Below are 144,179 nucleotides of genomic sequence, written 5' to 3'. Positions count from 1 at the left end.
ACAGGCATGTACATTTGTTGACACATGTCGACTACAGTATGTCTGAAACACCGTATGTGATTGTCTGCTGCAGCAACACCGGGGTGTCGGATTGCAATATGACTTAATTTTTTTATGAACATAACAAGACAGGAGTGAGTGAAGTTGTGAGGACCAGACGTCTCCCTTAAGCTCAGAAATACTTATACTTAAATGTATTAGCAATTGCCCACCACAATATCAAGACGGGCGACTGCAAGATTTCCCAAACTGATACATATTTCTAGTTTTGCATGCACACAGTCCTGTCCACTGCCAGGCTGAGTGTGGCCCATTCCAGGCTGTTACCACCTCAAATAAACTCATACTAGCCTTCTGTGGGGAAACACTATGCATAGATCTGCAAACATAACATCTACAGTAAATTATGAGAATACTAGGTCATTCTCAGTACACATTGTCACCATCCACATTCTGTCCAGTGATGCTGAACTGATTTGAGGGAAATAGTTGTTTTAGTTTGAATGCTGTGCAGTGTGCAGTATATTGGACCTACTGGTTTTTATGTAGCCATAATATGATATTTAATTAAGGCACATTACTTCCAACTGTGATGCATGTCTTAGCAAAAAAGCCTGTGCAGTGTCCATGAGTCTTCAGACATGTCAGTTACCTGACTTGTATATTGAGATTCGGTTGGAAACTTAGGACTGCTTTATGGCTGCCCCAGAAAATATCGAATATTAGTTAGTTAGATAAATAGACAACTACCAAAGTAAACAGGGACATGATTGTGACAGACTATCGTTCGCTATATTATTTATCTAACGGTACCGTTACCTCATTATCCTGTCTCTCTGCCATGCCTTGTATAGCATCACTTGCAGGTACGATGGAAGCTGTTTGGATGTGTGCAGGTCGGAGCTGACAGAAGGCCTTGTTGATGTCGTTTCTTCTTCTTCTGTTTTGTTTTACGGCGGTCGGCATCCAATAAGTTTCTCTACCGCCACCCACCAACTATGTTGGAGTGTGCTTCCGCGTTTTCTTTCCTCCCCCAAATAATCAAATACAATAGTCAATACAATAATAATAATAATAATAATAATAATAATAATAATAATAATAATAATAATAATAATAATAATAATAATAATAATAATAATAATAATAATAATAATAATAATAATAATAATAATAATAATAATAATAATAATAATAATAATAATAATAATAATAATAATAATAATGATGATGAATAAAATACTTTACGAAATAAAGGTTCACATTAAATTATTTAATTCCATACTCATCTAATTTAAACATAAATGTATCTCTTTCTGAATATTTACTCAATCAATCAATCAAAAACTGGGCACGCGGATCAATGAGAGATGTATGTGTTTCTACACGGACAAACTCATTGTTGCGATCAATGTTTATTTCAGGTAAAGCTTGGATTAGCAAAGAACCTCTTCCGCAAAGTTTTAGTATATTTTTTTCATTTTTTCGGGAAACGTCTGAATTCCGCGTTTGTCCAAATATTTTATCACACGCTCTGCTAAAATATCGAATTGTTTATGGAAAATCTAAGAAGGGGAATCTAAGTTTAGAAGATAACGTAACTAACGCACCTATTAACTAACGTAAATCACGTAAGCAGCGTTGTTGTAGCCAGAACGTCGCACGATTAACACGTCACGTTTGGTCGCATGCATGTATGTTTCTGCTGCTCACGCTGTCTGAAATCATAAGACGTGTTCGTTTATTTCGCAAACTATAAGACATTAAATCATGGATAAGTCACGGATACAGAAGTCCGCCTTCAAGACGACGAAGAATTTAGTGGATGAGGATCTCGAAATCAGCGACCCCGTGGAGAACTTCGAGAAGTGGAAAAAGAGATACAACAAGATCAAAGCACGAGTCAAGAAGGATAAAAAGGAGACTGATAAACCAGACTGGCAGTTGGAGCGAGACCTCATCCAAATCCTTGTCAGTCAATACGACCAGATCAACGCCAAGGATGCTGTGAAGTTTAACGATTTCCCCCTCTCCAGTAAAACATTGAAAGGTGAGACACGCAATTAGATTCGATTCAAATGTTTTGACATACAGCAAAAGAAGTTGGCATCCAACCAGAGTGCCATGGTAACAGTGACGTGCATTAATAACAATACAATCACAATGGTGATTAAAATGGAATATATAATACATGAGTAGTACTATTGAGTACTCGTCGGTTGTGTGACAGTAAAGGGTTAACCTTCTGTCGTGTGGCAGTGAAAGGGTTAGCCGGCTGTTGGGTGGCAGTGAAAGGGTAACCTTCTGTGTATTGTCGCAGTGAAAGGGTTAACCGTTTTGTAGTGCGGCAGTGAAAGGGTTAATGCTAATCTGATACAGTATTATGTACAGTGATACAGGTATACTATGGTAGTAAGTCATACTGGTCACATTTTAAACAACAGCAGTTGACAAAGTGCTGAACAATTTACACAAAAATACAAGGTACTATACTCAAACCATATCAAACAATTAAAACGTATATAATAGGCCTACATTAAAATCACATTAAAACTAAGCGGATGCTCTGCACAAGTGATTTAGAAGGCCAGGCTGAATAGATGGGTTTTAAGCAGCGATTTAAAAGTGGCAAGTGACTGAGCAGACCTAATATTATATTAGCAGGTAGACTGTTCCAGGTTTTTTTTAGCCTTGCTCTGGGGACGTCCAGGAGCATCTGGTTAGAGGACCTCAGACCTCTGGACGGGGTGTGGAAATGCAGGAGATCTGCAAGGTAGGGAGGCCGCAAGGCCATTCAGGGCTTTAAAGACAATCAATAACAGTTTAAAATCAATCCTGCACTGGACTGGAAGCCAGTGAAGGGGGCGGATAGGACAGGTGTTATATGTTCTTGCTTCCATGTGCCAGTCAGGAGTTGTGCCGCAGCGTTTTGTACCATTTGTAGGTGGTGTAAGGTGGACTGCTCTAAACCTACATAAAGGGAGTTACAATAGTCGAGCCGCGAGGTAATCCGTAGTGATGGCGACTTGGCGAGTCACTTCACAACGCTTGAAGTCCATTCGTGACTGTGCCTCGAGGTACCATTTCTGTTATATACGTTAGGAGGATACACATTTATTTGTCTTTCCCAGTACTCCAGGGGTTCTCCAACACAAAGAAACGCATAATGAATTCCTATGTCAACACAATGTGAAGGGATAGTAAATGTCCATTGCGTTTCGTTGCCTTATACTTCAAATTGCGCACCAACCCCGAAGCCATTTCCTGAATCAGTGGCCGCGGAGCGAGGCTTCGGACGTCATCACATACGTCACCGATACACGCCTCGATACACAAATATTCTTAGATTACTCGACACAAGCATCTATGCCTCGCTTCAAATGACACATCACTAGTAATCAGGGCGTAGATTGCTCTCTCTAGGCCTTTAGGGGGAAGATAGGGTTTAGCTTTTGCCAGCAACCTGAGCTAGAAAAAGCTAGCTCTGACAACAGAGTTAACCTGCTTCTCAAGCCTGAAGGAGCTATAGAATAGAATAGAAATCCTTTAATCGGGGTGCTCCAGTAGCACACCATGTTACCGCGCTGCGTCGCGGGACTCCGTGCTGCGTCACGGATCTGGTTGACTCCGAGTTCGATTCCCGGACTCGCCGTCATTTGCCGAATGTCTCCCCCTGCTCTCTCTCCCGTTTCACCCTACAACTGTCGGTCATGCTTGACCAGAAAAGCGATAAACGCTAAAAAATAAAGTAAAAAAAAAAATCCTTTAATCATCCCGAGGGAAATTCGGCACTACAGATCACTCACATTGAACAACAATAAACATTTAGTAGGTAGTCAATGGGACTAAAATAAGAATACAAATATAATAATATTAAAAATAAGAATAAAATAGAATAAAATACTGTCTGGGATATACATTCTGGTATGTATATACATTCTAAAATCTTAAATATACAACTATCCAGCCAAAATGTAAAGTGTCCAGGAAGATTGTGAGAAGTATAAAAAAAAAAATGCCCACCCTGTGCTCAGTGATGCAGTGAGGTGCGTTATAGAGTCTAATGGCTGTCGGAATGAAGGACTTCCTGTGCCGTTCAGTGTTACATCTAGGGAGTCTTAGTCTTACACTGAACGTGCTCCTTCTTTCAGCCAAGTCTGTGTGTAGTGGGTGGGAGGGGTTGTCCATGATGGCGTGGAGCTTAGCAAGGCTCCTCCTCTCCGCCGCCACCGCTAGAGACGTCAGGTCACCTCTGGGGTAAGATAGAGGGGTTTAGACGTCAGGTCAGGTCACCTCTGGGGTAAGATAAGAGGGGTTTAGACCGTCAGGTCAGGGTTCACCTCTGGGGTAAGAGAGTGGTTTAGACGTCAGGTCTGGGCTCATATCTGGGGTAAGATAGAGGGAGAGATAGACAGGCAGGTGTTGCATAATTGTAATTGCAGTAGGACACATTGATTGTGATTGTTATATTTTGAATGTACTTGATGTATTGTGGTTAATGTTATGTGTTACTGTCTGTCTTTTTTTTATGCCATCAGGGACCAAGTGTTCTGTGCTTTTACATGTTATCCCTTGGATTTGATGTCTGCTATATCTATGAATAAAATCAATCTATCAATTCAAACACTTGATTCTTAACACTGTAACTTTCTACTTTCTTCTACCCAGGGTTGGTGGAAGCAGAGTATCGACAACCTACCGAAATACAGAGGCAGACGATCGGCTTCGCTCTGCAGGGGAAAGATGTACTCGGTGCTGCGAAGACCGGCTCTGGGAAAACATTGGCCTTTCTCATCCCTGTGATGGAGTGTCTGTACCGTCACCAGTGGACGGCCATGGACGGCCTGGGGGCCCTCATCATATCCCCCACCAGAGAGCTGGCCTACCAGACCTTCCAGGTGCTCCGCAAGGTGGGCAAGAACCACGAGTTCTCAGCGGGACTCATCATCGGCGGGAAAGACCTGAAAGGCGAGTCGGAGCAGATCCACCGGACAAACATCGTCATCTGCACCCCCGGGCGGCTGCTCCAGCACATGGACCAGACTGCCACCTTCCACGCCTCCAACCTGCACATGCTGATCCTGGACGAGGCGGACCGCATCCTCGACATGGGCTTCGCGGAGACCATCAATGCCATAGTGGAGAACCTCCCCAAGACGCGTCAGACGCTGTTGTTTTCAGCCACGCAGACCAAGTCGGTCAAGGACCTCGCCCGCCTCAGCCTCAAAGACCCGGAGTATGTGTCGGTCCACGAGAAGGCCAAGTTCAGCACGCCTGCCACCTTGGAGCAGAACTACGTGGTGTGTGAGCTCCGTCAGAAGGTCAACATGCTCTACTCGTTCATTAGGAACCACCTGCATAAGAAGATTATAGTCTTCTTCGCCTGCTGCAAGGAGGTGCAGTACCTGTACCGGGTCTTCTGCCGGCTGCGTCCCGGCACGCCCATCCTGGCGCTGCACGGCAAGCAGCAGCAGATGAAGAGGGTGGACATCTACAACGACTTCATCAGGAAGAAGAACGCCGTGCTCTTCGCTACCGACATCGCGGCCAGGGGCCTGGACTTTCCCTCCGTGAACTGGGTGCTGCAGTACGACTGCCCGGAAGACGCCAACACGTACATTCACAGAGTGGGGCGCACCGCCAGGTACAAGGAGGGAGGAGAGGCCTTGTTGGTGCTGATACCCTCGGAGGAGAGGGGTATGGTCGCTCGGCTCCAAGAGAAGAAGGTCCCCATCAACAAGATCCAGGTGAACCCGGACAAACTTCAGGCCGTGCAGCTGAAGATGGAGTCCTTCCTGGCGCAGGACATGGAGCAGAAGGAGCGAGCGCAGCGCTGCTTCATCTCTTACCTGCGCTCTATCTACCTGATGAAGAACAAAGACATCTTCGACGTGTTAAAAATCGACCTCCAGGAATTCGCCCAGTCTCTGGGCCTCGCCGTGGCTCCAAGGGTGCGCTTTTTGTACAAAAAGCAGAAGCAGAGCACCATAGAGGAGGGAGAGAGGGCGCAAGAGCAGTCTGAGGAGGAAGAGGACCCTGAGATAAAGAGGATCATGGTCAAATTAAGAGGAGGAGATCCCAACACAGAAAGCCAGAGCTCGGATGATGAAAAGGAGGCAGATTATGACGGGCAGGAGAAGGAGCCAAAGACCCTAAACTTTGGCGGTGACGATGAGGATAATCTGGACTTGGACCTGCTGACAGTTAAGAGGAAAGACGTCTTCAGTCACACGGTGGTTGAAGAGGGTGGAGAGGGTAATGATGATGAAGATGCAGAGATATCCCAGAGGAAAATAGAAAAACGGACAAAGATCAAAGTGGCCAAGAAGGCGCTAAAGAAAAGCTTCCAGGTCAACACCAAGATGACGTTCACCGAGGAGGGAGCGGCTGTGCAGCAGTGGCCACCCGCCCAGCGGACAAGTGCACTGAACCACGAGGAGGAGGATGAGGAGGATGAGGAGATATCGGGTATCAACGTGGAGAAGGCCAAGGAGAGGCTGCGGCGTGAGGACCAGGAGCACGACAAGGTGGAGTTCACCCGCAAAATCAAAGAGAAACACAGAGAGAAGAGGCTGAAGGCCCGGGTTGGTAGAAGGGAAGCCACCAAGCAGGATAGTGAGGAGGAGGAGTCGGAGGAGGAAGAAGAGGTTGTGGCATACCTGGACAATGACGGTGAAGAGTTTGACCCCAGCACACTGCCCGACCCAGACAAAGAACGACCTGACTCGACAGAGGAGGAGGAGGAGGAGCAGAGCACCCCGGCCCACAGCGCGAGGAAGCGCAGCCACACTGACAGCAGCGAGAGCAGTGAGGAGGAAGTGGAGGAGCCAGTAAAGAGCAAGAGGGCCAGGCGCCAGCACACCATTCCTGCCGCCCAGCCCCTAGACACGGGCCTCTCCCTGGCTGAGGACGAGGAGCTGGTCCTGCATCTGCTAGGGAAACGGAGCTAGACGGCCGGGCCCAATATAGGGGGGACATTTAGGGGAGTCTCTGGAGACCATATTAAGAGAGCCTGTGTTAACCGTGCCCCCTTGCATAGCTAGATCTGGGAAGTGTGTTGAGACAAAACATGCACTATATGTAACCTTTTCATGGAAAGAAATCTCTAGTAAATCAAACATGACAACCCTGCCAACAGCAACACATCAAACATGACGACCCTGCCAACAGCAACACATCAAACATGACGACCCTGCCAACAGCAACACATCAAACATGACGACCCTGCCAACAGCAACACATCAAACATGACGACCCTGCCAACAGCAACACATCAAACATGACGACCCTGCCAACAGCAACACATCAAACATGACAATCCTGCCAACAGCAACACATCAAACATGACAACCCACCCTGCCAACAGCAACACATCAAACATGACGACCCTGCCAACAGCAACACATCAAACATGACAACCCTGCCAACAGCAACACATCAAACATGACAACCCACCCTGCCAACAGCAACACATCATGACAACCTTGCCAACAGCAACACATCAAACATGACAACCCTGCCAACAGCAATACATCAAACATGACAACCCTGTCAACACATCAAACATGACAACCCTGCCAACAGCAACACATCAAACATGACAACCCTGCCAATATATATATATAGCCGGTTGGTTAAAACTGGCACATTTACAAAAATGTTAATTAATGTGTAACTGAAGTGATACACATAGTAACTGAAGTGATACACATGGTAGCTGGACTGATACACATAGTAGCTGAACTGATACACATGGTAGCTGAACTGGTCCATAATTATTTGGACAGTGACACAATCTTCACCATCGTGGCTCTGTACACCACCACAGTGGACTTGAAATGAAACAATTAAGTACAGACTTCCAGCTTTAATTTGAGGGTATTTACATCAGAATCAGGTGAACGGTGTAGGAATTGCAACAATTTCTATGTGCCTATATTATCTAAAAAATAATTATTAGACAATTGGCTGCTCAGCTGTATCTATAAAGTTATGGAAATTGTGTTGATGTTCAAATATTTAACACCAAATTAATACTTTTCTCTTGAGGCCTAATATGTAAGACGTGTCCTCTACTGAGTCTATACTTCTATCAGAAAAATAGAGGCCTAACATTTACTTAGTTTTTCTCCTAAAAATCACATTGTCTCAACCTTCTCCCTATAGGTCCAGCTGGGCAGGGGGTGTGGCTTAACTGTCTGGAGCACTGTTGAGCCATGCATACAGTTTTATAAATATAGAATATCTCACTTGAGGTCACTCATTAATCAATGTCTTCTCTGTGTTTATATCATTATTTCATGCGATATGGAGACACTTCATTCAGATGTAATGAAAGCCAGAGGAACAGGAAATGCCTTGTGACTCCCATGTTGTAAAGACTTGCTGACCACAGTTGCATTACATTCACCCACTTCCACCAGAATCAGGTTACAGTATATTACAGATTATATAGTGTCCAGGGCCGAGAACGGTACTTTTAAAATGTAATCCATTACAGTGACAAAATATTTGCTTAGAATTGTCATCTGTAATCTAGTCCAGTGGTTCTCAAAAGTGGGGTCCTCAGGGGAGTTCCAGGGTGTCCCCAGCTAAATGAGCAATAGTTTAATACCACTAATATTTGAATTACTAGAAGTTAACCCAATGAGAGAATATGTAAAAGTTACATGTATTATATAACTATTCTGACCATAGGTTTCACTCCCCATCTATTACATTATAGACTGTTATGGAATTATGGATTGGAATTCCATCCAACATCTAATATCTTCTCGGATGGGTGTCCCTGGCTTATTATATATCAATACCTGTTATGTCAATTACTTTTTGATTGCTTTACCTCCAAAAATTGAATGTGCAATTAAATAAATACATTTAAGTGTGTAATTTGAATGCTATCATTATTGTCCACTTGAGTAATCCATCCAATCATCGACTATTTCTCCAAAAGTATCTGTAATCTTATTTCAGTAATCTATACAGTATATATGTCGGTTACCCCTGACATGAATCTTGGGTGAACCTCAAATACAAAGGATTTTAAACGTGAGTGTTGGAATAAGAGTGCTTGGAGGACATCTACTGGTAAACATTTTTACAATCAACCGAATAACACATCCCCTCCACTCAAGCAAGCTGTGTTTTTTATGGTTAAAGGAACACGGGCTACTAGGCTAACCGACCTTGTCCGCTTCCATTCATTGTGCTAAGCTAGGCTAACGTGCAGCCAGATAGATTTCTACTGAACGCAGAGGAAACTGGTATCTATCTTCTTGTCTCTCTGGAGAAGACTATAAGCTAATTTCCCAAAATGTTGGCGTGTTCCTTTAACTCCTCTTGGAGGCGTGAATTGTTATGTGTGCAGAACTTGTCACCAGTGAGTCTTCACATTCTTCCCCTGGAGAAGGAGAGCTTCTCTGTACTTCCCTGAAGTCTGAGTTGCATGTGTGTGATGTCACTAATCGTTCAAACCTATCATGGTTCAATGTGGTGACTTGATTGATACCTTTAGTTTCAGCTACACGGCAATCTGAGTAGGTATTGACATGTCCTGAAAGAATATAAGCTGCTGACTTGGAATTCCTGGTAAATATCAAAGGGTGCTTGTTGCCAATGTGCATATTCATAGATCATCATCATTCATATAGAGTAAAGGTGCAGAGATGCTGCTCAGACTCTTTCAGTAGTTTATTTAACATGTTGGTGGAAAAAGCATTTCTATAAATAATTATTCAATATAGAACATTTGGGTTTTTAATTACACCTGGATTTTAAATAGTGTCTGGAATGGTTTTAGCTTTTAGTATTTGACAAAAGCATAACAAATTACAATTTTCATTCAGTGTCAAGGATAACATGACACAGTCCAGGACTTATTTTCATCATGGTCCCTGCTGTTACTGGGACAATACAATACACAAACGGATACAGATATTTACAAGGAAACATCTTAAAAATACCTTAAATAGGGCCTGGGTTCAGTACTAGTCAACATCACAATGTTTAAATAGAGCCTGGGTTCAGTACTAGTCAACATCACAATGTTTAAATAGAGCCTGGGTGCAGTACTAGTCAACATCACAATGTTTAAATAGAGCCTGGGTTCAGTACTAGTCAACATCACAATGTTTAAATAGAGCCTGGGTTCAGTACTAGTCAACATCACAATGTTTAAATAGAGCCTGGGTTCAGTACTAGTCAACATCACAATGTTTAAATAGAGCCTGGGTTCAGTACTAGTCAACATCACAATGTTTAAATAGAGCCTGGGTTCAGTACTAGTCAACATCACAATGTTTAAATAGAGCCTGGGTTCAGTACTAGTCAACATCCCAATGTTTAAATAGAGCCTGGGTTCAGTACTAGTCAACATCCCAATGTTTAAATAGAGCCTGGGTTCAGTACTAGTCAACATCACAATGTTTAAATAGAGCCTGGGTTCAGTACTAGTCAACATCACAATGTTTAAATAGGACCTGGGTTCAGTACTAGTCAACATCCCAATGTTTAAATAGAGCCTGGGTTCAGTACTAGTCAACATCCCAATGTTTAAATAGAGCCTGGGTTCAGTACTAGTCAACATCACAATGTTTAAATAGAGCCTGGGTTCAGTACTAGTCAACATCGTCATCATGTCAGACAATGTTTAAATAGGACCTCGGTTTAGTACTAGTCAACATTATAAAACATAAAATATTCCTTTATTGATCTCCTTGGGGAAATTTGGGTGTCATATAGTAGCAGGGGGGAGGGGAGGTACAGGTATGGGCAGGGTAATAGAAGAAGACATAAATATAGGAAATAAAATTAAAGCTGAATATAAAAATCAACAGTGCAAACAAAGATGCAGATGAGGGTTATAAATATAATTATATACTATTGGTTATAATATACGCTGCAATAAGAATAATCTGAATATATACTATGAGTAAAAGTGTTACCATTATTAATGAATAGAATGTTGTAGTAACACAAGCACTTTCTCCTCTGTCCCTGCCATCATTCTGTCAGAAAAACAGACACAATATTATTTGTTTATTGGCATCATCTTTCAACACAATTCAAAGCTTCACACCAAAGCCATGGTATCATTATAATCACTCTGCCTGTTCTACATTTATTGTCCACTTGATGGCACCGTAGAGCACATGAACCACCATGAAGCTTCGGCACATGAGTGAAGAAACTATTGGATGGAAAGTTTCAATGCTTCATGAAGCTTCATCTTGCCATCACTAGCAAGCATTGCACTGGCCTTACCATTGCATCTGGCTTGCACCAATTTCAGAACCTTAATGGAAGGAGATTTTGGATTATTTAATGGGGTCTGTAAGTTCAATTGATAGTATTTATTGAAATTGGAATTTGGGAAGCAATTTCATCCACCCTTAGTTTATGATAGTTTAGGGTTACAATTAGCATTAAGGTTATGGTTAGGGTTAGAGTAGGTTTATGGTTATGGTTGAGGTTAGGGTAAGTATGGGTTAGGCAGGGGTCTAAAGTACTTGAGTAATTGTACTTTGTTACAATACTTAAGTACTGTTTTGGGGGATTTGTACTTTACTCGAGTATTATTCGTTTTGTGTACTTTTACTCAATTACATTTCAGGGGGAAAAAACATACTTTTTACTCCTTACATTTAAAATGCAGACCTATAAGTACAAATCTCGCAGGTCCAACAATTTTAATTAGTATATTTGTTTCTCTGGCCAAACTAACGTTAACGTTATTAATCCTGTGGCTGCACTTTATTTAAAAACAGCCAATAAATGGAAAATGAACCCGCCCATACTCAAAATGCATACCCAAATTAACCCGCCCCACCCATACCCATACCCAAATTACACCACCATCATCCAGTCCATCCTCACCCTCTCCATCATCACCTGGTTCCCTGCAGCCACAGTCAGGGACAAGGCCAAGCTGCAGCAGGTGATACGCTCGGCGGAGAGGGTGATCGGCTGCTCCCTTCCCTCCCTCGAGGAAGATCATGGCAAACCCCGCCCACCCACGTCATAACCTCTTCACCATGCTCCCCCACGGCAGGCGGCTACACTTAGGTCCCGCCATGACTCAGTTTCTTCCCCTCAGCAGCTCACCTGGTAAACGAGTCAGGTGTCCCCCTGCTCCACCCCCCTCCCCTCTATGGCGAGCTGCTAGGGCTGGACTTTTGGACTTGAACTTTGTGCTGCACTCACTGTATATATATGTCCCCAACCACTGCACTTTATGGTCTTATCGTTGTCTCACTGTTCTGTCCTGTTTTGCACTTTATAACTATTTATTATTATGTTATTCTTATTTGTGAAAAAAATCATGCACTGTAATGTCGAATCACGTTCCATTTGTAGTATATCATATGGTGAATAAAGTAATCTGAATCTGCTGATTGGTCCTTGTGCAAGACTAGAAAGCAGGGATCTTTGTAAAACACCTGCTATCAGAAGAATAGACAGACTGTCAGAGTGACAAGCTACAGAAGATGGCCACAAACGATAGTACGAGTGATGAAGAGGACGAAACGGTTGACGCGGACCGTACGGACAAGACGAGCACCCATGGCCCCATCTCCATGAAATGTTCTCTTTGGCTGAAAATCAAGTCAAATAGTTGAAAACCATTTTAAATTCTGCACTACGCTTACTGAGAAATGTCCACTGTAAGCTTGTTAACATTTTGTAGCAATGCTAGTGGAAGCGAATTGGGTCAACTAGCCAGTATCTGGTTTGGTAAACTGGAAAGCTGAACCCATTTGTTACCATTAGCATTGCTATGAAATGCTAACAAGCTTTCAGTGGATATTTTCATTAACCACTAACCAGTGCAGATTTTAAAATGATTTTCAACTGTTTGACAAAAACCAATGTCGAACCCCATGTATAAAAAAAGAAGAAAAAAAAACTAAACCCTTAATTTTTTCCAAGGCTGTAGTTTGGCCAACTTTACAACTGGATGCTGTGATGTGAAATTCGATGGAGAAGTGCATTAAATCATTTTAATGCAAAAAAGTGTCCTCTGTTCTTTAATTTCAGCATTGTCTATCGCAGAACACAATCCATTGTGGGCCGAGTGTATGCTTGGTTTCATTCCAGCCTTGCCTAAACACCAGCTGATGATTTCACTAATTGGCTCACCTCTTCAACTAACTCACCTGGTGCAATGTGTAGTTAAAATGAAAACTTGGCCCATGATGGAATGAGTTTGAGACCCCTGGTCTATCCATTGCAATAAAAAAAGTTTTTACACAGCCAGTTCCCTGGTCTTCGTCACATTTAGCTGGAGGTGGTTCTACCGCACTATCGCAGAGTCATCAGAAAACTTCTGAAGGTGGCAGGACTCTGACCGATAGTGGAAGTCATTGGTGTGTAGACGGTGAAGAGGAAGGGAGAAAGGACTGTCCCCTGCGGGGCCCGGTGTTGCTGACCAGTCTGTCTGACACACAGCCTTGTAGGCGCACATACTGTGGTCTGCCTGTCAGATAGTCAACAACCCAGGACACCGGGGAGGCCTCTACCTGCATCACCTCCAACTTCTCACCCATCAGCCCAGGCCGTATGGTATCAAAAGCACTGCAGAAGTCAAAGAACATGACTCTCACAATGCTCGCCAGCTTGTCCAAGTGAGTGTAGGCTCGGTTCAGCAGGTAGATGACAGCGTCCTCTATATCCCCAGTCGGGGCTGGTAGGCGAACTGGAGTGGGTCTAGGTGGGGTTTGATTGCCAGGCGGAGTTTCTCCAGGACCAACTCTCCATGATTTTCATAATGTGAGAGGTTAGAGCCACCGGCCTGTAGTCCTTGGACGTGCTGGGACGCGAGCACTTAGGGACAGGGACCACACAGGAGGTTTTCCACAGTGTCGGGGCTTTCTGCAGGCTCATATTGAATATGTGCTGGAGCACATCACACAGCTGAGAGGCACATGCTTTGAGTACCCTAGGGCTAACGCCGTTGGGACCCGCAGCCTTGCTCAGCTGTTTATCTGGTCACCTGGTCAGCAGAGAGCCACACTGTGGGGGTCTCAGGTGTTGGGGGGAGGGGCGGGTTGTCGAGCCGTGGGGGGCAGACAGGCTGCACCAGGGGGGAGGGGGGGGAGGGAGCAGTCGGGGGGAGGGAGAGGGTTGCTGGAATTGAGAGCTGAGAGGCAGGGGAGGGGTGGACAGGGGGGGGGGGGGGCAGATACTTTAGGTGGGTTCACTGGAGTGCAATGCTTGCTAGACCAGTAAGTATTATTTCTAGTGTAATGGCTGACCACGAAGAATTATTAGTTTTACGTTTAAGTGGTGGTAAATGTGTTTTTGTGTGAATATTGGGCCTGGAGAAATGGATCAAATAGACTATGAGATCAGTTGAAGATATGACGTCCCAGCTTCTGTGTGTAAAGGACGGGCCCATTTTATTATAAAACCAGGGACAAGCGCCTCAGCTATCCATTGGCTGTAGATATGATAGATAGATGCAGCGGATTAGATGCATTCTGCATTCTAAGAGAAAATGACCGATCTAAATATTTCAAGATCCTGACCACAAAGGCTGACCACATGATATATTATAATAATAATAATAATAATAATAATAATAATAATAATAATAATAATAATAATAATAATAATAATAATAATAATAATAATAATAATAATAATAATAATAATAATAATAATAATAATAATAAATAATAATAATAATAATAATAATAATAATAATAATAATAATAATAATAATAATAATAATAATAATAATAATAATAATAATAATAATAATAATAATAATAATAATAATAATAATAATAATAATAATAATAATAATAATAATAATAATAAGCTACATGTTTTATGTCAAATTAAAATAATATGCAACGTGAGAAGACTCAACTGGCTGCCCTAGACTCGTAATATACTTGTGATTTGGAGGTTCCTCTCCCATCAGCTTCCCCGTTACCAACAAGGTCTGCCCTACATTTTCAAAAGCCTATGTAACGAACTGGCTCAAGCTCGCAACAAGAATGTGGGAGACACAGGCACAATTTAAGAAATAACAAAAGATTTATTCAAACTAAACTAATCAGCAGCAAATATATATGAGTATCAGTGTGTGTGCAGGGTGTGGATGTAGTATATGTACAGCATGAGTGTTGTAAGTGTAAAACAAAAGCATCAACCAAACCAAACAAAGGACCAAATGTGTGGGGAGTTCGCCAGAGAGCAGAGGCAGCCTCTCTCTATTAACCTGCCTGGGACACACCGGCTAAGAAATGACGTAAACACCATGATCAGAACCGCAAAAAGAAATTTCATCAACGACAAAACTGAGGAAAACAAAAACAAACCCTGCGAACTTTGGAAATTACTCAATAATCAACTAGGCTGCAGTAAAAAACTTAAAACCAGATTCTCAAACATAAACATAAAGACGGACAACACGCTCATCACAGACAAGCTGGATGTAGCCAATTACTTAAACATCTTCTTCACAAACATAGCCACAACACTGGTAAACAAACTACCCTCCCACTCAGGGCATTATGGGGTAGAACACATAGTAGCATACTACAAAAACCTAGGGGTCCACAAAGACGACTTCAAACTTGAAATGGTAACAACCGATGAGGTACTCAAAAAATTGAGCGCCCTCCAACCTAACAAGGCCACTGGCCATGACAACATACCCTCCAAATTCCTCAGAGACGCAGCAGCCGCCATCACCCCAGTCATCACACACATAATAAACCTCTCTATAAAACAGGGGCACGTCCCCAAGGACTTCAAAATTGCGAGAGTGACCCCTCTACACAAAAAGGGCAGCAAATTAGACCCAGGCAACTACCGCCCTGTTTCTATTCTTACCTCCATCTCGAAAGTCATGGAGAAAATAGTCTACGAACAGGTCGAAAAGTACCTGGCGGAAAAAAACCTAATCTACGAATTCCAATCTGGCTTCAGAACGTCCCACTCCACTGACACATGCCTCCTCTATTTGAACGACCACATCAAACAAGAGGTGGACGCTGGCAAATACTGCGGCATGGTCATGCTGGACCTACAAAAGGCCTTCGACACTGTCAATCACTCCATTCTAATGGACAAGCTAAAAGCAATTGGTTTTGATAGCCTATCAGTGAGCTGGATGCAATCCTACCTGGAGGGGAGAGAACAGATGGTAGAGGTAAACGGTACTCTATCCCCCCCCCTCACAGTGAGCTGTGGTGTTCCACAAGGAAGCATACTAGGACCGCTACTCTTCCTAATTTATGCAAATGACATGTCGTCAGCCTGTGACTGCAACTTGTTCCTGTTTGCGGACGACTCAGCCCTGCTGGTCTCTGACAAGAACAAATTGCAGGTTGAAAAAACCCTCAGCACGGAACTAGGCAAAATCTGCATATGGCTCGCTGATAACAAACTATCATTACACATGGGCAAAACAGAGTCCATTCTCTTCGGTTCAAATAACAAACTCAGCAAGACCGACGGCTTCTCAGTTACAGTGGGTGACAATATTGTCACAAGGAAAGACGAAATTACCTACCTGGGTTCCATCCTAGAGGCAAATCTTTCCTGTGACAAAATGGCATCCAATGTAATAAAAAAAAGTCAACCAACGAACTAGATTCTTGTACCGGATCTCCTCTCTGGTAAACAAGAATACCCTGAGGACTCTGGCAGGAGCACTCATTCAAGGGTACTATGACTATGCGTGCACCTCATGGTACCAAAGCACCTCAAAGGCGCTTAAAACAAAATTACAAACATCACAAAACAAACTGGTCAGACTACTACTTGACCTGAACCCCAGAACCCACCTCACCCCTGCCCACTTTGCCAACCTAGGATGGCTTAGAGTAGACGACAGAGTACAGCAACTTGCAATGGGCCTGGTCTACAAGATACACTATACGACCGGGGTGCCCATGTACATGTCAAAATACTTCCCAAAGGTCAGTGAATACCACAACCACTACACCAGAGGAAGCTCAACAAATCATGTTAAACCCAGATTCGGCTCAAACAAGGGACTAAACACGTTTCGCAATTATGCCACAACAATGTGGAACGCCCTACCCAAAGCTGTAAAGGAATGTGAATCCCTGCCCACATTCAAAACCGCCCTTAAAGAGCACCTACGGGAGGCTGCAATTCGAAACTGGCCACCGTAAATGCCCAAAACCCCCACCACCTCCTAATAGACAGTCTCCTCCCCACCGCATGTATATATTCCCTCCCCGCCGTATGTATATTCCCCTCCCACCCACCCACCCCCTCCTAATGTACAGTCCCCTCCCCATCATATGTATATACTCTGTCAGGATCTAGGGGTAACAGTACTGTATATTTGAATACCGCCTATGTCACAAATGTATCAGTACTAAATACCTATATGTCCCTATGCCATAAATGTCATGTATGTTATGTATGTCATAAATGTCTATATGAATTGAAAATGGGGGACCCTGATGGAAACAAGACAAACGTCTTTCTCAGGTCTGCATCCCCTTAACAATTGTATGTATTGAGCCGTACTGTATTGTACCCATTCTGCAATCTGTTAAATAAAGTTTTCATTCATTCATTCATTCATTCATTCATTCATTCATTCCCCAATTAACCTGACGAGCCTTCCCCAGCTCTGCTCTGCCAGCCAGAGCAGAAAAAGACAACACAATGTGGGGGAGGGTCGTCACATCCCCTCCCATAAGACAGGGACCCTAGGGTCACTGTTCTCAACCCCGACATTGTATTATCACACAAGCTTTAATACAAATTATATTTCCCAAAATAGTGACAGCTGAACAATATGGTCGCATAGACATGCCCGCCAACTCCCCATCCAGCCACTCAGCCCCAGCCTCAGCAACTCCGGTGCGCCAGAGAAGCCCTTTAACACTTTCAGTGCCACGCCTCCGGTGCCCCGGAACCCTGTTGCGTGCCACGGTGCCACCACCCACTTCAATGACAGAGCTCTCATATTTGCGAACGCATAAACTATATCTTAAATTATGGCGTGTCTAATATGACCGTCGCTTATCAATGAATCAATGACTTGTTTGCAGTCAACATTGTCGAAACGGATTTTTTATTTTTATTTTTTAAACAGTTAATTTCCGTTTACTTAGAGTGTACTTATGCACTCTATAGAAGCGGGCTGAAAAATCTATTATCTTATTTCCTGATCGCACACACACACAGACGGCACATGCTGATATATAATAATAATAATAATTATAATAATAATAATAATAATAATAATAATAATAATAATAATAATAATAATAATAATAATAATAATAATAATAATAATAATAATATCTTAAATTTATATAGCGCCTTTCAGGAGACCCAAGGCGCTTAAAATATATATGTGAAAATAGCTCTGATTATCCCAAGACTGGTAAAATAGATTCCTTACCTCAGATCAGATGTTCTCCAAAAAAATTATTCCAATTCCTGATCGCCATTCCAAATATTGATCACATTTATTGATCCAACGCTGGGTACTGGAAACACACATTCTCTGCTGTTCTGGTGGTGGGCGATTACTTGGATCGTCTCCGGTTACTTGTCTGACAAGTAAAATGTGGAAGCAGGACTTTTTTTTCTCCATGCGTTTCATTCAATCCAATCCAAAGGGGTGCAGTACCATCCGGAGAGACGATAGGGGGCGGTATTTCCCCTGTTCGAGTTCAGACAGATCCCCACTGGTAACGTGAGGCTAGATTGATGAAAAATGAATGGAAATCGATAATAAAAAAAATAACGATTAAAAACGAGATCTCTCGTCGGTGGCACTCAACGGTTGGCATGAACTAACGAGAAATCTCGTCACTGGCACTCAAAGTGTTAAGAGAAAGGGAGCCCCAGCCTCAGCAACTCCGGTGCGCCAGAGAAGCCCTTTAAGAGAAGAGGGGTTAGTAACCGGAATGGGCAGACAGACATATTTATACACATGGGTGAAAATTAGGATTTTTATATATATTTTTTCTCTTCCTCTCTCTCCATGTTCACTCCATTCTCCTCTTTTTTCATCTGCTGTCTGAGCTGCTCCTCTCTGCTGCTCCTCTCTGCCACCTCCTGTCTGAGCCTGGTCAGCTCCTCCTGCACGGCCTGGTTAACATCAGCTCGCTGCTGCTGGAGACGACCAATCTCAGTTTCTACATGCTTCTGCAGGTTATCCAGCTGTCCTTGCAGCTCAGTCAGCTTGCCCTCCGATTGGCTGAGGGAGGTCTTGAGGGCAGAGACTACCTGGTTGTGGCTGAGGGAAACAGACAACGGGACAGCGGGCACAGGAAAAGTAACATTCTCTCGTGTTACTGCACAGGCTGGCAACACGTCTGGGTTACACTCATCCTTATGTGGCTCTCCCACCAGCGGTGCCGAAGTACCCACTAATGAAGGTGGTACGTCAGGACAGACACGTTTACCAACCAAGTCATTTCCTAAAATAACTGCCACTCCTTTAACAGGCAACGAGGGCCGAACTCCCATGGACACCACCCCCTGTACCAGATCTGAGGAGAACATGAGGTTATGAAGGGGAGCCGACACAACTCATAACCCCATCCCACGAATCCGTACATCACGACCGTATATGATTTGGGTGAAAAAGGCAATGCTGATCCCACAATAAATGAATCCAATGCACCGGTATCTCACAGGATTTTAACAGGTACAATGGAATCACTTATATATAATATAAGGGGAATAACCATTTTCAATTCCTGATATTGTAGCTGTTACTGTCGCAGGTCTTGTACGCCACCTAACTGCATCAATGGCATCAGCCTCGCTACCAATACGAGCAGGGTCTCACCTGGCCATTATTTTTCATTTGGGAACTCCGCCTTTGCTCTGCGACTAGGGCACTCATTCTTCCAATGACCTTCCCCCAAACAATAGTGACAAACTCTGCTAGGGTCTGCCTTACCACGTGAACCCTCGTATCTAGGTGAGTAAGCCTCCGACCCTCTCCCAGACACATCGGCAAGCGTATCCTGGCGATTTCCAAAGTACCTCTCTCTGCGACCCCCATCACCTGAAACAAAAGGACCAGTAGAGACAGGCCTTGGGAAACGGCCCCCCAGAAAAGGACCCCTACCCTTGGACTCAACATGACATTCCTCAGAAAAAACAGACTTGTGCGTCAAAACAAATTCATCCGACAAAACAACCGCGTTGCCTATCTCCACAACTTTACGTTAATTTAGATAGATGACCACGGCATCAGGAACACAATTTTTTTTTATTCCTCCAGGAGGATCATCCGTCTAAGCCGTTCTCTAGACTCTGCTTTTTGCGTTGTGCACCATCTGTCAAACAGGTTCTCCTTCTCTCTTCCAAACTCAACATACGTTTGTCCCTCAGACATGCGATAGCTTCTAAAACGCTGACGATAAGCTTCTGGGACTAATTCATAAGCCCTCAAAATAGAAGCCATCACAACCTCAAAGTCAGCACTTTGTTCCAAGGACAGAGCAGAATAAACCTCCGTGCCTTACCAACCAGGACACACTGCAGCAGCAACATCCAAACCGTATTAGGCCACCGCCCACCTCAACATGGTTGCCACCCGTTCAAAATGTGGAAAGTATTTATCCACATCCTTCTCCAAAAAAGGAGGCGTCCTTTCTAATATTTTTGCCAACGTCAAAAGTTGAACGTGACTCTGAATGCACAGAACCTGCCTGCAAGGCAGCATGTTTAAATTCCAGCTCTTTCAGTTTTACCTGAAGTTCACGCTCTTGTTGTCTATCCTTAAATTCTAACTCTTTAAGCCTCAATTCAACGTCAACACCTGAGAGTTGTGGAGACACTGAAGATAAATAAGGTTCCTCTACCTTAGTCACAAGCACACCGTCCTCAATTAGTATAGCCCTCAAAGCATCTATGGCACTACTTTTTAAACGTTTCTCCCTGCTAGTAAGCTCAATATCATAATGCACAGCAAGCTTCAGAATCTGATCCTTGGTAAACCGCTCTAATAGCTCATCAGAAGGGTCTTCAATAAAATGTTCTATGGTAGCCATCTTTTAAACAAACTATAGCATAGTTAACAAACTATAGCACTAAGACAATTTCCATTAAAGAACCATCAAAGAACCATTTAAGCACTGCTGAAGCACCGCAAATGGCAACCAAGAGAGCACCAAGACAACCTCAATTTAAGAGAGAGAATTTTCTTTTTATATATATATATAGCAATAGACACCACCCAACCAGTAGCATACCACCACTTTCACAAAATACAAGCAAAAAACATGGTGAGCAAAACTTCCTGAGTGCCAATCCCTAACCATATCATTTGTGTATTTGAGCAACCCTGGTTCCCTACCTATCCTTATGACTACCTTAAACCTAACCGCCTTCTTTGAGGCGTGCCGGGCTCAAGGCCACTTTAAATGCTGAACTCCACAACCATAAGCCCAAGGCATAAGGTCTGGAAGCGTACCCTTGACAGAGCCCAAAGTCTCCACCCAGGATTACCTCAAAACAAAAAAAGGCAAAATAATAAAGTAGTGGACTGTTGGAATTACAATACAGCTGGCCCACTCGGTGCCTAACTAACCAGGGTTACTCACCAACACTTCAATACTCACCATGTGCTGCATGTCCACAAGAGAGAGGATTCACCACACTCCCCAGCCATCACAAACTAAGGTCAATTTGAAGAGAAAAAAAAACCAACTTAACAATTATAATTTCCAATTATGCACCTGAATCTCCCCCATTCCAAGACATATTCAATTTCAGCCAACATATAGTTTCCAGGTTACTCACCACACTGGAAGAATATGAACCAAATGCTGAAAACAAAAACAATGTTTTACAAACAATTAGGGTCCAAATTATTATCATACATCTCTTAATACCGGATTTATTCTTTTGAACGAGCCCCCACTTGTTACGAACTGGCTCAAGCTCGCAACAAGAATGTGGGAGACACAGGCACAATTTAAGAAATAACAAAAGATTTATTCAAACTAAACTAATCAGCAGCAAATATATATGAGTATCAGTGTGTGTGCAGGGTGTGGATGTAGTATATGTGCAGCATGAGTGTTGTAAGTGTAAAACAAAAGCATCAACCAAAGAAACAACCAAACCAAACAAAGGACCAAATGTGTGGGGAGTTCGCCAGAGATCAGAGGCAGCCTCTCTCTATTAACCTGCCTGGGACACACCGGCCCAGGTGTGCCCCAATTAGCTGACGAGCCTTCCCCAGCTCTGCTCTGCCAGCCAGAGCAGAGGAAGACAACACAATAATAATAATAATAATAATAATAATAAATCAAATTTATATAGCGCCTTTCATAGAACCCAAGGTCGCTTTACAATCAGGACAAAAAATAGGGCAAGGAAAGTAGGGGGGGAGGGGGAAGAGGGGATGAGGGAAAGTAGGGGATAATGGACCTAATTTAATCTAAAACTAACTGATGGGGAAAGCCTTGGTGAAGAGGTGTGTTTTTAGAGCGGATTTGAAGGTGTCCAGGGTTGGGGCGTTGCGGATTTCGGGGGGGGGGAGAGTTCCAGAGGGTAGGGGACGCCACGCTGAAGGCTCTGTCCCCAAAAGTCCGTAACCTGGTGCGAGGGATGGAGAGGAGACCTAGATCAGAGGATCGTAGGTTCCGGGATGGAGTGTACTGGTGGAGGAGATCAGACAGGTACCGGGGGGCGAGGGCATGGAGGGATTTGTAGGTGAGGAGCAGGAGTTTGAAGGTGATGCGGAACCTGACTGGAAGCCAGTGGAGATGGATGAGGGTGGGGGTGATGTGCTGCCAGGGCTTGGTGTGAGTGAGAACCCTGGCAGCTGAGTTCTGGACATACTGGAGCCTGTCCAGGGCTTTGCTGGGTACCCCGAACAGGACTCCATTACAATAGTCCAACCGGGAGGTGACAAATGAGTGGATCAGGGTCTCCGCCACAGAGTCTGAGAGTGAGGGTCGGAGACGGGAGATGTTCCTGAGGTGGTAGAAGGCAGACTTGGTGACAGATTTGATGTGGGAGTGAAATGAAAGTGTGGAGTCAAGGGTGACGCCCAGGTTACGGACTTCGAGAGACGGGGAGATGGAACAGCCGTCAACGTGGAGGAGGAGATCTCCAACCTTCCCGAGCAGTGCCTTGGGGGCCACAACCATGAGCTCTGTCTTTTTGCTGTTGAGTTTAAGTAATTTGGTTGCCATCCAGGTTTTTATAGCGTGGAGGCAGTTGACTACAGACTGTGGGGGGAGCTGGGAGGATGGTGAGGTGCTGATGTAGAGCTGAGTATCATCAGCATAACAGTGGAAGTTGAGTCCGTGGTGACGTATAATCTGACCGAGGGGGAGCATGTAAATGGTGAATAGTAGGGGACCCAGCACAGAGCCCTGGGGGACACCGTGGTTGACTGGGGCCGGGGGGGAGGATGAGCCGCTGACGCTGACAAACTGAGATCTATTAGTGAGATATGAATGAAACCATGACAGAGCTGTACCGGTGATGCCTAGGTTGTCGGAGAGGCATTTGAGGAGGACTGAGTGGGATATTGTGTCGAACGCCGCGGAGAGGTCGAGAAGGATGAGGAGGCTGATGTGTCCGGAGTCTGCAGCAAGGAGGAGGTCATTAGTGATCTTAATGAGGGCGGTCTCTGTGCTGTGATGTGCTCGGTAGGCTGACTGAAGGGGTTCGTAGAGCTCATGGTTGGACAGATGTTGATGAAGCTGGGCGGCGACTGCCCTTTCCAAGGTTTTGCTTAGGAAAGGAAGGTTGGAGATCGGCCGGTAGTTGTCCAGCACCTCAGTGTGGGGGAGGGTCGTCACACCTAGAAAAAGCTTGAAATATCAATCATTGTGAGTTATGCATGTCAAAAGATTCATTTAAATTGCATTGTGTGCATGCGCCATTGGAGACCTATTTCAAAACCCCTTTTCTCAGTTTTTCTCTGCTCTCAGACTAGAGGTTTAACAAGATTCAAATAAACATATGTATGACATCTGAAATCTGAAAAATTACAGAGGGAGACATGAGCCACAAACTGCTGGACACAACTGATTGTATAGAGTTAGTGTGCAAGAGCTGAACCAGGATGTGTCAAATAGGGGTTTGGGATTAAGTTTATGATTAGGGTTAAGGTTAGATTATGGTTCTTGTTATGGTTATGGTTATGGTTATGGTTATGGTTAGGTTAAAGTTAAGGTTTGGTTATGGTTAGAGTTGGGTTGGGTTAGGTTAAGGTTAAAGTTATGTTAAATTAGGGTTAGGTTACGTTAGGGTTAGGTTATGGTTACCTTAGGTTAAGGTTAGATTATGGTTAGGTTATGGTTAGGTTTATGGGTAGGTTAGGGTTAGGATTAGGTTATCATTAGGGTTAGATTATGGTTAGGTTAAGATTCGGTTATGGTTAGTGTAAGGGCAACCTAACAAGAAATGTTGCCAGTGAGGGAATACTGGGTGAAGCTCTTTCCTACGCGTGATGCTTGTTGATAATAAAATGATGTCTTCTCCTTGGTTACTGTTGAGAGTTTTTATTACTACTTGCGGTGTGGACAAATATAAGCATACAAAATAAACTCAAAAAGTGACTCAATGTAACTGAAAACAAACAAACGAGCACGGTAAAAAGATAGTGTGGCTTCCCTGTGATAATTACCCAAATTCCCTGCCGCTGCACACCTGTGAACCCATACATATAGACTGCACCTAAGCGCACATGAGCCCCGCCTCCTGAGCCCACTGCCTGCTAATTGGTCAACACTTTCATGATGACACGGTGCCTTCATACAGTAACATAAAGGCAGAAAATCATTAAATTGGCTACAACACTCCGGGCCCCAATTGATACTATATAAACATGTAACAATTCAATGCATGCAAGTGGTTGTAGCCAAGTGCGTAGTCCGCGTTGATATTTAACTCGTAGTGCTCAAAGTTCATGCAGTCCGAAGGAAAAAACAGATAATAATATAATGAGCTTCGTGTAAGTTCGTGTAATCCAGTAGGGTTAGTAACCCCAGTAATAGAAAATTGGCTTCAGTCTACTCAGCGTCCAATAGAAAGTAGATCTTTATGATCATGGAAACTTCTCCTATGTCCAAAGGGAAAAAATGGTTATTAATCTAATCAGCTTCCAAAAGAAGACAGATCTTGGTGATCGGTCGCTCCAGAATGTTATATTTGGTTTGAACTTTCACGGATCGCACAAGTCCATGTCTGTCAGGAAAGGTCTGCAGTACCTTGCCCAACAGCCAGGATCCACGAGGGGCATTAGAGTCCGCAATCATGATGATGTCCCCTGTGGCAAAGTTCCTCTTGTCCTTTGTCCATCGTTGTCTCTCCTGCAACAGTGGTACATATTCTCGAACCCACCTGTGCCAAAAAAGGTTGGAGAGGAATTGAACTTGCCTCCATCGACGTTTAGAATAAGAGTCAATTTTGCTGAAGAGCCCTGGTGGTAGGGAAGGTTTGCCCTTTAACAGAAGAATGTGATTCGGGGTCAAAGGTTCAAGGTCATTTGGATCCTCTGAGGCGTTCGTAATGGGACGGTCGTTCAATATGGCCTCTACTTCACACAGGAATGTTTGTAATCCTTCGTCGTCTAGATGTTGTTGATGAAGAACAGAAGTCAGCACCTTCCTGACCATGCGAATGACCCTTTCCCACACTCCTCCATGATGAGATGCAGCTGGAGTGTTGAAACTCCACTTTACTCCAAGATGAAGTAGTGAGTTTGATATTTTCTCTTGGTTTAGGTGAGTTAAAGCTTCTCTCAGCTCACGTTCTGCCCCAACAAAATTGGTGCCGTTGTCGGACTTAATGTGTGACACTTGGCCTCTTCTAGAAACGAATCTGCGTATGGCGTTAATGCAAGAACTGGTGTCCAATGAGTAGGCCATTTCCAAATGGACTGCCCGGCTGGCCATACATGTGAAAATAACTCTGTATCGTTTGATGAGGCTACGGCCTCTCTTCACCTCAAATGGTCCAAAATAGTCTATGCCGACATTTGTGAATGGTGGAAAGTCAGCTTGCAACCTTTCCTTTGGTAAATCTGCCATCTTTTGCTCGCCCAGCTTTCCTCTGTTTCGTCGACAGACAACGCAGGAGTTGAGTACTTTTCTGGCAGCCGCATTTGCTTTGGTGATCCAGTACCGTCTGCGAAGTCCCGAAAGCAGGTGGTTCCTTCCACAGTGTCCCAGCTGTTCATGCATGTGGCGTAAGATGAGAGTGGTGATGTGTTGACCTTTAGCAAGAATGACTGGATGTTTTATATCATCGGGCATTGCTCCTAAGTCTTCCTCCCACTCTCAAAAGTCTGTGATCCAGTACTGGATCAAGTCTGCAAATGTGGCTGCCTTTCTTTACTCCAGATGTTCCTTCTTTTAAAGCAGTGATTTCATCACTAAACTTGTCCATTTGACAGTATTGAATGATGGCTCTTTCCGCAGTGTCGATGTCTTCAGGACATAAGGTGTGACCACCCATTGTGGCTCTGAAACTCTTCATGTCCTCTTCCACTTTGTTCTTGTGAGTTATGTCAAACTCGGTGCTGCACAGAGCAGCTTGTAGTTCTTTTCTCCTTTGAAGCAGCACCTGCAGCGTCTTCCTTAGCTGAAGAAACCACGCAACTGAGGTCTTAAGTCTGTTCCATGAGTTTGTAAGGTAGCTTCATAATTATTGCCCGTAGGTTTGATGGCATGTTCATCTCAGACATATAGCTGATGTCTTCCATGGCATTACAACAGATGCGTAGAAACAACGAAAATGCTTGCAAAGCCTTGATATCCTCTGATTTTATAGGTACCCATCCAAACGCTCTCTCCATATATGCAGTGGCTATTTTCTGCTCATTTCCAAAACGTTCATGTAGAAGAGTTCTTGCCTTGTGATACCCCCTGTCGGATGGCATATGTTGACAGCTCTTTACCAGCTCTTTAGGTTGCCCTCTAGTGTACTGCTCCAGCTAGTACAAGCAGTCCACACTATTACGGGGCCACCGTGGACAGGGTGAGCAGCTTTAAGTACCTGGGGGTCCACATCTCAGAGGACCTGACATGGTCAACACACATAGACACAGTAGTAAAGAAGGCGAAACAGCGCCTCTACCACCTGAGACAGTTAAGGAAGTTCCGAGTATCGGGGAAGATACTCCAGTCCTTCTACTCAGGAGCTGTAGAGAGCATCCTGACCGGAAACATCACTGCCTGGTATGGAAACAGCACGGCACAGGACAAGAAGGCCCTACAGAGAGTGGTGCGCTCAGCCGAGCGTACCACGGGTATTGCACTACCCCCCCTGCAGGTTCTATACAACAAGAGGTGCAAATCCAGAGCCTGCAGGATAATGAAAGACCCTCACCACCCCAATAACAGCCTGTTTCAGCTGTTCGACGCCTGCGAACCCCAGCTACTAGGACAGAGCGGCTGAGGCTCAGCTTCTTCCCCCAGGCCATCAGAGCCATGAACAATGAACATTGAGTGCTCAGAACATTGAACTATCCACACACAAGCACACATGAACACACACACGACACGCACGCTGTGCACGCTCACACACGAGCAGCCACTTAACACTTTAACATGAGCGGGCACACACTCATGTCGCCAGGGCCGCCTGGGAGAAATGCGAGGCCCTGTGCGAGATTTAACGCAAGGCCCCCCCCCCCCCAAAAAGGTTAAAAAATAAAAATAAAAAATTATATATATATATATATATATATATATATATATATATATATATATATATATATATATATATATATATATTTTTTTTTTTTTTTTTTTTCATACAGTCAACATATTCTTAAATAATAGCGCTGCCCGAGGCGGGGCATGATACAGTCAACATATAGCAAAAGAGAGAGCGAGAGAGAGCTCCCGTTCTACAGTCAATATACAGTGTACAGAGAGAGAGAGAGAGAGAGACACATTGGAAAGAAATTGAAATGCTATTTGGCCCTAAACAGAGAGTACACAGTGGCAGAATACCTGAGCACTGTGACTGAAGATCCTTGACTATACAGACTCGAGCGAGCACAGCCTAGCCATCGAGAAAGGCCGCCATAGGCAGACTGTGTGTGTTAGAAAGAGAGAGAGAGAGAGAGAGCATGTGTGTTAGAGAGAGAGCATGTATGAGAGAGAGAGAGAGAGAGAGAGAGAGAGAGAGAGAGAGAGAGCATGTGTGTGTGTTAGAGAGAGAGCATGTATGAGAGATCAAAAAGGACAAAGATCAACACTTAAATCCAAAGAGAAGAGGGTCTATAGAGAAACCAAAGCAGCAAGGAGCCAATGGCCGACATCAGCTAAATAGGCTAGCCAGGTACTGTGACACACACAGCTTTGGCCAACGGCCCAACGCTACCCAAGCTACACAAACGACCAAGACATTCACACACAGCACATGTCGTATCTCCAAATGTTGTGAAGTAGCATATGTTTTGCCTGGAAAAAAACATTGTTATTAACAAAACATTCGGGAGGGGAAGGAAGGAAGAGTGGGGTAATGTCATGACATTTTCATTAATCTTACCTGCACCAAGGAACGCAGGGCGAAAGGCCGTAACACAGGTCTCCACGTTGACGAAAGGCCTCTCGCTGTCGGGACAAAATAAGCTGCTGCCAGAGCCTTGTCATGGTGCAGGCCCGACTACATCTTCTGTCAAAGATGATGTCGTAGTCAGAGTGCCAGAACCCCCTGCTATTCTCACAGCTAATGTCAATGGTCGTAGCACAAGCTAACAGCTAACTCAAGGCTAACTGATAGCATCAAACGAACGTTCCCAGCCGAGCGCAGCCGGCAGTTAACGTCGAAGCTAAACAGCTAACTGGCTAACACTTAGCTCAATCAGGCACCTGGCTGTATGTAGCCGCATAGCTTGCTTCTGCGTTAGCTAATGGTTAGCACAAGCTAACAGCTAATTAGCTAACAGCTGATTGAGCTAACTGTTAGCCAGTTAGCTGTTTAGCTTCGACGTTAACTGCCGGCTGCGCTCGGCTGGGAACGTTCGTTTGATGCTATCAGTTAGCCTTGAGTTAGCTGTTAGCTTGTGCTAACCATTAGCTAACGCAGAAGCAAGCTATGCGGCTACATACAGCCAGGTGCTGACACCAGGCACACACCGTTAGCTACTAGTAGTACTATTAGCTAGTCGACCAGTTTGGCTCCAGAGAGAGAGAGAGAGAGATAGGTCCACGGCGGGAATATAATAATAGCTTGACTCACCATAACGCAGTATCATGCCAATGGTAAAGTTGGAAGGAGACTTTCTTGGCCCACGGTGTAATTTCTTCTGATCCATGCTGCTTTTGAAAAGACATCCACTGGCTCCTATGAATAGCGCTGAATTATCTACCTCGTGTGTCTTCTTCTTCTTCTATTTGGTATTACGGCGGACGGGAGAAGAGCCCGGGCCGGAAACACTATCCTAAAATCTGTAGAGCAGCAAAACCGCAGAAACCGGAAAACTGCAGTCTGCAGAGCCGCAGAGGCAGGAACAAGTCAGACACATTCTACAAACGTGTCTAATGTGAAATATATAAGCATATAAGCAAAACTAGATTTTAGGTCTGTGATGAAAAAGGGCCTTGCGGGAAGGGGGGCCTCGCAAAAAAAAAAAAAAAAAAAAATTATTTTTTATTTTGCGAGGCCCCCCTTCCCGCGAGGCCCTGTGCGACCGCACTGCTCGCACACCCCCTGAGGCGGCCCTGCATGTCGCACACACGCACACTTATGGCCAAAGGAAAGGACACTTTAAATTAGAATAACAGGAACAGTGTATTGCACTACCAAAGCTAACTAGCATGTCCCATATGCTCTGTAAATAACTATGTACAGATACCGAGATGTCACTCCATGTTACCTGTTACCTGTTTACTGCACAATGTTGTTTTTTCATTTTGATTCTATTATATGTTGTACCACTGTATTGCACATCGTTGCGGGCAAGACCACCCGCATTTCATTGTATACCTGTATGCCGTGACAATTAAAACTCTTGACTTGACTTGACTTGACTAACAGCCTTTCCTTCCACTCCATGTTCAAAGGCTCTAATGAATGTGTTGTATTCAAAAGGGTTTCCATCAAAGATTGGTATATCCCTGGGGGGTAGTGATAAGGAAACTTGCTGTTGCACAAGTAATGCTGTAATGTCATTTAGCTTCTGCATGATCGTGAAGATATTGCCTTGATCCTCACTGCTTTGAATGGGTTGCTGCGGTGACCATACAGCAGGAGGTAGGTGTTGAGATCGTTGTGGCATGCTTGCAGTGAAGGCACTTGGTTTTTTTTTGGTTCCGTGAGAACTGATTTCCTTGTGCCGAGTGGCTACAGTACTGGGCTGCTTATATAGCTTTTGGTGTGATTGAGTTGGTCTTGCAGGTTTGCTGCCTCCTGTTGGTGGAAATCTGTATTGCTGTGTTGAATCCATTGGCTGTGCATCAATTGCCATTGCAGGTCCACTCCCTCCTGTTGGTGGATAGCTGACATGACAATCCGACATTGATGGAATGAATTGTACAGCAGAGGGGTTGAGAACAGCCTTTTCTTTTGATGCATAAGAGTTCATTCCATCTGTAACTCTGCTTTCAATGTCAGACCCTCTGTTCCTGAGAACATTTACCTTAGCTGTCTGAGCAGAAATTTGACTTTGTATTTGAAGCAATTGTCTTTTTTTCCTTATTTGTGCCTCCTGGGCTTCCATTTGTGCTTTTAATTGTACCTCCTGAGCTTCCATTTCATGACTTTCTTTTAACGCCATTTCCAATACCACAAGTGCCGCCACCTCGGCCTGTGCCAAGATGGATGCAGAAATGTTTGATGACATTGAGTGTCGGGTAGAACTACCACGTGACACCCTTGATTTACCCGTATTGGAAACACTGTCATCTGGCCCAATACTATTCACCTCCTCGTTTTCATTTGACACAAAGTTGAAATTTGAACCATCATTATCAAGACCCTCGTTTGTATAGGACACAGCATTGTTATTTGAACCGTTGTTATTCAGAACCTCATTTGTACTCGAAACGGCATTGTTCTTTGTGTCAACCACACCCTCAGTTGCATTGGGCACATCATTGAATTCGTAATCATTGTCATCAACTTGTGTGGGCATGCACTGCTCCCTATTAGCACACACCCATTTCTCCGTTTTGTCAATGATTTGATTAACATTGTGCAGGTGACCTTGAAACCATTCTGTTTGTTTAGACATTTCGTCATCGGGTAATAGAGGTTTTAGTGATTCATGTACCCGTGTAGTTTCACCAACCAACTTCCACAGTGTGTCGTGCTTAATTTGCATGACGGAAATATTTTCATTTGAGCACATCATTTGATCCAACTCTTTAGCTATTTTACACAATTGTTTCAGTCCAAAGTTCCTTTCTTTATGCAACAACATGATCTTTGTTTCCAAAGCTTTAAATGTGGGCTTAGAAAGCCTTTTGCCAAGTTCATTGTCTGTTTCATCTTGATTGACAGCTGCCTCCATTTCAACGTTAATTTCCTGATTCCCCACGCTACTCATGTCTACAATGTCAAGCAATAGGCGGAGGTTTTATATAGAATTCTTGGTAGGATTTGCCTTTATCCATTTGCGCGAGGCCACTCCTTCCACAACTTTATTACATTCATTCATGAATCCGTCTCACCGTAACTTCTTTGATGTGCTGTTCCGCGTTGTTGATATCGTGGTTGAATCGGCAGAAACGTCAATGAAAAGGGGCGCTGTTCCTTGACTCCTTCCGTATCTGTCCGTCTTCGAAAACAATCTTGTTTAGAAGCTTATCTTTTTACTTGTGTAAGGGCAACCTAACAAGAAATGTTGCCAGTGAGGGAATACTGGGTGAAGCTCTTTCCTACGCGTGATGCTTGTTGATAATAAAATGATGTCTTCTCCTTGGTTACTGTTGAGAGTTTTTATTTAATTTCTTTTTTAGGCCGAGGACTCTTTGCTCAGCAAGGTGGCGGTTGTTGGGCATGACAACGTTGTCCTCTCTAAAAGGCAATGGCAAGCAGTAATGTCCATTCTTTAGTTCGGCTGAAGTATTGACAATCTGCATGAACTTGAGGTCTTCTATGGACATTTCTGGCTTGTCTGCTGTTGATTTCTCATTGAAGTCATGGTTGTATTGTTCAACCAACAATTCCTCTATCTGAGCAATGGAAATGCGGTTGGCTGTGACCGTGGGGCAGCCGATCCCACCGTCACCGCCTTCTCTCAACGGTCCGTTAACAACCCATCCCAACAGGGTTTTAACAGCGTAAGGTCCTTTACCCCTGCTGTTTATCACTTCCCATGGCTCCATTGCGTCTGGAGTGTTAGTTCCTATCAACAACTCCACGTCAGCGTCAATAGCAGGAATTTCCACAGTGTTTAAATATGGCCAAGCATACAAGTCCTTCTGTCGCGGGATGTTAGATCGAGTCACACGCATCTTGTGTTGGGTGTACACATCAGGCAATTCAATGTAGGTGTCACTGTTTAGTGCTGCAACCTCTAATCCTGAAATGACTTGACTGTTGACGAAGTTTTCTTGGTTCATTGTTTTCATCAGGAATCTAGTGCTCCTTCCTGTCAAGTTGAGCTTCCTCATGAGTTGCTCAGAGCAGAAAGTGGATGAACTGCCGGGGTCTAAGAATCAGGGGTGTAGCTCAAGATTCTGGGCCCCAGGAAAGAATGTATTTGTAGGCCCCCAGTGAATGGGAGCGCGCGTAAGCGCGCGAGCGAATTTTTTTTTGCCATTTTTTTATTGATGAAAATGCATAATATGGTTTTTACCTATACATTCGGATCAGCAGTTCAGCACCAAGCAGTGGACCAATGCAATAGTCTACCAAAGCCCCCCCTCTCTCTCTATATATCTCACACGCACGCACGCACACACACACACACACACACACACACACACACACACACACACACACACACACACACACACACACACACACACACACACACACACACACACACACACACTTCAGAAACAAACATAGTATCAATGAGAGCATCAATAATACACCTGAGTGATGTCTAGTAAAAAAAAAAAAAAAAAAATTTTTTAATTTTGGGCCCCCCCTCAGTGCTGGGCCCTTGGAATCATCCTAAGCTACCCCCCCCCCCCCAGCTACGCCCCTGCTAAGAATGCATAGGTTTCTAAGACTGTGTTGCCTTTCTTTGCCTTGATTTTGACAGGTACAATAGACAAGACGCAATTTTGTGCTCCGGCCCCTATGTGGCCACAAGTTTTGGGAGTGGTGACTTGACTCATTCCGTTTTCATCTCGTGTGCCATCTTGTCGTGATCTTAGTTCTTGCCATTCCCTTTCATGAATATGGAGAATGGTAGGATGTCTTAGGTTACATATTTTACAAAACAACCTACTATGGCACTGTGAACTTATGTGCCCGACATGTAAGCATCCAAAGCAAGCGCCCTTTCTTTTTAGAAAGTCTATTTTTTCACCATGCCGCTTCTTCTCCATTTTAGAACATGTTTCCACACTGTGACCCTCTTCACATAGCCTGCACCTAAGCGCACATGAGCCCCGCCTCCTGAGCCCACTGCCTGCTAATTGGTCAACACTTTCATGATGACACGGTGCCTTCATACAGTAACATAAAGGCAGAAAATCATTAAATTGGCTACAACAGTTAGGTTATGGTTATGTTATGGTTAGGGTTAAGGCTAGGTTATGGTTAGGTAACGGTTAGTTTATGGTTATGGCACTATTAATTGAAAATGGGGGACCCTGATGTAAACAAGACAAACGTCTTTCTCTGGTCTGCATCCCCTTAACAATTGTATGTATTGAGCCGTACTGTATTGTACCCATTCTGCAATCTGTTAAATAAAGTTGTCATTCATTCATTCATTCATTCATTCATTCATTCATTCATTCATTCATTCATTCATTCATTCATTCATTCATTCATTCATTCATTCATTAATTCATTCATTCATTCATTCATTCATGGTTAGGTTAATGTTAGTTTGAGGTTTGTTTAAGGTTAGTTTAAGGTTGGGTTAGGGTTAAAGTTAGGTTAGGGTTAGAGTTTAGGGTTAGAGTTTAGGGTTAGAGGGTTAGGTTTATTTATATGACAGCTCCCCCCCATGGAGTTCACAGTATGCTAGAGAGCTGAAAGCATTGCACTGACTGTCCTTACCATCACACCAACACATCACCATGGTAACAAGACACCACCACATCACCATGGTAACAAGACACCAACACATCACCATGGTAACAACAAGACACTAACACATAACCATGGTAAGAGACAGACACCAACACATCACCATGGTAACAACAAGACACTAACACATAACCATGGTAAGAGACAAAGACACCAACACATCACCATGGTAACAACAAGACACTAACACATAACCATGGTAAGAGACAAAGACACCACCACATCACCATGGTAACAACAAGACACTAACACATAACCATGGTAAGAGACAAAGACACCACCACATCACCATGGTAAGAGACAAGACACCAACACATCACCATGGTAACAAGACACCAACACATCACCATGGTAAGTGAAACAAACAGATTAGATTAGATTCTAATGTATTTTCATTGTAAAGCACACAGTACACCAGATTAGATTATAGTGTATTGCCATCAACAGCAAAGGTACAGTACAACAAAAAGATTAGATTAGATTCAAATGTATTCATCATACAGCACAAGTACAGTACAACAAAAAGAAGTAGGCATCACCAAGTGCATTAACAATATACAGTGCGATTAAATGTGAACAAATTATTAAAACTGAATACATATAATGAAGCTAGTAATGTGCTAATCTGATGTGTACAGTATTATTATGTACTGTGATACAAGTATAAATACTATGGTAGTAAGCCATATTGTCCAGTGGTATAACTAATAAGAGTAGACGTGATACATACAGATATAGTGTTATTATATCACAGTTTCTGCCATTAACCCCCTTAGCTGTGATATAATCCCAATTGGCCTGAATGAGCTATTGCTTTTATAAAACGCTCAACAAGTATGACAATATAAAAGTTATAGACACACCTTTAACATTTATACAAGGAAATAGGCTCTTGTGGCTGCCTGGTTGCTATGCAATGTACTGTACACTTAAATGTTTAGCCATGCACACTAGCAAGAGAAGCATTATCCTACACAGAGAGTTGGACAATGTTCCACTTGCATTCTATTGTCAAATATATCTGCCCAAAGAGGAAGTAAACTAACCGGTGCTACGTATACTTGTATTATTTTCACTTAAAGGAACATGCCAACATTTTGGGAAATTAGCTTATGGTCTTCTCCAGATAGAGACAAGAAGATAGATACCAGTTTCCTCTCTGTGCGTTCAGTAGAAAGCCATCGGTCTGCACGGTAGCCTAGCATAGCACAATGAATGGAAGCGGACAGTGCCGGTTAGCCTTCGGGAGAGGTGTTAGTTAGACAATGCCTAGGCTAACCGGCACTGTCTGCTTCCATTCATTGTGCTAAGCTAGAACGCACAGAGAGGAAACTGGTATCTATCTTCTTGTCTCTCTCTGGAGAAGACGGTAAGCTGATTCCCCAAAATGTTGGTGTGTTCCTTTAACATATTGAATATACATAATATTATATTATTGCGATTGAGATTAATCTGAGGAGTGGCTGGGTGAGGAGACCTTGTGGGACACAGGAGGAACAGACAGACTATGTCCCTGGATCAGAGGGGACGTCCCTCTCTCTCTCTCTGGACTGGATGAAGGCACTGTGGACTGTGTGGGAGTGGACTGAGCCGGGTTTTGATTGGGGGCCCAATGACGTCATTGTTTATTTTTCTCTTGTGTTTGTGTGTTGTGGGGCAGAGGGGAAGACAGACCTAAGCAGCAGCTGTTCCCTCTTTTTCACGTGTGACGTCAACAAGTCTACTGTTGCTGTGAATTACTAGTTGCTGTGAATTAGGTAAATGGTGTTATGTCTGTGAATGCTGTCTTGTCGTATACCCTGCGTTACTGCTCTTGATGTGTTCTTAAATTTAATTTGTGAAACGTACCTGTGTCTGGTGCTGTCTTCCCGAGAGTTCTGCCTGGTGATAGTCAGGCTATATCTATATCTGTACATATTCCTTACCCACTCTTACTAGTTACGCTGCTGGCCAGTATGATTTACTACCATAGTGTCCTTCTACCTGTATCACTGTACATATTAATACTACAACTCTGTACATACATCTGATTAGCACTATTACTCAGTAGTACTGTACTAATTTATATATTTTATATCCAGTTTAATCACCTGTACATTGTTTATTACTATTGCACTTTACCATTACATTTGCACTCTGGTTGGATGACAAATCTCTTTTTGTTATATTGTACTTGTGCTGTATAATGGCAATACATTTTTGTAATCTAATCTAATCTATTGATACATGTGATCTAGTAGAGGTAACTGGGAAATATTAACCATGCATGCTGTCTAGATTGTTTGTAATGAACTCATTGAACGCCAAAAACGAGTATACTTGTTTAAAAAATTAGAATTCTGAGTGAATTCGAATTGAAATGACGATCGAATCCCGATAGGTGGCAGTATCGCCTACCTTTTGGACTGGGATAGTTTACTGTGGGGGGGGGGGGGGGGGGTTTGCTCACTCACTGCTGGGCACAGTAGCCGCTAGCCTGCAAACTGCCTATGCAATGGCGAGCGAACTATTGGTGATTATTATGAAGAGGACAAAACGATCACACTTAATAAGGTGCGTTTTCACCAGACTACATACTAACGTTCGGCAATGGCGATTGCCTAGCCCTAGAGCGAACTATTGGAGATTATTATGAAGAGGACAAACGGTGACGATCCATCCATGACATAAGGTGCTTTTTCACCAGACTATGTTGGATTCTAGTATTTTTTATTATTTTTTTATCTACTTTTTCTCCCATTTTCTATTTTTCTCCCATCCCCAATTTCATATTGTCCAATTCTACCCTCCCCTGTCGAGAACGCTGTTAGGCCTTGCCCACTGCGCCACTTAGCCGCCCATGGATTCTAGTATTTTCAAACAGGTTGTTTGAATGCGTTGAATGCGAGCAAACTATTGGAGGAGAACCTGCCTTTTCTCAGTCCTTGCCCCACAATGGTGGAATGAACTACCCACCCCAGTTAGGACAGCCAAAACCCGTCCAATCTTTCGCCATCGACTAAAGACGCACTTCTTCAACCATTATCTGAAAAAAAAGAAAATAATAAAATAAAAATAAATCTAACCCTAACTAACCTTACTGTCATGCACTTGTCCTAATAAACTAACCTACACTGTAGCACTCAACACTTTGATGAACATTGTCCGAGTTTTTAAATCTTAATAATGTTGTGGGTCCACCAGACAACAACTCCAGCACCACAAAAGGGTTGGTGCGTGGGTTAATTCCCATGGGAGATTCCATGCATGTTAACTGCAGGGTGAAGGGATTCAGTATGTTATCTCCTGGGGCTGATAAATGCCCTGTTTTATATTCCCGCTGTTGGACTAGAGACCCATCCATTGTTGTCCTGTCAAAGGATTAATGATATAATCTGATAAAACTGTCAGATTATCCTCCTAGATCCTGCCACTTCCTAATCCTTTTTTATTGGATTTTATACAAAGCATGTATTGTGCGAGTTATTCATTCTCTCATCGTGGATTACTGTAAGTCAACAGAACAGGCAGGTTCGGGGAAGGACACAAAGGACAGTGTGGGCGTTCTGTTCAATATATAAAGCTTCTCCCTCCGACTGAGCTGGGATGTTTATGTGTCTTCCACTCTAAAACTCAGTCCCTCTGTCTGTCTTCAGGACAAGGTGGCCAACCAATAATCGCTCAAGGATGGTCAGATCATCACTCTGTGTGCTTCTAGTCTCTGCTGTCCTGCTCTGCAAGGCTGCCCCTGTGGTGAGTGAGTGTGTGTGTGCGTGTGTGTGTGTGTGTGTGTGCGAGAGAGAGAGAGAGAGAGAGAGAGAGAGAGAGAGAGAGAGAGAGAGAGAGAGAGAGAGAGAGAGAGAGAGAGAGAGAGAGAGAGAGAGAGAGAGAGAGAGAGAGAGTGTCTGTGTCAGGGTTGGGATCACTTTGGTACCATGGGCAATGTATACATTCTATAGAGTTCTGATTTAGGAAGCCTGTTTTGCAGGGTGTGTGTTTTGTGATGTGACTCAAAGTCATGAAAAAAGAGATGTAATAATAATGATCATATATATTTATTTCTGAAATATTTAAAAAGCCATACATATTTAAAAAGCCATGCTACGATCAGCTGTATGGAACACAGTGCACCGCTATGTAGCTGATTGATTATGCAGAGCTCAGCCTGAGGGAAAACCTGTGCAAACTCACATGCAAACAACTGGAACGTAGACAAACCAAGGCCATGTGGAAGTTCACAGATGGTTCACTGACCTGGAGTGAGGTGATTCACCTTATAGGACACATACGGATCAGCTCTGCATTGCACTGGGCTACGTGCATCTGTGCACTCATTTATGAAATTTTCAAAATTCCATAGTATTCCAGAAATTCCAGGAGGCCAGAACTATATGTTTGTTATAAAAATGTTCTGAAGGCAGAACTATATGTTTCTTTTATAACATTCTGAAGACAAGAACTATATGTTTCTTATAAAACTGTGAAGGCAGAACTATATGTTTCTTATAAAACCTTCTGAATGCAGAAACTATGTTTCTTATAAAACTGTCTGAAGGCAGAACTATATGTTTCTTATAAAGCATTCTGACGGCAGAACTATATGTTTCATATAAAACTTTCTGAAGGCAGAACTATATGTTTTATAAAGCATTCTGAAGGCAGAACTATATGTTTCTTATAAAGCATTCTGACGGCAGAATTTCATATAAAGCATTCTGAAGGCAGAACTATATGTTTCTTATAAAGCATTCTGACGGCAGAACTATATGTTTCATATACAACTTTCTGAAGGCAGAACTATATGTTTTATAAAGCATTCTGAAGGCAGAACTATATGTTTCTTATAAAGCATTCTGACGGCAGAATTTCATATAAAGCATTCGGAAGGCAGAACTATATGTTTCTTATAAAGCATTCTGACGGCAGAACTATATGTTTCATATACAACTTTCTGAAGGCAGAACTATATGTTTTATAAAGCATTCTGAAGGCAGAACTATATGTTTCTTATAAAGCATTCTGACGGCAGAACTATATGTTTCATATAAAGCATTCTGAAGGCAGAACTATATGTTCCTTATAAAACCTTCTGAAGGCAGAATTATATGTTTCTTATCAAACTTTCTGATGGCAGAAATTACGTGTTTCTTGTCAAATGTTCTGAAGGCAGAACTATATGTTTCTTATAAAACATTCTGAAGGCAGAAACTATATGTTTCTTATACAACTTTCTGAAGGTGGATCTATATGTTTCTTATAATCCCCTTCTGCTGTGATGTGCTGTGTTTGTGTTCCAGGAGAGGCATGGGGAGTCTGACACTAAGTGTCCTCTGACGGTGAAGGTGTTGGATGCCGTGAAGGGTGCACCAGCTGGCTCTGTAGCACTCAAAGTACTGCGGCGCGGGGAGAACAGAGAATGGACACAGGTCGCTACCGGGTACGCATGAAAATGTTGACACCTGGTGTGTATGTGTGTTCGTTTTTTAAATGAGGCAGGCCAAAAACACATGATTGGGCAAAAGCACCAGCTCCCTGGATCAATAACCAATCAGATATTTTTGCCTGCCAAGTGGTGTTCCCATGCGTTGCAAAGCTTTTTAATTCAACTTAAAGCTGCTGGTGCCTCTGGGAGTCTGTGGAAAACCTTTGTGTATTTCTGCTGGGCAGGTCAACTCACTCGTGCTAATTTCTCCAACGTTGCCTACTGCAGCTTTAAGTTATTTGTAATTTGACACCTTTGTAAAAGCTTTAGGGCATCATTGAGAAAGGGATTTCCTGTGCCCTTGAGAATTCTTGGCACCGCAGGTAAAGAATATGAGCAGCTAGAATAATGCACCCAGTAGAGAGCTGACCAGAGCCGAACAATCTCCCCACTGTTACTTTCACACTCAACATGTGACTGGCTGTGGTTCTCAAACTACGGTTCGCAACCCAAATTGGGGTCGCGGGTAGGTGATATTGGCATAGTGCATTGGCAAGTAAAAAAAAATATTATAATAATAAAAAAAGAATATATATATATATATTTTTTTTTTTATATTCTGGCTAAATATGCCTCGTTTTATAAATGTGTATTGATAACATAGTGCTGTAATTACATTTTCCAATAAATATGCATGATCAAGTTCAACAATGTGTGCTTTTATTTTGATATCCCTTAATTCCACGTTTGAAATTACGCGATACATTAAGTGTGGGGTCCCCAAAAAAATCCTAAATAAAATGGTTTGAGAACCCCTGGGCTCGCTAGATGACAGAAACTTTGCTTTACAGATGAGTTGCTGTTGAAAGACAATAGTGACACCATGAGGGGGCGACAGTGGCTCAGGAGGTAGAGCAGTCGTCTGGCAATTGGAAGGTTCCCGGTTCGATTCCTGCTCCTCCCAGGCGGCATGTCAAAATCTCCTTGAGCAAGACACTTAACCCCTAATTGCTTCAGATGAGCAGGTTGGCATCTTGCATGGCTGCATGGCAGTTAGGACTGTGGATGTTAGGAGCGTGGCAGTTAGGACCGTCGATGTTAGGAGCGTGGCAGTTAGGACCGTCGATGTTAGGAGCGTGGCAGTTAGGACCGTCGATGTTAGGAGCGTGGCAGTTAGGAGCGTGGCCGTTGGAGCACGTGTCCATTCGAAACATGTGCCTGTTCAGAAATGTCTATTAGAAGGCTTTGTTCACTGGACCACAGCTGCATGAACCACAGACAAAGCTAGGAGCCATCTATTAATAGTAAATTTATTTTCCTAGAGCTGAAGCAAAGACTGGAGACTCAGGAGCAGCCAAAATATAAGTAGAGGTCTATCAATATAGGTATATTGGTAGAGGTCTCAGGTCTATCAGTCTATACATTGAGGTCTATAAGTTGAGTCTAGTAGAAGGAAGTCTATCAGTTGAAGAAGTACAGATGCAACTTCACTTCTTCAGGAAGTCACTGACGTTGCTTCTATGTGTACTTTTGATTGTACAGACCTGTTTGCCAACAATGTTTACTTTCCCCGGCTACTTCCATCATCAGCTCTGGAAAAACCAGACCTGACAGGTCCCAAATGAAATGAATGGAGCAAAACGTAAAACTGCTCATGCCAGTCAAAGTAGAGGAGGGGCTTATTTGACTGAGCAACAGATTTGCCATGTTTATGGTCTTAGAAACATATCAACATTTTAAACTCAGAATGTATACATGTAATTAAAAAGGCATTTGTTATATTTTGGGTGCATATTGATGACATATTCAATATTCTTTGACGACGTATATACAATGAGGGTAGGCAAGGCTAGTGATTTGGCTAGTTTTGAATAAAAACGAGAACATTCTTTTATTTACAATATTGAAATTGACATTCCTAATATTTTTTTTTATTGCTAATTGCTATTTCACAGACAGGTACATACAATACATATGGCATATTTTGGGAATGACTTGGTGTTGAGTTTTCAGTGAGGACATCACCTCTCATTGATTGAAGCTCTCTGTTCTGCAGAGTGACAGATATGACTGGGGAGGTCCATAATCTGCTCACAGAGCAACAGTTCCCAGCGGGGGTTTACCGTGTGGAGTTCGACACCAAGACTTACTGGAAAGCTGAGGGACGCGTGCCATTCCACGAAGTGTCCGAGGTGAGTGTAGAACCCAGGGTGGGCAAGTCACACAGGCATGAAGTGGCTCTTGACATCCTCGCACCCCACCTACCCAACCCCCCCCCCCCCCCCTCCACCCCACCCCAACCTCCTCCAATGTAGTTTCTTCGTCAAATGTATATACCTGTACTCTTTTTGTACCACAAGCAGTACTGTATTTGTAAATCTGGTATGTCATAAATGTATAGATGTAGCAGTACTGTCTATCTGTATGTCATGTATGTCATATATGTTTTCTTTATCCACTTTTTCTCCTTATTTTCTATTTTTCTCCCATCCCAATTTCGTATTATCCAATTCTTCCCTCCCCTATCTTGAACGTTGCTAGACTATGCCTCCCACTGGTTGGCTGTAGTGAGGATAGAAGCCTTGCATCACGTGTCCCCTCCGGTACACGAGGAGGCAGCCTGTCGCATCTTTTCACCGCAGCAGCTCGAACTCTGTGGCGAGGAGTAACACGTGGGAGGCTCACGCTGCCCCCGCTACTTCCTGTTTCCGCCGCACCGGCGTCACCCAACCGACCTGTAGGAGTCGCTGTCCACAACGTCCAATCCCCACCCACCGGCTTTCCCACCCTCTAACACTGCCAATTGTGTTATTATGACGGCCGGCCAAGCCGGTAGCAATGCAGAGAGCTGGGCTCGATACCAGCGTCTCCTGCGTTAGTGGCGAGTGCCTTGTCCACTGCGCCACTCAGCCGCCCCTATGTATGTCATATATGTTATGATGAATTGAAAATGGGGACCCTGATGTAAACAAGACGAAAGTCTTTCTCTGGTCTGCATCCCCTTAACAATTGTGTGTATTGAGCTGTACTGTATTGTACCCATTCTGCAATAATAATAATAATACATCTATTTTATATAGCGCTTTTCCAGGTGCTCAAAGACGCTTTACATGGGCAGGAGAGACAAACTATGGCAAAACAAAAAACAGAACAAAAATAATACATGACAAAAATAAAATAACACCGACAGAATTAGAGGTCAAAAGCAAGATTGAAAAGGTGAGTTTTGAGGGCTGATTTAAAAGATGTCAGGGTGTTTGCATCACGGATATGGCTGGGGAGGGCATTCCAGAGGGAGGGGGCAGCAGCAGCAAAGGCCCTGTCGCCCCAGGTCCGGAGCCTGGTCGTGGGAGGTGTTAGGAGGTTGGCATCTGCAGACCTAAGGCGACGGGTGGGCGTGTGACGGTGGAGGAGGTCGGACAGGTAGGGAGGGGCAAGGTTGTTGAGGGCTTTAAATGTGATGAGTAGTATTTTAAAATGTATCCTGTATTTGATTGGAAGCCAGTGAAGGTCGTGGAGGACAGGGGTGATGTGATCAGAGCGACGGGTAGAGGTGAGCATGCGGGCAGCAGAGTTAATACAATTTTCAATCAATCAATCAATCTGTGTACGACATGCACGTTTGCGTGTGTCAAGGTGCAAACATGTCTCTCAAGACCTCAGAAGGTGCCCATGAAATTGGGATTCCTGGGAGCAAAATAATGTCCCGTGAGAAGTCCAGAGCAGGACTGTTAGAACTTCACTGCTCAATAACCATTACATTCGTTTTGTCATTTTGAATACACAGTAAGACCAATGTTGTAAAATGGAAATTAACCCTGGAAATGCTGAAAACTGTCCCCAAATGCAGTTGGGTTGTGAGTATTTAATTTCACCATCACAGGACATAGTCCAGACATTTGCTGTCAGCACTGAGCCTCAGACTATAGGCCTATAAATTAACATCAGTTACCGGTACTTTAGAAAATGTTTATAAAAAAACAACTACATGATGAAAGCCCAGTGACCCTGCACTGTGCCTCCAAGCACCTCGTCGTTTCTTGTGTGCGGAAACACTCCTTAACTTAAGCCTCTTTGGCACATGAACTCTGGACAATAAACTCTGGACAATGAATTCTGGACAATAAATGGAGTTGCCCTTTCTCTGTGGCAGACGTGTTCTGTAAGCGACCAACGGTGTTCCATACAGTGCAAAGAAACAGGTTTGAATGCTGTATATAAATTGTTTACAATCAATGCAAAATGCTTGTAACTGTTAATTTATGTAAATGTTTTTGGACCTCCCTACCGCAGTATGTAACTGTTATTAATTTAAAAACATGATCACAAACCTCCATACCTCAGTATGTAACTGTTTTTAATTTAAAAACATGATCAGAAACCTCCCTAACTCCTGACTGTCTCCGCATGTGTCGGAGGAAGCATGTGGTAGACTTCAGGGTTCCCTTGTACCGACCAGTAGGGGGAACATGCACACAACAACCAGGTAGGGGAGGGGGGGGGGGGGGGGGAATTGGCATAACGACTAAATTGGGATGGGGAGAAAAGCATAGAAAATCAGGTGGAGAAAAAGAGGATACAAACAAAAAAAAATCCCTAACTCAGTATGTAAATGTTTTTCATTTAAAAACATGATCACAAACCTCCTTACCTCAGTATGTAACTGTTTTTAATTTATAAACATGATCACAAACCTCCCTACCTCAGTATGTAACTGTTTTTAATGAAGAAACATGATCACAAACCTCCCTACCTCAGTGTGTAACTGTTTTTATGATTTTTGATTGTCCTATTTGTTTCTGTCCTATTTATGCAAATGTATTTAATCTCTTTTAAATGTACTATAAACTGTTTGTATTTGTAATCTCGACAGCATTGCAAGTGAGGGTAAAACCTCTATGTCCTTTTCGAGAATAAATAAAGGTTTCAATCAATTAAATAACCTGGCACAAACCAGCACTAACGAATGACACCGGTTTGGAATTATCTGGACAATGTTGGAGTGGAGGATTACATGTGTGTGTTCACAATCATACAGTAACTCAAAAAACATCATGGCTTGATATCTAGAGAATGAAAATAGCCCATGTGTTTCTTTGTATAAAAGAAACCAGCACTAACACCAGAGACACTTTGGTTCATAGCAGCTACGTCTCGGCTCATAAAATAAAACTGTCAATATGTTAAAAACCATATCAGCACATTTTTTAAGCACAACCTGACACAAGCCCACAAGCCCTCGAGCCCACGATCCCTGGAGCCCACAAGCCCTCGAGCCCACAAGCCCTGGATCCCTGGAGCCCTCGAGCCCACGATCCCTGGAGCCCACAAGCCCTGGAGCCCACAAGCCCTGGATCCCTGGAGCCCTCGAGCCCACGATCCCTGGAGCCCACAAGCCCTCGAACCCACGAACCTTCGATCCCACAAACCCTCGAGCCCAGCACGATCCAATGACATGGATGTTATTCATGTTTTGATTACATGTGGGGTGTCGGCCTCACTCAGGTGTCAGAAGGTTAAACGATGGATTTTATTCATGCATTTATCAATGTGTTTACTACCCAACCCTGCCTGTAGATATCTGATGATATTCATATGTAAATAGGAATTTGACTTGTATATATAGGCCTACTGTATATTATTGTGTACATTCTCTTGAACCATTGCTGTGTTGTGTGTGGTGCTGTTGAAATATAAGGCTGTTTCTTATCCGGGTCATCTCATAATGAAGTTGAAATAGTTGTCTGCGTTTTTAGTTTATTTTGATCATCTCACAGCATTTTTCTGTTGTTGAGTAGGTTAATCTTTTTGTTTTAAGTATACTGAAACACCTGGATGGAACAGTTTTCAGACACGTTGAGTTGACAACTCTGCTAATAGCCTGTTTCTGTGTGTGTGTTTGTAGGTGATGTTCGAGGCCCACCCGGAGGGTCATCGTCACTACACCCTGGCTTTGCTCTTGAGTCCATTCTCCTACACCACCACGGCTGTGGTCGCCAACACGCACGAGTGACACACATGCTACCTGCTCTAATAAAGCTCGGAAACCACTGACTGACTTGTCCCTCATGCGCTCATACCGTCTATGCTTAGTCTACGCTAGTGTGTATTTCTTTTTTTTTTTAAATTTTTTTTTATTATTGCAAAACAAAACTTATTAAAAGTCAGTACTCAACACACAATGTATAATGAAACTTTCAGTAAAGGTGGTTAAAATATATGCAAGTACAGAAACAGGATAAAACAAAAATAGTCAATAATAACATTTTAACCGTATACCGTGTATATCCAGCGAAGTTACAATTATATAAATGTTAGTATATAATATACCCCGAATACCTATTTTCTAAAACCCTACACACATATGCTCCAGCTCAAATCCCCCCCTCCCGGACCCCCTCTTGGATAGTACCTCCATTATCCCTCACTCCTAACCAGACATCACCATTATAGGCTAGCTTTTATTCTCTCCACCACTTCTAACCACATTAACATTTTGGATTCATTGAGCCCTAGAATTCTTGCTGTTGATATTTCTTGATATATCACATCAAGATATGTAAGAAACCACACTTTCCGGCACATTTTTTCCGGTTGAAACCAACGTGATGCAATCAGTTTTTTAGCTACTGTGATACCCGATAAAACCAATCTTTTTAGTTGTGGGTTCACTGCAAACTCAAAAACATCATTCAATAGCAATACAGCGGGGTGTACAGGTATATTCCAAAATACGAGTATTGATAATTGTTGGGACACATCTTCCCAGAATGTCTGAACTGGTGGGCAGTCCCAATACATGTGCATAAATGTTCCTTCGTCCCCATTTGTACATTGGGAGCATTTGGAGTTTTGTATAAGCCCCATTTTGCACAGCCTTATAGGAGTCAAGTATGTCCTGTGAATATAGTTCAGATTGATTTGTTGATGATCCGGGTTCCTTGATGTAAGTCGGACATTTGCCCAGGCTCCTTGCCAATCAAAGTCATTTTCCAGGTCTGGTATATCCCTCCTCCAGACATTGTCTAGTTGAAGGGTTTCGTACGAGGACGTTAGTAATTGTGAATAAAAACCTGATACAAAACCTCCCAATGTATTTCTGTCATAGAAAAATTTGTGGTATCTGTGGTGTTCAATTGGTATGTGTAATGGAACACCGTGGGATCTCATACAAAGTTTTAACTGTATGTAAAAAAGCCATGTGGACTCGGTGAGGTTAAACTTTATGCATATTTCGACATAACTACAGAGGCCCTTGTTATTAAAAATATCCCCTAATGAGTGTATGCCTCTTTCTTCCCATACAGGGAATCTTATAGGTCGTTTTCCCATTAAGAGAGCATTGTTATTGAATATGGGAGTGTGATTATGCCATACTTGATTGTTAGGAAATTTCCTTTGAGTTTCCCGCCATGTCCTGATTGCATGGGTTATTATTGGGCCAAATTCTCGCTCACAATGCTTGATTGAAAGTTTAGTGTATGCTATGTCTTTCAATCTCTGTGGGGCTACTATGTTTTCTTCTAATTTTCTCCAAGATACCAAAGCCTCGGGGTCAAACCATATCTTCTTCAATGGTCTTAATGTGAAGGCATTAAAATATTGTAAAAAATCTGGGACTGCCATGCCACCGTCTGCTTTACTTCTCTGTGCGGTGGATCTTTTTATGCGAGGTGGTTTGTTATTCCAAATAAATTTGTATGTGGAGGTTTGTAATCTTTTCCAGTAGCCCTCTGGAGGAGGTAACGGAAGCATTGAGCTGAAGAAATTGATTCTTGGTAATACATCCATCTTAACTATTGATACCCTTGCCTGTACTGAGTTTTTAAGTTTTGCCCACCTGTCCAGGTCGTCCTTGATTTTGTTCTGTATTTTTGTGTAATTGTGCTTCACCGTTTGTCTTATGGTGGGGAATATTTCCACTCCCAAGCATCTGAAATGTTTTACCATCGGTATCGCACCTGGGAGGGTTATATCTTTTTTTGCAGGGGTGTTAAGTGGAAGGAAAGCCGACTTCGGCCAATTTATCTTAAATCCCGATAAATCACCAAAGTTCTCAATCAACTTGAGCAGATGAGGCAATGTGGTGTTGGGGTTTTGCATGAACAATATTACGTCGTCCGCATATAAACTAATTTTTTGTTGTGTGCCCTTGATTACGATTGGTTCTATGGATTGGGATTGTCTTATATATTGTGCTAAAGGCTCTAATGATAAATTGAATAGTCCGGGACTAAGAGGGCAACCCTGTCTGGCAGAGCGTGATACCGGAAAGATTTTGGAGATGATTGTGCCTGTTGTAATCATGGCCGATGGGTCCTTGTATAGTACTTTAATCATATCAATGAAACCTTTTCCTAACCCCATCCTTTCCAATACTGCCCATAGAAACGACCATTCCAACCTGTCAAATGCTTTCATAGCATCCAGGGATAGTATCGCCTTAGGTGTGATGTCCTCTTTGTCTGTATCTAGTACGTGCAGTATTCGCCTTATGTTATCATTGATCAGGCGACCTTTTATGAAGCCTGTTTGGTCCGTATGAACTAAAGACGTCATATGCTTTTGCAATCTGATGGCTAATATCTTAGAGTACAGTTTGACATCGGTTCCGAGGAGGCTTAAAGGACGGTAACTACCGCATTCAGTGGGGTCTTTGTCTTTTTTGTGAAGAACTGAAATGAGTGCGGTATTTTGGTGTTCGATGAAGCTTCCCTCTTTGACTGAGTATAAGATCATATTTAGTAATAAGGGTCCAAATATGTCCCAGCAAGAAATGTACATTTCTGATGGGATACCGTCAATTCCCGGAGCTTTGCCGTTTTTCATTCCGGATATGGCCTTCTTGAGTTCTTCTAATGTGATCGGTACTTCTAACTGTTTAGCGTCTTCATCTGTAAGTTTAGGGAGAGTAATTTGATTAAGATATGTGTCTAATTTGTCTTGATCAAAGGTCGTTTCTGAGTTATATAAATCGGAGTAGAATTCTTTGAATGTATCGTTTATTATTTTGGGTTCTGTTACTAGAGCTTGTTGTTTCCTAATGGCAGTTATATCTGCAAATTTTGCATTAATTCTTAGTCGCATGGCTAAAAGGTGACTAGGTTTAGAACCTTGGAAGTACTGCTGTTGTCTAGTGCTGCGTATTTGCAATTCCGATTTTTGTCTGTACATTGCTTTGATCTCGGTCTTTAGAATGTTAACTTGGTTATCTAGTCTAGTAGAGTTGTTGTATTTTAAAGAATTAAAAAGCGTTGAGTAAAGCGTTTCTTTTTCAGACAGTTTTGTGTTTTGATTTTTGCGCAATATGGAGGTAAATCTATCCGAGAAATCCTTGATCATACTCTTTACCGACATCCATAATATTCTGGGATCTTGCACCGAGTTAGCATTAACTTGTAGGAATACTGTGAGAGCTTCTTTAATTTGTGTAATGAATTCCTTGTTGTTAAGCAGCATCGAATTAAAACGCCATCTTGGGGCCCGGGTAGATAATGTACCAAATGTTGCTTTCAGGATTAAGTAGCAGTGATCTGATAGCGCATTGGGTGTCATTTCCACTTCGTATTTATCAAATATTCTCGGGGATGCAAAGACGTAATCAATTCTGGATAGTGTGTTGTGTCTCGCCGAACGACAGGAGTACTTGCGGGTCATGGGGTTAAGTGAACGCCATAAATCAGTTACTCCTGTTGATTTCGACCAATCTTTTAATGCTTTAGATGAATTCTTTTGTTCGCTGGAGAAGGAAAGGTAAGTTTTGTCCATCCTTGGGTTCCAAATGGCATTAAAATCCGCACCTATTATGTATGAGTACTCGGGATGGTTTAACATTTCTCCTGTTAGTGAAGTGAAGAAACCCACTTCGTACAAATTCGGGGCATATACCGCTGCCAATGCAATTTTCCTGTTATTGTGTATAATCCTAGCTATAGTTATGTGCCCCTCAGCATCCGACCATACCCCTTTCAATTCGATATTTAATTTGCGTCTGACGACTATGGCTACCCCTCTAGTTCTCGTAGCAAAAGAAGAGTGACCAATATTATGGTATATGTTATCCGCTAACGTATTTATGTCTCCCTCTAAAATGTGCGTTTCGCTTAATAGTGCCACGTCCACATGTTCTTTTTTCATCAGTGTAAGCACGCTTTTGCGCTTGTGTTGTTTGTTTATCCCACCGGTGTTCCATACCATTATATTCAAACTAGCCATAGTCTATGCATGTTTTCGTGTAGTTTTTGGTAATGTTTCTGGAGTATGAAGCTACAATAGATGCACATCCAATTAATGAGGTCCCGTTGAGAGCTGAGCTTAAAAACATATATATATACAAATAAAAATCCCCTATTTTCCCCTCTCCCAGAAAGTCGAACATGCCTGTGTTCCAAGAACACATCCTCCGCGATTGACTTTCTCCCATGGTCCACCGGATTGCCCAACCTGAGCATTGTAATCCTAATTTTCCTATGCTCATTGCCATAGGATCTAACATTTCCATTCTATTGCAATAGAATGTCGCTTTTGGTCTTGCACCTTCCCTTACTGTAATGAAGTATTGTGATAAATAACCTAAAGATAAAAATAAAAAATAAAATAAAAAGAGAATAAACCTTTATCGACATATTCCTTTGAACCCTCCACCAACGTGTGAGGGGAAAAAAAAAGGAAAAGATTGTAGATCAGTATTGACACTTAATGTGAAGAACATTGGAAAAGAATAATGTAAGTTACAATATATTTAAAAAATATATAGTAATATTGACACCTTAATGTGAAGAACATTGGAAAAGAACAATGTAAGTTAAATTATATTTAAAAAATATAGGGTGATGAGAAGAAAAAATTTAATAAAATAAAAATCAATGGAAAGATATAGATAATGAATAAGAGATAAATAATTATCAACGTGGAGAAGCCACTAGAACCGATTTAACTGATTAGATAAGATAGAAAAGCAGCGCCTTTTAGCGCTTCAATGTGCCTTTAATGGAGTGATTACTTAAATTGTTAGAATAACCTTGCTGTGCCCATACGTTTATGTGTGGATAATTTTAAAGTATTATTAAGGGCTGATTGCACTTCATTTAATTTATATATGCTATGTGTATGCACACCGAATGTTATTGTTAGAGTTGTATGCTTCGTTGTCATGGTGCCTTATATTCTAGAAGGTTGTAGAATATACTAGTGCCTAGACTATTTTACTTCGTTGTCATGGTGCCTTATATTCTAGAAGGTTGTAGAATATACTAGTGCCTAGACTCTTTTACATTCCAGAATGATCTAAGAGACCCAGGGCATTTGAGCGATAAACCCAGAATATTCCAGATAGATCTTTTTGCATTGATATTTATTTATTTGTCCCCTCAGAGACCAGAGACTGAAATTATAATGTATTATGAATCGTATTATACACAGTAAACATTGTTATAGACGACTTGCATATCGTTTGCTACTTTGATGAACACAGCAATGTTATTCCAACACTGGTGGAATGACCTCATTGATGAACACAATAAAGTCATTCCTACACTGGTATATATTTAGAGAGAGGCTTAACTGATTCCGGCATTTCCGTCATGCTTTGGGTTATTTGCTGCATTTTGAATCAGGAAATCCTCAGCATCAAAGGGTGTAAATGGACCTGACCTGCGGCCGTTATTGTCCAAGAATGATAACAGCGCCGGATATGCTAGCCTTGGCTTGTGGCCGGCTGTGTACAGCTTTTGCATCACAACTTTGTATGGTTGACGTCGGATGATGGCCTCTCTGCTCAAATCTTCGTAGATAAATATTGGTTTATCACCATACTTCAGCTTCCCACGTTGGTTGCGAGCATATTTGATGATTTCATCCCTTGTTGTAGTTTTCCGCAGAGTGACAATGATGACTCTCGGCCCGTTGATATTTTGCCCCTGGGAACCAATTCTGTAAACTTGTTCCACTTCTGGCACTTTGTTTGGATCGGAGTTATTCAAAATCGTTGATAACTCGTTTGGAAAGTTGATGTCATCGCAGTTCACTGATTCATCAAGCCCCACTATGCGGATGTTATTCCGCCTGTGGTAACGATGGGTTTCTAGTTGCCTCTCCATCACTTCGTTTTTAAGCAATTTTATTTCCCTCCGGTATTCATCTTTAACTTTTTCCATCTCTTCTCCCATCACTGTCATGATACCTTCGTTCGCCTTGACTGCTTTTGTGTTTTCTGTCACCGAAATCTCCACTGTCGTGATTCGCTCTGACTGTGCATCGAACGCTAGTGTGTATTTCTATGTACTGTATCATAATTAGCCTCAGGGCCCAGCCCTCTGTTGACAGTGTGGACGCTTTCAAATCTGAAACCACAAGTATGGGGTCACCTCACTTTACAGGTTGGTCGTCCTAAGGGAGCGGATCATGATCATAATTCAAACAGACCTACTGAAATTACTTTTAAGTAGGGATGCTCGATATTGGCTTTTTTACCGATACCGATATACCGATATTGTCCAACTCTTAATTTCCGATACCGATATATGCAGGGTTTCCCCCCCAAAAAACGGAATAATTTCAGGTAATTAACATTACATATCTCTTGTTGTGGAATTAACACAACAGTATGCATACTTTTGACAATAAATAAAATCTGAATTTGTTCTTACTTGCTTGCCTGGGTAAATAAAGGTTAAATAAATGTAAAAACATTTTAAATAATTATTTTTTTTGAAAACCGATACCGATATTTTCAGATATCACATTTGAATGCCAATATCGGCCGATAATATCGGTAGCCCGATATTTTGAATTGAACGTGAGGAAGGGCATGGCGATATACAGATACAATTGACCAATACCGACATTAATCTCTTACTGGCCTCAAAATGGTTAGGAAAAATGCATTTCTCTGGGTTGTTTCATTTTGTGCCTTTAATTCAACTGAATGTATAACCAACCGTCCAACTCGATGGAGAATCTGTACACTGTGTTTGAATTATTGTTTTATCTGTAATTTCCAGACAAATATAATATACTACGATATGGATGTCAGATGTGAGGTGAGCCCGACCCCAGTGGAGTCAAGTCAAGTCAAGTAATTTATTTATAAAAAGCACGTTTAAAAACTCAAGAGCCAACCAAAGTGCTGTACAGTCAAAGAGCACTGGACTGAACACCTGGAGCACAGGCATCAAACTCAAAAACCGAGAGAGAGAGAGAGAGAGAGAGACAGACGTACAAATCAGGGATGTTTTCCAGAACATGGCAAAGAAGGTGTTTATTCATTTTCTGTTGACAAAAAAAAGAAAAGAACTTTACAAAGTCCAACATTTCAAAGTCAACTGTTCAAAGTTTAACTTTTAGAAGATTGACAGCAGAGGGAACACAGGAGAACTTCAACCAAGCTCGTCCTGTAGATTGAGAGGGGGGGGGGGGGGGGGACTCTAGCACACGCTTATAGCCAATGAACTTGCAGAACAAGACAGAGCTGCAGAACTGAGTATGTGCAGGAGTGGGTGCTACAATGACATTTTCTCTCCCCACCCGACTGACGTGTGTTCATATTTTCACAGAAAGGTGTTCTCAAATACAATCTTTAAAATCACAAACCCATTGGTCAAATGAAAAGTGACATATGGTACTGAATGAGGAAACAAGAGCTTTGACAAGCACACCTCGACACGTTCCTTTTGACCTTCGTTCGTAGTACGCCTCCCTCTTTTGAGATGTGTTGTGATGGACGGTATATTGTGACGTGGAAGCGGTGCAGTACCGAGTGGCACCAGGAGGAGTGGCTCCAGGCCTGGCGAGGGTGCAGCTACCATGGATTGGAAAATAAATGGTAGACATTTTGGAATTAGAATGTCAAGTTATTTGCCAAGTAAATCTTTTTGCATATGCCAGGAATTTGTCCTGTGTTTAATCAACCTAACTACTACCCAACAGTCCTGTGGCCGGGGACCAACTCCAATCCTAACGCCAGCGCCTGATGAGTAGAGGGCAGCAGTACCTAGCATGGGTGACTTTTAGGATATTTAAATAGGGATACACATTTCTTAAAAAAAAAACAAAAAAAAGTCTTCACTGTGTACTTGTTTCTCTGTTACCACTGCAGTATACTAGCGTTGGTAGCCTTGGTCATTGAAACCAGGTGAAGCAGCAAGATATTAGCTTGTTGTTAGGAGAATCCAATGATTCAACAGCTTCTATGCGTGTTGTTATTCCAGCTTCTCTGTATGTGTTGTTATTCCAGCTTCTCTGTGTGTTGTTATTCCAGCTTCTCTGTATGTGTTGTTATTCCAGCTTCTCTGTGTGTTGTTATTCCAGCTTCTGTGTGTATGTTGTTATTCCAGCTTCTGTTCTGTGTTGTTATTCCAGCTTCTGCTCTGTGTTGTTATTCCAGCTTCTGTTCTGTGTTGTTATTCCAGCTTCTGCTCTGTGTTGTTATTCCAGCTTCTGTTCTGTGTTGTTATTCCAGCTTCTGTTCTGTGTTGTTATTCCAGCTTCTGTTCTGTGTTGTTATTCCAGCGTCTGTGTGTGTTGTTATTCCAGAATCAAGAATCTAGGCGTAGTTCGCGGCTGGGTGGCGCAGCGGACATTGCGCTCGTCACCAACGCAAGAGACACCGGGTTCGAATCCGGCTGTCGCCGTTGCCTCCGGCTTGGGCCAGCAGTCATACTAACTCAATTGGCAGAGTTAGCGGGGGGGAAGTCGAAGGGTGGTAGTCTGGTCGTTGTGAACAGCGACTCCTACAGGTCGGTTGGGGCGCCTGCACAGCAAAGTCAGGAAAATGGCGGGGGCAGTGTGAGCCTCCTACACGTTACTCCTCGCCACGCGCTGGCAGGTGAAAAGATGTGACAGGCTGCCTCCACATGTATCGGAGGGGACATGTGATGCAAGGCTTCTATCCTACCTACAACCGGCCAGTGGGGGGCATATGCGAGCAACGATCAGGACAGGGGAGGGAGAATTGGCACGAGAGGTAAATTGGGATGGGGAGAAAATCACAGAAAAAGAGGAGAAAAAGTAGATAAAAAAAAATTTGGCGTAGTTCCATTCCATAAATGCTCACACAATCGGGATTGATGGGCTTGCTTTAGCTGCCTTCATATGTGTTCTGTGCATGATAAATCACACTATGCAGTATCAGCAAGTGATCGCTGAATGCCTGGCACCCAACTGGCCAGTGAAGAACTGCTTGGGACAGGCCAATGCAGAGGCAGAAGTGGGACGCTTGCTCGTGATGTGCGGACCATTATGGATGTCAAGTGGTTCGCAGAGGCTGCTCGAGATGCGGCTATGTGCAGCAATATCGTCCTGACTGTCTGGGATGTGGCTCATCGGGCTTGGGAGGGTACCCCAACCTTGGTGGAAAAGCTGGGATTCACCCTGTAGCTCCTTCATCTCTGCACTGATCGCCGAGATGACCAGCCCGGACGATATCTGCCTCGCCTGGAACAACTTTGGAGATCTGATAAATGATGGGAATGCCCAGGATGTTCTGGAGAGATGGGAGAATTACATGCCCCATGCTGCTATATGTTTTTGGGTAGCGATACAACAAGTGTCAGGATCTGGTCTGACCAGTCTGGACACTATTTCCAGGGCAATACACGAACACACCAACTTCCCATAGCATGTTCAGATTCGGGTGCACCTTGAAGATTGTCAACGTGCCGCGAGGGCAATCGAGAGGGTCGGAAACAACCGATACTACGTGTACCATCAGGATATGCACGATGTCCACTCCACGCAGTATACATTCTTGGCTTGGGACTGCAGTCGTATCCTCATTCACTTTGGAGACAAGGCACTCTCCAGGTACAAGGGATTCAATGCCGACAAGAGACAGGAAAAGCGTGTGAAATACCTGACAAGGTGGACTATGATGGTGAGCACACAAGAGGAAGAATGTGCTCTTTGCGATGCCACTCTTGCTAGGGGTACATTCTACCCAGCGAACACTGCGCCCCCCGTCATGGGGGATGACAATGCTCAGTATATCTCTCCTTGTCATCATGGTGCTGAGTTAACATCAAGTTATATTCTCCTAGAGACCAGGCAACAAGGTTAGAGACCAGGTGAGATGTTTAGAGACCACGTGAGATGTTTAGAGACCAGGTGAGGTGGTTAGAGACCAGGTAAGATGGTTAGAGACCAGGTAAGATGGTTAGAGACCAGGTGAGGTGGTTAGAGACCAGGTAAGATGGTTAGAAACCAGGTAAGATGGTTAGAGACCAGGTGAGATGGTTAGAGACCAGGTAAGATGGTTAGAAACCAGGTAAGATGGTTAGAGACCAGGTGAGGTGGTTAGAGACCAGGTAAGATGGTTAGAAACCAGGTAAGATGGTTAGAGACCAGGTGAGATGGTTAGAGACCAGGTAAGATGGTTAGAGACCAGGTAAGATGGTTAGAGACCAGGTAAGATGGTTAGAGACCAGGTGAGATGGTTAGAGACCAGGTGAGGTGGTTAGAGACCAGGTAAGATGATTAGAGACCAGGTAAGATGGTTAGAGACCAGGTGAGGTGGTTAGAGACCAGGTAAGATGGTTAGAGACCAGGTGAGGTGGTTAGAGACCAGGTAAGATGGTTAGAGACCAGGTGAGATGGTTAGAGACCAGGTAAGATGGTTAGAGACCAGGTGAGATGGTTAGAGACCAGGTAAGATGGTTGGAGACCAGGTGAGGTGGTTAGAGACCAGGTGAGATGGTTAGAGACCAGGTAAGATGGTTGGAGACCAGGTGAGGTGGTTAGAGACCAGGTAAGATGGTTAGAGACCAGGTAAGATGGTTAGAGACCAGGTGAGATGGTTAGAGACCAGGTGAGATGGTTAGAGACCAGGTGAGATGGTTAGAGACCAGGTAAGATGGTTAGAGACCAGGTGAGATGGTTAGAGACCATGTGAGATAGTTAGAGACCAGGTGAGGTGGTTAGAGACCAGGTGAGATGGTTAGAGACCAGGTGAGGTGGTTAGAGACCAGGTGAGGTGGTTAGAGACCAGGTAAGATGGCTAGAGACCAGGTAAGATGGTTAGAGACCAGGTGAGGTGGTTAGAGACCAGGTGAGGTGGTTAGAGACCAGGTAGAGACCAGGTGAGGTGGTTAGAGACCAGGTGAGATGGTTAGAGACCAGGTGAGGTGGTTAGAGACCAGGTGAGATGGTTAGAGACCAGGTGAGATGGTTAGAGACCAGGTAAGATGGTTAGAGACCAGGTGAGATGGTTAGAGACCAGGTGAGATGGTTAGAGACCAGGTGAGGTGGTTAGAGACCACGTGAGATGGTTAGAGACCAGGTGAGGTGGTTAGAGACCAGGTAAGATGGTTAGAGACCAGGTAAGATGGTTAGAGACCAGGTAAGATGGTTAGAGTAGGGATGCTCGATATTGGCTTTTTTACCGATACCGATATACCGATATTGTCCAACTCTTAATTTCCGATACCGATATATGCAGGGTTTCCCCCCCAAAAAACGGAATAATTTCAGGTAATTAACATTACATATCTCTTGTTGTGGAATTAACACAACAGTATGCATACTTTTGACAATAAATAAAATCTGAATTTGTTCTTACTTGCTTGCCTGGGTAAATAAAGGTTAAATAAATGTAAAAACATTTTAAATAATTATTTTTTTTGAAAACCGATACCGATATTTTCAGATATCACATTTGAATGCCAATATCGGCCGATAATATCGGTAGCCCGATATTTTGAATTGAACGTGAGGAAGGGCATGGCGATATACAGATACAATTGACCAATACCGACATTAATCTCTTACTGGCCTCAAAATGGTTAGGAAAAATGCATTTCTCTGGGTTGTTTCATTTTGTGCCTTTAATTCAACTGAATGTATAACCAACCGTCCAACTCGATGGAGAATCTGTACACTGTGTTTGAATTATTGTTTTATCTGTAATTTCCAGACAAATATAATATACTACGATATGGATGTCAGATGTGAGGTGAGCCCGACCCCAGTGGAGTCAAGTCAAGTCAAGTAATTTATTTATAAAAAGCACGTTTAAAAACTCAAGAGCCAACCAAAGTGCTGTACAGTCAAAGAGCACTGGACTGAACACCTGGAGCACAGGCATCAAACTCAAAAACCGAGAGAGAGAGAGAGAGAGAGAGACAGACGTACAAATCAGGGATGTTTTCCAGAACATGGCAAAGAAGGTGTTTATTCATTTTCTGTTGACAAAAAAAAGAAAAGAACTTTACAAAGTCCAACATTTCAAAGTCAACTGTTCAAAGTTTAACTTTTAGAAGATTGACAGCAGAGGGAACACAGGAGAACTTCAACCAAGCTCGTCCTGTAGATTGAGAGGGGGGGGGGGGGGGGGACTCTAGCACACGCTTATAGCCAATGAACTTGCAGAACAAGACAGAGCTGCAGAACTGAGTATGTGCAGGAGTGGGTGCTACAATGACATTTTCTCTCCCCACCCGACTGACGTGTGTTCATATTTTCACAGAAAGGTGTTCTCAAATACAATCTTTAAAATCACAAACCCATTGGTCAAATGAAAAGTGACATATGGTACTGAATGAGGAAACAAGAGCTTTGACAAGCACACCTCGACACGTTCCTTTTGACCTTCGTTCGTAGTACGCCTCCCTCTTTTGAGATGTGTTGTGATGGACGGTATATTGTGACGTGGAAGCGGTGCAGTACCGAGTGGCACCAGGAGGAGTGGCTCCAGGCCTGGCGAGGGTGCAGCTACCATGGATTGGAAAATAAATGGTAGACATTTTGGAATTAGAATGTCAAGTTATTTGCCAAGTAAATCTTTTTGCATATGCCAGGAATTTGTCCTGTGTTTAATCAACCTAACTACTACCCAACAGTCCTGTGGCCGGGGACCAACTCCAATCCTAACGCCAGCGCCTGATGAGTAGAGGGCAGCAGTACCTAGCATGGGTGACTTTTAGGATATTTAAATAGGGATACACATTTCTTAAAAAAAAAACAAAAAAAAGTCTTCACTGTGTACTTGTTTCTCTGTTACCACTGCAGTATACTAGCGTTGGTAGCCTTGGTCATTGAAACCAGGTGAAGCAGCAAGATATTAGCTTGTTGTTAGGAGAATCCAATGATTCAACAGCTTCTATGCGTGTTGTTATTCCAGCTTCTCTGTATGTGTTGTTATTCCAGCTTCTCTGTGTGTTGTTATTCCAGCTTCTCTGTATGTGTTGTTATTCCAGCTTCTCTGTGTGTTGTTATTCCAGCTTCTGTGTGTATGTTGTTATTCCAGCTTCTGTTCTGTGTTGTTATTCCAGCTTCTGCTCTGTGTTGTTATTCCAGCTTCTGTTCTGTGTTGTTATTCCAGCTTCTGCTCTGTGTTGTTATTCCAGCTTCTGTTCTGTGTTGTTATTCCAGCTTCTGTTCTGTGTTGTTATTCCAGCTTCTGTTCTGTGTTGTTATTCCAGCGTCTGTGTGTGTTGTTATTCCAGAATCAAGAATCTAGGCGTAGTTCGCGGCTGGGTGGCGCAGCGGACATTGCGCTCGTCACCAACGCAAGAGACACCGGGTTCGAATCCGGCTGTCGCCGTTGCCTCCGGCTTGGGCCAGCAGTCATACTAACTCAATTGGCAGAGTTAGCGGGGGGGAAGTCGAAGGGTGGTAGTCTGGTCGTTGTGAACAGCGACTCCTACAGGTCGGTTGGGGCGCCTGCACAGCAAAGTCAGGAAAATGGCGGGGGCAGTGTGAGCCTCCTACACGTTACTCCTCGCCACGCGCTGGCAGGTGAAAAGATGTGACAGGCTGCCTCCACATGTATCGGAGGGGACATGTGATGCAAGGCTTCTATCCTACCTACAACCGGCCAGTGGGGGGCATATGCGAGCAACGATCAGGACAGGGGAGGGAGAATTGGCACGAGAGGTAAATTGGGATGGGGAGAAAATCACAGAAAAAGAGGAGAAAAAGTAGATAAAAAAAAATTTGGCGTAGTTCCATTCCATAAATGCTCACACAATCGGGATTGATGGGCTTGCTTTAGCTGCCTTCATATGTGTTCTGTGCATGATAAATCACACTATGCAGTATCAGCAAGTGATCGCTGAATGCCTGGCACCCAACTGGCCAGTGAAGAACTGCTTGGGACAGGCCAATGCAGAGGCAGAAGTGGGACGCTTGCTCGTGATGTGCGGACCATTATGGATGTCAAGTGGTTCGCAGAGGCTGCTCGAGATGCGGCTATGTGCAGCAATATCGTCCTGACTGTCTGGGATGTGGCTCATCGGGCTTGGGAGGGTACCCCAACCTTGGTGGAAAAGCTGGGATTCACCCTGTAGCTCCTTCATCTCTGCACTGATCGCCGAGATGACCAGCCCGGACGATATCTGCCTCGCCTGGAACAACTTTGGAGATCTGATAAATGATGGGAATGCCCAGGATGTTCTGGAGAGATGGGAGAATTACATGCCCCATGCTGCTATATGTTTTTGGGTAGCGATACAACAAGTGTCAGGATCTGGTCTGACCAGTCTGGACACTATTTCCAGGGCAATACACGAACACACCAACTTCCCATAGCATGTTCAGATTCGGGTGCACCTTGAAGATTGTCAACGTGCCGCGAGGGCAATCGAGAGGGTCGGAAACAACCGATACTACGTGTACCATCAGGATATGCACGATGTCCACTCCACGCAGTATACATTCTTGGCTTGGGACTGCAGTCGTATCCTCATTCACTTTGGAGACATGGCACTCTCCAGGTACAAGGGATTCAATGCCGACAAGAGACAGGAAAAGCGTGTGAAATACCTGACAAGGTGGACTATGATGGTGAGCACACAAGAGGAAGAATGTGCTCTTTGCGATGCCACTCTTGCTAGGGGTACATTCTACCCAGCGAACACTGCGCCCCCCGTCATGGGGGATGACAATGCTCAGTATATCTCTCCTTGTCATCATGGTGCTGAGTTAACATCAAGTTATATTCTCCTAGAGACCAGGCAACAAGGTTAGAGACCAGGTGAGATGTTTAGAGACCACGTGAGATGTTTAGAGACCAGGTGAGGTGGTTAGAGACCAGGTAAGATGGTTAGAGACCAGGTAAGATGGTTAGAGACCAGGTGAGGTGGTTAGAGACCAGGTAAGATGGTTAGAAACCAGGTAAGATGGTTAGAGACCAGGTGAGATGGTTAGAGACCAGGTAAGATGGTTAGAAACCAGGTAAGATGGTTAGAGACCAGGTGAGGTGGTTAGAGACCAGGTAAGATGGTTAGAAACCAGGTAAGATGGTTAGAGACCAGGTGAGATGGTTAGAGACCAGGTAAGATGGTTAGAGACCAGGTAAGATGGTTAGAGACCAGGTAAGATGGTTAGAGACCAGGTGAGATGGTTAGAGACCAGGTGAGGTGGTTAGAGACCAGGTAAGATGATTAGAGACCAGGTAAGATGGTTAGAGACCAGGTGAGGTGGTTAGAGACCAGGTAAGATGGTTAGAGACCAGGTGAGGTGGTTAGAGACCAGGTAAGATGGTTAGAGACCAGGTGAGATGGTTAGAGACCAGGTAAGATGGTTAGAGACCAGGTGAGATGGTTAGAGACCAGGTAAGATGGTTGGAGACCAGGTGAGGTGGTTAGAGACCAGGTGAGATGGTTAGAGACCAGGTAAGATGGTTGGAGACCAGGTGAGGTGGTTAGAGACCAGGTAAGATGGTTAGAGACCAGGTAAGATGGTTAGAGACCAGGTGAGATGGTTAGAGACCAGGTGAGATGGTTAGAGACCAGGTGAGATGGTTAGAGACCAGGTAAGATGGTTAGAGACCAGGTGAGATGGTTAGAGACCATGTGAGATAGTTAGAGACCAGGTGAGGTGGTTAGAGACCAGGTGAGATGGTTAGAGACCAGGTGAGGTGGTTAGAGACCAGGTGAGGTGGTTAGAGACCAGGTAAGATGGCTAGAGACCAGGTAAGATGGTTAGAGACCAGGTGAGGTGGTTAGAGACCAGGTGAGGTGGTTAGAGACCAGGTAGAGACCAGGTGAGGTGGTTAGAGACCAGGTGAGATGGTTAGAGACCAGGTGAGGTGGTTAGAGACCAGGTGAGATGGTTAGAGACCAGGTGAGATGGTTAGAGACCAGGTAAGATGGTTAGAGACCAGGTGAGATGGTTAGAGACCAGGTGAGATGGTTAGAGACCAGGTGAGGTGGTTAGAGACCACGTGAGATGGTTAGAGACCAGGTGAGGTGGTTAGAGACCAGGTAAGATGGTTAGAGACCAGGTAAGATGGTTAGAGACCAGGTAAGATGGTTAGAGACCAGGTGAGGTGGTTAGAGACCAGGTAAGATGGTTAGAAACCAGGTAAGATGGTTAGAGACCAGGTGAGATGGTTAGAGACCAGGTGAGGTGGTTAGAGACCAGGTGAGATGGTTAGAGACCAGGTGAGGTGGTTAGAGACCAGGTGAGGTGGTTAGAGACCAGGTAAGATGGTTAGAGACCAGGTGAGATGGTTAGAGACCAGGTGAGATGGTTAGAGACCAGGTGAGGTGGTTAGAGACCACGTGAGATGGTTAGAGACCAGGTGAGGTGGTTAGAGACCAGGTGAGATGGTTAGAGACCATGTAAGATGGTTAGACACCAGGTGAGGTGGTTAGAGACCAGGTGAGATGGTTAACACATTCTGCGCCAAAGACAAGTAAACTCGTTTTTAGAAAAAAAAAGATTTTATTCGATTTTAATATCAATATTACACTCACAGACCTATATGTTACCGCTGAAAGCCATACTGAGACCCCCAGAGTGCAGTACCGGTCAGATCCTGCTAGGTGGCAGTATCGCCCACCCTTTGAAACCGTTCCAGACTGTGTGTCACATCTAATGTCCTCCGGGCAGAGAATTTTGGTCCAGGCAAGTCTCACGGCGCAAACAGACCAGGCGCGCACTCAGGCACTCGCGGGTTCCGTGCGAGATCGCGCGTGTGGCCTGGCACACCGAGTCCGACTTCAGAGCGGGCGAAAGTGCGCGGAGGAAGGCACGTTTACATTGGAACAGCTGTAAATGCCTAGTCTATATGCGAAGTCAGTCCCCGTTTGAAGATTCTTAAAATATTTCCAGTTCCAGTGTTCTATTGTCCATTTTGCATGTATAACCAGTTATTATATAATTAATTAGAATTCATTTTAGAATGATGATCAGTGTGACTGTACTCCTGAAAAAGTATAGTAATATGGTTTATTTGTATTGGGAAAGATACAGACACATTAGCTGGTTGAACAACATCTATAATTATGTGTGGTAATAATGCAGATATTGAGTGTATTTCTGTGAAAATTAGCGTGGCGCACACCTCTGAATCCAACCAAAGCGAAAACGAGCGATTCCACCCCGTGAGTCGTCCGCCCGCTTGCGGCCAGTGGGCACAGCTACGTCCATTAACATGGGAGCGAAAGTGAAGCGTTGGTCGCCCGCCTGACTTCGTGCGCGACTGGTGTGTCAGGGCTGTAACGCTTCACCCAAGCAACTTGAAACGCATCTAGCACACTCTATCCATAAGTTGTGCCAAATTATGTCCGGGACCAGATGGACATCAATACTGAAAATCGCGATCAGACAATTGGAATATTCTTTTTGGAATAACCCCGATTAAAGGTAAGGACTATCTGACGTCAATTCCACCTTGATCCTACAATGATTTCATATCGATCCAGCTGATCAGCGTGTGTGGTGTTCAAAACGAATGCCATTACTGGCGATCAGTGCATCAAAAAACTCCCTTTGATGCATTCATGATGAAACATAATACCTATTATATACATTTGATTTGGAAATAGTAGCGTGTCCAGGCGAGAAACGCTGACTTTAACAAAATTCACATAGCGCCCTATAACTCAGCTTTTCAGGAATATTCACCATGGGATAACGCGCGAAAGTATACATAAAAAAATGTAAATAAAAAATTGCAAGTTGGACGGGAGATAGTGACTGTCAAATGACCATAGTATTGTCTCCATAGCTATAATATAGATATAGCTCGGCAAACATCATGACAATATCTCCTAAAGAAACCCTGATATAAACAGCTTTGTGGACCGACTGAAAATACCACTTTGTTCCTAATCAGACATATTCTTAAAACTAAGGACTATCCCTTCAAGGAATTCTACCAGAACACTGAAAAAACTTTGGCTGCATATACAAAAGGAACTTTAACCCTTTCACTGCCACACAACAGGTTAACCCTTTACTATCACACAACCGACGGTCGGGCTGTCGTGTGGCAGTGAAAGGGTTAACCTTCTGTGTATTGTCGCAGTGAAAGGGTTAACCGTTTGGTAGTGCGGCAGTGAACGGGTTAAACTCCTTTACAGCCTCATGTTACAGATCTAGCTGGGTACTGCATTTATCGAGCTTTTTTACTAAAGGGGACACATTATGGGAAATGGGTTTTGCCAAATCTTTGTATAGATTTAGCTTCAGTCTGAAATGGTATTTAAGCGCTGGGGGAAAATGACATTATGTAAAATGACATTATGTACTCCTTGCTGTTTGGCCAGGATTTCAAGTCTTCAGATTAACAAGCCTTAACAAACCTAAACAAGCTGTTAGGATTACTCGCAATGATGTCACAATGAGATTAATTTGCTTTGATTAATCAATTAGCTGTGTTTTTGGAGCCAGGAACACTGCAGTGCTTACTGTACTTGTACTGCCCAGTTTGTAAAAATGTTGTACTCTTTGGGGTAGCCAGGCAGGGCGGGAAATAATTAATTAAAAAACACTGTGTTCAATACAAGGGAAGCTTGAAAAAGAATAAATTAAAACTAGATTTAGTTTATTTCCAGTAGAGTGCTGATACGAGACCAGCCTGGCTCATTAGTCATAGTGAGATGTATCTGCTCATGTGACCCGAGAAGTAATCCTAGATCAGTACTCCCTGATCTGTGCCAAATCTCGTTTCTAATGTGATGTTTGGTGGCATGTGTGACCCAGCAGTGTTGCTGAACGCTCCCAGAGAGCCGACAGTTCAGAGTAGCCAGAGCTCCGATTGCACAAGGAAAATAACACAGAGATCAGCAAATAAGCACCACGCACCGGCGTTAAACTGGACTCACCGACATTAGACTTGACGAAGCGGTGGCACAGTCCCCTCACCTTTATTTGTTTTTGGAATTTCATTCAGCCAGTTGTCAAGGAAACAACGTCACACATCTCAAATCAGACATGTGGTGTGAGGAGAATCAAGAAACAACGAACAAGAAAAAACAAAACAAATAAAACAAAAAAGAAAACGTGCTTCAGTTTTAAAAACAAATTCATATGTTTTCTTTTTTATCTTTCAAATCAAGAATGCAAAGTGAAAACAGTCACCAAAAATGTTTTACAAAATAAAAACTCAAGGCACAAATATGAAATACTGCAATAAGGTAATTCTCTACATTACAACTGTGTAATGGTGAATATATAATCTTGAAACACTTATTTTTTGGGGGATATTGGAAAGATCAAGTGAGAGGCAGGTGGGTGAAAGGGGGTGGGGCGTTAGCGAAGGGTGGGTTTGTTGCCCACTCCCCACAGAGGCAGGTGGGTGTGTGTTAAAAATAAAATAATAATATAAAGACAAAAAAATAAAGACAAAATATATCTCACCTGACCAGGTGTAGCCAGCACCAAGCACATCCCCCCTCCAATGACCCCACCCACACCCAGAAACCCAACGCACCACAACCTGGGGCACATAACAATATGTACAACTCAGAAACCGCTGATCCGAGACCAGCTCCAGTGATGGGTGAAAATAAAAAGGGCACTGAGCAGAAAAGGCAATATAGCACAAAATATAACACAGGCCTCAAATACCCGGTAATACTACTCAGCCCGCTGCCTAATACTATTACATTGGATTTGTTTTTGTAATCTTAACAATGAGGAGCTGAAGAGGAGGGGGGGGGGGGTATGATGAAAGAAGGAGGCAGAGAAGGTAAAAGGGAGGAGGAGCCAAGTGGAGCTTGGGGGGGGGGGGGGTATGATGAAAGGAAGAAGGGGTGAGGAGGTGGGAATGATAAGAGCGAGTAGTAATGTAGTAATGGTGGGGTGAGAAGTGGACTTTGGCACAGTTCAGGTTGTTGATTGGTTTACATTGCTTTAGTGGGTGCCAGATTTAGCATCCCTCACTCTCACTGCTGTCTCCCCCAACCTGTCCACAAGCCCCCTGTTGCTGATTAGCTGGAATATTATTGTGCCACTTTGTTTCCCATTCACAGAGCCAGGGTTGTGTACAGGGTTGTGGACACACACAGAGCGGACAGAGGAGATATTCGCTCAATTTGATAAAGTCTATTCAATTACAATCGCTGACTGCACCCCCCTTCCTCCCTGGGAACCCGATTGGTCAGGTCCGCGATATGCACGCTTGAGGTTTTGTGGAACTGGGTTAGCGCTAATGCGGGCCAAATCAAACACAGACTTTAGCCCACCATCACTTCAGAGGGAAGTGACTTCTGTAAACATCTACGGGCCACTTGGATGCTCGGCCTGGTGGGGGCAGGAATAAGGCCTCTGCTCTCCCAGAGGGCCCCTTGCAGTGTCAACATGGAGGAACCCTGGCTCCGTAAGGAGCTTTGACACACATTTAGAAAATAATTAAAACAATAAATCAACATGGCTAAAAAAAAAAAAAAAAACAATAAATCAACATGGCTAAAACATTTAAAAAAATAAATCAACATAGCTAGCCAAATACAATCGCAAACTCAACTTTCCAATGTAAAATATGTGGGTCAAAATACACAAGCTATGTACAGAAAGGAAACGGGTACAAAAAAAAACAAAACCTGCCAAAATGTTTCTTGCCATCTCTGTAGTGCTCAAAACTTTAACAAATTAAAGTTTTCATGGCCTAAGTTTCAAACTGTGCCATTCAAGAACGCCGACCGCTCCGAGCGCGTTGTAGGTCCTGGCTAAGCTAGCGGCTCTTGGCTAAGCTAGCGGCCCTTGGCTAAGCTAGCGGCTCTTGGCTAAGCTAGCGTTCTCTCATTCCGGCCCCTCTTTTCATTATTGCCTCACAAGCTTCTAAAGTTGGAAACGACGACCACAAATCAGACACACAGTTCAGACACACGTTTTAACACTGACCAGACCAAACCGTGATGACTGCCCCCAAGCTGTGCTACAGTACGACAACTAGCATACGTTTTTTAATCGAATGGTCCAGCACACACATACACACACATCTCGCGCCAGAAACACATACACACACAGGCATTCTGAGAACATAATCCTGTTCCGAGCATGCCGTCAGACACACCTCTGCTGCCCTAATCCAGACCCCCACACATGCGCTACAGGAAGTGAGATGTTGAGGGCGCTTTGAGGGAGGAGCGTTCCCTCCCATCTCTGCTCCCCCTAACGAGGAGCTCCGTACGCAAGTTAAGTAATTTCACACAGTGCACCTCAAGAGAGAGAAGAAAATCTACACAACAAAAGGCAAAGAAAAATATACACATCTCGAAATGATACAAAATAAATTATGCTTAAAAAAAATCACAACATCTGGTAACAAAATAAATTACGGCAGAAAGTTGGGGGATTCTGATATTTTCTTTTCTTTTGAAGCCAAACTTTCCATCTCAACGTCTTCCCGGTTTGGGGGGTGGGGGGGAGGAGCCACACACTATGTTCAAATCCTCACAAAGAAGGTATATAGCTGCCAAAAAAAATTTTTAAAACTCAATTCAAAACCCACTTGGAACATCACCGTGACTACGCTGGAGCGCTACTCGGAGGCCAATATGTACATATCCGTGCTCTGTGCTCGCTCAAGCTCCACAAGGCCAATATTTACACGTGTGTTTGTTTCTCCATGCAGGTCTCAGCGCAGCAGCAAAGGAACAGTAACAGATTTTTTTTCCTTTTCTTTTTCTGTTTAAATCGCGCGTGTTGTGACGGACATACAGAAGAGTGCTTCTTCTAGAACATCCATTAAAAGATCAAAAATAAATACAAACATTACAAAAAGAAACATGTTTACATCACATCATTACATCACTCCTCTCGAGGAATACTTGTTTATCTTATGAACCAATGTACAAAACAAACAGACGTGACCTAAAAAGAAACGAAAAAAAAAAAGAAAAACTGTGGGTTGGCTTGGACATGGAGCAAAACCCTAACCCTAGCACAAGCTGAGGAGACATGGAATTCCAAGCCTGTGACATTTAAGGCTTTGCAGTAAACTTTAAGAGCTTGAAAAATGATGCCGCACCCCCTCTTCCTCGCCTAATGAAGTCGTGTGACATGAAATCTTAGTAGCTAAAAAGCCAGCATGGACACATAGACATGCAGCGACTCAAGTCATTCACTCGACACACACACACATTCACTTGTCCACCAACCACGCAGACACACACACACGCGTGCGCACTCTTTGATACCGATCCAAAACGAATCGCACACATACACGCGCACACATACATGCACTCGCACACATACAGTACATGCACACTCACAAACAATCAATTGTTGGATTTAAGAGACTCTCTGCCACAGACTTTCTTGGGTTTTTTTTCAGAGTAAAAGGTTTCTTGGCAGCAACCGCACCCCCCACCACCAGCACCCACTAAACCCCCTAAACTCTCCACTTCCAGAGCTGCAGGTCCAGCCACATGGGAGACGAGGAGGGTGGTGGCTGGAGGACAAGGCTAGAGGAGGAGGGGGCGGGGGGGGGGGGGGGGGGCGGTGACAGTTCAGTAGTCAGGGATGGGTGCCAGCTCAGGGTTCAGCTCCACGGTGATGTTCTTGTACAGGCCGCTGAGGGACACCTCCGCGCTGTACTGCAGGTTGTTCAGACCATCCAGGTGCTGCCTCTCTTTGGAATACCTCAGCAACTTGTACCTGGAAGGGGTTAACAAAAGACCAGGTTGAGCCTGTGTGAATGTGTTGTTTAGGTATGAAGGCCATTATGAAATGCCTTTCCCTCTTCTGGAAAACTGCAGCCGTGTGTCATTTGAAAGTTTTGATCATCTTATATATTATATCTTACATTTTACTTTTAGTAGTATAGACATAGTAGCATGGTGGCATAGTAATAAAATATATGTGGTACAGAGCTATTCTCACGCTGTGGGAAGGCAAGTCTGAAAAGTTTATTTAAGTTGAACCTTAACCATTAATTCCCTTGAGGAAATTAGTCCCCTGAATTTGACCCATCCTAACTATTTGGTAAATGGTAAATGGCTGCTTTTTTATATAGCGCTTTTATCCAAAGCGCTTTACAATTTGTTACTCACATTTGACCCATTCACTCACACATTCACACACCGACGGCGGAGGCAACCATGCAAGGTGCCAACCTGCTCAACCGGGAGCAATTAGGGGTTAAGTGTCTTGCTCAAGGACACATCGACACGCTGCCTGGGAGGAGCGGGAATCGAACCGGGAACCTCCGGATTGCCAGACGACTGCTCTACCTCCCGAGCCACTGTCGCCCCGAGGAGCAGTGGGCAGCCACACAATGCAGTGCCCGGGGACCAACTCCAGATGTAATGCCAGTACCTTGGTCAAGGGACAGACTTCAGTTGTAATGCCAGTACCTTGGTCAAGGGACCAACTCCAGTTGTAATGCCAGTACCTTGGTCAAGGGACCAACTCCAGTTGTAATGCCAGTACCTTGGTCAAGGGACAGACTTCAGTTGTAATGCCAGTACCTTGGTCAAGGGACAGACTTCAGTTGTAATGCCAGTACCTTGGTCAAGGGACAGACTTCAGTTGTAATGCCAGTACCTTGGTCAAGGGACAGACTTCAGTTGTAATGCCAGTACATTGGTCAAGGGACCAACTCCAGGAAGACCAACAAGCTCTTTGTTTTGAATCACGCTGAATTATTGCAGTACACACATTACAAAAACCTTTGTAAAACACACATTTTCCGTGGGATCTTTATAAACTTTGGACATGTATGACTTTGTGTACTTTAACCACTAAGGAAAAAACTTTATTCTGCTTGCAGAACTTAATTCAAAACTCCAAGCCCCCCCTCTTCCAAAATATAACTTGTGCAAAGGGCCGCATGTTGTTCGTTCAGCCTACGCACACCACTGAGAGATTACCTGTAATTCAGCATAGCCTCACATAGTATGGCGAACGCACGCGCGCGCACACACACACACACACACACACAACCTCTCTCTCAGTGTGTGAGGAGGAATTGGTGCTAGATTGAGAAGGGGCTGTCTCTCGGAGACCAAATTAATGAAGGTTTTTACGGCATATAGAACGGACATTCATACACAGAAACACGCCTCCGAACAAGGTGTGATAAACATGCATCAATATATTTTCCTTGGCCTGAAATGGGAAACCATTAGGGACCTGCATTCTGCCTCTATTCATTATTTACTAGTTACGAATAAGATAATAATAAACGTTATTGTCCCAGAGGGGAAAATCTACTTGGAACAACAGTGCTGCATCATTCTGCGAATGTTCCGTTTTATCCTGAAGGATGATTTAAAACAAAGTGCTATGTGCTAAACAAATTTAAGTAGGCTACTTACATTATTGACGACAGAACTCCCAAAATAGCGTTAGCAAAAGAAAACAAGGTTTACATAGCTTGCATACAACTTTGTCTCGAGATTCCACAAGTTGATAAAAAATTGAAGTATTTCCAAACAGGGCTTTTAGAGCAAATCATTGTCTTCAGGACCGAGTTGTTTTCTGAATTCTCTGCCATGATGCCATGCAGTTGTTATTACCAGTACTGGCACGTTCTTCAGCTCAATGAAAGTGACGTTGCGTGTCTCCTATCCATCATGCAGCGCATTCAGGCCCAGTTTTTTTTTTTTATATATTCTTTTTTACAAGTTGATTATTAATTTGAATATAGAATATTCGTTGACAAAGGCGGCTGAGTGGCGCAGTGGGCAAGGCGCTCGCCACTAACGCAGGATATGCTGGTATCAAGCCCAGCTCTCTGCGTTGCTACCGGCTTCGGCTTGGCCGGCCGTCATACTAACACAATTGGCAGTATTAGAGGGTGGGAAAGCCGGTGGGTGGGGATTGGACGTTGTGGACAGCGACTCCTACAGGTCGGTTGGGTGACGCCGGTACGGCGGAAACAGGAAGTATCGGGGGCAGCGTGAGCCTCCCACGCGTTACTCCTCGCCACTGAGAGTTCGAGCTGTTGCGGTGAAAAGATGCGACAGGCTGCCTCCTCGTGTACCAGAGGGGACACGGGATGCAAGGCTTCTATCCTCACTACAGCTGACCAGTGGGAGGCATAGTCTAGCAACGTTCAAGACAGGGGAGGGAAGAATTGGAAACACGAAATTGGGATGGGAAAAAATTGAAAACGGGGAGAAAAAGTGGATAAAAAATGTTGTCCAGTTGACACATTACAGATCATGATGCTATGATAGCGTTAGTAGCTCAAGCTACTGCATGTCATCAACTCGATTCGACTGAGGAAGTCGAGAAGGTAGGTACCACACGCTAAATCGTCCCCGGACCCTGCAACCTATAGACAGTTCCAACTTCAGTGTGTGGATTACGTTAATCTCACAATTACTCAACTGCACTCAATATTTAAATACCAATGCTAGTTAAATAAATGTAGACAGACAATGTACGTATTAAAAAATATATATATATATATAATAATAATAATAATAATAATAATAATAATAATAATAATAATAATAATAATAATAATAATAATAATAATAATAATAATAATAATAATAATAATAATAATAATAATGCAATAAAAGTCTGAAAATGAAGGGATTATGTCCATGAGTGTCATTTTTTTAAATTAAGGCCTGCCTCTTATATAAGCCTCTCTCTAATAAAGGCCTGGTGCTCTTTGCAGCTGAGGTAAATAGAAGACCTGTCCTATATTTGAGGATTTACGGTATATATATATATAAAATGTGTATTTTTCGGAGCCAAACAGCTGTGTAGTGTATGTGTGTTAGGGATTAGAATCACCAGAGGCCCCACGATACGATATCACCATACAAGAGTCTTGATATTGCAATTTATTGTGATATTGCGATATATTGCAATGTATTACCTTTTTTCAAATTATGTCCCCAATGGAAAACTTTAACATCTGCAATAAAAATATAACGTATATATATTAGGGGTGTAACGGTACACAAAAACCATGGTTCGGTACATACCTCGGTTTTGAAGTCACGGTTTGGTACGGGTTTTCGGTAGGGCTGGGCGATATGACGATATTATATAAACGATAATAGTTCATTAACGATACACTTTTTCAACATATCGTGGATATCGTGATGTTTTGCCCAAGAGGATTGTGTCACGTCAATCTGTCCACACGTTACTCGTTCATATCTCAGCCCGTGCTGAGATATGCCCATTCCGCGGTCTGTTAATAAAGTTTTCAATCAGACAGATGTATGGAAAGGCTTTTATTATAACATTCTTTGTAGTAAAATCATTATGCCTCATTTAGTCATCCTGTGGAGCACTGGTCTCCTACTCGACGGCCGCGGGGAGCTAACGTTAGTAGCTTTGTTGTTGTTCAGCACACAGGACATTCACGAAGTCAAAAACTAATAGCGCTTGCCGATTGGTGCTAAGAACAGCAGGGCGGGGGCAAGCGGTGTGACGTAATTGGCAGACTCGACTGTCAATCAAAATGATTATGTTTCCGTCAGAATGAATGAATGAAAACTTTATTAAAAGGTTGCAGAATGGGTACAATACAGTACAGGAGGATGAAGACCAGAAAAAGACTTTCGACTTTTTTACATAAGGGTCCTCCATTTTCAATTCATCAAAACATTTAGAGACATACATATATACAGTAGTTTCATAAAAATGCTAAAATGCTATTGATTGATTGATTTAAAACTTTATTAACATATTGCAGAATGGGTACAGTACAGCTCAATACATACAATTGTTAAGGGGATGCAGACCAGAGAAAGACTTTAGTCTTGTTTACATCAGGGTCCCCCATTTTCAATTCATCATATTTCATATCTAAATCATATAATATCTCATTGCTAAATATATGCAATATATAATCTAATAATCTAAATCTAATATATAATATAAAAATGCTAAATGCATGGGTATTTTATTTTGTCTTTAATGTTAGCTTGCAAACTCAAAGACTGTCTTGGTAAGCCTCATAATGAATTGTTTGGGGTAAAAAAGAAAAACATTGTGATGTGTATCGTGTATCGCCGAAAGGTCAGAAAATATCGTGATATCATATTTAGGCCATATCGCCCAGCCCTAGTTTTCGGTACAGTGGGGGAAAGTTTGGCTTTCCATGTTCCACTCAGGGGTGATGTAGTGTGCAGTAACTGTTAACCACTTAACTGGCGCCCAGAAAAGTATAAATATTCTGGAGATGTCAGAAAATAAGAAACTACTGGGAAGAGATAGGAGAGATAATAAATGAAATAGGATACAAAATACCCCAGGAAGGCCAAGTGTTGTATCTGGGGAACCTATCACAGGAAGGAATTCAAGGGGAAGACAAATACTTGATTAAGATACTAATAGTGGCAGCCAAGAAAGCTTTAACTAAACTGTGGTACAGGGTAGAAGCGCCGACGAAGGAACAATGGATAGAGATAGTAGAGGGGATACAGGAAATGGAGATAGGGATGTCCCGATAATAAAAATGTGCTCCTGATCCGATCCCGATCATGTGATTTTGTGTATCTACCGATACCGATATTTCCCGATCCGATAAAAAAAAATAAAAAAAAATGTCTGTGTGACAATAAATAAATGAATGATGATATGCAATTTAAAACCAAAACTAAGGCCTCAGTATGAGTTTAAGATGTGAACATGGTCATGTTTGTTGAATAAAAAAATTTAAGTAAAAAAATTAAAAAATCTCGATTATTATTATAATTTTTTTTCCCCGATCCCGATCTTCGGAAAATCACGTGATCGGCCCCAATCCCGATCACGTGATCGGATCGGGACATCCCTAAATGGAGAGAATCACGCATTTGCTGAGGCTGCAAGAGGAGAAGTTTGAATCGAAATGGGAAAAGTGGGAAGAATATAATAATAACTTTATTTTTTTTGTATAGCACTTTTCATACAGAGGTTGCAGTTCAAAGTGCTTCAATATAGGAGGGGAAGGAACGACATCACAGAGGATTGAAAAAGATACAAGGAAATTATTGAAAATGTAAATAAAGGATGCAAATATAGAATGGACCGAAGGACCCATGCCTAGGTATGGGTATCGTTAGGATTTTATCGATACTACTACTCTTATCGATACTGCTTAACGGTTCGGTACTTTATCGATACTCTAGTCGGTTCTTTTAGATTATTATTTAAAAAAAAGTATACATTTATTATTTGAACGGCTTAAGGCTATATCTGTACTTGATGTTTGTTTGTTGCATATTTGAAATAAACTTCAATCAAATCAAATCAAACCCCCCTCTTAAAAACAAAAACCTGTGTTTAACCTAGCCATCTATAAAACATCATGCTAAAACTGTGAAACAAATGTCCTACTCCCCTAAAGAAAGAAATACATAGCAAACATGACTCAGTTATCCAATAGTGCTTCTGCTTTTTATTTTGTAAAAATCTTTTAGTTAATAAGACTAAAGACTACATTATGACTACAACGATTTCATGGCGGCTTCCTGTCCTCGCGTTTCCATTTCCGGTTTAACACTTTGATCGCCATGGGTTAAATTCATAATTTACCATCCCTAGCCAGCTCTATTTGTCTATGGAGAAGTTCCCCTTCTTTGCAGGGCTATAACTTTTTAAATTGTATTGCTCAATTGACATTATTATGGCCCATTCAATGTCCTATATCTATTGTTCAGGGTGTAGCAACGTTAAACGTTTTCATTCACATATTCATACTAAAATATGGTCTAAAGTATAAGTATGTTTTTATCGTTTTCTGCAGCTTTCTTCAGAACGTGATTTATAGCCCTAAATGCATTATATTGATGATGAAATACAGTTTGATGGCAATCGGGGCGATAATAAAAAATTTCAATTGGACGTACTTCTAGAATGATCTACGTATGATCTGATGATGACCGGATGGGCGGGGGATCGTTTATAATTCCGTGGGCAGCGTTATATCATTCATCTAGTGTGGGTCATATGTTCATCATAACAGTTTATATGGAACACGTTCAAAAATAACGCTGAATCTTACCGTATCTTCCTCGCGCCGTTGGACGATCAGCGTGGTGTAGACCGTTTTCGATTATGGGATGTTTATCCTGATGAACCATTTCCAGCTTGTATAATACTATATACGTCCAAATAACGTTGTTTATTGAGTTATGGCGAGCGATTGATCATCCAGTGTGTTGAGATGGAGTCCGGCTACCGGACGCGAGTGCCCGGAGCTCAATCAATCAATCAATCACTTCCTGTTTGGGGCGCCCCTCCCTCTTGGCCGATCTGCCGATCGGCCACCAGATGGCGCTCTCGAACCGTTAGACAGTTGGTGGGAGCCCACCAGCACATCTCAGGGCTCCGGAAAGAAAATATGATTTCGATCACAGATTTTTGAAATATTGATATCAAAGACGAGTTACGGCGTCCTCGGCACCTTTAGCATGGCTCTGAATGACGTGAAAAAGCGTTTTCCGGCAATCAAAGTGTTAACAGTGTTTGATTATTGTAAAAACATATTGCAATGCCTGCATTCTCCACCAATGTAACAAAGGTAGCAGACAGGGGTAGGTGGAAGGTGCAATATGGTTGTACAAATAATCAAACACACAGTCAAACAGCTTTAGCTCCCCGCTGGACAATGGCCAGGGGCATTTATTTAAATAAAACAGAAAATTAAGAAACAAACAAAAATCATACTGGCTCCCAGTGAAGCACCGAATTGTCTTTGCTATAGTCCAGTCTTTAACTAGGCCGGGCCGCTGTCCGGCTTACCGGCTGTTTAACGGTTTGGTCTCCCCACAGCTCTCCCACTCTCCATTCCAAGACACACACTGATGTTCTTGGTCTGTCCTCTTTGAGAGGCATGCTGATTGCTAATTGAAAGACAGCTGTGTGTGTGTGTCTGCAGCTGTCAGTCTTCTTCTCTCCATTGGGGGGAGCCAACAGGCAGGAACATAGCATCCATTGACCACCATTCCCCTCAGCCCCTTACAATATATATATATATATATATATATATATATATATATATATATATATATATATATATATATATATATATATAATATATTTATTATTATTTTCTTTTTTTAAACATCAATACTGGCGTTACTGTATCAATATAATATCGGCATTGCAAATAAATATTGTGATATATTGTTGCATCAATCCCCCCCACCCCTAATGTGTGTGTGTGTGTATATATATTTATACAACGGCATGCAAATTTCTCGATTCTGATTGGCTGAAACAGTCATTTTACACGTGTTTATTCTTCACAATTCCACGCTGCTGGTCCCAGGACCCGCCCACAACCGAATCACATATCACTCCACCGGATCACTCCGGCAGAAAACAAGATGGCGGACAATAATCTTTAACATATGGATATGTTGATAGCGTCATAACGACTAAATATAAAGCGATTCTGTCAAGGCGAATGTCTTAGTCCTTTAAACAATGTTGGATGATGTAATTGATGGGTCATGAGTCATTTTAGAACAAAAGAAAATCGCGGATTGATTGATTGATTATTTGCAATTTTATTTTAAATTTCTACTTCCTTCCCACTGACTGCAGCGTTCACTCTCACACTGTCCGACGCTGGGCACACACACACACACACACACACACACACACTCCTGTCTGCAACAGCGGGGGAGTCAGACTGAGAGAGAAGCAGCGCTGTTTTAAGTGAGCATGGTCTATTGAATTGATTGATTGGTTGATTGCTAATTTTATTACTGTACGCCTGGTTTCCAACTGGTTAAGTTTAGGCTAAAAAAATAAATGAAAAAATAGGGCAAAGAAAACTTTTTTTTTCTTTTAGGGCAAAGACAACTTTTTAATTTGTTTTACCTACTTTCTATAGAAGCATCTAAGGCCCTGTTTAGACGGAAACGCTAGCAGGTGAATCCGCAAAAATATTTTTTCGGATGTGCCTTTCGTTTATACGGAAAGTAGGTCTGCATCCCCTTAACAATTGTGTGTATTGAGCCGTACTGTATTGTACCCATTCTGCATCTGGTAATACAATTTTCAATCAATCAATCAATCATTCCAATAACCACTAACTTCATAATTAAAAACTAAAGAAAAGTTGGATGTGTTAGTTGGTTGGATGTCTTAGTTGAAAGGCAGTTGGATGTGTTAGTTGGTTCGATGTCTTAGTTGAAAGGCAGTTGGATGTGTTAGTTGGTTGGATGCCTTAGTTGAAAAGCAGTTGGATGTGTTAGTTCCAATAACACACAGTTGGATGTGTTAGTTGGTTGGATGCACTTCAAGCTGCTTCCAATAACACACAGTTGGATGTGTTAGTTGGTTGGATGCACTTCCGAGCTGCTTCCACATGGAGGCAACTTGTCTTTTTTGTAGTTGTGGGAACTACTTTTTCTGGCGGATGGTTTTTTCAATAAATCTTCGATTAATGTGTGTTTATTGTATAGCAATAAGGTTGGATGAATGTGGCAGTTGTATAAAAGCATTACACCACTTGTAATGCTGCGCCTCGGGCCTAACGACCACCCCTAGGCATGGTTTATTGTTCACAAACCACTCCTGCGCGTGATGTAATGCTTAAATATACAGGGATGCACCGAATGGGAAATTTTTGGCCGAAACCGATACCGAAAATAGAAAACAGTTGGCCGAAAACAGAAAGCCGAAAGGCCGAAAATGATTCATAGAATAGATTTTTTTTTACCAATGTTGTGGAACATTATGATTATGGAAAAATATATGATTATGGCAAAACTTAACTTAAATAATAAATAATCACTATTATGGGCCCATAACATTTATTCAGCACTTCTGAATGCATACAGTACATGAATTCCATCTTTTCTCTGGCTGCCGCAGCGGACATCTGTGCTCTACTGAGCGCACCTTTCTAGTCCCCAGCTGAATGTGCTCGCTTGACTCGGCACAGTAGACGCGCGACAGACAGACAGCGTCAATGTGAGAAACACAATCCCCCCCCCCTCTCGCTCTGAATAATATGCATATTAGATCACTCAGTGATTAACCGCAACAGGCATATAGTAAATAAGGATATAAAAGCATGTTAAAGACGCATTTATTGGACACGTTGCACGCAGAGTTTACATAGAAACAGCGCGACTCCCGACAGCGCGACATCATCACAACAACACGCGAATAATATGCTTATTCGATCACTCCTACCGCGACGGGCATATAGTAAATAAGGATATAAAAGCATGTTAAAGACGCATTTATTGGACGCGTTGTGCGCAGAGTTTACATAGAAACAGCGCGACTCCCGACAGCGCGACATCATCACAACAACACGCGAGGTTGTTAGGTTGTTTCTGTTTCGGTGATATATTTTCGGTGAAAAAACTCTTTCGGCCGAAAGCCGAAAGGCCATTTTTTGCCATTTTCGGCCGAAAACTTTAGTGATATATTTTATTCAAGTCGTAAACAATGAAAATTAGGCTCAAAATATTATGCTAATAGCAGTAGCCATCCCGTACCACAAGTTAAGTGTGAAAAAAAAACAATTGAAAAACCAATTTAAAACCTAGGAAAGAGATCGAAGCCAAGTTGGGAGATGAGTGGAATAAGGCTGTCGAAATATAACTAGCTGGTCTGTGTGTGTGTCTGTGTGTGTCTGTGTGTGTGTGTGTGTGTGTGTGTGTGTGTGTGTGTGTGTGTGTGTGTTACACTGTGCGTGTGTGTGTTACTGTTACACTGACCTTCCCAGGAACTGAACCTCCCCTCGATGATGGTGTGGAATTGACTTGTACTTTCCTATCTCCCCCTCAGGCCGCGTGACATTCAGACCGGCATAGTGTACTCTGAAAGAGTTAAGACAATGTGTTACTTAGTGTACTCTGAAAGAGGAGTTAAGAGAACACGTTACTTAGTGTACTCTGAAAGAGTTAAGACAATGTGTTACTTAGTGTACTCTGAAAGAGGTGTAGAGACAATGATAGGCGTGTTGTTGTTAAGATTCTATTCATTTTCTCATGTGCTTTACTGGATAACTATTGTTTAAAATGCCATAAAAGTATTGAATTCCGGTCCCCAGTTCTACTGGTTTAGGCTACAAGTATCGCTGACATAGCAGGTAATAAATGCAGTTCAAGTCAAGAAAGAGAGTGGGAAAAACAACAACAACGTTGTTGCTAACATGTAGTCGTGACTACAAGACCTCGTCACGCAGGGGCTTGGAATCAGAACGACTTGTTATTAATGATGCCAGCAAAGCATGTCTGTGTTCGGAAGACCTGTCACAATACCTCAAAGCCCTTCCTGGTGTAACTCACCTGGAGTTCATTGGAATCTGTTTATTTATAAATCCATAATTAGAAACTGTCCAAATTACATTACTTCATTATTGGAATGGACCGCTGGACCCTGTCCTACACAATCCAGTGATTGTCATACACTTAAGAATGCCTAGAGTTTGTACTGAACTTGGTAGATCTGCTTTCGGCTTCTCTGCTCCTACCTCATGGAATAACCTGCAGGAACCTCCGAAATTAGACACTCTAGTGTCTATGGGTTGGTTTAGAAACTTGAAGACCAGTCACCACAATATGTAGTTTTAAGAATTGTTACCAGTTTTTTTACGTTTATAAATGTACTCTTAATTGTTCGTCATCCTCTCCTCCCCAGCCCCAGTACACTGTGGTGTGGTGTGGACACACATTCACACACACTCCTGTAGCTAACCTGTTCCATAAGTCGTCATCCTCTCCTCCCCAGCCCCAGAATGCATTGGGAAAGCCGTTGATCTTGCGGAACTGCTCCACGGTGACTCCACTCACGCCGCCGAAAAACTCACTGTAGGGTAGTCTGCAAACAATAGAACACAGGTTGGAAACTGGCAACACAACACAGTCTGCTTGGGGAGAGAGCGGTTGGACCGACACCACAGACAGCGAGGAGGGAATTAATTTGTCCAGATCCATTCACAGAGTAACTCCTCATAGTCATAGTCTTCACTTGTATTTGCCCCAATGAAGACCCCATGTTGTGAAGAAGTACTTATTTTTTTGTTTGTTTTGCTACATCACATCTTTGGATGTTTTTTATTGTACAACTAAATATCTTTATTTACTCTGGGAAAACTGCTATACTTTGGCCTGACCCATCTCGTAGAAATTCATCCAATACAGGATGACATTGATTTTGATATGTGTGTGATAAACTACTTCCTCTGTCTGTGTACGGAAGATCATAGTGCGAAGAATCTATATATTAGATTTTAGATTTTTTAATGTGGGATGTGATTTAAATGTTCTATAGTGTTGTCTAAAGTGTTAAGATTGATGCGTTGGTCTGTTAGGCCGCCTAGACTCATTACCTCAACACTGATTATTGTATTGTAAATGAGGGCTATTTAATTACATTTTATTTAACTATTTTATTGCACTGCAGTACTGCATAATTCTACTGTGTATTCTATTTTATTAACAATTTTACTGCACCTTTTTACTCCGTCTATTCTATTTTATAATTTTTATTACTGCCTATTTTAAAACGGAATCAAACCGTAAACAGAGAGGCCTATTGGGATGTTGGATCCTAATGTGAAAAACTGTGATTCGCCTTACCTTGCTGCTATCTTTTTTATGCTCGTTATATATGATTTATGTCATATTCATTTTTTTTTTACTGCTGTGAAGCACTTTGAGCTGCAATTTTTGTATGAAAGGTCCTATACAAATACAGTATTATTATTATTATTATTATACAAAAATAATGCATTTACTCATGAATTGTTCATTTATTTAAACTTCTTGGATGACAAGCATCTCTCGTCCGTAGTCAGACAGCAGAGCCAACTCGCCAACATGAACCTCGACTAGATATAGAAAGAAAACCTCCCACATCAAAGCATTAATAAAAAACTGACCTATTTAACAAATTCGCTCTCCCCACCCCAACCCATGATTTCTTTCTGTAAAATCGCTGTTCTCAATTTCTTTTTTAAACTTGTCTTACTGGTAATATGTGTTAGATGTAATGGCAGTTTGTTCCAGTTTGACATAGCTCTATACATTACAGTTGGGTCTTGTGCTTGGTCTGGAAACCAAGAGGACGGACTGAGATATTAACACAGATATAAACTTTATCCACAACCTATAGGTTTTCATTGAATGATCAGTGGGAAATGGGTCAACTGTACAGAACATTTGTTGTGCTTGGAACACAAGTTGGTCTGTTACATGGCAAACAATAAGCACAGCTAATCACGCTTCGAGACCAGATGACCAGAAGACAAGAGGACCAGAAGACAAGAGGACAAGATGACCAGAAGACAAGAGGACAAGATGACCAGAAGACAAGATGACCAGAAGACAAGAGGACAAGATGACCAGAAGACAAGAAGACAAGAGGACAAGATGACCAGAAGACAAGAGGACAAGAGGACAAGATGACCAGAAGACAAGAAGACAAGAGGACAAGATGACCAGAAGACAAGAGGACAAGAGGACAAGATGACCAGAAGACAAGAGGACCAGAAGACAAGAGGACAAGATGACCAGAAGACAAGAGGACCAGAAGACAAGAGGACAAGATGACCAGAAGACAAGAGGACCAGGAGACAAGAGGACAAGAGGACAAGAAGACAAGAGGACAAGATGACCAGAAGACAAGAGGACCAGAAGACAAGAGGACCAGAAGACAAGAGGACCAGAAGACAAGAGGACCAGAAGACAAGAGGACAAGATGACCAGAAGACAAGAGGACCAGAAGACAAGAGGACAAGAGGACAAGATGACCAGAAGACAAGATGACCAGAAGACAAGAGGACAAGAGGACAAGATGACCAGAAGACAAGAGGACCAGAAGACAAGAGGACAAGAGGACAAGATGACCAGAAGACAAGAGGACCAGAAGACAAGAGGACCAGAAGACAAGAGGACAAGATGACCAGAAGACAAGAGGACCAGAAGACAAGAGGACAAGAGGACAAGATGACCAGAAGACAAGATGACCAGAAGACAAGAGGACAAGAGGACAAGATGACCAGAAGACAAGAGGACCAGAAGACAAGAGGACAAGATGACCAGAAGACAAGATGACCAGAAGACAAGAGGACAAGAGGACAAGATGACCAGAAGACAAGAGGACAAGATGACCAGAAGACAAGAGGACCAGAAGACAAGAGGACAAGAAGACAAGAGGACAAGATGACCAGAAGACAAGAGGACCAGAAGACAAGAGGACAAGATGACCAGAAGACAAGAGGACAAGATGACCAGAAGACAAGAGGACAAGATGACCAGAAGACAAGAGGACAAGATGACCAGAAGACAAGATGACCAGAAGACAAGAGGACAAGAAGACAAGAGGACAAGATGACCAGAAGACAAGAGGACAAGATGACCAGAAGACAAGATGACCAGAAGACAAGATGACCAGAAGACAAGAGGACAAGATGACCAGAAGACAAGAGGACAAGATGACCAGAAGACAAGATGACCAGAAGACAAGATGACCAGAAGACAAGATGACCAGAAGACAAGAGGACAAGATGACCAGAAGACAAGATGACCAGAAGACAAGAGGACCAGAAGACAAGAGGACAAGAGGACCAGAAGACAAGAGGACAAGATGACCAGAAGACAAGATGACCAGAAGACAAGAGGACAAGATGACCAGAAGACAAGATGACCAGAAGACAAGAGGACAAGATGACCAGAAGACAAGAGGACAAGAAGACAAGAGGACAAGATGACCAGAAGACAAGAGGACAAGAGGACCAGAAGACAAGAGGACAAGAAGACAAGAGGACAAGATGACCAGAAGACAAGAGGACAAGATGACCAGAAGACAAGAGGACCAGAAGACAAGAGGACAAGATGACCAGAAGACAAGAGGACAAGAGGACAAGAAGACAAGAGGACAAGATGACCAGAAGACAAGAGGACCAGAAGACAAGAGGACAAGAAGACAAGAGGACAAGAGGACAAGATGACCAGAAGACAAGAGGACCAGAAGACAAGAGGACAAGATGACCAGAAGACAAGATGACCAGAAGACAAGAGGACAAGATGACCAGAAGACAAGAGGACAAGATGACCAGAAGACAAGAGGACCAGAAGACCAGGAGACAAGATGACCAGAAGACCAGAGGACAAGATGACCAGAAGACCGGCGTACTTGACACAGTCGCAGTTTTTTATGTGCACCAGTACGTCGGCAAGCTAACCTTACTAAAATGGCCCGCAAACAAATGTCACTGGAGAGCTTCTTTGAAAAGGGAGAAAGAGCCAACGATGAGGGTCTCAGTCAGAGTGCCAGAAAAAAAGAAAGCTGCATTTAAAAGAAAATACCAAGAGTCCTACTTAAACTACTGGTTCATCGCAACAGGAGAGAGAGACCAAGCACCTTGCATTAAAAGACAAGCCCTTGGATTTAAAAAATAAATAAATAAATTGAACATGAAGGACAGAAGCAATTATTGGGGCACCAACTTCAATAAATGTGTCTGCGCTGAAAGCATCATTCTCAGTGGCTGACCGCATTGCTAAAGCCAAAAAGCCCTTCACTATTGGCGAAGAGTGATTTTGCCTGCTGCTAAGGACACCCAGTAGTTGCAGGGCTCTCACTGATTCTGTATTATGGTGAATAGATATTGGTGTGATAATCGTTTTAATAGTTATTTCAATTGCATATTATAATAATAATAATAATAATAATAATAATAATAATAATAATAATAATATCTTAAATTTATATAGCGCCTTTCAGGAGACCCAAGGCGCTATTATAGGGTGTATTGGTAATTGGTATTGGTTTTATTTACATTCCTTTCTTTCTATATATTTTTTATTACCCCCCCCGGCACCCCGTCAGCATCATCAGTCCGGCGGGTGACTCACAAGTACATGTACTTATCCAGCTTGGCGGCGAAGTGACGCGGCATCTGACCACAGCCGTAGTAGTTGCGGTCGTTCTCTGGGATGTGGTCCACGTCGTGGAAGATCATGCAGTCCCAGTTCAGGTCCTTCATGGCCTCCAGGAAGCCCACGTTAAACAGCATGGCTCTGTTGAAGGGCTGGCTGCCATTCTGCACACACACACACACACACACACACACACACACACACACACACACACACACAGGTAGAACTAGTGTACAGACCAAAACAAGACAAAGACTTTCCTAGCCAAGATAGTAAAGAACATCCAAAGTCGTATACTAATATTATATATTATTATTACATGGCGTTTTCACATTCGTCGAAATGCTTGCTTGTGATTGGTCAATAGCCCCCCGACAGCAGTCATTATTACACAATAATGACCGCTGTGGGACAATAATGACCGATGTGCGCAGCTGTTCGCAATCAAGCCCACATCAGTGCAGCAAATCAGACACACCTGCCGCGGCTGCACTGACAGCGGAGTGTGTGTGACGATTACAGCGGAGCCAGAAAAGAGGCTGCCCGCGATAATAATAATCACTTTATTTGGGCTGACAGAGCCACAGAACTGCGATTTGTCAAATGAATTAGGTATATTGTTAGTAAGTTAGCCATGTAATAAGCGGGATAATGTATAGCTTTACTCGGTCATCATCGCAAAATAATTGACCTTCACTGACGTTTAAAACACCTCGCCGAGGCGGCTCGGTATTTTAAACTACGTGTCGGTCAATTATTTTGCGACAATGACCTCGTAGCTATACATTATCCCTTACATAATATAATATATTATATTGGGTATATTGCTGTGCATTGTTATGTCAGCGGAGTGAGACATAATACAAATCTGTAGCCCGCGTGCGTGTGTGTGTCTGTGAGACCACCACCACACTTCCGGGATTCTGAAATCATGGAGGAGAGAGCGGGGGGAGCAAATGAATGAATGTAGATGAGAGCCTTGATATAAGCGGTTGTAGCACTAGCTACGGCTGTGGGGGTGCTGGAGACATGATCGAATAGACTTTTATACGCCTGAGTCTCCTGAACACGGCGCGACCAATTCCAAATTGATCAGAACTTTCTCGGCCGAGCTTTAGTCACTTTTTCAGCACCTACTCCCCATACGCATGCGCAGATTGCCAAAGGAGTCTGAAGGCTCGCGAGCCGCGAGAGGGGGGAAGCTTGTGGTGGAGGAGGAGGGGGGCTCACTCGTCCACAATGTGAGAGTGCGAAAGTATGAATAAGACATTATATTCTATTAACTAATTTATACCAAGAACCAATACTGGGACACGAGGCCACCTGTCCTGGAACCATCCCAAACTGAAAGAAACACCACTACCACGAATTAGGGCTGTCCCCGACTAAGGATTTGGATGGTCGACTAGGATTGGCAAAAATTTGCCGTTAGTCGAACTTAAAAAAAATGTAATAATTTTTTTTTTATTATTATCATTCCATTTGGGCTGTGGGGGGGTGCTTAATGTCTGAAGGAGTCGACTGACGGCTTCTTGTCCTCTGCAAAAGCATGCAATTGGTCCACTGATGGATACATTTTGATATTTGTCTAGTCTAGTGTGTTCATTAGATGGGTGAAATCCTCTTTCAGTGCCTCTGTGCCTGTTTTCGTAGGCAGTTAGCCTCTGGTATGCGTGCCATTAGCGTTAGCCACGCTTCTACAGTAGGCCTCTTTTCTTTTGGAAAGAATGATAAAAATAATATATATATATATTTTTTTATTATATTCGACTAAGAGGTTGGCCAGTCGACTACGGCTCCTTTTGACCGATTAGTCGACTAATCGATTAATAGGGGTCAGCCCTACCACGAATACTAAAAGTGTGGTTTCATGCGACTTCACCGTTTTTTCTTTTCATCTAGCATCCCAGGACCATACACTATTGTGTCCCAGACAAAACTGTTAACTGTCCCCTGGACATCAGGATGCTCTTCAGTACCTGCTCAATGACGTAGTAGGCGAACTGCAGCCGCTGCCTCTGGAGCATGGGGGTGAGGTGTTCCAGCAGGATGGGCAGGTGCTCCAGGCGGTTTCGGAATGGAATCAGGACAGCCACCTACATCAGCAGCAGAACGGTAAGAGCACATTCATGACCCCTGCTGAGCCAAGATAACCTAAAGGTTCAATCAATTGTTGCCTGGGCAATATGGAAAGAAAAGCCTAACTCTGATAAATAAACAAACAAACAAATTACGTTTGATTATTCATTCCAAAATATATATTTTGTAATGTTAAATTTGAACATATTGGATTCTTGGAATATATATTGAAAAAAAATTATGTTGAATTACATATCACAATTTTACCAACTTTCAGCCTGTGTTATTGAATGTTAAGTCCACAAGAGGGCAAACTAATACAATGAGAGATGCTTTGAGCTACGGAACAGGCAATTATCAAACCACATGGACCTAAGACAAGCTAAGAAAAGTTAGACAAGCCCCCCACCTGCAAGAAGCTATATATAGTGGAAAATACCAGAGGGATTCATGAAGGGTTCATATAACATATAACAACAACAAGGGTTCATATAACAACAGACTCATAACAGATGCAGTGTAAATTTAAAAGATCAATCAGTCAGTGACACGTTTAACCCTAACCCTCCTGCAAGCATGTCAGTAAAAAGGCGGTGGCACATTGTGATCTGACAGATTTGAGACTTCTTTTCAGTTTTCTAAATATTTGTTCATGCATTTTCACAATCAAATGTCTAATCGGATTTTTCTTTTTACAACTCAAATAGATATTGAATATTGAACGTTCATTTAACAGATCTGAACCCATCTGTTCAATGACCATAAGCAGTTTGTGTTCAGATGACACTCACCTTCCAGCGCGGGCGGCAGTCGTGTGGTTTCCAGTGGCCCCCAAACTGAATGGAGAAATACTTGGATAACTTGATCTCCATCTCCTCCATGGGGATTTCAGTCATGTTAACATCTATAGGACCCTCTGTGGAGACACAGTAGAAACCATTCAATTCATAGGACCCTCTGTAGAGACAATAGAAACCATTCAATTCATAGGACCCTCTGTAGAGACACAATATAACCATTCAATTCATAGGGCTCTCTGTAGAGACAATAGAAAGCATTCAATTCATAGGACCCTCTGTAGAGACAATAGAAAGCATTCAATTCATAGGACCCTCTGTAGACTAAATATAAACCATTCAATTCATATGGCTCTCTGTAGAGACACAATATAAACCATTCAATATGACACTCTGTAGACACACAATAGAAACCATTCAGTTCATAGGGCTCTCTGTAGAAACACAATAGAAACCATTCAATATGACACTCTGTAGAGACACAATAGAAACCATTCAGTTCATAGGGCTCTCTGTAGAGACACAATAGAAACCATTAAATTAATAGGGCTCTCTGTAGAGACACAATAGAAACCATTCAATTCATAGGGCTCACTGTAGAGATACAATAGAAACCATTAAATTAATAGGACCCTCTGTAGAGACACAATAGAACCATTCAATTTATTGGCTTATAGAGGTAAAAATATATATATCAAAAGCAATATATTGCCATAATGTGTGTGCCGATATAACAATAGTTACGTATGAAGTATCGATATTTAAAATACATTATATATAACAAGATAAAATACAAATAAGAATCAAGAATCAAGGTTTATTTGTCACATACATACCAGGGCATACAGTGACATATGGGTGGTCATGCCCGCATCGATGTGCAAAATACAATAAAAATAGGCATAGAAAAAAAAAATCAAATAGGTAAGACACAAGATGTGCATGATAAAAAAAGACATGCTAAGTTCCTGAGAAACTGGTTCCTATGTACACTACTATACAATATACAATTTACTATTTTAACTCCGCCATTTTTATACTTAATGTATCAAACTATACAATACCTCCTTCCTTTAAAGTGACTTTTCCATTATTTAAAGTGATTCAAATAATTGCTTGACAATCCCATTTTACAGTAATAGAAATCATTGAATAAATATGTTGGGATGTACTGTATACGAGGAGATATACTCAATGGGAATTACTTGTATATCTTTAGGGCATTAATGTTAATTGACCCCTTCTCTTCTCCCTCTACACTAAATCACTGGGTAACATTATCACGTCTCATGCCTTCTCGTATCATTGTTATGCCGATGATACTCAACTCTTCCTCTCCTTCCCTCCCTCAGATATCCACATCTCTGAGCGGATCTCGGCCTGTCTGTCCGACATCTCCGCCTGGATGACGACCAACCACCTCAAACTGAACCTAAGCAAAACAGAATTGCTCCACCTGCCGGCCAAATCCTCCCCCCTGACCGACCTTTCCATCACAGTCGAGAATGCAGCTGTGACCGCGTCCACGACCGCCAAGAACCTTGGTGTTGTCCTCGACGACCAGTTGAACTTCTCTGCTCACATCGCAGCGACAACCAGAACCTGCAGATTCCTCCTGAGCAACGTCAGAAGGATCCGCACCTTCCTGACAAAAGAAGCCACCCAACTCCTCGTCCAATCAACAGTCATCTCCCGCCTCGACTACTGCAACACACTGCTTGCTGGCCTCCCGGCCACTGCCACCAAGCCTCTTCAACTCATTCAGAACGCAGCCGCCTGCCTGATCTCAAACCTACCGAAGTCGGCCCATGTCACCCCACTTCTTAGGGACCTGCACTGACTCCCCATTGCTGCACGAATCAGCTTCAAGGCCCTCGACCTGGCATACCGTGCGGCAAAGGGAAGCGCTCCCGCCTACCCCCGGTCAATGGTCTTTAACTACACACCCTCAAGACCCCTACGCTCTACATCTTCTGGCCGTCTCAGACCCACTCCTATCCGAGCTCCGGGAGGGTCATCAAGGAGAACCTGCCTTTTCTCAGTCCTTGCCCCACAATGGTGGATGAACTACCCACCCCAGTTAGGACAGCGGAAACCCGACGCACTTCTTCAACCTTTATCTGACAAAAAAAAGAAATAAATATATATATCTAACCTTACTGTCATGCACTTCCTAATAAACAAACCTACACTGTAGCACTCAACACTTTGATGAACATTGTTACTCAGCTGAAGTTGTGCCCTTCCTGATGTCTTGTCGTACAGAACTTGTAAGTCGCTTTGGATAAAAGAGTCAGCAAAATCACTAAATGTAATGTAAATGTAATTGCAAGAGAGAGAAAAAATTGTATCCACTTTTTCTATTTTTCTCCCATCCCAATTTCGCTGTGCCAATTCTCCCCTCCCGTCTTGAACGTTGTTCGCATATGCCCCCCACTGGCCGGTTGTAGGGAGGATAGAAGCCTTGCATCACGTGTCCCCTCCGATACACGAGGAGGCAGCCTGTCACATCTTTTCACCTGCCAGCGCGGACTCTCATTGGCGAGGTGTAACGTGTGGGAGGCTCACACTACCCCGCCATTTCCTGTCTCTGCTGTGCAGGCATCACCCAACCGACCTGTAGGAGTCGCTGTCCACAATGTCCAGATTACCACCACAAGTGCAATGTCCGCTGCGCCACCCAGCCGCCCAATTGCAAGGAAAATTATAACTATTTCTTGTTTGCAAAATCAACCACCTACAGTGCACAATGGAGAGAGACTGAGACGAGACGGGTGGACATAAAGGAAGACATTACTGCCCTATTGCAAATGAAAATGTATATTTTTGTGCAGAGAGGGGCGCCTGTAATTCTGTATCTGGCTGCATAGAAGAATACTTAATAAATATCCCCCTTGTGGTTTATTAATTTATTATTTTTAGATTTATTTACTATATATTTCAAATGTTTTTCCCCCTCTTAAAGGAAAACTCCAACATTTTGGGAAATTAGCTTATTTGCCATCTACCCTGGAGTTAGACAAGAAGATGCATACCTTTTTCTTCTCTGTGCATGCAGTAGGAGTAGGAAGACGTTTGGAACTAGGCTAATGGAGGAACCTACTTCCAGTGACTGACGCTAAGCTAGGCTAACAATGCACGTCTTCCTACTCTATGCACAGATAAGAAAAAGGGTATGTATCTTCTTGTCTAACTCCAGGGTAGATGCCAAATAAGCTAATTTCCCAACATTTTGGAGTTTTCCTTTAAGAACTTTGAAAATGTGCAATGAGCTTTGTTGTCAAGGAATGTTCGAGATTGTATGTGATCAAATAAAGTTAGATACTAAATCAATCATTATTTCTAATGGGTCTTCTAATATGTCATGTGCTCTGTCCTGGTGTCCATGACTGTATTGTGCCATGTATCCCTATCGTATGTTCTATGTGCTTTTGTTGTGTTTTTATTCTAATGATATTTATCTTGATTTTATTGTTTTCATTGCTAACCCTTTTTCACACAGGATTTTAGCCTGTACCTTCTGGCAGGGGGACTGCCAATGGAAATTTGCCTTTTGGCTAAAATTGGGTGTATTTACATTTGTAAAATGTTTTATTAATGTACGCTGTCCCCCTTGATCAAATAAAGTAAACCTAAATAAAGTTAGTTCCAAAAAAGAAAGAAAATAAAAAGGTAATAAATCAGTATATCGCTTTCTATATACGCATTTTTACACCTGCATATAACCGTATAGAACTATGTATGATAGTATGTACAATAATTCTGTATATACACACCATATATATATATTTATCCACATCCGTCTGTACATACCTGCATATAATCCTTTTTACATATCTGTAGAAAGTATATTTATATATGTACATATCCTTTACCTACTCTTACTAATTATACCACTGGCCAGTACAACTTACTACTAGGGCTGTCCCCGACTAAGGATTTGGATGGTCGACTAGGATTGGCCAAAATTTGCCGTTAGTCGACTATTGGTCGACTTAAAAAAAAATAAAAAAAAATAATATTTTTAAAGTTTTTTTCTTTTTTTCATTTGGGCTGTGGGGGGTGCTTAATGTCTGAAGGAGTCGACTGAAGGCTTCTGGTCCTCTGCAAAAGCATGCAATTGGTCCACTGATGGATACATCTTGATATTTGTCTAGTCTAGTGTGTTCATTAGATGGGTGAAATCCTCTTTCAGTGCCTCTGTGCCTGTTTTCATAGGCAGTTAGCCTCTGGTATGCGTGCCATTAGCGTTAGCCACACTTCTAGGCCTATTTTCTTTTGGAAAGAATGATAAAAAAAAATAATAATAATTAATACTTTTTTTTTTTTTTTTATTATATTCGACTAAGAGGTTGGCCAGTCGACTACGGCCCCTTTCGACCGATTAGTCGACTAATCGATTAATAGGGGTCAGCCCTACTTACTACCATAGTGGCTTTATACCTGTATCACTGTACACAATAATATAACACTGTACATCTGATTAGCACTATTACTCAGTACTGTAGTACGCATTTATATATTTTATATCCAGTTTAATAACCTGGGCCCTATTCCCCGTACCTGGCTAACTGAGTGAGCCGGATAATTTTCAGCATAGCTTGACTTAAGCCAGACATTTCCGTTCCCCGACGTCGGATTTTCTAAATCGCCATGGTAACAGATCAGAAAGTTTGAACCTGGTCCGGAGCAGGGTTAATTTCAGTTAGCTGGATGAACCATGGCCACACCCTCGCAAAGAAATGCCAGCTCGCTTCCTGAAATAATTACCACAGTGTAGATCTGCATTATACCATTCTAAATTATGTTTTTGTGCTTCGTTTTCCTAGAGGGGGCTTTTGAAATGTAAAATAATAGACCTAAATGCTGATAATAAATCATATTCAGCCTATAGATTTACTTTGTCCTAAATAATGCACGTCATATTTATACGGATACGGCGCTCGGAGTCACGATACACACTGCATGTGGTTATTTTAATAACGGCGCATTGCAAATGTGAATCCTGCTGGGATTTTTTATTCTTTTTTGAACTTTCTTTTATTTTGTGTCATAATGAACATCACATTGCATTGATCATACAGTATATATTTGATTCATATAGTCAATGACATTTGTTACTCAGGCTCTTCCATCTTATTCAATTTGTTTTCAAAGTATTCAGCATAATCAAAATAAGCTGTATAATCCGAGTACGCCTCATAAACCGCAGGGATATTTTTAATGAATGAAACGGGCGTTTGGCTCTGATTAGTTTCATATTCTCTGCTGTGGATGTATTTGATTAACTGAGAGTCCGGATTGTGTTTCATTCAAGCATAAATTGAAGTGTCTATGCGTGGATTGTGGATTATGAATTACGAGGAATCTGAATCTGTGGATTGTTGAATTGTATCACTGTCACTCACACGTTATTGTGATATTGTAACTGGGATTAAAATGTCTGATGAGATGCGCTGTTTGAGAAATTGAATGAGCCGTTGACATTAATGCATTTGAGAAAATGCATTTATCTGTTCAAGCACTGTTATCTGATGATGAACATGTGTCACTGGTATAAACCAAAGGTTAATCAATTCAATGCATATGGATTATGTCCGAAACAGATTAAAACCTGATTAATAGTGAAACTGTATAGCCGGCTCCAAGCCTCTCTGACACGTTATTTCGGGAGTCACGCCTTGAAAACTGTATTTATATATAAAGTACATGTTACCTGCCGAGCGCATACAGTACAGATATCCTCATAAGCATCTATTAATTCGTATCAATTAGATACTCTTTGGGCTTGTTTGTATCTACTTATTCTGAAAGAGTTTAACTAATTATTTTCGCTAGCAATAGATCTCATTCGATTATTCATTCCATTAAGCCTACTGCCAGCAGCACATTTAAAGAAATATAATCTGATTGATTGGGATAATGAGGGACTTAACATTAGCCTATAGGTTATGCATTTAACTTGTCGGCGAGGCTATTGAGCCGTACTGTATTGTACCCATTCTGCAATATGTTAATAAAGTTTTAAATCAATCAATCAATCAATGCCGTTAGAAAATTTGGATTTCTGTGATCGACACCTGCTGTCTTTTCAGCTGAGGCGGCCGCGTGCACTGATCCTGAGCATCAAGTCTGGTTCGAATTAACAAGACTGAATCCACCTTCGAGGAACAGGGAAAGCATGGATTCAAACATCAGGTTAATTGAATCTGGATAATGGGACTTTTGATCGACTTAGTTGAACCAGGTACGGGGAATAGGGCCCTGGACATTGTATATTACTATTGCACTTTACCGTTCCATTTGCACTCTGGTTGGCTGCCAAACTTATTTTCGTTATTTACTGTATGACAATAGATTTGAATTTAATCTAATATCACGATATTGCAATATTGTGACTCTAGGCCTGTTGTCGTGGGGATGGACGTCACGGCTGGACTTTAGCTAGTTGAGCTGTTGAGCTGAGCTCTACTTTCAAAACAACACATTTCAGTTCTAACATTAGCAACAAAGGGCTTATGGGACTTTCCTCAAGCTTAGTTCAATGCAAATCAGACTAAATATGTGTGGTCATAGCTGGAGAACTGATGGCGTAGAACCGGAGAACTGTTAGAAATGCCTGACTCTCAACTACTAAACCCTGCACTCTAGAAGTGTGTATTATAACCGATAGGGTATACAGACCCTCATCTGCACCTTTTTGTCTACGGTTTACTTTTATTAATATTTTTTATTTTTTATTACCTATATTTATTGTATTACTATTACCCTGCCCATACCCTGCCCCTCCCCCATGCTGCTATGATAGCTCAATAATGGAATATCTCATCTTATGTTAGGGTTAGGGTTAGACAATAAGGGGAGAAAACACAGGTTTCCCCTTCTTTTGAATGGGTGTAGTTGCTTCTTTTGAATGAGAGTAGTTGCGTTGGTGGCAGTATACACATAAGAACAGTCAATCTCCCCTTCACATGTTTATGTTGTAGAAGATCATCTGACCCGGGCCGCGAGGAAGAGAATCTTTCAGAAGTGTTCCCTCTATACATATCTAAATATTGAACCAACAACTGCTTCAGTGGAGATGGTCAGTGGAGCTGGGACAGTGGAGATGGTCAGTGGAGATGGTCAGTGGAGATGGGACAGTGGTGATGGTCAGTGGAGATGGTCAGTGGAGATGGGACAGTGGTGATGGACTTTAATAATTATTATCATTATCCACATTATAATCATTATCCACATCATCATTATCCACATCATCATTATCCACATCATAATCATTATCCACGTTATAATTATAATCATTATCCCCATTATAATCATTATCCTAGGGCTGGGCAATATGGCCTAAAAAATTAATCTCAGATTTAAAAAAATTAATCCGATTTCCGATTTTAATCGATTTTTTTTCTCTCTTGAAAACTAGAAACGCCAAGGAAATCATTCAAATAACCTTTGTTTTTATTTGACACAAAAGAATGATCAAACCAAGATGAATTTCCCTATTGGGATTGAAGTGCAAACCTAACTTTCACCAATATTCACTTAAAAAAAATATATAATAATATATATATATAAAAGGTTACTCTTGATCAAACAAAGATGAATGTCCCTATTGGGATTAATAGTGCAATAACTTGCTTTTTCACCAAACTTCACTTAAAACAAATAAAAGGTGTCTCTTGATCATCAAACAAGAATGAATTTCCCTATTGGGATTAATAAAGTGCAAATCAACTTCCACCAAACATCACTTTTTGTAAAATAAAAGGTGATTTTTTTTTGTTTTGAAAATCGATTTAATTTTTCAAAATCGTCCTAAATCATTCATTCGAATTAATCCATACAATCGATTAATCGCCCAGCCCTACATTATCCAGATTATAATCAGTATCCACATTATAATCAGTATCCACATCATAATCATTATCCACATACAAAATCATTATCCACATTATAAGCATCATTATCCACATTATAAGCATCATTATCCACATTATAATAATCATTATCCACATTATAATAATCATTAACCACATTATCCACATTATAATCATTATCAACATCGAATCATTATCCACATTATCATCATTAGCCACATTATCATTATCCACATTATAATCATTATCCACATTATAATCATAATTATCCACATTATAATCATTAGCCACGTTCGGACCGTCGTTTGTTACGTTGGCATTCAAATCTTAATTAACACTTTGACTGCCGGGACACGTCTTTTCACGTCTTTGCTGGCCATGCTAAAGTTGCCGGGGGACGCTGTACAGCGTCCTTATATCAATATTTCAAAAATCTGCGATCGGATTCATATTCCCCCTCCGCTGGCCTGAGATCCACCAGCAGGACCCACTGAGCTCTCTGGCGGTTCAGGAGCGCCATCTGGTGGCCGATCGGCGCAATCGCCACACAGGATATTGAATAGAGGTTGTCATGACGACCGTAGTACTTCCGGGCGCTCGCTATGGTTCATGGGACTCTGGCTCGTCACGCTACACGGTGATCGATTGGCAATAACTCGATAAACAACATGATTTGGACGTATATACCATTATACAAGCTGAAGATGGACCGGGTAAAAATATATCCCATAATGATAAAATTTCTACTCGACGATGATCGCCCAACGGCGCGCGGAGACTGGGGTGAGTTTCAGCGTGTAACGTTACCGTCTTAGATACTAACTGCTATTATCAACATTTGACCCACATTAGATGATTGGTATAACGCTGCCCACGGAATTATAAACGCCCCCTCGCCCATCCGGTCAACATCAGATGACGTGTAGTAACTTCTAGAAGTACGTCTAGTTGGAATTTTTTATATCGCGCTGATTGCCATCAAACTGTATTTCATCATCAATATAATGCATTTGGGGCTATATATCACGTTCTGGAGAAAGCTGCAGAAAGAGATGAAAACATACTTATACATTAGACCATACTTTACTATGAATATGTGAATGAAAAAGTTTAACGTTGCTACACAATGAACAATACATATAGGACTTTGAATGGGCCCTAATAATGGCAATGTAGCAATAGAATTAAAAAAGTTATAGCCCTGCAAAGAAGGGGACTTTCTCCATAGACAAATAGCGCTGGCAATCTATGGTATATCATTAATTTAACCCAAGGCAACCAAAGTGTTAATGGATTCGAACCTCCGTTTTAAAAAAGAAATTATTTAGCGGCTGGGTGGCGCAGTGGACATTGCGCTCGTCACCAACGCAAGAGACACAGGGTTCGACTCCGGCTGTCGGCGTTGCCTCCGGCTTGGGCCAGCCGTCATACTAACTCAATTGGCAGAGTTAGCGGGTGGAAGTCGATGGGTGGTAATCTGGACTTTGTGGATTACTTTGTGCTATGGAGCGATATGTGAATTTTGTTAAAAGCGTTCGCGTTGCTCGGCTGGACACACTACTATTTCCAAATCAAAGGTATATAATAGGTATTATGTTCCATCATGGATGCATGAAAGGGGGGGGGTCGCTTTTTGATGCTTTGATCGTCAGCAACGGCATACGTTTTGGAGTACGTTACATATGATCGTTGTGATCGATGTGAAATCATTGTTGGATCAAAGTAGGATTGATGTCATATAGTCCTTACCTTTACTAGGAGGTATCCCAAAAAGAATATTCCAATTGTCTGATCGCGATTTCCAGTATTGGTGTCGATCGGGTCCCTGACATGAAGTGGCACAAGATATGCCTCAAGTGTGCTGAACGCGTTTCGAAGTGGTCGGATGAAGCGATTCACTTGGCTTGGCCTAAATTCTCCGCCCGGACCATATACAATGTAACACAGTGTGAAATAAGGTTTCAAAGGGTGGGCGATACTGCCACCTAGCAGGATGCGGCCGGTATTGCACTCTAGGGATCTCATTGATTTCCTATGGTAACACAGAGGTCCGTGACATTGCATAGAATAAAAAAATCGAATAAAAAAAAAAACGATGAAACCCCGACTATACTCGGGTATGGCGCTCAACCGCTGGCGAGATGAGTTAAGCTATGCAGAGCGCAGCCCTTGGCTTTAGCTTGCTAACGTTAACTCATTGGGCGCCATACCAGAGATAAGTCGGGTTATCTTGGCAACCGTTGAGTGCCAAAACCCGAACTTTGATCCCGTTCTATACGGTCAGCCAGAGCCCTCTAGGTCTCCCTGGCTCATCTGCCTACATTGGAAATGCAGTATCGCCTACCTTTTTAACTGGAATAGCTTGGTGTGGATACACCTTTTTTATTTTTATTTTTTGCAAAGACTCCTCCTCCTCGGAGACTTCCCGTATACACGAGTATAGACATATAGACATATACATGGGTAATCGCGATAGCGATGCACTGGGAATTATTCTTTTTAGAATACCTTCTGGCTAAGGTAAGGTATATTCTATGTCTATTTTACTGAACCTGAAACATGTTTTTGTAACAATCAGTGTCGTGTTTTACCGGACGTAAAACATGCTCGACAAACACGATCGCAACTTCTAGTTAAAACGACCCCCCCCCCTTGATGATTTTGTGAAGACACATATGTACATGGTATATTAGGGCTGGGCGATATGGCCAAAAACGTTATCGCGATAAAATTATAAAATTATTTTCATATAACTCGATATCGATAATTATCGTCAATATAATGTCTGTCAAGTTTAATTAACTTCTTATGCCCGGCGCCGATGGACGGGCTATTGATAGACTTGTTTTCGAGTTGATGTCGTCATCAGTCCGCGCACGTTAGCAGTTAGCCAGAGCAAGCGGTGTATTCCATGACAATGTACTAAATATGACCCTAAAATACTCCGTTCCGCCCCAATACATTGCAACGACGTCCACCGTATACCCCACACTACTCTAACCGTTACCCTCAGAATTCACGCCACACACCCACTCGGCACATAAATTATAAAATAGCGCCGTGCAAGCTAATTATCCTAGCCAGCCTGTTGTTTCCAAGCGGTGTATTCCATGACAATGTACTAAATATGACCCTAAAATACTCCGTTCCGCCCCAATACATTGCAACGACGTCCACTGTATACCCCACACTACTATAAACGTGGCCTCAGAATTCACGCCACACACCCACTCGGCACGTAAATTATAAAATAGCGCCGTGCAAGCTAATTAGCCTAGCCAGTCTTGTTTACTACTTGAGTCCTACCTCCGGGTCTCCTTCCGGGTCTCCTTCCGCTGTCGGCCATCTCCTTCACTGATTGGTTGTTAGTGCGTGTGCTCATGTGCGTGTGCTCATATCCAAGCTTGGAAAATCGATATATCGAGACTTTGCGACCACGTTTCATGTTTATTTCGAGGAAATAATTTATCGCAATAGTTATCGTTATCGTTTTATCGCCCAGCCCTACGGTATATACCTTTGATTTGGGAGGATTTGGGGTTTCAGGCGATCAACCAGAACGATTTGGGCATAACGCATCGTATCTGGTATCCTATGAAAAAATACTGGATTATTTTGGAAAAGGGGCGATTGTTTAGCATGGAACAGCACACAAACTACAGTATGTAGAAATTAACTGATTAGTCAGTTATGGACTGTGAACAATGCCTGTCAAATGAGCCATACTATTGTCTCCATAGCTATAATACAGAACACACGATTGGTCTGCAAACATCGCTAAAATGGTCAATAACGCTGGCGCCAGGCAGTACAGATGGGGAAGGTGGGTGGCGCCCAAAGAGTTAAGATAGCAGAAGCCGTCGGCCAACAAAGATGTTGTTTCAATAAATGTATTCACAAAATGGATTATCATACAAACGTTATTGAAACCTCCCGTGACCAGTACGTAGTAGGGATGGGTATTTTAAATACAAATCCAGATCGATTGATCGCATGCTATACTCGAGTGAACGTGTATTACTCGTAAAGGGGAAAAGAAACTCAAAAAAATATATATATATATATTTTTTTTTACTTTCTTTTGTTCATTCACGTATATGTTTAAGGAAACCAACAAACAGTTATAATCTTACACATACATGTGAAACAAATATGTACATTTTAAAAAGATTTTAATGTCCATAAAGATAATTTAAGATCGATTATCTCATAGCTACGAGTAATCGATTAATTACTCACGCCCATCCCTAGTACATAATCAGTACTGTTAATAACTGCAGCAATGTGAGCATATGCGCTACGTTATATGCGTAAATGTGCGCCAATACTCGACAGTACTGAACCAGAAAAAGTATTTAGGAGCACATTTTTACATAATTAAAAACTAACCCTGGCGAATGTTCAAATCCCCAAAACAGGCTTGTGGACAGTCTTATCATTAGCCACATTATAGTCAATATCCACATTATAATCAGTATCCACATTATAATTATTATCCACATCATAATCATTATCCACATTATAATCATCATTATCCACATTATAAGCATCATTAACCAGTGTTTCCCACAGGATTTTGTGAGACTGTGGTGGGTGAACCTCGGCCCCTAGACTGTGCGGGCCGCCACAGTCTACGTAATTAATGGGAAACACTGATTAACCACATTATCATTATCCACATTATAATCATCATTATCCACATTATAATCATCATTATCCACATTATAATCATCATTTACCACATTATCATTATCCACATTATAATCATCATTATCCACATTATCCACATTATAATCATCATCTCTCTCTCTACTGGTTCAATTAATGTAGAAAAGTAGAAAAACGTTGCACTATAAAAACGAACTGGATAGTTGATGATAATAAACATTTAACTTCATTAGCTGAAGTATTCTAAAATAATTTAAGCCATTCTCCTTTTCTGTGTGTGTGTGTGTGTGTGTGTGTGTGTGTGTGTGTGTGTGTGTGTGTGTGTGTGTGTGTGTGTGTGTGTGTGTGTGTGTGTGTGTGTGTGCACGCGCCTCATATCTGGTCTGACATCAGAGGAGTTTGATAGTATTTACTGAGGATTGCCAGATAATGTTGATATTTAAACACACAAAAAATTATAATTAAGCATTACATCACACGCAGGAGTGGTTTGTGACCAATAAACCATGCCTAGGGGTGGTTGTTAGGCCCGAGGCGCAGCCGAGGGTCGTTAGACCCCCCTAGGCATGGTTTATTGGTCACAAATCACGACTGCACGTGGTGTAAAGCTTTTATACAACTGCCAGATTCATCCAACCTTATTTCTATACAATAAACACACATTAATCGAAGATTTATTGAAAAAACCATCCGCCAGAAAAAGTAGTTCCCACAACTCCATGTGGAAGCAGCTTGAAGTGCATCCAACCAAACTAACACATCCAACTGTGTATTATTGGAATGATTGAGAGAAGTTGCCTCATGTGGAAGCAGCTTGAAGTGCATCCAACCAACTAACACATCCAACTGTGTATTATTGGAATGATTGATTGAAAATTTTATTACCAGATGCAGAATGGGTACAATACAGTACGGCTCAATACACACAATTGTTAAGGGAATGCATAGGAAAAAAACGTTTTCTTCGCCCTATTTTTTTATTTATTTCTTTTAGCCTAAACTTAACCAGTTGGAAACCAGGGGTACAGTAATAAAATTAGCAATCAACCAATCAATCAATTCAATAGACCATGCTCACTTAAAACAGCGCTGCTTCTCTCTCAGTCTGACTCTCCCGCTGTTGCAGACAGGAGTGTGTGTGTGTGTGTGTGCGTGTGTGTGTGTGTGTGTGTGTGTCACAGTGTGTGTGTGCGTGTGTGTGTGTATGTGTGTGTGTGTGTGTGTGTGTGTATGTGTGTGTGTGTGTTTGTGGGTACGCCAGCGTGACGCGTCGGACAGTGAGAGAGAACGCTGCAGTCAGTAGCAAGAAGGAAGTAGAAATTTAAATCAATCAATTAATCTATCAATCAAACCGCGATTTTTCTTTTGTTCTAGATTGCCTCAAGACCCATCAATTACATCATCCAACATTGTTTAAAGGGCTAACACGTTCCCCTTGACAGAATCGCTTTATATTTAGTCGTTATGACGCTATCAACATATCCATTTGTTAAAGATTATTGTCCGCCATCTTGTTTTTTCCGACGGAGTGATCCGGCGGAGTGATGTGATTCGGTGGTGGGCGGGTCCTGGGACCAGGAGCGTGGATTATGAAGGATACATACGTGTAAATGGACTGTTTCAGCCAATCAGAATAGAGAAATTTGCATGCCGTTGTATAATACAAAATAAATATACATGATCATGCAACATAATTTTTTTTTTGTAGGAACAGTTTGGGAGAGGGAAGTAAGGGGTTTTAGATTGTGTGTTGTGAAGTTTACTTCAGAGAGGGAGAGTAAAGTACAGAAAAAAAGGTACTGTTGGGTACCGTACCGGTATCGATTCCCAGGTAAAAAGAAACATTTTCAGACTCTGTGTCCAGAACAGACCCACCGCGTAGGCCAGATGCAAGCCGCATTTTACAATAAACCTCTGTGGGGCTGCTTAAAAAAATTATAATCGCAATCGCAATATCTGTCAGAAAAATCGCAATTAGATTATTTCCCAAAATCGTGCAGCCCTAGTGTGTGTGTGTGTGTGTGTGTGTGTGTGTGTGTGTGTGTGTGTGTGTCTCTCTCTCCCCCAGTGGAAGTCTATGAGGCTCATTTATGTGCCTGTCCCTTTAAAATAATGTGAGTGGAGCAGTGTCTGTGCCCTTATAGGGCTGGTGAACTGCCTGTGACCTGGCTGGGTTGTTAGGTCTCAGTCAGAGTGCAGAGAGAGGGGCCCAGCACATGTCAAAATAAAAACTAAAACACGCTAGAGCAAAACAAATACATTTTTGTGAGCGGCTTGAGAAACAAAATTTGGGAGAAAAGCAGCCCCTACACTCTAGGATCTTAACATTCCTATGGGACAACATTTACCACTGAAAGTATTCAAATAAAATACATATATGCGTGATGTTTCATCCAGATCAGAACTGTAGAAGTTATGGCTAACAGAATGACAGATAGACCCAAGGGAGTGATTGCAACATCCCCTTCTGCATTTCGGTGAATAGGTTACACCCCTACTGAGGGGGGGACTGATTTGTACGAGGTTTGAGTTAGGCGGGGGTGCCACACAGATTTTACTTGGACAGCCCACAGAAATAAATGTTCAGCCACCAGGTAAAGTTGTACGTTTCCGAATAGACTCGCCATCCCCCTGAAAAATGGTGACACCACGTTCAGTCATCATGCTGGACTCCCACCTCTCATCATTTACAACACCCCCATCCCTCAACCCATCAACTTACCACTCAACGTACCACACAACTTACCACCAATCCTTCTCACCAAAAAGCAACCTGCAGACTGTGTCTACTTACTCATAGAAGGGAAGCGCTCTGGGCAGGGGAGGTTCTGGGCATAGGTGAAGTTCTCTGGGAGGTATGTGGTTGGCTGGGCCACATACTCGCTGGAGTTACTGCCATCTGGGTAGTCTGCAATACAAATAAGATGTTATTCAGTAAGTGTCAGAGATTATCTGTATATCTGTCAATATCTCAGTGGTCAGTGGTTCAGCCACGGGCAAGTCGCATAAAAGCAAAACAAACGTTTTTTCTCTTCTTTTTTTGGAATGTTTTCATATTATCACAGTTTGAATGTTTAAGAGCATTTTTACTATAAAAGCTAACAGTTATAGTATCTATAATAGTAAGTAACATTTCTTTGTTTAAAGTCATGCTGTTCTGAGGCTGTTTTTCCTCATTGCGTGGGGGCGGAGTAAAATTTAGATGTGAATGAAGGCAAGTGTTTCGGTGTTTCAAGCCACGCCCATAAATACATGAGCACATGGGCTTTGTGTTTGAAAGAAATGTCATCCTCTTCACGACGGACACACAAACTTTGCCAGCTGCACTCAACAAATGCTCGGCATCAGGAACAGCAATTGATGCATCAGATCTAATGATGATGGTGGTGTTAAGGAGCTGCGATCGGAAGATGTTGAGGTATGTGGCGGGAGTCAGATGGCAGGACCAGTGCCAAGGTGGATGAGATCTGTGGCGTCAGGGAAATTGATTTCAAGGTGAGATATGGACGTCTCAGGTGGTTTGGACATGTGAGAAGAACGGAGGAGGGTGGGGGGGGTGTTGAGAGGGGTGGAGGAGATGATTGTGGATTGGCGGAGGCCGAGAGGGAGACCGAAGCAGACGTGGAAGGGATGTGGGAAATTATATGAGGGATCTGGAGATACATGAAGACATGGCACAAAACCGTGCCCAGTGGCGTGGAGTCATCGCCCCGTCCTGGGGGAAAAAAGGACGTAAAACGAAGCTGATGATGATGATGTTATTGTACAAATATGTAACAAGTTGTTAACTTGTAAACATCGGCACGTCGCGGCACTTTGTGCTCGTCTGCCGGCTCCGGGCTGCATTTCTCCCAATCATTCAATACATTGTTGGAAAGTTAAACTTTCCACCGTTCGATCCACACCCCTCTCAACTTATTGCGTGCTTTCAGTCTCTAGTTACAAGACGATGCAGGGGCTCATTGCAACGAGAATAATGGATAATCATGCAGAATTAACGCTGGTACACACATTACAAAAACCTTTGTGAAACACTCATTTCCTGTGGGATTGTTATAAACTTTGGACCTGTACTACATAAGATTAATGGGCGGCGGGTGTATAAGGCTGGGGCAGGCTGTTCCTTCCCAGACCAGTCGACACATTATTTTTATTTATTTAAAAAAAAAATTAGCCTTTATTTTTTTCCCTGTGTACCTTTGTGTGTGGGGGGGGCTGGGGTCCGTCAATGGATAGGTGTGGTGACACTTAACATTCCAGACGGCCTGAATACACTGAAGACTGGCAGGAGCACTCATTCAAGGGTACTAGACTATGCTTGCACCTCATGGTACCAAAGCACCTCAAAGGCACTAAGGAGAATAGGCTGGTTTTCAACACAGTTACATTTTTCAGGAACACTGTCTTTTCATCTCAACCTGTTTTCTTATACAAACAAATTGTCAGATGCAGTCAGGTTCATTCTTATTTTACTAGGTCAGCCGATGATGGACAGATTATGTTACCATGTCCAAAATCAAATGCTTTAAAGAGGACTGTTGTTTATCGTGCCATCAATCATTGGAATAACTGCCCACTGAACATAAGTAAATTGAATAGTAAAGTGTCTTTCAAATACCACCTGAGAATGCACTACTTAAATATGTGAGCAAAATATTCTGATTCTAATGATGTCTACAATGTTTTATTGTTTTTAGATTATCATTGTTAATTGTGATTGTCATATGTATCTCATGTTGTTATGTTTTGTGTTTTCTGTTGTCTTTCTGTGTGGACCCCAGGAAGACTAGCTCGCCACGTATTGAGTGTGTGTGGGGGGCTGGGGTCGGCCGACCGTCAATAGGTGGACACTTAACATTCCAGACGGCCCTGCAGGCAGGAGCCCCCACCCACCCCCACTTCAAAACATGGTTAAAAAATAACTTGTCAACAACATCCCTGCAGAACTCTAACACCATATGCTTGCCTGTACCTAATATGTAGAATTAGTTTGTTTGTACATTGTCTGTACATGTCTGATGTAAATATTTAGCATTTATATATAAATAATATATGTGGGCACATAATGCAGAATTAGGCAGCCTGTCTGTGTGTGTGTGTGGGGGGGGGGGGTCGCCCGACGGAGGTGTCAATGGGTAGGTGTGGTGACACAGTTAACATTCCAGACTGCATCCAGTACTGTCTGTACCAATCACATCGCACGCATCCGTTTGTATAAACATCTGAATTCGAATGCACCCGGCGCCAGTTGGTTCCAGGTCACAGCACACAGCCAACAACCGAGCAACGTCTCGCAAAAATGCAAAATGTATATACGACATTATCCAAATTATGAAAAGCTTTTCCGTTGGCTCTGTCATTGCCCGTAGGCACAGCAACATGTGAACGATCTTTCTCAGCAATGCGACGCATCCGGAACTGGCTAAGAACCACCATGGGCCAGGAGAGACTGTCAACTCTGAGTCTGCTTCACATTGAAAGTGATCTGACACGCACACTTGAAGTAGAAGAGATCATTGCTGCCTACGATATTGTATTGTACCCATTCTGCAATCTGTTAATAAAGTTTTCAATCAATCAATCAATCAACAGCGACTCCTACAGGTCGGTTGGGGCGCCTGCACAGCAAAGTCAGGAAAATGGAATCACAGAAAAAGGAGGAGAAAAAGTAGATACAAAAAATAAAACATTCTCAGAGACCAGTCTTGAACACACACAAACACAAGACACATGGACTCTGCACCTTAACACATTGGGCACCGGACCCGACTATAGTCAGGTTAACTCGCCGAACGTTGAGCGCCAGGACCCCCAAAAACCCGAGTATACTCGGGTTTTCATCGTTATTTCTTTTATTCGATATTTCCATTCATAAAACATGCCGGGAGCCTGTGTTATCACTGGGGATGGGTCTGAGATCGCAAAAGTCCAATACCGCCGCCTGCCGCCTTGCGGCCGCTATTGCACTCCATTTGAAACGATGTGGTTTGGTGTGCCGGTCGATCTGCGGCCTGCGGACGGAGTCTAAATAGTCGGGCAGGCCAAGCGCTTATAACGCATGCATCAACGAGAATCAAGCAGTCACGGTTCATGTTCATTGCTGGATTATGTTGGCAACACGATCGACATCAATACTTGGAATGGCGATCAGATAATTGGAATTCTTTTTGCAGTACATCCTAGTCAAGGTAAGGGCTATATGGTATCAATCTTGCGTTGATCCGAGCATGCTTTCATTGTGATCCGAAAGTATTACTGTAATGTTACTCCACAACGTATGCCGTTTGTGGCGATCAGAGCATCAAAAAACGACCCCCCCCACCCTTTCACGCATTCATGATGAAACATAATACCGATAATATTAATTTGATTTGAGAACAGTAGCTAGTCCAGGGAAGAAACGATAACGCTTTTACTAGAATACACGTTGCCGGCCAGTACACAGCCTTTTGGAAATGACACCAGACCGCCCTGAAACTACACTCATATTCACGACGGTATAAAACAGGAATGTATGGATGGAAAAATTATCTGTTTTTTGCATCTTGACCAGAAGAAACTCAATGACGATCGACTATATTATTAGATCCATAGCTATAATATATAATATAGCTTTAGGCCTGCAAACACAGCCACGTATCCCCATGTTAAAAAGCTTTGGCATTTCAACGGTAAGGTAAACAGCGACCTCTGGCGCTGAATGAGTTGATGCACATCTCTGTATAATGTAACGTCTGTATAAATGACAATAAAGACTCTAGAAATATTCTATTCTATTTTAAGCTTGTATAACAGCTATTTTCACAGTCATGACAGCATTTACTGTGACAGCACTTAGTGATTGTGTTAATGCTATTTGCTAATGTGAGGGGAGTGGCTGGGCTGGTTGTAGACTCTATTAGGAGGGGGTGAGGGTGGGGGACACTTTGACACGCTGCCCTGGAGGAGCGGGAATCGAACCGGGAACCTCCGGATTACCAGAAGACTACTCTACCTCCCAAACCACTGTCTCCCTCAAGGTATAAGGTACAAGGTATAAATCAATGTTTCTTCATTAGAGATAGACTATGTTTCGGTAGAAAACAAGAAACTTTGAAATTATTACCAGAACTGTACAGGTTTTATTAGATGTTTTTCTCGCACACAACTCTGGTCTTCCTGTTTTTGAGGCTCACCAATGGTATGTATGTTGTGGTGAACACTGTATTCACTCTGGTGAAGTCTTCAAGAGTGTTCTTGATCTGGCCAACTGTTATGAAGGAGCAGCCAATTGTCCAATGACTTTTGGTCCCTTAAAAAGTTGGAGGCACATGTAGAAATTGTTGTAATTTCTAAACTGTTCACCTGATTCGGATGTAAATACCCTCAAATTAAAGCTGTAGGTCTGTACTTATAACACATCTTGATTGTTTAATTTCAAATCCATTGTGGTGGTGTACATAGCCAAAATTATGGAAATTGTGTTGATGTCCAAATATTTATGGACCAGACTGTAAATATGATCTGAAGTGAACACTTCCTGAGGCTCTAACTAATGAAGACATCTGGACCAAAAGTAATATAAATAATAATAGTATAATCTGCATCTCATTAATATCTACTGTATTACCACCACAGTAGACGATGTGCTCATTAATATCTACTGGTATTACCACCACTTTAATATCTACTGGTATTACCACCACATTCATATACGTTATACTGGTATTACCACCACAGTAGACGATGTGCTCATTAATATCTACTGGTATTACCACCACTTTAATATCTACTGGTATTACCACCACATTAATATTTACTGGTATTACCACCACTTTAATATCTACTGGTATTACCACCACATTCATATACTTATACTGGTATTACCACCACAGTAGACGATGTGCTCATTAATATCTACTGGTATTACCACCACTTTAATATCTACTGGTATTACCACCACTTTAATATCTACTGGTATTACCACCACATTAACACTTTGAGTGCCAACGACGAGAAATCTCGTTAGTTCATGCCATGCGTTGAGTGCCAAGGACGAGAAATCGCGTTATTTAATCGATTTTTTTTTTATTATTATCGATTTCCATTCATTTTTCATCAATCTAGCCTCACGTTACCAGTGGGGATATGTCTGAGCTCGAACAGGGAAAATACCGCCCCCTATCGTCTCTCCGGATGGTATTGCACCCCATTGGATTGGACTGAATGAAATGGATGGGAAAAAAAGAGTCCGGATTCCACATTTTACTTGTCAGGCATGTAACCGGAGACGATCCCACTCATTGCCCACCCTCAGAACAGCGTGGAATATGTGTTGCCAGTACCCAGCGTTGGATCAATAAACGCGATCGATATTTGGAATGGCGATCAGGAATTGAAATAATATTTTTGGAGAACATCTGATCTGAGGTAAGGAATCTATTTTACCAGTCTTGGGATAATCAGAGCTCTTTTCACCTATATCTCGGCATGTCCCATGTGTGTGTGTGGCTGTGAGTGTGTGTGTGCTGATCAGGAAATAAGATAATAGATTCTTCAGCCCACTTCTCTAGCGTGCATAAGTACACATATACTATCGATAATCTAGCGTTTATTTGAAAACGATTCATAAATAGGCCGAAAAATGACAACGTGTTTTGTGTATTACAGTAAAGCGCGATTCCTGCAGAATCTTTTTATTTTTTCTGGACGTTTTAAAAAACGAGCGTTTTTCAAAATGGTATCAAACGGAAATGAACCGATTAAAAAACGATCCGTTTCGACAATGTTGACTGCAAACAAGTCATTGATAAGCGACAGGCGTATTATACACATAGCCATAATTTAAGATATAGTTTATGCGTTCACAAATGTGCTCGCTCTGTCATTGAATAGAGCGTTGGCAATCCAGAGCTAACCCGTGCCGTGCTGGCACTCAAAGTGTTAATATCTACTGGTATTACCACCACAGTAGACTATGATCACATTAATATCTACTGGTATTACCACCACTTTAATATCTACTGGTATTACCACCACATTAATATCTACTGGTATTACCACCACATTAATATCTACTGGTATTACCACCACTTTAATATCTACTGGTATTACCACCACATTAATATCTACTGGTATTACCACCACATTAATATCTACTGGTATTACCACCACTTTAATATCTACTGGTATTACCACCACTTTAATATCTACTGGTATTACCACCACATTAATATCTACTGGTATTACCACCACTTTAATATCTACTGGTATTACCACCACTTTAATATCTACTGGTATTACCACCACATTAATATCTACTGGTATTACCACCACTTTAATATCTACTGGTATTACCACCACTTTAATATCTACTGGTATTACCACCACATTAATATCTACTGGTATTACCACCACACTAATATCTACTGGTATTACCACCACTTTAATATCTACTGGTATTACCACCACTTTAATATCTACTGGTATTACCACCACATTAATATCTACTGGTATTACCACCACTTTAATATCTACTGGTATTACCACCACATTAATATCTACTGGTATTACCACCACAGTAGACTATGATGATCACATTGATATCTAATATCTACTGGTATTACCACCACAGTAGACTATGATGATCACATTGATATCTAATATCTACTGGTATTACCACCACTTTAATATCTACTGGTATTACCACCACTTTAATATCTACTGGTATTACCACCACACTAATATCTACTGGTATTACCACCACTTTAATATCTACTGGTATTACCACCACTTTAATATCTACTGGTATTACCACCACATTAATATCTACTGGTATTACCACCACTTTAATATCTACTGGTATTACCACCACATTAATATCTACTGGTATTACCACCACATTAATATCTACTGGTATTACCACCACTTTAATATCTACTGGTATTACCACCACATTAATATCTACTGGTATTACCACCACAGTAGACTATGATGATCACATTAATATCTACTGGTATTACCACCACATTAATATCTAAGATAAGATAAGATAATCCTTTATTGATCTCCTAGGGGAAATTCAGGTGTCAGAGCAGCATGGGGGGGGGGGGGGGGGTACAGGGGGGGGGATGCATAGATTCATTCATTCTGGCCAGCTCCTCGTAGAGGGGGTGGGAGGGGTTCTCCAGGATAGCTTCTAGCTTTTTCCTCATCCTGTCAGCCACCACCTCTAGATTATCCAGCTCACCACCCACTACTGAGCTAGCCTTCTTCACCAGCTAGTTCAGCTTGCTGGAGACCCTCGAGTTGACGTTTCCCCCAGCACACCACAGCAAAAAAGAGGACGCTGGCTAGGCTACAACCAACTGGTAGAACGATAGCAGCAGTCGGCTGCACACGTCGAACGACCTGAGCCTCCTCAGGAAGAACTCTGTCCCTTCCTGTAGAGGGCCTCAGTGTTGTCCGACCAGTCCAGATTTCTGTTCATTCATATTACCACCACAGTAGACTAGTATGATCTCATTCATATCTACTGGGATTACCACCACATTAATATATACTGGTATTACCACCACAGTAGACTATGATCACATTCATATCTACTGGTATTACCACTACAGTAGACCTTTGACGCAAGAAAGGAAGCAATTGGCAATTCTGGAGGGTAAAGCATAAATAATATAATAAGTAGTGTAACAAATTACTGCTCCCAGGAATAAGTAAAAATTAAATAAAAAAATGTTTTTGAGTAGCAAGCTCAACATTGAGTGTAATATGTCAGAAATCACAGTAACATGATTTCCTGCATGTTGTGATGTTGGATATCTCTACTGTCCAGTAAGAATAATGATAGTTATATGATATGATATATCCCTTTCAGTCAGACTTTAACCAGAGACTCCATCAGCAATCACCTCAAGGGACCAGGCTGCGATTCGGTCTGTGTGTGTGTGTGCGTGTGTGTGTGTGTGTGCGTGTACCTGTGCCGTTGAGGGTGCTGTTCTTATTGGTGTACAATCTGATCATCTGGCCAATGGTCCTCACGTTATCCCTCAGCATGATGCCCTGAGCCTGCACCATGAAGAAATACGTGTTTGCTGAGAGAGAGAGAGAGAGAGAGAGAGAGAGAGAGAGAGAGAGAGAGAGAGAGAGAGAGAGAGAGAGAGAGAGAGGATAGATGGGGGGGGGGGGGGGGGGGGGAGATTTTACACAGGTGAGAGGGTAAATTAGATGCCCTTGCATGTTGTCGATGTAGAAAGCCGTCCCGCCCCAGAGTGGGAGGAGCAACCTTCCCCGTCACCTGGTGCCACTGTTCAAGTCCTCAGCGTCAAAGCGCCGGAGCAAGATAAGAACCCTGCCCCCCGGCCCCCCCCCCCCCCCCACTTCCCCCCTTTGGCAGGAAATCAGCGTCTCTACAGACAGCAGGACGCACGCCAAGCTGCAGCCAGACCCGCTGAATCATTTATCATTACTACTGCAGTAAAAACAAGAGCCTCACTCACACACAGACAGACAAACAAGTGCAAGTTCATTCACACACAATGCATCCCTTTTCACACAGACGCTGAGGAAACACAGGGCTATCCTTGTGCACTCCTCCCACCACTCCACTTGGGCAGACTGTGCACCACTTGGCGGCCTCTCTGCGGCCTCACATATACTGTAGAGCTGCTGCTGCTGAGTGCCCCGTCTGCCGGCACTTTGATCACAGCCTGACAGGAGTGGCAACACCACAAACAAACGAAAGCAAGATGTATGCCAGAATGGCCTACCTATCTCCTTAACTGACTGTCTTCTAAGGCAGTGGTTCCCAAAGTCGGGGTCGCGACCCAAAGGTGGGCCACGAGAAGCCACGGGAGGGCCGCGAGATGATTTAAATTTTTTTTTTTTTTTTTTTTTTTAACTGAACTTAGAAGCAGTGTTTCTAGTTGTATTCTAAAGTTCTATTCTATTGTATTCTAAAATGTGACTATATGGTTTTATATTAACTTAATAAATAAACAAAAACGAAAAATCTACTTATTTCAACGAACATTTCAAACTAAATAACAGATTATGCACATAAAACGCTGAAAACAACCGAAGCAACAATAGTATTTTAATGAGGCTATTATTATTATCATTATTATTTTGCAACAAGTTAGCCCTCTCATAAATAGCACATATAAATGAATAACTAACTTAAACTAACTTAATAGGATCGAAGTGATATTTGGCTTAAAAAAATCGGTCGCCTGGCAAAAAAAAAAAAAAATTTCCCCGATGTGCATTGGGCCGCGGCTCTCTGACGCCTTATTTTCTGGGTCCCGGCCTGAAAAGTTTGGGAACCCCTGTTCTAAGGAGTGGGTTTGCTAGGGCCAAATTCAATATGTGAGACAAACCGTGTGTGTGTGTGTGTGTGTCCAGTGGAGTAAAATGCTGAGTGCTCGAGGGTGATAAGAGCTTATCGGAGAGCTCCCAGAGCATCTTGGATGAGGGGAGGGTGGAGGCTGAGAGGAGAAGCGAGCGGCGTACGGTGCAGGTCAAGCCAGACACAGCGCTTGGTAGACGCTCGGGTGCGAGTCAGGCTCCTTAAACTCCTCATCCGCGGAGGATAGGCAATCTGTCCGTGGAGTGAGGAGAATAAGGACAACTCGATTGAAAATCTACGTTTGGTGGAATTCATTAACAGTTGGGCCAGGGGAATAAAGGGGAATGCCACCCATTTTAAAGAAAGTGCCCCAGGACAGTTCAGTAATTAAGAACATGCACCACTCTCTTCTAAAGCTATAAATCAGAGAAAGAACCCGCTCTGAATCCTGGGATGTAAAATATGGGGCTACCCCATAGCCAACGATTGGGGCTCTGACTTTATGAGGCCAGAAGATGTTTGTGTGAGTCAGATCTTACACCCAAATGAGGTTTTAATTCGGGTTCAGACATTCTAGCAATGCTGGAATATAAACCTAATTTGGGTGTAAAAGCATCCAACGCATAAATAAAACGACAGCCTCGTAAAGTCAGAGCCCCATTCATTGTCTATGGAGAAGCCCCATATTTTACATCCCAGTGACATCACAGGTTGGAGAGTTCTCCATCCGTTTTCTATCTTTAGTAGAGTGGCACTGGTGTGTGTTCACAAATACTGACTGAACTGCGAGGGGAAGAACTGTGATTTTTTTTTTTTTAAACTTAAATTTTTATTTTCATTTTTTCAACAACATACATAGACAACATTCATAGACAATACACAGTACATAAATTAAAACAAATAGACAAAAAATGGGTAAAAAAAAAGTGTGACATGGGTCCTTCGGTCCCTTCTACATTTGCATTATTTATTTACATTTTTATTCATTTCCTTGTATCCTTTTCAAACCTCTGTGATGTCGTTACTTCCCCTCCTGTATTCTTCCCATTTTCCCCATTTCCATTCAAACTTTTCTTCTTGCAGCCTCAGCAGATGTGTGATTCTCTCCATTTCCTGTATCCCCTCTACCAACTCTATCCATTGATCCTTTGTCGGCACTTCTACCTTGTACCACAGTTTAGTTAAAGCTTTCTTGGCTGCCACTATCAATATCTTAATCAAATATTTGTCTTCCCCTTGGATTCCTTCCTGTGACAGATTCCCCAAATACAACACTTGGCCTCCCTGGGGTATTTCGTATCCTATTATTTCATTTATTATCCCTCCTATCTCTTCCCAGTAGTGCCTTATCTTCTGACATCCCCAGAATATGTGTGTATGGTTCGCCCCTTCCTGTCCACACTCCCTCCAACATGTTTTCTTTGCTGGTGTGTAATTGCCCTGTATTTCTGGTGTTATAAAGTATCTAATTATATTTTTCCACCCAAACTCCCTCCATATCAGAACTGTGAATTCTTAACAACAAATGGGGCCAATGGCATTTCCAAGAAACAGCAGGAATTAAAAATCCACTGCCACACACACACACTAACAAAATACAAATTCTCCACTCACACTCTTTTAGCTACAATGACCACCACGGATTATGGGCCATGTACTGTATCATGTCTAATATGTGAAACAATGACCGTATAATCCTGCTCGTTTCCAATCCCATCCCAGATGCACAGAAATGATAGGACACAGGCTCTGGTCGAACAAATCTGAAGCTCAAATGCATTAATAAAGATTGTGCCCCCAATAACTCCCCCAACCCGTATTACAGTATAGGCTATTGAAAAGAAAGCCTTAGTGATCTACTACTCAAACTCTACTCTGACCCTCTGATCTCTGCTTCATAATCTAACGGGCCACAGACTTGGTCATGCAGGCCAACCACTGCTTGTAGAAAAAAGCCCAGTTGAAATTGGATACTTTCAGATTATCCAATACTACCGTCATCTGTACAAACCACTATACGGAAAACTACAGCACACAACCGGTTCCTTCCAATAGAGTGATAGCCATCAAGTCCACCAAGATAGAAAACAAAGCATTCCTTTTCCTGCCTCCTTCAGGCACAAAGTACATCAGAAAATAGTTTGCTATTAATTTGTTATTTCCATTGCTAACACTAAGCACACACCTCTAAAAGCTGCAACCCCTGCCAATATGGTGCAGATAGTTGGAGTTTACGACTCAGCTAATCTGTCCGACACACACACACACACAGATGTGAACATAGGTATTAATGGGAGATGAGTACAGGCTTAGAGACTAACTCTGTAAACCAATTATGTAGGCCTTGGCCTGGATTAAGCCTTGGATTTGGCCATTGGATTAGGGCAGAGGCTACTAAACCTGGCAGCTCTAAATTACATGCTGGCATCGTTTACACTTACAGTGTTTCCACACAGGTCTGCAGCAGACTAAAGTACTACAAACTATGCAAGTCCAGACACTTACAAATCTTTAATGTAGCTATTTAAAGTATTTAAATGTTCATTTAAATCTCTGACCATCACAAACACATCTATGTAGCCTAATTTACAGAGAACACAGAATGTTCATTAATAAAGGTTACTAGCCAAAGCTGACTAGGTTGATGTTAGAGCAGGGGTGGTCCATACGGTTAGCCATTAACACTTTAAACAGTATGAATGAATGAATGAATGAATGAAAACTTTATTTAACAGATTGCAGAATGGGTACAATACAGTACGGCTCAATACACACAATTGTTAAGGGGATGCAGACCTGAGAAAGACGTTTGTCTTGTTTCCATCAGGGTCCCCCATTTTCAATTCATATAGACTAACGTATAACGTATATAGAGTAACGTATAAAGTACATAGTTCATGAAGCGCTGTGATATTATAACAAGATATATAACCAGATGAATGAAGTAACGTTAGCCGAGTGTTTGTAGCTACTGTGCTGTGTATCAGGTGAGCTAGCTATAGTAGCATCGTGGCCTGTGGTCGTTAGTTAGTTAGTAGCATCGTGGCCTGTGGTCGGTCGTTAGTTAGTTAGTTAAATTAGACTTGGTTGTCATAGCAGCATTATGACATTGTGTTAGTTGGTTAGTTAGCAGCTTGGTATCATAGCAGCACCATGATCTGTGTTTGTTAGTTAGCAGCTTGGTATCATAGCAGCACCATGATCTGTGTTTGTTAGTTAGTTAGTTATTTAGTTAGTTCGCAGCTTGGTATCATAGCAAAGCATCTTCCCTGTGAGAGGATGCATGATGTGTGTGGAAGTGGGGAGAGATCATCCAAACATAATCACATTATAACAATACCCCCATCATCATCAACAGTGTGGAGCTAATAATCACCCAGAGACTGTGCATATTACTGCTGGCCAACAACTCATCTATAACGGGTCAACAACAAACTAACCTATTCCAGGAGCCACATAGATGAAGTAGAGGCAGGTCGTGGACATGGAGAAGAGAAAGATGAAGGCCAGGAAGGAGCGGTTGGACACTCGCAGCAGCCGCTTCCAGGTCACCATGTTTGCCAGTCAGAGCCGCTTCTTCTTTCTTGCCGATGATGTGAACGATCCCATATACAAAATACTGTCTGGATACAAAAAAAAGATCGAATTGAGATGCTTAATAAAACGCGACTGGTGGCGTGGTCATCGATTATTATAATAATCAATGATCGGCCGACGTTGGACACATCTTTAATAACACCGGCCGGGATACCGTTAGCTGTATTAGCTGGTTAGAGTCCAGATGGAGAGAACAGCAGCAGCAGGCCTGTGTGGATCATCAGACACCGTGATCACTGGCTTGTTCAGAGAGAGTACCGTCGATCAGACATATTGAAACAACCGTTACAACGTGGTGGGCGAATAGCTTGCCTTAGCTAATGCGGTTTCAATAATAATAATAACCCTCCTGGTGGTCTTCCATGTTGAGAGGCTAGCGACGCCTTTTTCTTTTTTTTCCTTTTTTTAAATCAACAGCAACGAAGGTTGATCCGACCTGGGGAGTGGAGTGGGGGTTCAGGTCTGGTCCAGGTCTGCCTCCTCCTCCTCCACCTCCTCCTCCTCAACACAACAAGGCTCGATCCTCGTTTCCAAAACACACTCTGCAGCCCTACTTCATATATTTATTTATATATTATATATATCACACTCTATGATCGGACGATTATGGCACCGAATAAGACATCGGTGAGAGAGGGAAAAAAAGAAATCCAATAAAAATAAATCAGGTTTCGTTCCTTTTTTTATTATTTCTGCTGCCACTGCAGACACCGTTTCCGGTGGGTGTAACCCTTATTTGTCACCATAGAAACCGGCTGGGGGGGGGGGGGGGGGTGCATTAAGGCGAGACACTGCAGGTGAATAGTCAAATATACTTTTTTTGTTGATTTTGAGATTTTGTTATATTTTGCTTCCTAAACATGTCTTCTATGAAACTAGTGACAATAAAACGTCAATAACACACATTTAGTTGTTTATTTTACATAATTTTGCCTTATTGCATCCATAAATGTGCACATATTTAATGGGGAAGTGCCTCATTTGCATATATAAACATACATTTCAGAAAACTTGCAATATATTTTTTCTTAGTTTATATGTACATAACAAATTGGGAAAGTTTCATCGTGATATCTATTCAAATATTTTTTGCCTATTAGGGGGTACTACACTGTACTACACTGTTTGTAGCCTGTGTGTAGTTCTGTTCAGTTCAATAACATCATTATTATTATTATTCAGTTATCAGGCATGTGTTTAGGTTGTCTATTACTAATGGTTTGATTAGGTATTGTGTTTGTAAATATCTGTTTAAAAAAAAAAAGTATGGCATTTTACAATACAGAACTTTGAAGGCGTTTTCCCAAAAATGAGTTTTAAGAGTTTTTCCTCATACTCTGAGCCAGAAATCTCCACTTCAGTAGCACTCACATACACCAAACCTTCCAGTTCTATTCATATCTATGTTCTGAAGGTATTTACAGAAGGGTTTGTTGATATCGCATTCATACCCTGATTTATATCACATTTTATTCCTAAAAACATGGCGAAATATGGAATTTTACCATAAAAATGGACTGAATGGAGTATTTTCTGATTTATGGAGTGATAAAAAGAGATATCCAAAATCCCCTCTGTAATAACATTTGGCTCTAATATGTCAACAAAATGAAACTATAATTTTGAAAATGGCTTTATCCAATGTTCAGATTTCTGTCCTGGAATTATATGCAAATTAGTGCATATTTTAGTAGATAATGCCTCATTTGCATATTTAAACATACAATTTCAGAAAACTTGTAATACAAAAAAGTCTTGTCTTAATATAAGTAATCAACTGGGGAAGTTTCATTGTGATATATATTAGTTAATTTTTTTACCCTATTCACCTGCAGTGTCTCCCCTTAAGGAGCTGCAGGTCCATGGGGGGTCGCTGCTCCCCAAAAAGAGTTGATTATGTACAGTGATAAAGCATAAAGGTATAAATGGGTCAATATCGCTGTAGGGTGCCTTTTGGTGTCCTGTACATAAATAATACATTTGTCATGTCAATTTAACATAAAGATTATTATGAAAGGGTTTGGTATATTGGGCTAAGTCTTTATATTAATAAAAAAGCATTACCTGGCTCTTTAAATACATTTTCCAGATTTTTTTTCAGTTTTGTATGAGAGGATGCATGCTGTTTTGCTATGTCCCATGCACTGCTCATTCAATTTCAATGTGCGTAAAAAATAGTCAAATCCAAAAAAATAATTATTTTGTTTTCATAATATTATTTAGTTAAATAAGATATTACTCAACTTAAGTGTATTATCTTATTTAACAAAATTAATATTTGTATTTATACTAAAAAAATATGAGTTTGTGTGTGTCCTTTAAATGATTGTCCACCCTGTCATATTGGGGAATCCGCCCCTTTAAGAAAAGGCTATCCACTCTAGTGACATCACAACGACAGTTTTTTCCTCTCTTCAGTGGCGGGAAATTCAATGGCTGAGGTGAATGAGTAGCTGACTTTCCTATTGACACATTTTCTTTCTATAAGTTTGCTTACTTGCTCTGACCAAGCTTAACATGTCCACCCTGTCAGCATAAAATATGCTGGAAGTGATTAGAATACAATATTTTCAAAATATGTAAGTTTAACTATACCAAATTCTCTTCAACAACCAGACTAGCTAGTTAGCTAGTCACAGTTTGTTGTAAGCTAATATGCTAACTGAAGCTCAAAATGTCCACCCTATCGTTGTCCCAAAATGTCCACCCTGTCGACCACTTAGACCCGACAGGGTGGACATACACATGACAGGGTGGACATATAGTTAATTTGTAATTTGTAGATGGATGTTAATTTATCATCCCTTTGATAATGGACTCAACCACACACACACACACTAGGTCATATTAGTCTATATTATTGCTTATTCCTTGTTGGGTCAAGTTGTATATTAAGTGTAGCATCATTATGCATTAATAAAGCCTTAATAAACATGAAATAACTATTTTCTCTCTAACACTCTAACTCTAATGTTATTAAGCATACTGTCATATATGGAAGTATATAAGATATACGTGGGTAGTTCTAAGGCCTGCGCATTGATCTGGAGTTATATTGTTACACTGAACGTGAATGAGTCAGTGGGTTACTGCATACGGAAGTTGTCAATAAATTAGCAGAGCTCGCACCAAGTCAAAGCCTCCAGACGATTAATCGACAATAAATGGTGTCAGAAGTAAAGTAGACAGAAATGGCAAAATTTCACCCACCGGCGAGTTTTCCTTTCGACAAACCAGGAGAATGGCCCGATTGGAAGCAACTTTTTGTGAGATTCAGAACGGCTACCAAGTTGGATAAGAAAGATGGTGCCGTGTAGGTTAGCAGTCTGATATATGCTATGGGAAGCGAGTCGGAGAATAAGTCTCCCGTAAGTTGCAGCTGACAAGGGACTTGACACTCGCGCTGACCATAGAGACGGTCAGGCAGTCTGAAGAGGTTGCTTCGCAGATCAGCATGCAAGGAGAGACAGCTGGAGGCCGGTCGATACACAAGGTCACTCACAACAAGCGCTACAAAGGCAATGGCAGCCAGGGTAAGCCACAAGGGGGCGACAGAGGACAATGTAGACAATGTGGGAAAGCGTGGCACAGTAGAGATGAGAACTGTCCAGCTAAAAAGTCCACATGTAATACCTGCGACAAAGTAGGGCACTGGAGCAAAGTGTGTAGGAATAGGAAAGCAGTACGTGAGGTCAGAGAACAAAAAGAAGTGCAGCAACAACAGCAGGACTCCGGGTCAGAAGATGGGTACTACATGTGGGAAGTGAGTAAAGCAGGTGGGTCACCAAAGAAGTGGGCCGTCAAGGTGTTGATGGGTTCCACACCGGTCAAGTTCAAAATCGACACTGGGGCGGATGTGAGCATCATTCGTGAGGAGACCTACCACTCACTCATGCCAAACAGACCGCTGGAGCCTGCGGAAATACCACTGGACAGCCCAGGTGGCGAGCTGCAGTGCATAGGACAGATCCAGAGCACTGTGACCTACAAGGGTAAGACATGGGACATTACAAACTGAACCAGTAAGAATACTGATGAAAGGTGGCGCCCAGCCGTACGCTGTATACACAGCGCAACGTGTACCTCTCCCTATGCTGCAGAAGGTCATTGAGGAGCTCCAGAGGATGGAGGGGAACGACATCATCGAGAGGGTGACACAGCCTACCGATTGGTGTGCACCCATGGTGCCGGTCCTGAAGAGCACAGGCAAAGCCCGCATCTGTGTGGATCTCAAGAGGCTGAACGAGGCTGTTAAAAGAGAACAGTACACCCTGCCCACTACCGACGAGATCACAGCAAAGCTAAGCGGGGCCACAGTCTTCACGTCACTCGATGCCGCCAGTGGATTCTTCCAAATCCCGTTGCACCCAGACAGCTGTAAACTCACCACCTTCATCACGCCGTTTGGCAGGTTCAACTTCAAGCGACTGCCATTCGGGATCACAAGCGCGCCTGAAATCTTCCAGAGGAAGATGATGGAGACCCTGGACGGGTTAGAGGGCGTTGAGATCTTTATGGAAGACATTCTCGTCTATGGGGCCACAGAAAAGGAGCATGACAGTCGCCTGGAGGTGATGCAGCGCATAGAGACGGCTGAAGCTGAATCGAGAAAAGTGCTCCATCAAGCAAAGTCAGCTACGGTTTCTCTGGCACATCATCGACCAGTCCGGGATCCGGCCTGACCCATGGAAAGTGGAGGCTATCCGGCAGCTGGCGCCGCCAACAGATATGCAGGAGCTGAGGAGGGTGCTGGGAATGGTGAATTATCTCGGCAGGTACGTCCCAGACCTCTCAACAGTAGGACAGCCGCTGTATGAGCTCCTGAAGCACAAGAATGCATGGGCATGGAATTATGCCCAGCAAACAGCTTTTCAGAGGATCAAAGAGATGTTGACCACAGCACCAGTACTCGCCTTCTACGACATGAGCAAGCCCACCGTCGTGTCTGCAGACGCAAGCAGTTACAGGTTAGGGGGCGTGCTACTTCAACTTCATGGTGAGCAGTGGAAACCTGTGGCGTACTGCTCAAGATGCCTCACCGAAGCAGAAACGCGCTACGCCCAGATTGAAAAAGAAGGTCTGGCGGGCGTGTGGGCGTGCAAGAGGTTCGACCGGTACCTCAGTAGCCTGGACCAGTTCAAGCTAATAACTGACCACAGGCCCCTTGTACCTCTCATTAACACTCGCAGCCTGGACAATGTGCCTCTCCGATGCCAGCGACTCCTCATGAGGCTCATGAGGTTCAATGCGGTGGCAGAGTATGCTCCTAGAAAGACTCTGGTCGTCGCAGATACTCTGTCATGCAGCCCAATGGCCAACATAGGTGCAGACTTGGACACACAGCGTGAGGTGGCATGCTATGTGGTTAGTGTAATGGAGGGGATCCCAGCGTCCGCAAGCAAGATGGACGAGATCAGAGTGGCCACAGCAGCTGAGGCCGAACTGCTGTCAGTCGCCAGACTCATCAAAAAGGGATGGCCTGAACACCTAGCCGAGGTGCCTATCGAGGCGAGATCCTATGTCCCAGTGAAATCAGAGCTGTCAGAGCGAAATGGACTTGTCCTAAGAGGGACATTGGTCATGCCGAGACCGATGAGAGGAGAGATCCTTCAGAGAGTGGTATATTCTATGGTATATTCTATGGTATGTTCTATGGTATGTGGTATGTTCTATGGTATGTGTGTGGTATATTCTATGGCATGTGGTATGTTCTATGGTATGTGGTATATTCTATGGTATGTGGTATGTTCTATGGTATGTGGTATATTCTATGGTATGTGGTATGTTCTATGGTATGTGGTATATTCTATGGTATGTGGTATGTTCTATGGTATGTGGTATGTTCTATGGTATGTGGTATATTCTATGGTATGTGGTATGTTCTATGGTATGTGGTATATTCTATGGTATGTGGTATGTTCTATGGTATGTGGTATGTTCTATGGTATGTGTGTGGTATATTCTATGGCATGTGGTATGTTCTATGGTATGTGGTATATTCTATGGTATGTGGTATGTTCTATGGTATGTGGTATATTCTATGGTATGTGGTATGTTCTATGGTATGTGGTATATTCTATGGTATGTGGTATGTTCTATGGTATGTGGTATGTTCTATGGTATGTGGTATATTCTATGGTATGTGGTATGTTCTATGGCAGGGGTGGCCAACCCGTCGCTCGCGAGCCGCATGCGGCTCTTTGCCCGTCAATGTGCGGCTCTTCCATCCATAAAAAAAAATAAAAATAAAAAATATTATAATTTTTTTTTTTTACTTTTTTTTTTTTTTATGTCACTCATTCCACAAGGACGTAGAATAAACATTTAATTTCTTTTTTAAATGGTCCATTTGCATGTTCTTGGTATCTGAATCTAGGGAATTTCTCCACCATTTTTCATCATATTGCAACACCGTTTTTTGCAAGACGTTCACAGAAAGGTAGAGAAACTAACTGCGTTCTGTTTTATGGCAATAACGTTCAGGTTTGTGGGAGATAATCCCAAAAAATAAGAGAAATAAAAAAGTTAATCCAGAAGTCAGATGATTGACAGGGGCTGGTGTGAGCTGGGTAGGGTCGTTTTTCAAAATTTGAAAGCCCTGCGTCTCTTCCTTCAAAAGACTACACTCACTTTTGGCTGTGCCACTTCCTCCTGTCAATATGCGCCAGTTTCCGACTCAATGCCCTGAGATTTCTATAATCTTATATTTCACTAATAACAGTTAAAATAATTGGTAAACAAACGTAATGCTGAAAATATACACTTTTACTGTATATCTCGGGCTTAAGAGGTTAACCCTGTGAGGCCCAAATTAAAAAGACATTAGCAACTTCAGAGGCCAGAGGGTGGGACATAATAAACACATTTACTATCAAATAGCATTGTGAGGCTGAACAACAGGACCAAATGACTATACATGTGCTTAAATGGGAACTATCTTATAAATGGCCTTTTCAGCGTTTAGCATTGTTTCCTAGCTATGTGGACTTATATTAATATGATCTATGTCTCTAATTCTCATATTGGCGCATTCTTCCAATTCTCCTCTCACAATATTCACCCTCACTGAACTGAGTCATCTGAAAATTTGCATATCTGTGATGTCAGAGATTTCTCAGCTGCATAATAATGTGGCAGTTGATGTGGCAGTTGGCACCAGGCCACACAGTGGTTGGAGCCCAGCCTGAGTCAAAACGGCTTAAGATCTTGAGATAGAAAAATGCGGTTTTTGAGTACTAGATTAGAAATACAAACCGTACGTTAAATCTAGAGGAAGGAAGGACGTGGTACTTACCTCACCATTTGAAAAAAACCTAGGTGTTCCATAGACTCACAGGAATTGTGTAAAAGTGCCCAAATAGTGAAAGAAATAGTCAAATAGTTCCCCTTTAACATTTTTTAAATAAACATTCTTTTTTTAAATGGCTAAAAGTGATTTTGTAATTTTGCAACCGTGGGTCTCACAGGGTACTTTTAACCCTGTGAGGCCCAAATAAAAAAGACATTAGCAACTTCAGAGGCCAGAGGTGGCCATCGGCGTATTTAGACCACTATCAGTAGGGCACGTGCCCTACTGATGATCATCTGTGCCCCACTGATTAAAAAAAAAAAAAAAAATATATATATATATATATTTTTTTTTTTACAAATGTTTTTTATTTCCCCTTTTTTAACATGATCAAATGATCATTTAACATGATCAAATAATTATTATAATATTGTTTACTTCACTTTGAAATATTATAGTGAAATATTTTGCTGTCGCAATGTTGTCGCATTTATCTTGTTGAAATCCTCCAACAGGCTCTTTTTTGTAAGTTGACTGGTTTGCACACCAATAATACAGTGCAATAATAGAATAGTAGAATAGATAGTAAAATTATGCAATAGAATGGCCAGAGTAAAATAGTGCTACAGTACAATCAACAGCGGGGTGTATTAGAAGGCTATGGTGAAGAGGTACGTTTTTAGCTTATTTCTGAAAATATTAAGAGATCTAGCTTCCCTAATGTCCATAGGTAGTGTGTTCCATAACTTTGGTGCATAGTTAGCAAAGGCTGCATCCCCGATTTTCTTTAGACTGTGGCTTGGAACCTTCAATAGTAGATGATCGCAATGTTTATACTTTGTATATAAGGAGGAGGACCTTGAAATCAATTCTAAATGTTACCGGAAGCCAGTGTAGGTTATTTACTTGTAACTTTGGGTTTGATCCAAGGAGTAAGTTGCCCCATATTGCTCTGTAACATTTCTCTTTTTGTTATAGGACCGACTAGTAGGATTTCAGTTTTGCCCTCATTTAATTTTAGGAAGTTGTTCGTCATCCATTTGTTTATTGCTAAGAGACAGGCGGAAATGGAGTTTATAGCTGTGTGATAATTTGGTTCAGCGGAGATGTACAATAATTGTGTGTAATCTGCATAACTATGGAAACATACATTGTGCTTTCTAATGATGTCTCCTCAATGTTCAATGTTCAATGCAATGTTCAATGCAAGTAAAGCACTTTAAAGTATGACTAAATGCTTTCTTGACTATATATATAGTAACTGTTCCAAAATGCATAGATTTCTATGTATTTTAGGGGTTTGGGGGGCTAGCTCTTTTTAATATAAATGTCAGATTGTTTTATTTATTTCATAGATTTCTATGCATTTCAGGAGTTTGGGGGGCTGGCTCCCCCAAATAATTAAATAACATAACCCTAACCTAACCCTAAAACCGAAATAAAGTTTTAAAAAAATAGTTACAAAATCCACCCATTTTGTGCTCCCCAATTGCCCAAAAACCTTCAAAATAAAAGCATTTAGCTGCAACTCTTATCAACTTAAATAATATGGCTGTAAACAAATTAATTCTACAAAACATAACAAATAAATATATTAAATAAATGTGAAAATACTGAATAGCTCCCACAATAATAGAATAAAATAGAATAGATAATAAAATAGACATGATAAAATAACTCCCAGGAATTTATTTTCATATACTCTTTCTATTATATTATTAGCTATTATCAACTGAATGCCTGTTTTTATCTGGCGGTTTATGTTGAATAACTTTTGGCCAGTAGTACCATGATACAACTAGTAATAATACTATCAAACTATGATGGTGGTTCAGGGTCTGTTTTTCTGTGTGTGTCTGTTGTGGCGTAGTTGTAAGCAGGTGTCAGACTTTATCGACCAACAGTTTGAGCAGTATCGCAGGGATGAGAACTCGCTGAACCGCAAAAACATGCAGGACAAGAGTCCACTGCTGCCTCTACTTCATCTCTCCCTTTGGCCATGGGTAAGAGAACACACACACACACACACACACACACACACACACACACACACACACACACACACACACACACACACACACACACACACACACACACACACACACACACACACACACACACACACACACACACACACACACACACACACACACACACACACACACACACACACACACACACACACACATTCTGTTAGGGTAGCGTTAAACTGGAGCCCAATAGCAGAACACAAGGGAGAGAGAATGGAGCGGTTTAGGTTGATTTAATATTCCAGGTGGCAATAAGTACCATGCAGACAGGGTAAACAATACAGGAATGTTCGACAGGTGCGAGCAGGAGCACTCCTCGTGCTCCCCAGGAACGTCCTGGCGGGCGGTGTCTCGTGAGACAGCGTAGGCCGGCAGCAGGTGGTCCTGGGCACAGTGAGAACAGAGGTTAGAGCAAGGCAGGGAATCAGACAGAGCAGCAAGGTAGGATACGTCCTCGTACCTAGGTAGGTATAGCAACACTCGGACAGTGAGTGGCAGGAACCGCAGGACTGTTATCAGAGCTGGTGATGGCCTGATGAATCTCAGGTGTGCAGATAGCCGAGTCCTGACAGCGTCTATACTTTCCGTAGCCGCATTTCTGGCAGACGTTTCTGGTCATGTGACATGTGCGCCCAATAGCGTGACGAGCTGTGTCTTTGCCCATTTCCACGTCAAACTTCGAAAGAGTGCCTAAGCTTAACCGTCGAAAGAACTTGCCTAACCTTAACCAACTTCGAAGATTGCCTAAGCTTAACCAGTGTAGAAACTGGCGTCGGCCAATCAGAGAGCGTCTGCCATAAATGCGGCTACGGAAAGTATAGACGCGTCCTGACAGCGTGTGAACACATTGACAGAAAGCGGCAAAAGATCTCGCCAAGCTGCAGCGGGTGACTCGCTCCGCGGAGAGGGTGATCGGCTGTCCCCTGCCCTCCCTCAGGTACCTGCATGACTCCAGGGCGCTGAAGAGTGCAAGAAAGATCATGGCGACCCCTCCCACAGCCTCTTCACCCTAGACTAAGTTTCTTCCCCTCAGCCGCCAGGCTGATCAATGCCTCAGGACCCCCCCCCCCCCCCCGCCCCCAAGTGACACTGGCTCAATAATATCAATGACACTGGCAATAATTCTGCACTGGGACTGACCTGGAACTCTGCACTGCACTTTATATATATCACTGATTCTTGAGAGTTGGGACAAAACATGTCCTACATAGAAAAGTCTAATTTATATAAAAAATAAAGAAATTCATAATGAGTGATATACTCACAAAGTTACATCTAACGGTATTGTGTATACTGATGTTATGTTTTAGCACATATATTTGTTTTTTGGGGGATATTTGTTTAAATGTATAATCTGTGGTTAGAAGCTCCCATGTTAATTATCTTGTCCTCAGCAAGGGGTTACATTATTGACCAGCCCAAAAAAGCTTGAAAGACCTCTCCACTTGTGAAAACATACATATCAAATCAAAGATAAGGGTTATACATGTATAAAACAATGCATGCCATGAAACTCAAATAATATTGCCCATAGAAATCTACCTATCAAAGTTGTGTCCTCAGTTTATGTCAACTCTGTCAGACCTTTTCATAAACCTAATTAAATCAGGCAATAGCATGGCTAGCTCTATCCCTGAGGACCCCTTTTCCTTCCCCTGAATGTGGTGAATGCAACACTACCACACATGGTCTGGTAAGTTTTACACTTTTTGATATTTTAGACAAACAATGTCAATATTCCGATGGTCACAGCTGGAACATGTCAACACCGTCTCTCCGTTATTATACTTTTAAAAAAACAATAGTGGATTGAATTCAAGTGTTTCAGTGAGATTATTAAGACAGCTATGCAACTGCCAAAAAAACTAGCTAGCTGCAGTGCACAATACAGGCTTGGAGGGAAAATGTGTGCCCTTTTGTCAACTCCGTCAGACGTCAACTCCATCAGATTGTGTGTCTGACGGAGTTGACGTGTAAACTGATGGAGTTGACAAATCCATCAATAACCTCATAATATGCTATTGTTATACTATTTTTGAACATGGTAAAGGATTTAAATGTTATTTCAGAGTTTTATCTGCACAGAAGTGTGCATATAATAGCATGCATCAGAGCATGGGCAAGCTGTGGTCTGCTTATTGAATAATTGTCTTACTTTCCCAGCACATGTGTTAATAAATAAATATAAATATATCACTTGTCTACGTTGATTGATTGATTGATGTAAAATATGGTGCAGTGTGTAGTTTTCACTACCAAACATCTACACTCTTGCCTCTTATAGAGCGGGGAAGGAGTTCCATGTTGCCCTTTCATATCCCAGAAGAGATACAAGACAGAAGAAAACAGTTATTCTTGTTATTATACTGTTTACTTAGATCATCAGAGCAGAGGGGCACGGTGGTAAACTGTGGATATTTGTTAGGTTTTAGTGAGTTGTTCCTTACCTTCGCGTGGGGTATGTCTGGGAGTGCTTGCATTCTTTCATTTATTTGCATTTCTTTTAAATTTGTTGGACCTTATGGTGTTCTTGTTCTGTTCTTGACTTATTGTTATGTTTCTTCTTGACTTGTTTAAAGAAGACGTGTACGGCCCATGGGGACATTAACGTGTGTTGTCGGGCCTTACAAATAAATTTGATTTGATTTGATTTGATCTTAATATCTTTATAATAATTCTTAATATAGGACTGGTCCATGCGTGTCTAGATTGCTGCATCATCCTTTCTCTGACTTTCCATCCATAGTGTAATACATTATGGTATGGAGTGATCAACAGGATAATTCTTTGCTAGTCAGTTGTCACAATCTTATCAGTTGTAATTAAGGCTGTCAAAGTTAACACGGTATTAACGCGTTATCGCCCGATTCTATTAACGCCACTTTTTTTTTTTAACTCACGATTAACTTTTAAGATTATTATTTTTGTATTACTAGACTTCACTCAGGTGTATTATTGATGCTCTCATTGATACTATGTTTGTTTCTGAAGTGTGTGTGTGTGTGAGATATATATAGAGAGAGAGGGGGGTGAGAGAGATGAGGAAGGGGCAAGAGAGAAAGAGAGCCGGGAGAGTGTGAGTGTGAGAGAGAGAGAGGGGGGGTGTGTGATTACTCAGCCCTTGTGTGGGTGAATGTAACAAGTTCCTAACGTTTTCTTTCCCCTATTATTTCATGCACACTTTATTCATTGTTTTAAATTATTATTTTCTTTTAAGTTATTTTGTGCATCACTCTGTTTTGAATTTGATGCAAATTTGCAATGCATGAGGGTCATCCTTTTGTGTTAAATGGCTGCATAAAGCAAGCATTTGTTGACTCATGTTGATAAGATTATTAAAACTTGGAACTTGAAAAATATCTGTTTAAGGTAGATAAAAAAAGATGTTAAAAGAAATTCGATTAATTCATGATTAATCGCGAGTTAACTATGGACAATCATGCGATTAATCACGATTATATATTTTAATCCATTGACAGCACTAGTTGTAATATACCCTAGGATTATTGGAATGAATGTCTTTGAATTTTCTCCCACTGCTTCCACTGAACATGGATTTTGTCTGCACAAGCCAGTGTGAAGATGTTTGCAACATCTAGTTGTAGAAACTACGCACTGCAGCTTTAACGTCAATCAATCAATCATGTTTAGTAAATAGACACCTGATTTTATAGTCTTATTCTAATACATTTTCATGACTTTTGTATTATAGGAAAGCATGGCTAGACAGAAATTGTCAGTTGAGGAGCGAAGGAGAAGAAATAGAGAGTACCAATGAAAGAGAAGAGAAGAATTACACAGTGACGAAGAGAGCAAACTTGTCATGCAAGAGCAGGAAAGACAAAGGTGGAAAAAGAGGGTTCAAGACAAAAAAGTAATAGAAATAGACAAGATGGGAGACAGGGCACAGAGGTATCGGAGAAAATATTGGAGAGAGGTCCAGAAAAGGTGCAGATAGAAAAGGTCCTGTGAAGGTGCGGTGCTGGAGGCAGACACCCCCCCAGATCAGGATATTCTAGATAACAATGCCAGACAGCGCAGAGAGTCTCTCAGACAGGAACAGAAACAAAGTAAAACACGAAAAAGGCATTCAAGATAAATACAAACTTTAAAAGAGAAGATTACAAATGTAACAAAGCAACAAAACAACCTGAGAAAAACAATAATGTGCTGAAAAAAGGCTACAAATACTGTACATCACCACTGGACTCTCCAGGCACGGAAACAAAGAATATGCTATCAGGAAGCAAAGTAAGGAATCAGAAAATCCAAAAGGCCCTGCTATTCCACCACATCCTCAGAAGAGAGCTGAAGACAAACAAACAAACTCCTGGCCCACGGCGCCAAAAACCAGCACTGAGTTCATCAGGCACGATTCTTAAAAAGTATCGTCTTCTTCAACAAATGAAAGACTTTGGGTTAACCTATAAGTTAATGAGAGAAAGGGAGCATCCTCAGAAAAAGCCAACATTCATACAGGGTGTAACACAGAATGTCCAGGATTTCTTCCTGAACTCTGCACGTGTGACGATGTGTGATGATGGATAGTGCTAATGATGGCTTTGTCATTATAAATTATTTCCCATATCTTTTAAAATCTTCGAAATTTTGCAATACAAAATTATGTAGGTTAGAGTTATCCTATCCCAAAAATGTACTCATATTTAAATTCCCCATTAAGAAATGCATCATTTAGACACCTTGCATGTTAGGATTTCCTTCAGATTCATGTTGGCATCCATGTATGGCGAAGGCCCGGACTGGCCATCGGGAGCTCTGTCTGTCTGTCACACACACACAAAGGGAGCCGCATGTGATTGGTGGAGGCGGTACCAGGCCATACAACTGATTGACAGTTGAGATGAATGAATGAATGAATGAATGAATGAATGAATGACTTTATTTGACAATATAAAAAATAAACATGTGACAGAAGAGCACAGTCGGGATATACTGCCAAGGATGAAACACAAAAAAGCTCAGAGCTTATTTCCATTGTGGTCCTTGTAGGGGGGTGGGGGAATGTGATGCTTAAAACATGCATCATACAAAACGTGACATCACAACACATCACATATACCATTTAACATTTATATACATACAGACTCATACAACATGCAAGGGTGCCTTAAGCTAAGTGTCTAGGTATAGTCCCTTTTGAGCCATGTCTTCAGATGGCGAATGGAATGGCAGATGGCACTTCTGCAAAATGACAGGGAGAGACAGCGAAAGACAAAAAATGTCAAGCATAACCTGCGCTTGAAGATGGACAGTGGAAAAAGAGGAAGGGTCGAGCAGAGAGGGAAAGAGAGAAAAATACATACTGCTTACTGCTTGTATTTCACAGAACAGTCAGATGGAAATGACTGGAAATGAAATGTTTCAACAGTGGAAAAAAGAGGAAGGGTGGGGCAGAGAGGGAGGGAGAGAAAAATACATAATGCTGACTGCTTGTATTTCACAGAACAGTCAGATGGGAATTACTGGAAATGAAATGTTTCAACACTTCAACAGTGAAAAAAAGAGGAAGCATGGAGCAGAGACGGGACGCCCTAAATGTTGCCGCTAAATGTGGCAACATTGACCAAATGTTTTCTTGCACCACGGGACCACCAGGTTAGTCAGTGATAAAAATAAACATGCTAGCTAGCTAACATAGCTAATGTTACCATGCATCATCATCATCCCCTGTCATTTTTTCCCCGCATAAATCTTTTATTCAACTTCAGTCCTGATCATAACCATTTAAATGTTTCTTGTAATGTCAGATTAAAAATGAAATACTCTAACTTTTCTGATTTCTGAGTTGTTAAGTCTGACATTACAAAAACAAAAAATAAAAATCCATCAAAATCAGTGTTGTTGCTAATCATTGACACATGATGATTATAACAATTATTAGCCTGTAATAATCCCCCCCAGAAAAATCCACTTTGCATTTGATATATTGAAAATATTTAAATGTGTGTGTTTTTTTAACAATAATTTGTGATGCCATCACAAACAATGGCATTTAAAGGGTAAACATTTTAAAAGTCCTGCACCAGCATGTAGGGAATTAAGTCATTGTAACAAAAATCTTCCTGGTGGGGGACCCCAGACCCCCTGCTTAAAAATGTGCCTGACTTGGGCTATATTTCGCACTATATTTCCTGGCCTGAATAATTCCCCCAGTCCGGCCCTGCAAAGGGGTGAAAAATGGTCAAATCTGCCAGTTTGAAATACAAAATGATGTAAGTTAGAGTTATCATTTCCGAAAATGTTTCCTATATTTTAATTCCCCACAAGAAACACATATTTTAGACACCCCTCATGTTAAGATTTCTTTAAAATTCATGTTTGCACAAAAGTATGGCCCGCCCTAATATGATGACCACTGGTGGCTAGCCAAGATCATCGATGTGGATACTGATCAACAAGATGTAAAAGTGGAATTTCTGCATCCCCATGGTCCAACAGAAAAGGTTCTGTTTCTGCCCAGTTCAAGACATCATAGTGAAACTAATCGGAAATGCAGAAGGAAACGAAGAGGAGAAGTGCAGGGTGAGAACGTGGAGATCAGGAAGTTGGGTAGATGAAAACAGGGACGAGAAGAAGGGGTCCTGGTCTCCATGACTGTTTTTGTTGTTGGAAACAGTGCATTTTGTAATAGTTGGAAACAGTGTATGTAAAGTTTGTTGTTATTACAATTGAGTTAACAAAATGTTCAGTATTAACATTAACAAGGAGTTATTAGTTCTTATCATTGTCACTTCCATCTGTTTAAAAAATGCATGTGTTCATTTATCAGAGATGCATATACAATTTAGTCAACTCTGTCAGTTTCTCGTCAACTCCGTCAGATCTTTGTCAACACCGTCAGATGTTTGTGATGATGATTGTCACATACACACACACACACACACACACACACACACACACACACACACACACACACACACACACACACACACACACACACACACACACACACACACACACACACACACACACACACACACACACACACACACACACACACACACACACACACACACACACACACACACACACACACACACACACACACACACATTCTATTAGGGTAGCGTTAAACTGGAGCCCAATAGCAGAACACAAGGGAGAGAGAATGGAGCGGTTTAGGTTGATTTAATATTCCAGGTGGCAATAAGTACCATGCAGACAGGGTAAACAATACAGGAATGTTCGACAGGTGCGAGCAGGAGCACTCCTCGTGCTCCCCAGGAACGTCCTGGCGGGCGGTGTCTCGTGAGACAGCGTAGGCCGGCAGCAGGTGGTCCTGGGCACAGTGAGAACAGAGGTTAGAGCAAGGCAGGGAATCAGACAGAGCAGCAAGGTAGGATACGTCCTCGTACCTATAGGTAGGTATAGCAACACTCGGACAGTGAGTGGCAGGAACCGCAGGACTGTTATCAGAGCTGGTGATGGCCTGATGAATCTCAGGTGTGCAGATAGCCGAGTCCTGACAGCGTCTATACTTTCCGTAGCCGCATTTCTGGCAGACGTTTCTGGTCATGTGACATGTGCGCCCAATAGCGTGACGAGCTGTGTCTTTGCCCATTTCCACGTCAAACTTCGAAAGAGTGCCTAAGCTTAACCGTCGAAAGAACTTGCCTAACCTTAACCAACTTCGAAGATTGCCTAAGCTTAACCAGTGTAGAAACTGGCGTCGGCCAATCAGAGAGCGTCTGCCATAAATGCGGCTACGGAAAGTATAGACGCGTCCTGACAGCGTGTGAACACATTGACAGAAAGCGGCAAAAGATCTCGCCAAGCTGCAGCGGGTGACTCGCTCCGCGGAGAGGGTGATCGGCTGTCCCCTGCCCTCCCTCAGGTACCTGCATGACTCCAGGGCGCTGAAGAGTGCAAGAAAGATCATGGCGACCCCTCCCACAGCCTCTTCACCCTAGACTAAGTTTCTTCCCCTCAGCCGCCAGGCTGATCAATGCCTCAGGACCCCCCCCCCCCCCCGCCCCCAAGTGACACTGGCTCAATAATATCAATGACACTGGCAATAATTCTGCACTGGGACTGACCTGGAACTCTGCACTGCACTTTATATATATCACTGATTCTTGAGAGTTGGGACAAAACATGTCCTACATAGAAAAGTCTAATTTATATAAAAAATAAAGAAATTCATAATGAGTGATATACTCACAAAGTTACATCTAACGGTATTGTGTATACTGATGTTATGTTTTAGCACATATATTTGTTTTTTGGGGGATATTTGTTTAAATGTATAATCTGTGGTTAGAAGCTCCCATGTTAATTATCTTGTCCTCAGCAAGGGGTTACATTATTGACCAGCCCAAAAAAGCTTGAAAGACCTCTCCACTTGTGAAAACATACATATCAAATCAAAGATAAGGGTTATACATGTATAAAACAATGCATGCCATGAAACTCAAATAATATTGCCCATAGAAAATACCTATCAAAGTTGTGTCCTCAGTTTATGTCAACTCTGTCAGACCTTTTCATAAACCTAATTAAATCAGGCAATAGCATGGCTAGCTCTATCCCTGAGGACCCCTTTTCCTTCCCCTGAATGTGGTGAATGCAACACTACCACACATGGTCTGGTAAGTTTTACACTTTTTGATATTTTAGACAAACAATGTCAATATTCCGATGGTCACAGCTGGAACATGTCAACACCGTCTCTCCGTTATTATACTTTTAAAAAAACAATAGTGGATTGAATTCAAGTGTTTCAGTGAGATTATTAAGACAGCTATGCAACTGCCAAAAAAACTAGCTAGCTGCAGTGCACAATACAGGCTTGGAGGGAAAATGTGTGCCCTTTTGTCAACTCCGTCAGACGTCAACTCCATCAGATTGTGTGTCTGACGGAGTTGACGTGTAAACTGATGGAGTTGACAAATCCATCAATAACCTCATAATATGCTATTGTTATACTATTTTTGAACATGGTAAAGGATTTAAATGTTATTTCAGAGTTTTATCTGCACAGAAGTGTGCATATAATAGCATGCATCAGAGCATGGGCAGGCTGTGGTCTGCTTATTGAATAATTGTCTTACTTTCCCAGCACATGTGTTAATAAATAAATATAAATATATCACTTGTCTACGTTGATTGATTGATTGATGTAAAATATGGTGCAGTGTGTAGTTTTCACTACCAAACATCTACACTCTTGCCTCTTATAGAGCGGGGAAGGAGTTCCATGTTGCCCTTTCATATCCCAGAAGAGATACAAGACAGAAGAAAACAGTTATTCTTGTTATTATACTGTTTACTTAGATCATCAGAGCAGAGGGGCACGGTGGTAAACTGTGGATATTTGTTAGGTTTTAGTGAGTTGTTCCTTACCTTCGCGTGGGGTATGTCTGGGAGTGCTTGCATTCTTTCATTTATTTGCATTTCTTTTAAATTTGTTGGACCTTATGGTGTTCTTGTTCTGTTCTTGACTTATTGTTATGTTTCTTCTTGACTTGTTTAAAGAAGACGTGTACGGCCCATGGGGACATTAACGTGTGTTGTCGGGCCTTACAAATAAATTTGATTTGATTTGATTTCATCTTAATATCTTTATAATAATTCTTAATATAGGACTGGTCCATGCGTGTCTAGATTGCTGCATCATCCTTTCTCTGACTTTCCATCCATAGTGTAATACATTATGGTATGGAGTGATCAACAGGATAATTCTTTGCTAGTCAGTTGTCACAATCTTATCAGTTGTAATTAAGGCTGTCAAAGTTAACACGGTATTAACGCGTTATCGCCCGATTCTATTAACGCCACTTTTTTTTTTTAACTCACGATTAACTTTTAAGATTATTATTTTTGTATTACTAGACTTCACTCAGGTGTATTATTGATGCTCTCATTGATACTATGTTTGTTTCTGAAGTGTGTGTGTGTGTGAGATATATATAGAGAGAGAGGGGGGTGAGAGAGATGAGGAAGGGGCAAGAGAGAAAGAGAGCCGGGAGAGTGTGAGTGTGAGAGAGAGAGAGGGGGGGTGTGTGATTACTCAGCCCTTGTGTGGGTGAATGTAACAAGTTCCTAACGTTTTCTTTCCCCTATTATTTCATGCACACTTTATTCATTGTTTTAAATTATTATTTTCTTTTAAGTTATTTTGTGCATCACTCTGTTTTGAATTTGATGCAAATTTGCAATGCATGAGGGTCATCCTTTTGTGTTAAATGGCTGCATAAAGCAAGCATTTGTTGACTCATGTTGATAAGATTATTAAAACTTGGAACTTGAAAAATATCTGTTTAAGGTAGATAAAAAAAGATGTTAAAAGAAATTCGATTAATTCATGATTAATCGCGAGTTAACTATGGACAATCATGCGATTAATCACGATTATATATTTTAATCCATTGACAGCACTAGTTGTAATATACCCTAGGATTATTGGAATGAATGTCTTTGAATTTTCTCCCACTGCTTCCACTGAACATGGATTTTGTCTGCACAAGCCAGTGTGAAGATGTTTGCAACATCTAGTTGTAGAAACTACGCACTGCAGCTTTAACGTCAATCAATCAATCATGTTTAGTAAATAGACACCTGATTTTATAGTCTTATTCTAATACATTTTCATGACTTTTGTATTATAGGAAAGCATGGCTAGACAGAAATTGTCAGTTGAGGAGCGAAGGAGAAGAAATAGAGAGTACCAATGAAAGAGAAGAGAAGAATTACACAGTGACGAAGAGAGCACACTTGTCATGCAAGAGCAGGAAAGACAAAGGTGGAAAAAGAGGGTTCAAGACAAAAAAGTAATAGAAATAGACAAGATGGGAGACAGGGCACAGAGGTATCGGAGAAAATATTGGAGAGAGGTCCAGAAAAGGTGCAGATAGAAAAGGTCCTGTGAAGGTGCGGTGCTGGAGGCAGACACCCCCCCAGATCAGGATATTCTAGATAACAATGCCAGACAGCGCAGAGAGTCTCTCAGACAGGAACAGAAACAAAGTAAAACACGAAAAAGGCATTCAAGATAAATACAAACTTTAAAAGAGAAGATTACAAATGTAACAAAGCAACAAAACAACCTGAGAAAAACAATAATGTGCTGAAAAAAGGCTACAAATACTGTACATCACCACTGGACTCTCCAGGCATGGTAACAAAGAATATGCTATCAGGAAGCAAAGTAAGGAATCAGAAAATCCAAAAGGCCCTGCTATTCCACCACATCCTCAGAAGAGAGCTGAAGACAAACAAACAAACTCCTGGCCCACGGCGCCAAAAACCAGCACTGAGTTCATCAGGCACGATTCTTAAAAAGTATCGTCTTCTTCAACAAATGAAAGACTTTGGGTTAACCTATAAGTTAATGAGAGAAAGGGAGCATCCTCAGAAAAAGCCAACATTCATACAGGGTGTAACACAGAATGTCCAGGATTTCTTCCTGAACTCTGCACGTGTGACGATGTGTGATGATGGATAGTGCTAATGATGGCTTTGTCATTATAAATTATTTCCCATATCTTTTAAAATCTTCGAAATTTTGCAATACAAAATTATGTAGGTTAGAGTTATCCTATCCCAAAAATGTACTCATATTTAAATTCCCCATTAAGAAATGCATCATTTAGACACCTTGCATGTTAGGATTTCCTTCAGATTCATGTTGGCATCCATGTATGGCGAAGGCCCGGACTGGCCATCGGGAGCTCTGTCTGTCTGTCACACACACACAAAGGGAGCCGCATGTGATTGGTGGAGGCGGTACCAGGCCATACAACTGATTGACAGTTGAGATGAATGAATGAATGAATGAATGAATGAATGAATGAATGACTTTATTTGACAATATAAAAAATAAACATGTGACAGAAGAGCACAGTCGGGATATACTGCCAAGGATGAAACACAAAAAAGCTCAGAGCTTATTTCCATTGTGGTCCTTGTAGGGGGGTGGGGGAATGTGATGCTTAAAACATGCATCATACAAAACGTGACATCACAACACATCACATATACCATTTAACATTTATATACATACAGACTCATACAACATGCAAGGGTGCCTTAAGCTAAGTGTCTAGGTATAGTCCCTTTTGAGCCATGTCTTCAGATGGCGAATGGAATGGCAGATGGCACTTCTGCAAAATGACAGGGAGAGACAGCGAAAGACAAAAAATTTCAAGCATAACCTGCGCTTGAAGATGGACAGTGGAAAAAGAGGAAGGGTCGAGCAGAGAGGGAAAGAGAGAAAAATACATACTGCTTACTGCTTGTATTTCACAGAACAGTCAGATGGAAATGACTGGAAATGAAATGTTTCAACAGTGGAAAAAAGAGGAAGGGTGGGGCAGAGAGGGAGGGAGAGAAAAATACATACTGCTGACTGCTTGTATTTCACAGAACAGTCAGATGGGAATTACTGGAAATGAAATGTTTCAACACTTCAACAGTGAAAAAAAGAGGAAGCATGGAGCAGAGACGGGACGCCCTAAATGTTGCCGCTAAATGTGGCAACATTGACCAAATGTTTTCTTGCACCACGGGACCACCAGGTTAGTCAGTGATAAAAATAAACATGCTAGCTAGCTAACATAGCTAATGTTACCATGCATCATCATCATCCCCTGTCATTTTTTCCCCGCATAAATCTTTTATTCAACTTCAGTCCTGATCATAACCATTTAAATCTTTCTTGTAATGTCAGATTAAAAATGAAATACTCTAACTTTTCTGATTTCTGAGTTGTTAAGTCTGACATTACAAAAACTAAAAATCCATCAAAATCAGTGTTGTTGCTAATCATTGACACATGATGATTATAACAATTATTAGCCTGTAATAATCCCCCCCAGAAAAATCCACTTTGCATTTGATATATTGAAAATATTTAAATGTGTGTGTTTTTTTAACAATAATTTGTGATGCCATCACAAACAATGGCATTTAAAGGGTAAACATTTTAAAAGTCCTGCACCAGCATGTAGGGAATTAAGTCATTGTAACAAAAATCTTCCTGGTGGGGGACCCCAGACCCCCTGCTTAAAAATGTGCCTGACTTGGGCTATATTTCGCACTATATTTCCTGGCCTGAATAATTCCCCCAGTCCGGCCCTGCAAAGGGGTGAAAAATGGTCAAATCTGCCAGTTTGAAATACAAAATTATGTAAGTTAGAGTTATCATTTCCGAAAATGTTTCCTATATTTTAATTCCCCACAAGAAACACATATTTTAGACACCCCTCATGTTAAGATTTCTTTAAAATTCATGTTTGCACAAAAGTATGGCCCGCCCTAATATGATGACCACTGGTGGCTAGCCAAGATCATCGATGTGGATACTGATCAACAAGATGTAAAAGTGGAATTTCTGCATCCCCATGGTCCAACAGAAAAGGTTCTGTTTCTGCCCAGTTCAAGACATCATAGTGAAACTAATCGGAAATGCAGAAGGAAACGAAGAGGAGAAGTGCAGGGTGAGAACGTGGAGATCAGGAAGTTGGGTAGATGAAAACAGGGACGAGAAGAAGGGGTCCTGGTCTCCATGACTGTTTTTGTTGTTGGAAACAGTGCATTTTGTAATAGTTGGAAACAGTGTATGTAAAGTTTGTTGTTATTACAATTGAGTTAACAAAATGTTCAGTATTAATATTAACAAGGAGTTATTAGTTCTTATCATTGTCACTTCCATCTGTTTAAAAAATGCATGTGTTCATTTATCAGAGATGCATATACAATTTAGTCAACTCTGTCAGTTTCTCGTCAACTCCGTCAGATCTTTGTCAACACCGTCAGATGTTTGTGATGATGATTGTCACATACACACACACACACACACACACACACACACACACACACACACACACACACACACACACACACACTGATGCAAGTACTTGTCTTACCCTTCTTCTCTCTCTTAGGCTGAAGCCGTTGGATGTGGAGTGTATGAAGGCCTTGCATGAGAGGGTCAACCTTCTGCCTGTACTGAGCAAGGCAGACAGTATGACACAGGAGGAGGTCAAGCTGAAGAAGGCCAGAGTGAGTACAGACTAGATGGCGACCAATTGCAATAGCACTATGAAGGGGAATGAATAAAGGGGGAATGCCAGCCATTTAAAAATTCACATTATATTCTTCCTGTGCCCCAGACAGTTGAGTCAGTATTTGTGAACACGCACCACTCTCCTAAAGCTAGAAATCAGAGAGACAACCCTCCAATCGCTGATGTAATTGGGATATAAATTATGGGGCTACAGTGAATGGGGCTCTGACTTCATGAGGCCATACAATGTTTGTGAGCTCTTACACCCAAACAAGGTTTATATTCTAGCATTGTTCAACTCAGGAAGAACATATGTAAACAATTATTTAAATAGATGCCGTTCCCCTTTAAAGAAATTGCTTTGTAAAAACCCTTTCTTTCTCTCTGTAGATTCTGAATGAGATTGAAAGACCAGTTACCAGTTTCTCTACTCTGATTCAAGTGAAGAAGATTTTGAGATGAAGGTGAAAAAACAGGCAGAAGAAACAATCTCAGAGTACTACAGAGTACTACAGAGTACTACAAATCCCAATGTCCTGTAAACAAAGAAATGTGGCGATACTTCTGTGTAGAAGACTACTATGGTAACATGCCAGCAAGCGTATAAAATCAAAACACAAGTTTAGCTCCAAGCTAGCCAGCTTGACCAGCAACATCTAAAAGCATAGGGTCCTGAGGTAAAACAAAATGTTCTCAGTTTATGTCCCGGGCTGAAAATGTGAAGGTTCATAGAAACCCATGACCTAAATCCATTTGCAAGTCATAACATAATAAATATCTCTCGCTCTCTCTGTTTCAGAGGAGTGTTCCATTTGCTGTGATCGGCAGTGTTACGGACTCTGTCCTTATTTCATTCCTTATTTCATTATGTATGCATGTAATATTATATTGTATGGGTTATTATGTATATATATAATATGTGTTATGTATGTAGGCAGGTTGTAGTGTTTTCTTGTCTCCCTCCTATATAATCTATCTACCTCTCAGGGTCAATCACCATTCCACTCCAACCAACAGAAGAAGCAGCAGCAACCACAGCTGAGGCTCATCAGCCTAATTGGCCTCCACATCCCTTCATATAATCCCTGTGTATGCATTGTTAGCTAGAGCCCGGTCGGTGTATGGTAACTATCTGGTTGTGTTGTAAAAGGGGCTCTCATTTGTTTTGTGTATAGACTCATATTTTGTTCATAGGCCAGGTAAAGCTCTGTTGGGCTTGTGGTATTGAGAGAGCTAGTTAAAGCTCTGTGGGGCTCATGTCTGTTACATGAGCCACTTGCAGCTCTGTTGAGCTACAGATGGTGTGAGAGCTGGTGAACGCTCTGGTTGCCTATAATTTGTATTGTATAGTTGTATCTTGTGTGTTCCTACCTATTATACATTTTGTCTGTAACCCATAACCTGTATTGTGTAATTGTGTATCCAATTATCACCCTGTATGTGATAATTGTTTCTTTTCCTATTTCTAACCTTTTGTTTCGCACACAGGGACATTGAGGGCAGGAAGAAACCCTGGGGTCTACATCTGCATCACGTAGGAGAACTACTGTTAAAGACACCAGCTTAGAGTGAGCACCACCTCCTGTACTTTGGGGCGTCCGCGCCTGTAACGGGGGGGGGCTTTTGTTTCATTTTGATATTATTTGGTGCTCACTGGTAGGTCCTCTTTGCTCTCTGTGTTGCTGATCTCATTTGTGTAAAATAAATATTGTTATTTTACAATCCGTCTATGGTGTTTTGTGTCACTGCATCCTCACCTATCCTGTCTGTGGCCTAGTGTTGCGTCTCCCCACGGGGGCACGTAACATAAATGGGGGCTCGGTAGTTGGGCGACAGACATTTGGTGTTGGTGTGCGGTGGGCACGTTGCTTGGTTAGGGTTTTGGGTGGTGGTTTGTTGGGTGTGTTTTTGGTGTGTGTGTGCACTGGTCTGGGTAGGGATGTCGTCTTTTGGGGTGGAGGAGTTCCTGGGTGATCCCTCTGTTGATCGTTTGGATCAGTGTAGGAGGGAAGACTTGTTTGCCATCGCCTCGCATTTTCAGGTCGCCCTTTCTAAAAGTTTGGCAAAGGCTGACCTGAGAGAAGAGGTGGTGCGCATATTGGTGTGGAACAAGGTGCTCGGTGTCGGTGAGGGAGCGTCTTTTGTTTCTTCCCCTCTAGTCACAGACGAGGAGGGCGAGGAACCTCCGGTGGTAGACCCGGTTCAAGACGGGGTAGAGGATAAGCCTCCCCTTTCGGGTGTCACGTCTCCAGTGCACGGACGTGCAGCATCTTTCCCTAGTGGGAGTGCTGAGGAGGCCAGTCTAAAATTGGGTTTAGCACGGTTGCAGTTCGAGGCGCAGAAGGAGGAAAATAGTCACAGGTTGGCTATTAGGAAAATGGAGCTGGAGGCTGAGGTCTCAACCCGCCAGCTGGACGCTGACCGCCACCGGGTGGACGCCGAGATTAAAATGAAGCAGCTGGAGCTTGAAGCTGCTAAGATTGGGAGTGCTACTCAACCCTCTTCCACGGCGGTGGGGGCTTACGATGTGAGTAGACTGATTTCTTTAGTACCTCAATTTCGTGAGGCGGAGGTAGACTCCTATTTTAATGCTTTTGAGCGGGTGGCTACGTCTTTAAAGTGGCCTAAAGAGGTCTGGGCTCTCTTACTGCAATGTAAGCTAACGGGAAAAGCCCAGGAAATTCTGTCTGCCCTCCCTCTGACTGACAGTTTGTCGTATGACTTAATCAAGACGGCTGTGCTTAGAGCCTATGAGTTAGTGCCAGAGGCGTACAGGCAAAAGTTTAGAACTCACAGAAAGTTACCTGGCCGGACTTTTGTGGAGTTTGCACGGGAGAAAGAATCCCTATTTCATCGGTGGTGCAGGGCTTGTGATGTAGCTGATTTTGATTCTCTATCTGAATTAATGTTACTGGAGGAGTTTAAAAATAGCCTAAATGACCGTTTAGTGACTTATCTCAATGAGCATAAAGTTGAGACGTTGGCACAGGCGGCGGTGCTCGCTGATGAGTTTGTGCTTACTCATAAACAGTCATTTGGTACATTAAGACAGGAGGATAGAGGTTTTTATCCCTCTGCTCGGGCTCCAGCTAAAGTGCACACTAGCCCACCACGTTTGTTATCTCCCCGCTACAGGGAGGAGCGGGAATGCTATCATTGTCACCGGGTGGGTCATATTAGAGAGAACTGTCAAGCGTATAAACGCACACAGTCTACGCCAAGTGGTCGGCCAAAGGAGGTTGGTTTGGTGCAGACGGTGATAGTTCCACAGTCAGTAGTCCCCACAAAAATGTGTGGTGACCTGGAGCCCAGTTACGAACCGTTTATGTTGGACGGCATGGTTTCTCTCAGTGGTAGTGAGTTGGACCAGCGTCCGGTGCGCATACTGAGAGATACTGGGGCGGCGCAGTCTTTTATCTTGTCGGACGTGCTACCGTTTAATCATGAGTCATCCAATGGCTCAAGTGTGTTGGTGCAGGGGATCGAGATGGGTTTTGTGTCGGTGCCCCTCCATCTGATACACTTAAACTGTGGTTTAGCACAGGGGGTGTTCAAAGTGGGCATTCGCCCGTCGTTACCGGTACGGGGTGTCACTTTCCTGTTGGGTAACGACATCGCGGGTGGCCGAGTTATGCCCGTTTTGGAGGTTTTAGAGCGCCCTGAGGTTTTGCGGACGACTCAGCCCTGCTGGTCTCTGACAAGAACAAGTTACAGGTTGAAAAAACCCTCAGCTCGGAACTAGGCAGAATCTGCATATGGCTCGCTGATAACAAACTATCATTACACATGGGCAAAACAGAGTCCATTCTCTTCGGTTCAAATAACAAACTCAGCAAGACCGACGGCTTCTCAGTTACAGTGGGTGACAATATTGTCACAAGGAAAGATGAAATTACCTACCTGGGGTCCATCCTAGAGGCTAATCTCTCCTGTGACAAAATGGCATCCAATGTAATAAAAAAAGTCAACCAACGAACTCGATTCTTGTACCGGATCTCCTCTCTGGTAAACAAGAACACCCTGAAGACTCTGGCAGGAGCACTCATTCAGGGGTACTACGACTATGCTTGCACCTCATGGTACCAAAGCACCTCAAAGGCGCTAAAAACAAAATTACAAACATCTCAAAACAAACTGGTCAGACTACTGCTTGACCTTACTCCTAGAACCCACCTCACCCCTGCCCACTTCGACAACCTAGGATGGCTTAGAGTAGACGACAGAGTACAACAACTTGCAATGGGCCTGGTCTACAAGATACACTACACGACCAAGGTACCCATGTACATGTCAAAATACTTCCCAAAGGTCAGTGAATACCACGATCACAACACCAGAGGGAGCTCCACAAATCATGTCAAACCCAGATTCGGCTCAAATAAGGGACTAAACACGTTTCGCAATTATGCCACATCAATGTGGAACGCCCTACCCAAAGCTGTAAAGGAATGTGGATCACTACCCACTTTCAAAACCTCTCTCAAGGGACACCTACGGGAGACTGCAATTCAACACTGGCCCCTGTAAATATCCTAACCCAATCATTCCAACCCCCTCCAATGTACAGTCATTTACCTAGTATGGTTTTGTCAATAGTTCAATGTACAATTGTGTTTGTTTGTACAGTGTCTCCTCCCCCCCCCCCCCTCAATGTACAGTGTTACTTGTTTATACAGTATGCCCCCCGCCCCCCCCCCCCCCCCAACCACCTCCAATGTAAATTACCCAGTATGGTTGTCAATATCCCAATGTACCCAACCCCCCCCACCCAACCTCCAATGTACAGTTTCTACGTCAAATGTATATACTCCCTTTTCTTGACTCCTTCTGTATCACAAACAGTACTGTATTTGCAAATCTGGTATGTCATAAATGTATAGATGTAGCAGTACTGACTATCTGTATGTCATGTATGTCATATATGTCTATATGAATTGAAAATGGGGGACCCTGATGGAAACAAGACAAACGTCTTTCTCAGGTCTGCATCCCCTTAACAATTGTATGTATTGAGCCGTACTGTATTGTACCCATTCTGCAATCTGTTAAATAAAGTTTTCATTCATTCATTCATTCATTCATTCATGCGTCCAGATGTGTTGGCGCAACAGTTCCCCCAGCTGTTTACAGTTTGTGCAGTCACCCGTGCTCAGGCACGTAAGTTGGGTGAGGTAGTTGATCTGTCGGAGTCTGTGCTAGCTACACAGTTGTCTGGCGCGCCTGTTTCCCCGCTTATGTTTGTTCCACCTGCTATAGAGACGAGTGACAGTAATGCGCTTCAGCAGGATACGCTCACCTCTGAGACAACGCATTTACCCATGACTAGAGGTAATCTGATCATTGCTCAGAAGGAGGATGCTAGTTTAGCTAAATGTTTTGCTGCTGCTCTTGCCCCAGAGACAGCTAAGAACAAGGAGGTAGCCTATTTTGTTGAGAATGATGTGCTAATGCGGAGGTGGAGATCACGGATGGATTTTTGTAATGAGTGGAGTTATGTTACCCAGATTGTTGTGCCAACACCGTATCGACAGTCTGTTTTGTCTTTAGCCCACGATCATCCTTGGTCGGGACATCTCGGTATCACCAAGTCCAATGACAGGGTTTTGAAGCACTTCTTTTGGCCCGGGTTAAAGGGGGATGTGACCAGGTTCTGTAATACTTGTCATGTGTGTCAAGTTACAGGGAAGCCTAATCAGGTTATTAAACCTGCCCCGCTTCGCCCAATCCCAGCGATGGGGGAGCCGTTTGAGCATGTGCTAGTGGATTGTGTTGGTCCCCTGCCGAGAACGAAGTCTGGTAACGAGTTCCTTTTAACAATTATGTGTGTAGCGACTCGGTACCCTGAGGCTATTCATCTTAGAAAGATAACATCTCAGTCTGTAGTGAAAGCTCTGATCAAGTTTTTTTCTACGTTCGGGCTGCCAAAAGTCTTACAAACGGACCAA

General features: G+C 42.3%; 4 protein-coding genes across 4 annotated transcripts in view; 2 read left to right on the top strand and 2 right to left on the bottom strand.

Annotated features, from left to right (window-relative positions):
- szt2 (SZT2 subunit of KICSTOR complex) overlaps window positions 1-843 on the bottom strand; it is a gene marked incomplete at its 5' end in the record, with an annotated part of 217,160 nt that extends 216,317 nt beyond the window's left edge. The window contains 1 exon segment of the mRNA XM_084308487.1: window positions 820-843. Within this exon segment, the coding sequence (XP_084164613.1) occupies window positions 820-843 (24 nt within the window).
- Window positions 844-1,608: 765 nt separating this feature from the next.
- Window positions 1,609-7,830, top strand: ddx10 (DEAD (Asp-Glu-Ala-Asp) box polypeptide 10). The gene is made up of 2 exons (XM_084308994.1): window positions 1,609-2,050; window positions 4,669-7,830. The coding sequence occupies exons 1-2, from the start codon at window positions 1,771-1,773 to the stop codon at window positions 6,948-6,950; spliced, it is 2,562 nt and encodes an 853-aa protein (XP_084165120.1). The 5' UTR covers window positions 1,609-1,770; the 3' UTR covers window positions 6,951-7,830.
- A 29,942-nt stretch (window positions 7,831-37,772) lies between these two features.
- ttr (transthyretin (prealbumin, amyloidosis type I)) lies at window positions 37,773-45,848 on the top strand. Its single transcript, XM_084308998.1, has 4 exons — window positions 37,773-37,893; window positions 39,438-39,577; window positions 41,619-41,754; window positions 45,468-45,848. Exons 1-4 carry the CDS (start codon window positions 37,828-37,830, stop codon window positions 45,573-45,575), a joined length of 450 nt encoding a protein of 149 aa, XP_084165124.1. The 5' UTR covers window positions 37,773-37,827; the 3' UTR covers window positions 45,576-45,848.
- An 18,786-nt stretch (window positions 45,849-64,634) lies between these two features.
- On the bottom strand, window positions 64,635-115,292 carry b4galt6 (UDP-Gal:betaGlcNAc beta 1,4- galactosyltransferase, polypeptide 6). The gene is made up of 9 exons (XM_084308996.1): window positions 114,734-115,292; window positions 109,924-110,040; window positions 101,757-101,870; window positions 86,412-86,536; window positions 85,521-85,637; window positions 83,518-83,705; window positions 79,355-79,477; window positions 78,373-78,474; window positions 64,635-68,386 (listed from the first exon to the last, which is right to left on the bottom strand). The coding sequence occupies exons 1-9, from the start codon at window positions 114,846-114,848 to the stop codon at window positions 68,239-68,241; spliced, it is 1,149 nt and encodes a 382-aa protein (XP_084165122.1). The 5' UTR covers window positions 114,849-115,292; the 3' UTR covers window positions 64,635-68,238.
- Window positions 115,293-144,179: the final 28,887 nt, after the last annotated feature.

Source organism: Notolepis coatsorum (assembly GCF_963971535.1).
Source record: "Notolepis coatsorum genome assembly, chromosome: 2".
In the NCBI taxonomy this organism is placed as follows: Eukaryota; Metazoa; Chordata; class Actinopteri; order Aulopiformes; family Paralepididae; genus Notolepis; species Notolepis coatsorum.
Note: the sequence above shows the minus strand (reverse complement) of the source record. Positions and strands in the feature narration are given on the sequence as shown.

What these genes read in the sequence shown, in the direction of transcription:
- ddx10 (XM_084308994.1), top strand. Translation starts at nt 1,771, where the DNA reads ATGGATAAGTCACGGATACAGAAGTCCGCCTTCAAGACGACGAAGAAT. An exon ending in CTCCAGTAAAACATTGAAAG is followed by an intron (nt 2,051 to 4,668) that starts GTGAGACACGCA and finishes TCTTCTACCCAG; the next exon opens with GGTTGGTGGAAGCAGAGTAT.
- ttr (XM_084308998.1), top strand. Translation starts at nt 37,828, where the DNA reads ATGGTCAGATCATCACTCTGTGTGCTTCTAGTCTCTGCTGTCCTGCTC. An exon ending in TCTGCAAGGCTGCCCCTGTG is followed by an intron (nt 37,894 to 39,437) that starts GTGAGTGAGTGT and finishes TTTGTGTTCCAG; the next exon opens with GAGAGGCATGGGGAGTCTGA. An exon ending in TGGACACAGGTCGCTACCGG is followed by an intron (nt 39,578 to 41,618) that starts GTACGCATGAAA and finishes TCTGTTCTGCAG; the next exon opens with AGTGACAGATATGACTGGGG.
- b4galt6 (XM_084308996.1), bottom strand. Translation starts at nt 114,848, where the DNA reads ATGGTGACCTGGAAGCGGCTGCTGCGAGTGTCCAACCGCTCCTTCCTG. An exon ending in CTATGTGGCTCCTGGAATAG is followed by an intron (nt 110,041 to 114,733) that starts GTTAGTTTGTTG and finishes TCTCTCTCTCAG; the next exon opens with CAAACACGTATTTCTTCATG. An exon ending in GAGGTTCAGTTCCTGGGAAG is followed by an intron (nt 68,387 to 78,372) that starts GTCAGTGTAACA and finishes AACCCCTTCCAG; the next exon opens with GTACAAGTTGCTGAGGTATT.